The sequence below is a fragment of the Haemaphysalis longicornis genome, unplaced genomic scaffold (assembly GCF_048455015.1).
Source record: "Haemaphysalis longicornis isolate Haplotype H1 unplaced genomic scaffold, Haemaphysalis longicornis Haplotype H1 scaffold_10, whole genome shotgun sequence".
In the NCBI taxonomy this organism is placed as follows: domain Eukaryota; kingdom Metazoa; phylum Arthropoda; class Arachnida; order Ixodida; family Ixodidae; genus Haemaphysalis; species Haemaphysalis longicornis.
The window spans coordinates 155,151,529-155,256,221 of record NW_027526204.1 but is presented as its reverse complement, the minus strand read 5'-3'; the positions used below and the strand labels follow the sequence as shown (position 1 = coordinate 155,256,221).

Below are 104,693 nucleotides of genomic sequence, written 5' to 3'. Positions count from 1 at the left end.
ACCGTCGAATCCGCCTTAACTGACCCGCTAATTCTTTTAATCAAAATTAATCAGCACACCAGTCCCAATAATTCACATTAGCTCATTCACTCGCCTAACTAATTTCAACTTCAACTTCAACTTTATTGAGCATTTCGTACATAGAAATGCGAGGACAAACACAAAAAGCTGCAAAACTGCAGCTTGACGAGGTGTTTGCACCTTACGGTTGGCGTGGCAGAGCCGAAACAGGAGTTTAAAGCATACGCACAGGAACTAATCCTAAGAAAATAAATCTCACCTTAACATGTCGATATTACATACAAACATAAAAGTAAGCATTAAAACGCACTATAGCTCACAGTTTGTAAAATATACTTATTAAATTATATACATACACGCATATAGGCACCCATAGGTACATACATACATATAAAGATTACAAAACAAAACATGGTACACAGGTACATAAAAAGAGAAATATTGGATATGTACGGAACCTGTGTAGACACGAAAAAAGCAAAAGACAAAACTTGAAGAAAAAGTCATGCTATATACAGGTATGCATACACTCATCAAAATCTGCACTACAGAAGTATCCACATATATAAATACACACAATATTGGCAAAAATCAGTGTACGGTACTTTTTAGATGCTAAAGTTTGCAGGGAATGAAGACAATGCCAATAAAACGCTTGAAAAATATTACAAGTAATTTTGGCTAAACCAAGGTTACCACGAGAGACAACGCTTAATAGATTGTCAGTTGAAAATGTTCTATGTTCAGCAGTAAACGTTTCCTTAAGTCTCACTTAGTAATTGTATTTATAGCTATGCCACTCTCGACTAGGTTATTTAAAAGGTGGGCAGTTCGGGATTGCAACCATTCATTGCCATAATTCGTTCTTGAAAACGGCACGAACCATGTACTCCTTCCCCTAATTTCGTACGGTACGTCCAACGGTTTTCTTAAACTACATAGACTTAGATATGCTGCACCGTTGTGTTGCAAGCTATTTTTATACTTTGTTAGAAGATTAAAGTTGTAGATACATTGAACAGGAAGCAAATTATACTGCAGAAATAGTTCGTTGGTGTGAGAGTCATATGGTACTGTAGCGATATATCGAATGGCCTTTTTCTGAAATAAATGCAGCTTATTAATATTTTTTACGGAACTGGTTAACCATACGAGGCTGCAGTAATTGATGTGAGCTGTGAATATAGCATGATAAAGAATAAGTTTAATATTTGATGTAACCACAGGCCGTAACCTACAAAGCACCCCACACGCTCGAGATAAATTAGTGCAGACGTGAGAGACATGGGCATCCCATTTTAAATGTTCTTAAAAAACAATGCCTAATGTTTTTATTTCACTAACAATACAAATCTTTTCAGATCCGATGTACAAACTGAGGTTTCTGTCAACAGATCTTTGAGCTGGGAAAAATAACACCGCTTTAGTTTTCTTAGTATTTATTTTTAACGAGCATGCTTTAGTCCATTTGTGAAGCTTCTGGAGGATTATATTTGCTAAATGCAAAAGTTGAGTAGTATAACACGATTGAAAGAAAATGTTGGTATCATCTGCGTAAATAATAAAATGTGCAATGTCAGTAATTTCTACGATATCATTCATATAAATATTGATCAGGATTGGCCCTAGAAGACTGCCTTGCGGAACTCCAGCCCTTACTTCTTGTGAAGAAGAGTTGTGTTCCTTTATTGCTACGACCTGTTGCCGGTTACTTAAATAAGATTGCAAAAGAGTAAAGCCCCCCGAATCCATAATGTCGTAATTTTTAAAGCAATGTTAAATGACTAATTCTATCAAATCCTTCGAAAAATTCTATAAATATAACTAAAGTTACCTTCTTTTCTTCAAATCCCTGGATTATTCATTCTTTTTGCGTTAGTAAAGCTAATTCGTTGGCATATGTTTAGGAAAACCGAACTGTTTTGATGATATAAATAAAGTGTTTGTCACAGAAGGACACAAGGTGTTTCGCGATTACTTTTTCTAGCCTTTTAAAATAACTGGAAGTACAGAAACCGGTCTATAATTGGAAAAATTGATTTTGTCCCCGGATTTAAACAGTAGCGTGACCTTAGCTTGCTGCATCTTTTTTGGAAAAACACCGGTAGTAAGGCATAAGTTATATACATGGCTAAGCGGCGATACAAGGGTCCAGTACAAGCTTAATAGGCCGAATCTGAAGCCTATCGATGTCTATGGCCTTGCTATTTTTTAGTGACAAGAAAATCGACCATATTTCCTGAGGCGTTACCGGAGAAAAACGGCTCTGTGGGGGTTAGAATCTTTTAGGAAGCTCATAGCGCTTTCATTGTGGGAGCATTGCATAAGATTCGTTAAATAGTGAATAAACTTGGTTGCCAGTTCTTGACCCTTGAGTGGTTTATTATCTACTGTCAATTCAAAGTCGTCGTTACGGGGGGTAAGTTGGTGCAAAAGTTTATTCAATTCCTGCCACATGACATCCCGCCGGGAGGAGGCCTCAGAAAACACATGTTCGAAATACATTTTTTTAGTATAGCGTAAGAACTTTGTCACAAAGTTTCGGTACTTTTTAAAGTCTACAAAATTGTCCCTGTTCTTTGTTTTTACAAACTTATGGTACAATAAATCTTTTTTACGGATCATCTTCAGACATTCGTCTGTAATCCATGGTTTCCTTATATTCTTATTTTTCTTGACCATCTTAAGAGGAAAAGACTTTTTATATGAATCTTTATATGGTTCTAGAAAAGTATCGTAGGCATCATCTGCAGTGGTGCACAGAAGTAAAGAGTTCCACCAAATAGAGGGAATTTTCTGACGAAAAGTAGTCAAAGTATTCTGATTAATGTCGTGAAAAGCGAAAGATTCGGGGCGTTGCTTACATCTTAGTATTTCTGTGTGCATTGAGAACATATATATAGGTAGATGGTCACCTATATATGTACACCAGTCACACCGGACATGGTACTGCTACTTGTATCACTGGTTATAAATACATCAATAAGACTTTGGGAAAGACGGCCCATACGAGTGGGTTCTTTGATCACGTTCATGCAGCCGAAATAACCGAAAAGGAGCTCTAGATCACGCGAATGTGCGCTTGCCTGTAATATGTTAATGTTAAAGTCGCCACCGATAGTTATTTGTAAACCATAAGACGAAACAAAATTAAGAAGGTCTTCTAAAAATGTGAAACAATTTTCGAGTTTTCCATCAGGGGGGCGGTACACAACAACAAAAATAGCATTTTTACATTGCACCGTTAAAGCTTCATAATCTGTCGTAACTGTCGAAAATTCGTTCATTGTACTACAAGAAAGCTGTGTAGACATGAGCTGTAACACACCCCCACCTCGCGGTGCAACCTATTTAGAAAGAACGTGTTGAAGCCCCAAAGGCGCAGCACTTCTGTGTCACTCGTATACCAGGTTTCCGTTATCATGACAACGTCGAACTTGAAACTTTCAAAGCTGCGTTTTCTTTTCTTGTAGTTTCACATTCTTCTTTCATTTCCTCATAGCTTTTGTTCAAAAATTCGCAGCTTTTTTTGCATTTCCACATTTTCTTTCCTTGTGGTTTCATATTCTTTATTAATTTCCTCGTAGCTTTTCTGCATTTCCCTTACTTCTTTTCGAAATTCACGCTTAAGATCAGCGATCTCGCGTCTCAGGTCAGCAATGTCAGTTTTCATGACCAAAGCAATGCGGGATTATACACAAGGGGACACAATAGCAATGACACTGGGTGGTTGGCACCAGAGGCAACAGAAAAAGACACTCAGTAAGCGAACAAAGATTACTGCAGAATATTCAAACCTGTGAAATAGGAAGGCGACTATCAGGCGACCGTTCTGTTCACTGCCTCCGCTGCCAAGTGATGCTGCTGAGGTGGACGGAGCGTTTTTTTAAAGGATCCACTTCGTTACGAAAGCCACACGTGGTCCAGGAAACAGGGGGTGTGGCGAGGCGATGTGGCGCGGGGGTGTGGCGAGTCTACCCGCTAACCCGCACTAATCAACTTCAATCCATTCACCTCTTAAGTGTAAGGTTAAGCAGATTCGAGATAACATAAAAATGCTATCAAATATACTTTAAAAGTGAAAATTAGGATTCCCCATTTTTTTAAATCTCATGTTCACTTAGAGCAGTAACCAAAAGACACAACGGCACTGTATATAAGAAAAAGTTACGTTAATTTTGAGAACTGCGAGTGTTGGTGTCTCAGTGCTGTTTGTATGTAACTGCCCATTCAAACTATAAGTGGAAGATTTGGATGTATTGTTGATGGTGTACCTGAAGGCCTTCACAAGCGGACAGGGATGCATGTGAATTAACAAGACATTAAAAACTTTACGCGATTTTAAACACCATGTAGAGAAACCATGAAGAATATTCCATGATATGTTGCCTGGTATAATGTGTTATAACTTAAGTTATTCTAAACGTAAAAGATAATTGGGAGAGATGGGCAGTGCCTAACGCAAACTGATAGTATATACGAACAACTTTACATTAAATTGAGGGAAATAATTAGAAGAGAACATGATGTGCCTTGGGAACTGCAAACTACGCAAAATATTTCATGGTTCTGTCTGGGGAGTGGCAAAATATCTTCAGACGCAAGGTAGGGTACCGAACTGGAAAACTAGAAATCACATTTTTGAAGCCCCGGAACCGGTTCGGAACGGTTCCTTCGATTCGTTCCGGTTCGGGTTCAGTTCCAAAATGGTGGAAAAAATACGGTTCCGGTTCAGTTCCGGTTCCGGGCAAAAATTCGGGTTCGGTTCCGGTTTTCGGTTCGGTTCCGGTTCCGGTTCGACACCCTGGTAAGGATGATACCTCGTAATGAAGTGAGGATAGCAGAAGACGGCCATGCCAAGTAAGCGGGAGATGAGTGTGTTGTGCCGCCAAATGAAGATCAACCTGTTCTGACAGTGACGCGAACGGCTGAGCAGCCTCTAATTTAGCGAGGGGGGTGTATCTAGGAACCCCTAGAGCCAGGCGTGTGGCAGGCCTGAGGAGCCGCTCTAGCTGGGATCGCTGCAATGACATTAATTTTACGTATGGCAGGGCGTAAAGAACAAGGTAAATATAAATGGTAGCGAAGGGTCGGGCAAAAAGCGGTTCAGAACCTATTGCCAGCGACATCAGCATGGGGGCTTATGGGAGTGGCGATTGAAGCGCGACTAGGTGAGGAGGGAACAAACACTAGTAACAAAAAACCAAGTTTTGTTCAACAATAAAACAACAATTATATTTTACGAACTATATTTATTTCTGAATCACATTTACTTAGGCACAGTGTATAAATAATTTATAAAAATGGCGTTCATTCTCAAAAATCCTTTTTGTAGCGCCCTCTGAAGAATGGCACATGTCATTGCTTTGTGATGCGGTCCTTGTAGTGATCGGAAAGGCGCTCCTAAAGTTCGTCTGCTCGGAAACGCCCCTCGCGTGTTTTGGTGGTGCGCATTTGCATTCGTTTTTCCTTGTTCATTTGGTGTACACTTAATTTTTGCTGTGCGTGGAGTTGCGAGGTGCGTTGTATCGTCGGTGAACACGTGTAGTACCGTGCCCGGCAGGCACGGTGAACTACGGGACGATGCTGCCAACGGTTGAAGCGGAGCGCTTTCGTCGGTACCTACAGAAACGATGTGCTGTACAAGTTGCAACAGCAACTCCCGTACACCTGGCGCTTTACTGCACCATTTTCCTCTCATTTCCACAGGTAACGCGAAACTATTGTACTGTTAATATGTGCACGGAGGTTGTGTAAGGGGACGTGGTGGTGCTTCGAAAAAAATGGGTCTAAAGCTTTGTTATGTCACAGTTATCTCTTGATTTCACCTCAGGCTGGCTCAGAGCAAGTTGTGTCAATTACTCTAGGACTTCTCGGCGTAGTACCACTCGAATTTAAACGAGTCGCTTTAATTGTCTATCTCAGTGTCTTAGTGCTCGTTGCTTCCCGCACTTGTATGCGCAAGCATTATTTCCATCGTAGTACTGTGTTGTGCTGCTCCGTGCTGCGCTGCTGCCAGATCTTTCCTGCGATGTGCTTTTACATACTGCCGTCGCTTTCGTTTGCATTGATCCATTTTTCCTCTTTTTACTTATCTGTTGCGACACTTGCCTAATAATGCAACCAGGAAATTGCAGGCGTGAATGCTGAGTGAACTTCTGTAGAAACCCTTGTCTACTTGATAAGACGCCGGGACAGCTGCAGTGTGCTCGCTGCACTTTTGTGAATCGGCATTCCTGCGGCCCGGTTTTCTACGTCAAGATGCAGTGCCTAGTTCTTTTCTCTTGTTTCGAAGTAGTTCTGCTGTTCACGCTTTCATTGCTCATAATGCTATGTGTTACGGGTAAAGTCAATTTTTCGGCGCGTAAGGAAAATCATAATGCATGTAGTGCCCATGAACATTTTGTACTTATTGTATACGTGCTCATTTCGTGCAGTGTGGTAAATTTGTTTTATGTTCATCCTGGAATAAAATTCAAATGTCTTGATTATAGCATGACTTTGCGTTATTTCTTCTCTTAGAACAGAAGTACACAAACTGAGCAAGCATTATATAACCTTGATCTATACTTAAGACACGCACGCCTACCTGCGTATGTGCGATGCAATTAAACTTAGGAGTGGCGTTGGTAGAAAGTGGTATCGGGGTAAGGAGTGGGCACGTTTTTAATATAAAAGGGGGGCCGGGGAGAGTGGTCAAGTGTCATTTTGGGCTCTATCCCAAGGCAGAAAAAAAATTCCGGTTGGGGGGGGGGGGGGGGGGTGTACGTTTGCCACCCGCTGCAATCAAAATAAACCACTGATTGCTTTTATACAGCAGTGGAAGGCATGAATACAGAATAAAGGTTCAGAGAAGATGCAAGATGTTTTTATAAACCCCGAGGCGAATCATACGACACTATGCTAAAGTGCGTTTCTCTAGTCACGAGTATAAGCTGGCGTTGACTTGAAGCACACACGCCAAGGGCTCGCCAACTTGCGTCAGATGGCAATGACATGAGCCCTCAGCGACCAGAGTCCTGCTAAGGCTATTTTGAAGTCAAATTTTCCCGCTAATGCCACCAAAATGACGTCACTTTCTGACCGGATCTTGCGTCACATCCTGTTTATTTTTTGTTCCGCCGGAAGTGTTCCCTCCTCACACAGATGGCGCTAAGCCCCATGACCAGCTTAAGAACCGCCATTTTCTGAACGTATGGGCTTCTATGGAAGCTTCGCTACCAGTTATATATACCTTGTAAAGAATGCGAGTATATATTTGAGAGTTCACAAGTCTCGTAATATCGTGTTCTCGTAGGTCTTGGCGACGTCGGGTCAGCCGGCCGATTATGTGGGTGAGTTGGGTGATTTCAACCTTACATCGATTGATCCACTGTGAGGCCTTCCCATCATCCTGCAGGTCAAAGCCGAGGACGCGCAGCCAGGCCTTACGTGGGAGAGGGGTGGCATCAATCATGAGTTCTACTTGAGAACGTTGGTCGCTAACTTTCGCCCGCAAACGCTCGTCAGTGACCACGAGGTACTCAGATTTCTGTGGCGATAGTGTGAGACCTATGCTTGACCCGAAAGAGTGGACAGCATCAATACCAGCCTGAAGTGTATCGGACAGTTCAGCTGGGCTGCCTGTAGAACACCATAGGAATATATCGTCAGCGTAGGAGAGGGTCGGAATGGAATGAAGCAGACGAGGCAGGGGTCGAAGCGCCAAATTGAAGAGTATGGGAAAGGACCGACGTAGGAGTCCAGGGGGTTTGGCGGTAGTCATCTAACACCAGAGAGTGAAGTTGTGTGGTCAGAAAATTGTGTATGTAGTTGTACAGCCGGGAGCTAGGCGTAAGTATCCGGGTTTGCTCAAGAATGACCAAGTGAGAAACTGCATCAAACGCCTTTTGGAAGTCTAGACTCACGATTGCTCTAAGTTGGGCTGCACTTGAATATGCGTGCACCTCTTGTTGTATTCGCAGAATTGTATCTTTTGTTGACCTGTGAGCGCGGAACCCAGTCATAGTCCAGTCAAAGAATTGGCTATGTTCGAGGAGCCAAGTGAGACGATGCAGGACCATACGTTCCATCAGTTTTCCAACAAAGGACGTAAGTGAAATTGGGCCTAGACTGTTCAAAGCAAGTGATTTACCTGGTTTGGGGATGGGGCGGATGTTAGCAGTCTTCAACTCAGGGGAGATAGAGCCTGTTCGCCATGCTTCATTGATGAAATCTAGAATTTCTAGAGCAGAGTCCGGAAGGTTCCTTAAGTGGGAGTATGTAATCTTGTCCGGTCCTGGTGTTGTGTGTCGTTTGCAATCGGCGAGTGCTGCGCGCAGCTCAGCAAACGTAAATTCTGCGTCAATAGGTTCCTGAGTGGGACAAGTAACAGGAGGTGGAGGAGGAGGCAAAGAAGGAAAAGGAAAGAAAAACGCTTGAACTTTGCCAGCCAAATCAGCCAAGGCAAGACCTGTCTGCAGCCGCAACGATGTGATGTGCGCGGATCGTCGTGCCTGTCCAGACATAGAACGGATAAGTTGCCAAATTCGAGTTGTATGCAGCGTTCCACTCAGAGAGTCACAGAAAGACAGCCAGTTGGATGTTTCAAGAGTGCGCGCATATTCTAGAGCCTCGATTGTGAGGGCATCGATGCGTGCTTTGAGGGAGCGATTGAGCTTATTTCGCTTCCATCGACATCGGGTGTGGTGTCGAGAGGCGTCGAGAATTGCCGAATTCCAGGTACTTAAATCAGATATCGCAGCCGTATCGATTGAGTCCCGGAAACCACTCCAATTAGTAAGGCGAGCAATTCTCGGTGACGGAATCGAAGCCCCATTCAAAGGTACAGTTGTGTGAATAATCTGGTGATCACTGCCTAGAGAATTATCTTGGACCACCCATATAGCTGAAGGTAAGCCTATTGCCCATTTGAGATAGGGAACCGTATCTCTTCGGCAACTATTGCCTTGTCGTGTGGGACTGGTTAGGTCATTAAGCAGAGAGAATCGGAGTTGCTGAGTGACCCGCCTTAAAAGTTGGCCTGATGGTGAGTTGTAGGTGTAGAGCCAATCTGGATGTGGAGCGTTAAAATCCCCAGCCCCCAAAGAACATGATTGCGGTACAGGAGTGGAGGAGCTTACCTACCCACCCCAAAGCGGGCATCGCCTTAAGAAGCCAATACGAATTCATGACAACTAGTGGTGCAGAGCATCCAGGAAATTGAGTGAGAGTAAGGACCGATTCCGACGTGGTCGAGTTGTATGCGGAAATATCTACCTGGTGAGTTGGTAATGTGCGGACATATGTCACAGCATAGGTACGAGGATTGGGATCGCGGCGAGTCGCGGTATACTGGGCTGTATGAATGAATCGTACCCTGCAATGTTGTATACACCGTGGGTTTCCTGAAGGAGCATGATAGATGGAGGGCGCGGGAGGGATTGAAGGTAAAGCCTAAAAGCGGAGATTTTACGGCGGAGTCCGCGACAGTTCCATTACACTATAAGTGGCGGAGCCATGTCCAGTTACCAGTATTTGTCGAGTCCGTAGATTGATCGAAGGCCACGTACCCAGTTCCTGATAGTCTCACGAACACCAAGTGAGGGTGAATGCCGAGCGGCACGTCCAAGGCCGCGTAGCTAAGCGCGGGACGTGACAAGCCGCTGAAGGAGTTCATGTTGACGCCGGAAATGTTGCTCTTGTGCTTTGTAGCGCTTTTCTTTTGCTTGAAGCAGCGGTTGAAACAGTTGATGAAGCAGCTGTTGGTTGCATGGCTGCCGTAGCGGAAACCTTCTGTGCAGGTAGTCGCCCGGTGTACGGCTGTTCCCGCCTTGCAGCGCGTAGTCGCTTGAGGAGGGCGGTATGCCGCGCTTCCGTTTCTTCGAGCCGTCGTCGAAGGTCATCTGCTTCTTGCGCGAGCTTGTCCAACTCGGCTTGAATAGTGGCTTCCTCTTGCAGGATGCCCTTCAGTGGAGGTTGTTCCTTTGTAGCACTAGTTGATGTCTTTGCAGTCTTTTCGAGCTGGCTGGGTGTTGTGGTCGCCGCGGCGTAGGAGACATGCCGTTTACGCTCAACATGCGCCGGTAGCGAATAGCTCGAACGTTGCTGCTGTCCGAGTATTTCGCCATTTGCTGACGATGGCATTGCTGTAGTGGTACGCTCTTGCAAGGCATGATCTGATAACTTCGCATCGCATTGTCCGGGTGTTCTGCTACCGCTCGGTGATCGAAGGGGACCGTATCTGTTCCCTCGGGTCTGTGACCGTGGTCGGCGCTTTGCGGCTAGTTCAGCATCAGCCTTAATTTTAGTCGGACATTTTGGGTCGGTAGCCACATGTGCCTGCTTCTTACAGTTACGGCAGGTCATTATATTTGCTTCCTTGCATTTAGTGACGGCAGCGGTATCGTTTCCGTGGTCCCGCATGTGTCACATACTGCCTGGTGAGGGCACGTCTTTCTTGTGGCCGAACTGGTGACAGCGACTGCATATGACCGATTCGGGTTCGTAGAGCGTGACTCGAGAAATGCGGCCGTAATAAATTGCAGATCTAGGTGGGCGTCGCCCCTCAAACGTCAACAGGCATCACGGCTGCCCATTGGGCGTGCGTCAAGTATTCTCTGACGGTTGCACGACAATGACAAACGCAGCGAGCATTCCTGTAGTTCTGCAGAAACCCCGGGAGCCACCATTATTTCACGGGTCACCTACGGAAGATCCTGAGGAATGTCTGGAGCATCTCGGAAGCCCCCGAACGTTTAACCGATGGGATGGCGAAGAAACACTCAGGCAAGTGTTTTTTCTACCTTGAAGACTCCGCACGGATTTAGTTCTAAAACCACTGACGTACGCTGACGACCTGGGATATTCAAGACCGAGCTTTCGAAAACGTTCACAACTATGGTACGCAAGGAATGGGCCAAGCAGCGGCTGCAAATACGCACGCAGCATCCCAATGAAAGCGTGCTTGTGTTCGTTGAGGAGTTGGCGCGACTTTTAAATGCAGAGCATTTCTTTAACTCACGATGTCACCCGTTCTAGGCGTCCGTAGTACGCATCGCTCGCAGGTGCGCCCTCTCCCCCGCTCCTCCTCGCCTACTCTCCGCTCGCATCGCGCGCTCTCTCCGCGGTCGGTTCGCGCCCAACAGGTCGGGGCGCGCGCGTCGCGGGATCAACAACATCTGTGGCGTGATCGTGACGTCAGCATCGCGCGCGCGTGGCGCGATCGTGGCGTGATAAAAGCGGGTGTCGGCGAGGCTGAAACGCACTCATCGCCGCGCTCTCTCGTCAGCAGTTGCCACAAGTGCAACATTAACGTAACGCAAACTACCTACTTCAGCCCACAACACGGGATCTACATTGTGTTGCAAAACCAATGCTCTGACCCCTCAACGTAACCTATCTTCTCTTTGACCCAGGTGGTCCCATATCGAATACCAGATAAGCAGTCTGCCACAGAGGCCACTTTGGTTCACACCAGCTCAGTTTGAAGGGCGGTTGGTCATCAGCGAAGACGGCTCCACACTGCACCACTTTGAGGCTCACGTTCCTACCCACCGGCAACTCAACGTTGGTGTGTTTCACTGCTTCCGTTGTTCCTGCTGCATTTTGGACATGTGCGCAAAGTAATTTTGCTGTTGAATCAGGCAAGAACCCCCTTGTGATGTGGTGTACTTCAGGGCGCAGATGTGCACCAATCATTTTTATGAACTGTAAAAGTAAGCGAGTGAGAAATTTTATGCTTGCACTCTACAAGAACTGATGCCTGAAGTTGAGCTGAACTGGTGTGAAATTCCAATTTGCATGACCTAAGTGCATAACTGTCTTTTTTTTTTTTCAAATTTGAGTTTGAATAGCAAAGGACACTTTGGAGATGCGCGCTGAAAATCGGTTATTTGTGTGAAGTGACCAACATAACATTTTAGTTGGCGATACATACCATGTAAAAGAGTATTAGTTGGCATGTGGAGCAAATTGAAATGTGAAGTGCTGCCAAATGTGATCGGCTGACATGTACCTTTGCATCCGCTTGCACTGGACAGCTTGTGTGATAAATTAACACTGAAAATCGTCCGAAGGAGTATGATAGCAATAACCTAATCTGAAGTGCCGTCGAAAGAAAGCACAGCTTAACAGCAGCGTCATGAAGACAGTAAGAAAACGTTCAACCATTCAATGAGTTACATAAAGAAAGAAGACTATTGAGTGAACAGGACACAAACCAAGAAAAAGTACGGAATTTAAAATTCTTAGATGCTGAACCTACTTGCTGAAGCCATACTTGGTCATGATGCATGTTATATAGTGAAGGACTTCAAGGGCTCAAGTTAAAGAGCTTAGGTTCAACCCCTTTTCTACTTCAGATTAACAGGCAAAATATTTTATTCTCATCTTTTTTAGTCTGCAGTTGAGTCTCTTGTGTGTGTGTATGGGGGGGGGGGGGGGGGGAGCAGTGGGTGTTTATCAGTGCTTGCCAATTTTTCACCGTGCGGACACAGAAATGAGCGAAGAAAAGAAAGTAAGGTTTCTGATGGGAGGGGCTAAGCAAGAGCTCTTCGCATGCCCTGTCCGCAACGCCCCCCTCCCCGAAGACCATTGCCGAATTTGCGTCTGAGGCGGCCGCATTGGAGAAGACGCTTGAAATAAGAACAATTCAGTACGACCGCCCAATCAATGCGCTGGTTTCGGAGACGATTGGTGCCGGGGCTGTTAGCTCCGACCACGGAGCAAGAATTATTCAGGAGGCGCATCTGGGCTTGCTCCGGCGGCGCGATAAAGTCACGGCGCCGGGCACGGCACCGACGCGCGCTCTGTAGCGAGGCGCCAAAGGAAAAAGGCTCGCCGGTTCAAGGTCAGTCAGTGCATAGCCGGCCGCCGCCGTGGGCAGGCGACGCCGACGAATCCCTCGCGCGACTAGACTTTCATTGGAGTCGGTTTGCGGCGGATTAAGTCATCGCGTTTCAAACATTTTTCGTAGGACGACGGGGCTGATTTTTTTTTTTAACACGAAGCTACAATAAAAAAGTTGAAAGAAACATCCCCCTCGCGAGGGGCACGATCAAATGCAGAGCATTTCCGGGGGCGCACGACGTTAAGTAGTTTGCAAAATATTGTTGCACTTGTTGCAACTGCTGACGAGAGAGCGCGGCGATGAGTGCGTTTCAGCCTCGCCGACACCCGCCTTTATCACGCCACGCGCGCGCGATGCTGACGTCACGATCACGCCACAGATGTTGTTGATCCCGCGACGCGCGCGCCCCGACCTGTTGGTCGCGAACCGACCGCGGAGAGAGCGCGCGATGCGAGCGGAGAGTAGGCGAGGAGGAGCGGGGCTGACGAGAGAGCCCGGCGATGAGTGCGTTCCAGCCTCGTTGACACCCGCCTTTATCACGCCACGATCGCGCCGAGAGGGCGCACCTGCGAGCGATGCGGACTACTACGGACGCCTAGAACGGGTGACATCGCGAGTTAAAGAAATGCTCTGCATTTAAAAACCTGGTTGAGAATCTAGGTATTAGTTCCAGTGAATGATGGCTCTTATTGTCAATGCAATCAGTTCATATTTAGACTGCCCTGTCTGCGCAACATGAAAAGCGCGTGCAAATCTGAGAAGCCGCCCGCGAGAGGAGAAAGCGGCGAGAGTGAACCACTCGTGGCGGGAAGGCGGCGTCGGCAGACGTCGCCTGCTCCGGGATTCCTTCCAGTGCTTCTTTTCAAGCGTGGTACGGCTTGCAACTAGGACAGTATTTATTAATAACTGGTGCTAAAATGTCGAGCACTTCTATTTATTTTACAGGAAGAAATCTGGCAATTTTCACAATAGTTTCGATATTACGATTTTTGTGAGTCGCGCCCGTAGAAGAACATGTAAACTATGGCAACTAAGGTCCCTGTATTTTTCAAAGGTAGCGCAAACCATTGTACAAAGTAGAGAGGAGAATTTTCTCCCCGCCCTCTACTTCTCTCCTTCCCACTGTGCCCTTTTCTGCTCCCCTATTGGACCAGGCGCGACACGTGACCAATGAACCCTGTTGACCCCTCGTAAGTTTCGGTTTCGTCGGGTAACGACGCCATTAGGGAGCGTACTGCTCCTCGCTCCCATGTGCGCTGCCTTTCGCAAGGCGGCCTCGGCTGCAGCGTAATGCCGACCTGCTGTGCCGTTGTTTGCTCCAGCAGCATTGCAAAAGGCGACAAGCTTTTTGTGGTGCCACAAGGGAAAAATGATACCGAGCGGATAGCGGTATGGCTGCATCACATCGGCAGAAAAAACTTCGGTTGTCATCGAGGGAGGCTTTGCGAGGTAAGCAGTCACTACAAAACTTTTTCGCGTAGACATGCCTCTGGAAGGATTTTAGATGAAGCTCAGCCTTGGTACTGACGTTCAGGTTAAACAAAAAAGCAGCTTCATGTTTCCGTCGACGCTTTCTCCCACGATTTTAACAACGATGACAGCCCGACCATGTTTAGCTCGCTCGTATTGGATCGGGTATTCGAAAACGGCCACAATATAATTACTGCCAAATGGTTGGCGTTCACGATTTGCTTTCTATTTACTGGAGAGCAACCACGTGTTTGATCTTTTTCCCTTTAGTTTTTTTAGCTTGAACTTTGATTACCTGTAGGCAAAATTTCGCCATTTATTGTTTTATTGTGTTCTCAGTTTGTATTCTTTCATATTTATCCCCATTTCTGTGCACTTGCATGTGAATTTTGTGCATGCTTGTACAACTAATATAAGAGAGTGGATAGTAATATAATGTTGTATAGTTGTTTATTTGTGAAATGCATGGATGCTTTTGTTCAAGTTTCGAACATACTTGCGAACACCTTCGATTAAAAAATAGTGAGGAACCTAGTGAATGCAAGAACACCATCCTGTTTTCGCGGCTGTTCGCATTTTTAACATAAGAAGCAAAATGTTTTGCTTCAGCAATATTTCTAGAGAGGAGACTCTAGTTAAATTAGCGGGACCTCGGGACCTCTAACGAAAAAAGAGAGGAAAACTAGCTGGACCCGTGAGATGGCATTTCCCGTAATCGTGAATCAAAAGGAAGCCTCTAGCCATCACCATCATGCATGCAAATGTGGCCACCCTCGGGGGGCAGTGCAAGCCAGCAATGAGGTCGCCTGAGTTCCCAACCTCCGCCAAGAGGCGTGGATCATGCACACCTTGCACCAGACTTCTGTTTGGGAGGGAATGGAGCACCTCAGCCTGGGCACTTCTGTCCACCGTGTGGCTGACGCCCAAGAGAGGACCAAACTGTAGGACCTGCCTCCACATTATAACACACACACAAAAAAAAATCAATTAGAATGAGAATGTAATGGCTACAGCAAGTAAATGATGTTCAGTTGGCACGCAATGAATCCTGAACAGTAATGAAAGTGTGCCTTTAATGTCATCCAATGCATACACGAGCAGCCCTGTAATTTCCCCCCAACTGATTAGTGCAGAGCAGCGTATGAATGCAGTCTTGAAAGGCTCCGAAAGAAGACCGCAATAAATAAATGGGTAAAAATGCACCGTCAGAGGCAGGTGATGTGGGTATGTTAAAACTGAGCTTGCGATGCGTGTTCTAGGAGGATTCAGACACTCCACTGGGCATTCACGAGTCAAATACACGAGCCCCCTCTGAACCTTCTACAAAGGACTCTCCATGGTTTCGCAACAAGCAGCAGCTGACGAAGGTGCAGGGGAACAGGCAAAGCCATCAGCAAAGCCTCTGGCCCCACCACCAGTGCAGCCCCTGCTTGCTGCACCTTTGCTCAGTGACCAGGGTGACAAATTTTATTACCTTCTGAACTTCCTCTTGCACCTTCAATGGCAACCTACTGTGTAACATAAGTGAAGACAAAGCTACGGCCAGTGTCAAAAGAAAACTTGCACAGAACTCTGTGGGCCTGGCATTCACCAGAAGGCAGCATGCACGAGTACAACAGCTGCAGCTTCAGTGGGGCATGGTACATATTTACATCAAGAACGCATTTCGCAGGCCCAGTCGCCCCCGATGCAGAACAGCATGCCTGCCACTTCGTTTGGAAGTGCTTAATGACTGTACAACTGCCCTACCTTTGCCCAGCCCTCGCGGCAGAGTAATTAACAGAATGCTTTTTGTCTCCTGCTGGGTGTGCGTTACCCCAAACAAGAGTGTAGCAGTGTCCCCATTTGTCCAGAATGACTGCACCGCCACTCAGGGTAGTGAGACCCACGTGTCTTCCAGCATGCCAGGCAACTCTATGGTACAAGGGGAGGCCCTCCAGAGGCCTTCAATAAATAGGGCCCAGCCGCAGCTGTGGTGGGGGTGTGACTAGCTGCCCAGCCGTTGTCAGTCAGGGCAGTCCATGTCGTCGCGATCTTCTTGGGCGGCCGCCTGGCCGAGCAGGTTCTCGCGGTCCTTGGCCAGCTTGCGCACTGAGGGGGGCAGCTCGAAGCGGGTGCCTCGGCGCCGGTAGAACAGCATGTACGCCGATGAGGTCACGACCCGGCTGTCCGGCACGTCGGTCACGCGGCTGTCGTCAAACAGCCGCCAGCCTGCACGCAGTCAGCGCAGCAGGGGTCCAGGTTAAATAAGAAACAATAAGGGCCCAAGAACACTGCCCTGCAGGACACCGGGCGTTACTTAACAGTAGGAAAATGAAGCTTAACACTTTTGCGACCACGGAAAAATCTGTTTTTCAGTAGTCTAAGAAATATTTTTCTCCTGCCACAGAAAATGACTGGCGCTAAAGCGCAAGGCATGAAACGATAGAGGAAGGATAGGGCCTTCCAACAGCATTAATTTCAAATAACAGATCTATTATGAATATTATCAAACATTTATCAAAACAGAAAGTCACAAAAGAAAAAGAAAGCGATGAAAGCAGCAATGCTACAGAGCAAACAAAGAAAAAATTGAAATATACACTTTGAATAGAAGACTCTTATAGAATGATACTGCAAATACGAGCTCTGTAACTACAAAAGTTATTTACATACAAACAGAAATAGCAGCACTAATGCCTATTAAGCCACCGCGCGAAGCAGTTCCTCGACACGTGCAACAAAGCTTGGCTTTATCCACTGTGCAGTCGGCGTCAAGTGGTCTCGCCCAAACGAAGCCGACATCCTGCAGGTAAGAGCTGTGACCTTTAGAACAGGCCGGATAAGTTTACATCAATACGTGGCAGTGATAGAACAACCCGAGGAGAAAGCAAAACTTGCCAGCGAATGCATGTTGACGTTCTGGGGCAGTTTGACTCACTTCGGCTGTCCATACTTGAAGTCTTACAAATTGAAGTCGTCTGACGTGTCTGTGCTGCTACCATCATCCAGAGATTACAGCTCAGATTCAACGGAATCCATCAAAATTCGCCGTTCCCGTGGAGTATTGGCAAGCAACCGAAACCACGTGCGCCCAACTGCAGGGGTGAGACAGCTGAATCCGATTTGGGAGCAGTTTTTGGAGCAGCGAAATCTCGATTTTGGAGCAGAAGAACCTTGATTTGGAGCAGTGAACGACATTTATTATGTCAGCTTATGTGCCTAAAAAATCAAATTTTTGGCAAATCGAGAGGGGGGGGAGTGCACTTTTTCATCAGTTTTGAACGTAAATAACACTGAAATAGCCTTTCGATAAAGTATGTTCTACCAGAGTCCTTGTATTCCTTGTACCAGAGGAAGCTCGCTGTCAAAGGCAGCAATAACAGCGTTTCATAACACCGCAATAAGTCCGAAATTTCACTTCAGGCACGCACCGCGCCTCACACTCAAGGCCGAAACATGGCAAATTCGCGGGCACCGCATTGTTTTTGATGAACTCAGTCTTCCGAGCGGCGCAACTTCCCGTAACAGATCAAACAACTAAATGTACCCACCCCCATAACCGAAACCACGGTAGAAATCTTCAAATAGCACTCTGCCTGACCTAGAGTGAACTAGCCTGAACCACGAGTAACTGCTTCGCCCGCCGATCATGTTTTCCAATGCGGCGCCCAGTGATGTTGTTCCGGAGATATGGCGATCCAAAAATTGCCGTTTTTTCATCAGCTTGAACAAGTTTTGTCGCCTCAGTAAACATTAGTATTTTTATATAGGGCTTTGCGATGGTTTTCGATGTAAAAGCTTTAAAAATGTACAGAATATAACATGTGCACCACGACATTGTCGCTTTCGAAAAAACTTTCTGGGACAATTTTATGCGTTTTTTATTGATTGATCAATAAATTAAACTTTTACAAACACCATCACCTTAGGGGTGCTGAAAAATTATGCCGTCAGAAAGCATTTTCGCCCACTGAAACTGATGGGAGCGTTCAAATCCTTGGCTCTCATACTGTTTTGGAGCAGTTTGGCGCAATTTTTCCGATTTTCAAGCTTTTGGAGCAGCCTGAAAACTGCGCAATATGCGCAGCTGTCTCACCCCTGCAACTGTGAAGGACCCCCCCTCGTGAAGAAGAAGAAGAAGAAAAAAAAAAAAAAAAAAAAAAAAAAAAAAAAAAAACCTCAGAACTTTGAAAGCGAAACTGACGAACTACCTCCTCTTTTACCCTTTGAAGGGCGCAAGCTGTCCAGAAGCGCTCAGAGAGTGCCAAAATTTGAATTTCTATTCATCGATAACATACTATCAATAGAAATAGGCACGGTCATGAAGGTGTTAACTCCTGACATGGGAGAAGACACTACTTTGCCGCCGCAATAGGCAGTTCACTGCTCTGCCCAGAACTGTGGCCCCCATTATGTTGTCCACCAGGTGTTACCAGCCTCTCCTTTGCTGTCATGGCTGCGAAGCTGCTTTGTAGTCCCCATCAGTTTCGACTGCGACATTATCTGGTCGCTCGCCCTTGCTTGCCACAGTTGGCCATTACGCACCCCTATATTCTTGCTCTGTGACCACAACCCGTGAGCTGCACTGGGGGTGCAACTTACACTGCCTGGGTTTGTGCGTCGGGGCACAGCACTTACTCCGGTTCGTAAAAACCGTGACAAAACGAAGCAAAAGGACTTAATCAACCAGATTTAGGGGAGATCCCCTAGGTGGAGTCAAACTTTCTGCAAAGGAAAGTTTGACATCCACCTCAATGCAACCGCACGGCTACAAAGGAAAGCTATACAGCTTTCTCAGAAACTTCGCAGTTGAAGAAAAATTCGTCCTGGCCCAGGAGGACCAGGATGAATTTCGTCCTGTAGCTTTCCTTTGTAGCTGTACGATTGCATTGAGGTGGATGTCCAACTTTCCTTCGCAGCAAGAGGACTTGTATGACTTCATGGCCACTGAATGCCACGTGTAACCAATTTTGCTAGAGGTCCAAAAGAGGGAATCGTGTGGCATTAAAATAAATCGCAAATCACCGCATTAAACAGAGTTGTTTTTCGAGCACAATTGTTGCCGACACGAACTCCTTGGCCCTCGTGATGCAGTGCTACCAAACTGGCGGCAAAGGGGGCTCCGTTAAGAGTAAAACTCCCAAGCTACCACCGACCTGGAGAGGCAAGAACTGGGCACTTGAGCCATTCTGCAAGGTTCAGAAGCAGAACTGCACCTACGGTAACAGGCAACGCGGTCATGCACCTCGTTGGGGACCGCTCCCCTAGAGAGAAGGCAGAAATGTGCCACTGCACGCTGCATCAAGGCACACCCGTGATGAAAGATTCCAAATGAGCCCTGGCACACTCGTGGCCCCACTCTGTCGCCCCCTCCTTTTTGTTCACCCCGGCTGTGCCACATTTCTGCATTCCTGATGTGCCCCGAAAACGCCCAGAAAAAGATCTCCATAAATGCACCACATTGTCTATCTAATGCCACTTGTCTAGAGTGAGACTTCTCTACGGCCATACATGGCTATGAGTAGCAAAACACGTATTGTTTTATTCGTTTTAACTTCTTCTGCTCCTTCTTGCCTGTGATGTAAATTTGTACCATTATAGCTATGAAGTGCCTTTACTTCACAATTATGTTCTTTTTTCTGAAGATGTGAGGCATACTGCAGAATTCGTCCGTTCATGCTGTCTTTTATTCGTATTTCCAACAATTGCTTGCAGACCTTTTTTTTTATTCTTTGGTTTTTGGGGAGATGTATAAGATGCATACTTCTGATTTTGTCACATCATTTCTATTAAAATTTTATTTTTTTGGTTCTTTTCCAAAATTCTGCCTTACCAATCACCTCCATTTACGTTATTATAACAATTACAGCTGGAACTTCCGCCAAATCTGCATTTTTGTGGAAATGCAGGGCAATACACGCTCCCCGCTGTGGGGGTACTCGGCAAAGAATGCTATGCGTTAACTAAAACATTCCGGTGGACACCTAAGCACTTCCCACGGGTTGTGGGTGCGGGAGCAGTAAGGCCCCTTTGACGCTGTGGGTCCTGCGTAACACCAAATGGGTGTGCGCCAGTGCTGTGGGTGCCGAGAGCACACCGGGTTATCCAGAGGTGCTACTGAGGGGAGCGGCAGCCTCTCCATGTGGCCCTGCCCAGGCACTGTGTCGCAGCACGCACTCCTTTCCTTTCCGCTCTCTTCTATGCCACACGTTTGCAACCGATGCAAATTTATGGCTGTTTCCCCGCTACAGACCACGCTGACACCGGATAACGCCGGTGCCAGCTCTTTCGTGAAATGGGCCATTTAAATCTTTCGCACTAGAGAGCAGACATGTCCTTGCTTGCGAGACAAGACAGGCATGCTCCTTCGCAGGTCAAGAAAGCCACGAAACTGTTGCCAGGACATTGCGCTCCCGAGACTGTCCTGAGGGAGGGGTCAACACAGAATACCCCTCACCAAGGAACAGTTCCCACTAGACAGCTACCAGGCAGTGGATGTTTCAGTCTTGCCCAGTTCAGGTGGGGGTGTAACCACCTGTGATACATGGGGCCCCGTGCAGTTTGCAGATGCCTTGTGCACCACCTTCTGCCCCCTTCCCTGCCTGCACATGCATGCCTGCACAAGGTGACAGAGCAACGCAGCACGCGCACAGTAAGGATCTTCAATTTATATTCTTGGACTCACCACCCTCCCAGACCGGAAACCCTGCATTCGTTTCTACGGTGTGGGTAATCCTCGCGCTACCACCCGTGATGAGTCTGAGTGCAGGAGCCTCACCGACTTGGCTGTGCAGCGTGTTGGCCGGGTCGGTGCAGCGGGCGAAGGCCGTGTAGTGGCCGCCCAGCATGCCCCCGTGGTGGTTGGTGACGGCGAACAGGTCGTACAGCGGCGGGGGCCCCCCCTGCGGCCCGCTGTAGTAGGGGCCCATGTCCAGGGCCCGCAGGGGGAAGTGCACCATGCGGTCGATCTTGTCGCGGAAGATGGAGCGGCTGAAGGAGAAGCGCTTGAGTTGCACCACCAGCACCGTGGGCAGCCGCCACAGCGAGAACTCCTTGGTGGCCTGCCGGTGCTCCTGGCAGCCGGGGCAGTACCAGGCCTCCTGCGGGTCCAGCACCTCGGGCTCCGTGAACAGCTGCAGGCACTGGGACAGCGTCGTGGGGCCCCCCGCCCCCCCGGCCTCCGCCCCTCCCCCGGCCCCCTCGCTGGTGTACTCCACTTCCTTGGACTCCACCAGCACGTAGCTGCCCTGCCGCTGGTCGTTCTGCCACTCCATCGCCAGGCAGCTCACACCGGCCGGCAGCTCCACCGGCTCGTTCCCTGCCCAGGGGAACAGCATTAGCCTCGTCCTGATGCCAATGGCTCGTATTTTATCCCACACTTCCCACAAACAACGGAGGCATTAAGGAAAACAGATCAAGCCACGACATCGCAGAATCTTGTCAGACAAGAGGCATGACTGGGCAACCGCAGTGGGGCCTCCAGTTCCGTTTCACCGTGTCACTTGAACGCTAACGCCCAGTTGACACACTCAGAGCTACGTTTTGAGTGCTGGCCACCACTGTGTCACTCCAGCCCACTTTAGTCACCCCGGTGCGCCAAATTTAAAAGTTTTTCAATGTGTTTCTGAGTTTTTTTTGGTTAGGAAACGCCTCTCAGTAGGTTACCAATGGCTAGTTCTTTCAAACCTAGCGAACTTCTACTTTGTTTTTGTGGCCCCTTTGGGAAGGACAACAGAACTTGCCTCTGTGCTTCATCACTACCACCGCCAGTGGCTGCTCCACGCGGTGCGAAGAGTGCACTACTGCGAGTACAGTTAAACGTCGCGGAACTGAAGGGGCACCACGATTTGCACGTTATAACCAATATTTCGTTATAGCGGTGGGGTGCTGTACTTGCCCAAAACAAATTAGTGCACAAAATTGCATCACACCGCATGATGGTACACAACAAAGTGACCGCATTCCGGAGATAAAAAGAAACGTTAGTGCGCCCACTTTATTGCAGTTCAAGATACATAACTCATGTGTCAAACAGGCTTAGCTGTGGATGTTGATGCATCTTTCTGATGTGAACGAAAACTTGCTCAGCTCCCTGCCCAATGTGGCGGCTTTTCTTGCAGCCACCTTCGTGTCTAGCGTCCTTCGCTTTTGCTTCCCGCCTGGCGCACTGAAGCTGCTCGAATCATGTGTGCAGCATGATGAAAGATAAGGCACGAGCAAATTAAAAATAAGGGAAATGGAAACAAATGTTTGAAATTGAGCTCGCAGTGGTGTTTTGTGAGGGGCTAAAGACTGGCCACTTGAGGATGAGCAACCCTCCAAAAGGAGACCTTCAAAAGGAGACGAGGGGAGCAAGAAGTCCTTGTTTGGTCGGACAGTCACTGTTTTTCACAAAGATCCCGAATCAACCTACTAGACACCAGCTCTAAGCACTGCAGACTCGAAATCCCCCGAGCGAACCCTTATTCAACGCCTCTTGTGGCAATTTGACAGGGAATCGCAACTCCTTCCCCTTAGCGGAAATTTTGTTCCAGCGGACTTTGTTGTATATAGCAGCACTTGACTGAATAATCGCGGCATCCTCAACTTTGCCTTATGCTAATGGTGAAATAAACCATTTATTACAATGGTTCTTTTCCTCATTAGTCACTATCGGTTATAGCAACTCAGCCTAACAGTGTAAGCCAACTTTGGATGCCCATGAAAGATGTGTTGTCCTGGGGCATAGCGAGAGAGGGAGGCTTCAATGTAATGACGAAAAAAAAAAAAAAAACGCCTTGTGTTGTCCCACTCGCTTGTCCCTGTGTCCTAGCGCTTCAAGATTCCGTCATGTCATACCAACAGGCCCAAAGCAGCACCTTCAATGTAAGCTTTGGCAGCGCAGAGAAGGCACCCGAGGAGCCTTGATTCATCGCCACCCTCAACAGAGGCCCCTCGTCAGCCTCCGCCACAGGCTCTCCTCCTCCCGCACCCCTGGCACTCTGGAGACCTGCCCACTCAAGCCATCCCTTTTCCCCGTGCCCTCCCACGCCCGGCTTCCTCTCCCACCAGTCAACCTGCCTGCCCAGGCCTGGCCTGGCCAGGAACAAAACGCTCCTCCCTCTCCCCACCGTTGAGGACACACTGGGCCGTCTCGTCGCTCTCTCTCACTCCTTGCCTGCTTTCTGGACCAAGGTAGCTTCGTTACCCACCCACCTCCCTTCAGCCCTTGAAAAAAATTAGCAGTGGCTTAGCTCGGCTATGCCAGGATAAACGTAGCGAGAGCTAAGGTTCAGCTGGATATTCTAAGGCTTCCTGGTTGTCTAGGATTACAGCTGAACCTCGTTATAAGAGACACTGATGTAAGAGACAAATGGGTATAAGAGACACTATTGACCCACATGGTTGGCTGCCCTATCTTTCCCATTAAATCGACCTCTTTTATAACAGACATCGGATGCAGAAGATTGGTTATAAGGGACAAGTCATCCTTGAACTTTAATCAATAATCTCGCTTGTAATAGACATTTTAACTTCAGACACAGTGCCACCAGTCACTAATTGCAGTTGCTTCCATCCTGGAAGCACAGGTGGACGACAGACGCCTGCAGTCGCTATTTATTATCACTTCAGCAAACACACAGTGGTTCAGTCAGCTATGAAATGACGATGAGAAGCCCTGCCAATGGAAATGCAACTTACAGAAGTGGTTAAAGCTTACTGCCATCCATTGGATGGAGCGCAATCACACATGCGGGTTCTCCCACTGGCATAGCTCCCAATCAAAAAGCATCGCAGATGTTGAGTCCTGCAAGCATAATGAATAGCCTGAGCACACAGCGGAAGAAGCTGTGCGCTCCGCCTATTCATCAGGCTTGTGAACTCAACATGTACGATTCATCTTCCACAAACGAGGAAAGAAAAAAAAGCTTGCAGAATCGGTTGTAAAATATACAGTGTAAATACAGTCATGAAGCAAACAAAGATTCAGAACTGTTTCATAAATTCTGGGGGCCAAACATAAATTAGAATGAATCTTTTGAAACATGCTGTAGCATTCTTTTGAGCTTGTTTTAGTCATAGGGTGCCCACATTGAACTAGGGTCTGATTAGTAAGTGAAAAAATGGTACCCTGCTTATAAGAGACATCTCGTATAAGAGACAGAAACTGCTCCCCAGTACGTGTCTCTTATAAAGGGGTTCAACTGTAGCTGATTATCATGCTTACTGCTTCTAAAACGATTCCCAATCCAATACAATCCAATCCAATCCAGTCCAGTCCAGTCCAGTCCAGTCACTGCTCCTCACGCATGCGCAGCACGGCTCTATGGGAGCCACGCGAAACGGCTATCAAGCGGTTCTGGTGCACCGTCAGACTTGGCTACTGAGCGACGGAGGCGCACAGCTGGGCACGCACCAGTGCCAGTGCGTCTGCCGTGGCTATGACGTCACTCCTCTGGAATGCGCAGACCGGCAAATGTGCACACCCAATTCTCTACACACCCGCACTCCAGTTGGACTGGGTTGGAACAATCCAATTTAATCCAATCCAATACAATGCTCCTCGCGCTTGCGCAGCACGGCCCTTCAAGGTCCACGCGAAACTGCTTAACCTCGGCCAGTGTAGCTTACGCTGCAAAATGCAGACCAGTGGCGCAGCCAGAGATATATTTTGGACGGTGTTGTGCGCCACCGGGAATATATGAACCTATTAAAGACACTACTACACAGTATGTCATTTTCCTCCACGCATAAATTTCGTGGGGTGCTCCGACCTGGGTAGGCCCCTGGCCAAGAGCTCACAGCTGCCCCATGGCTCGGGGGACAACGGCGAGGGCAGGGAGCGTCTTTTAAGCGACTCCTGGATTAGGAAGTACCACTGCGCTTGGATGAACCCCATCATCCGACTGCTGTGCATTGCCGAGGCTTCAAGCAGTGAGCAGCGCAGTATCGTGCCAAGCATCAGGAAATAAAGAAAACCAAGCTGCGGAGGAGGCTTCTTACTGTGCGCAAGGCATTCCCTGGGGGCTGTGTTGAGTTGGTTGGTATGCGCACTGCCTAGTCTGCACACTTTCCGGTTGGCTGAAAGTCGGGCTGCTACCGCCAAACACACAGAAAATGATTTTCTTCCGCCAAGCCCAGTTATAACAATAATGACTTTTTGGCAGCCCTTCGATACTGGGTTGGGAGGTGCAACAACAATGAAGCGACAAGCAGCAGGATGGGTTCTGCATGTCTGTCTTGCACTATTCAAACATCTTGCGGGGAAGTTCAAATGACCACTTCTGTTTTCTTCAACGAGCTACTAGTGACTGAAGCATGTTTGAGAATTTGCAAACAGTGTGTTTCTGCCCACAACCCCCGTCCCCGCCAGAAGCCCGGGCTCTCTTACCTCGGTCCTGGAGCACAAAGTCGGCCCGGTTGGTGTCTGCGTGCGGGTGGTGCACACCGGAGATGCTGAACATGGCTCTACTGCCCTGGTCGGCCACCATGGAGTCCCCCTGGGTGGATCGGCAGTCCCACTTCTTCTCTTGCCCACCACAGGGACATGCACCCCCCCAAACCAACCAAGTTGTGCTAGTTGGTTTCCACTGAACTCGTTAGAAAAACAGCGCCAAGATGGGGATGATGGAAAAGACCACGCCCGTGCCCGTCTTTCTCACCATCCCCGTCTTCAAGCTGTTTTTCCAAAGTAGCCTCCAGACCCTGCAAGGCGGCTATGGTGTGGCCATCAAAAAACTGAGGCATTCTATTCATGTTTTCCCAAACCCGAGGGGGCGAGGGGAAAAGCTGCATTTCGCAGGTCAACAAGTTATGCAGCTGTCATAATGCACGACTACAGCCGTGTTCAGAAAAGGCAGACATATAAAGAGAAACAAGAAACGACTGGATGCTTGTGCGACTAGAAACTAAACGGCCCGAATTCACACACTTGGGAAGAAACAGTGGCACACAGAAGTGAAACTGTGAAGCCAGCGGGCCACTCGGGACTGACAAAGGGTGCCTCGCAGCAGCAGCAGCACTTCATGGCGTGCCTCACCTGCAGCCCGGCAGCCTGCTGGGGTTCCTCGCTGCTGCAGCTGGCAGCGTTCACGGCCCGCTTGCTGGGCTCCACGGGCGGCCGGAACACGTTCACCGAGTGCCTGCAACGGGTCCCCTCTGGGCTGCCCGCTCTCACTGGGACCCCGAGGTGCGCCTTGGCGGAGGGCACACCCCCCGAGTCCAAGGACGCACTGGACCATACCAGTGGGGCTCTTCGATAAGCGCCCAAATATCAGCACAAGAGCACTTCGCTTTTTGTATCCACCTGCCGCTATCAAACTGACGTCCTGGGGCTCAGCAGCACAGCATTCGTGCCACTCGGAGCCACTGTGGCGGGTGCACAAACGCAGGGCCAACACATGGTTGGGCACTCTGTCCACACTATCAGCCACAGAGTCGCTGGCCACCTGCCATTCATTCAATGCGCCCCATGGCACACATTGCCACAACATGTGGTCACGCCCTTCCATTCTCAAGTTTTACTGCGTTGAAAAGTAGAACAGGAAAACACAAGAGCAGTCCTCAATTCGCACCCCCTGTCCTTGTAATTACAGGTCAAGACGAAGCTGAACTAGCACATAATGCCCCAATGCGCCAGGACGTTAACCAAGGGCCAATAAATTCCTCCCTTTCTTATGACTGATGAGGTTTGCATGTGAATGTGGGAATTTTGGTTCAGCTATGGCATGTTGAGCTCAATTACTGCCAAGCGCTGCAGCTACAGACAACTGCAAAGAGGTGCAGCTGTAGGTGTGGGGAGAGGAGGAGGAGCTGCACTGCAAAGCTACTGCGGCTACTTTGAGGGGCCCCCCCGACACAGTGAAACCTCCGTGTGGGGAACTCAAAAGCCCCAAAATACCAGACAAGGCATACGTAGCCCAATAGCCCCTTTGGAAACCATGCGCATTCAGCCTCGGCATAACAAGGCAAGTGTTGGTGCAATTTCATTACACCAAAGCCCCTGGAAGCACAATTTTGCTGTGACCTTAAAGGCACAAAGGACAGCTTGCAGTGCAAGCCACTTGGGTAAGCCATGCAGGCAGGCCTGTGGAGCACGTGGCTCCTTTCTGGGTGGCAGAGAACAGCCAGGGGTCTCCCTGGTATGCTGTGTCACTAACAGAAGAGGGCGACACCCTCTTGACGACATCTGGCAATTAAAAATGTTTAAAGCAATTAAAAATTAAAAATAATTGAAGACATCTAGCAATTAAAAATGTTATTTTCAGCAGAAAAAAAATTTCTCTGTTTTCCTATATTTTATGACCACATGAGCCCACAAGCAAAAGATGAGCTCCACAGTGCACATATTTACAGATTTACAAGCCTGGGATACAACTAGGGCCTCTAGTTCTTTTAGCCTCGACGTCATTATTTCATGTTCAGTGGAGCTTTTTCTTCACTGTAGCTTCCAGCTCTGCTAAAACGCCCCAATGGTGATGTATATCGCAAAACTCATCTTTGAAAGACAATTCCCCCCAAGAACTAGCAGTTTTAATTTGTTGTCTATGCCCTAGAGTGACTACAGCAATGTGATTCCACTTGGAATCGCCGGGACAGAAAGGGTTAATAAAGTGGCCGGGTCCTTCCTGATGGCCTGGCTGTGGAGGACTTCCTCTAGCCTCATGCTCTCATATGACCCCATTGTACCGGACATGCTGGGAAAATCTTAAAGGAACCTGCAAGTACGACACGGAGAACTAGCATGTTGGCACGAGATCCAAAAAGCAGCGCAAAAAAAAAAGACAAGGACACGGACAAGATTACCAGGAGGACTGCACTGATGTCGTAGTCTCCGTCGCCAGAGCAGTCCTCGTCATCTTGTCCCTGCCCTCATCTTTTTTTCGTGCTGCTTTTTGGATCTTGAAGTGCGCGATGCACCTGACAGGCTGTGCGCTATGGGAGTTTGACCGGGCAGCAAGACGCAATGCAGTCCCTGTGGGCATGCAGTGTGATGCCATCTCCAGTGCTGCCACTGATGAATGGTGGTTTCAAGCATTTTCCGCATCAGCAAACTATCAATTTAGGAGCAATTTGGAGCCCCTAAATGCCACTTTTGGAGATCCTTGGAGCAACTAAACATCACCTGCTCTCGGCACTAAAAATTGACCAGTATCGTCCAGTAATTGATGTGGAAGTCTCCTAACAGTGTTAGATCGGATGGAAGGCACTTAAAGGTGCTTTCACACATGCGATCACAAACGAACAGCACTGCTGAAGGATAATGACCTTCTTGTCCTTGCTAGGGGAAGACTTTTCCAAGGAGGTGGCTCAGTGGCTAAAGCCACATTCCCACTGGCGATTCGCCTCATCGCGCGACAGCGCGCGTTGCGCGATGAGGCGGTGTTCGCACTTGCGATCAGCGATGATGCGACTGCGTTCAGCGCAGCTGCTTCCCGACTTGTACGACCTCCTTGGTGCGTCAACCATTCGCAGTCAAAGAAAATTATGTTACACGAGCGCGACAAAAGCAGGTAGAAAGCAAACTAAAACACATGCTCCTAACCTGGAACAATGCCAAAAGCATTGCCGGTTGCGGGAGGAGCAGAAAATAACAAACTCAAGAAGGCTCTTTTCAACATATTATTGCACGAAGAAATGCACACGCTTGCTTTCACGCCACAACACCTGCATCACGGTCCACAAATTTCACTTCTTTTCACAGGCGCTAAGTTCTGACGCCTCCAAACTCTACGCGTGTTTACCAGTCGCCGATAGAAGTACAAAGAGGCTGCAAGTCAACCTACTGTCTCTCTATCCACCTGTATACGATGATTACTTGCTTTTACAATCCATACACGTTTCTCCACACTGATGAGTTCCACGCTATTCATTGATTAGTGCACGCATACACTGAAGCCACTGACGAAAGAACCGAAGCGCACAGGAAGTTGCTTGCCGGCCCGACCCGGCGGGTACAGCCGACGATAGCGGGCCAAGCGCTGGCCGAGCGAGCCCAGCGGTGGCGGCTCGCCTGCCCGCCGCCGTTTCCATAGCCGGATGTAAACAAACGTTTTGTTTCCGGCTACGTCAGCCTATTCCGCGGCCATGGCTTACCAGTTTTGCGGGGCCGTCGCGCGACGAGGGAATTCGGACCGAGAGCGATCTGCTCCGCCGTCGCAAAGCGACAAAAAGCGACGGCCGGCTCGTCGCTTTTCGTCGCGCGACGAGGCGAATCGCCAGTGGGAATGTGCCTTGAGGTGTTGCGCTGCTGAACACGAGGTCGTGGGTTCGATTCTTGGTCGTGGCGGCCGCTTTTCTGATGGAGGCGAAAAGCAAAAAACGCCTGTGTGTGCGAGATTTCGGCGCACGTCAAAGATCCCCAGGTGGTCAAAATTAATCCGGAGCCCTTCACTACGGCGCGCCTCATCAGCTGCGTTGCGTTGGCGCGTTAAAACCCTACAATCAGTGAGCTTTTCCAAGGCGTTCCAAGGAACGTTTTCCAAGGATAACGTTTCCCAGTTGGCAGGCTCGAACATGCATTAAAAATAGCTTTCACAATCGGCTCCCCTCATAGCCCCAAAATAGGCAAATAGCCAATCAAATTTTTGCTCCAGCCACAAGTAGCCAAATGTGGCTATTTATAGCCCAACCAGGCACCCCTTGAACCTGGCATCCCTAGAATCAAAGGGATTTTTTTTTTTTTACACATATTTCGAAACAGCCGCTAGATGTCGCCCCAATTTTGATGCCATTAAATCCTCCGAATATACTCCATCCAGTAGCAAAAATGCAGCTAAAGATAATTTGCAAGGTATTTAGTTTCTTTCTGGGGCGGATAAACGGCAACATGCAGCACGACAATGATTATTGAAAGGCTTCGACAAACCTGCGCAGTGGAAAAACCACGCGGGTGTTGCACCTCCTTTCCACTGTATGAATTATTGAGGCAAGGCGTCGTGTTTTATTTTTTCATTTCATTAGATGCAGGCGCTTGGTACCAGACCTCGTGCTCGTTTCCAGCCTAGGTTTTTAATCACAGAGACGGCCCGCTCCCCTAGCGATGGCGCACTCAGCGAGCCTGGCAAGCGAAGCAGGAGCTTGCAGCCAAGCACGTCACGCATGCCGTGCAACGGCAATCCCGCTGGCTCTCGGAGTGGACAGGATCGGCAATAAACATCACCTAAAGCTACTATCTATTGTTTATAGCAGGAACTACTGGAAACTACGGCAAGCAGAACAGTTTTTACCCGCAGTGCGCCAGCGCTGCAACGACTAGCCCGACGAAAACACTACTGGCGGTACAACGATGGCGCCCACCAAACTCACTTCTCTTGCACACAAACTGCACCAGTAGGCTGCGGCAAACGCCATGGCGGGTGCTAGTTCAGGTTATCAAGCCGAATTAGTTATACATGTACACATGTCCAGAGACCACTGCGAAGTAGTTCTTGCAACAGGCTGCACGTGATTTGCGCGAACACAAATTTTGGTGTGCTCTTGGCGCACTTGCTTGCGAAACTGTTTCTTTTTTTCATCAGGATGGCGCAGGAGTGGCAGCACTGCATCCCACATGGCGACAGAGACGGAAAAGAAGTTCCCACATTAGTTATTACAGTAATACCTCATTAACTCGAAGTCATAAGAACCAGAGAAAATTTAGAGATAAACGGATTTTCGAGATAAGCAAAGTTGCGCTAATCGCCGGGAAAAATGAGTGCTCTTCAGAAAAATCACTACTACTTACCGGCTCTTCAGCGGCAGTTTCTAATGTTTCTTCTCGTGCAGGTTTAAAAGAGAAAAAAATAACATACAAGAGACTTTAACCGGCCGGGTTTCGCCGCACTGCCATTTTATTTAGCAGAGATCTGTACCGCTCGGTTTCCGCAGATGAACGGAAATCACACCTCAGGGAAAATCACGAGCGCTGCACTCAGTCAGCGAAAAATCCGTACCGCGTGGTTTGCGCAGATGAACGGAGATCACACCTCAGGGAAAATCATGTGCACTGCACAAAGCGAACGAGACAAACTACGCCAAGCGTAGGCAGAGGGCCTCCCTGCTCAGCGCATGTGTCACATGATGTGCCACAGGGTTGCTTGACAATTGATATGTCGCTGGGCTGAGACTTCGCGCACTTCGCGTTTGCGGAAAGCATCGACGTATGGCAGGCGCGGCTAAATAAGAAAAAAAATCGACGGACTTCAGGCGTGGCAGCATTGCGCGAATCTTGTGAAATGGTCCGGCGGCGGACTTTTCGTTCCACTCCCAGTCAAGATTACGAGTTATCCGCAATCCCACCCAAAAATACTTCGAGATAAAGGGAAAAATATACATGGGACGTACAGGAAAATGTTCGGTGCAGCCGATTTTTCGAGATATGCGAGTTCGAGTTAACGAGGTATTACTGTACCTCCAGAGAAAATGGCGCGTCCTCTGCAGGAGCCGATAAAAGCCTGGGCCTCAATTCCGCACGCTATACCTGGAGTGCGCCTCCATGAGGCGGCAGAGGCGGCGGTAGGTGGCGTCGGCGGCGTCCAGGCTGAGCACGAAGGGCAGGCCCACCAGCTCGGGGGAGGGCCGGCAGGCGGGGCGGTGCTGCTGCCAGTGGCTGCCCTGGCAGGTGCGGTTGCAGTAGCCCACCCGCAGGCACCGCGTGCACCGCTTCAGCTTGTCCTGCTCGGCCACGCACTCCTTGCCGCACGAGGCACACGTGTTCCCCAGGGGGGGCACCTGCACCCGCTGCAAGGGGCAGGGGGAGCACCCTCTCGCACCAAACCCTGGCTGCCAGCTGGGCTGGACGCTGCTTCGCCCCACAGCCTTGCCCCCGCCAGAAGAGCCACTTGCCTGCACAACGGCCACCTCGAGCACCCGGCCACGGACGGCGTCCCTGTCCAGCACCTCGAACCTGCGCACCACAGGCGGCGGCAGCGTGAGGGAGGGAGCGCTGGGCAAGGAGGGCGGCCACTCACGCAAAGAGCTGGTCCTTGGGCGTCACGCAGGCCAGGCTCTCCTCCCGGCCGTACTTCTTGTAGATCTTGCGGTTGTACACCTCCAGCACCCGCAGCTGCGACCCCCACCACCACCACTGGCTGTTACACCCCCGCCACACGGCCCCCTATACTGCAAGGCGAGACGTACGTTCTGGTGGCAGACCCCCGTCTTCTTGGAGATCTCCTCGGCCAGGTCCTGGACCCTGGCGTCGGGGTTGAGCCGCAGGTGCAGCTGTGGGAAGGAGCAGCGGGCATTGCGGCGGGCTCGGGCTGGGAGGCACGGAAGAGACGCACCTTCTGGGGCACCTGCTGGGGGTCCAGGCTGAAGAAGTGGACGGCCAGGAGCCGCTGCTTCTTGGGCAGCGGCACCGTCAGGTACAGGAACGGGTCAAAGCTGATGGACACCTGCACAGGCACAAGGCTGCCGTCGTGCCAGGGACCCCTGGCGCCCACCAGAGCTAGCGCCGACAAATGTCCACCCCCCAAGAAGAACCCCGGGACTCGGCCATCTGGCGCAATGCATCGTTGACTCTAGGACTGGCACGCCAGCAAGGCTTTCAGTGAAAAATGTGTGCAAGTGAACAGACAAAACTGGAGATGAACCACCGCTCAGTTAAAACAGCCAGCCGTTCATTCCCATACCCAAGAACAGAAGACACGAAAGAAGGAGAAGTGTGTAAAAACCGTGCAGCGTGATCAGCGTACCGTTCACTGAGCTGGTAACTGGTGTGAGGCACAGACATACACACATATACACTCATACAGGACGTACGAAACTATGCAAAAGGAACGACGACGTACAGTCTGCACTATCCGTGCCTCTCCTCCCTTTGTCCATATCCCCTTTTTTGCGCAACAGTTTGAAGTAATGGCGAAAATGCCAGAGCTGTTTCTGTTGCATTTATTAAGAGCTACTGGAGTGAGGCACTGCAAGGTTTGCCTTCTATGGTGTGTTTAGGGAGGGATACAACGTGTGCATAGGCATGCAGCTCACCCTGCCCCCCCGTTCTGTCCTCCCCCTATGGGCGCTCTTCATACCCGTTTGCCACTCCTCGGCTGAGCCCGAAATTTGAACACTGGGGCAACAAGGCAGACTGGATTTGAGAAGTTTCTCCCGCGATCAGTTCCCCCCCTCCCCACCGGCATGCACACGATATCGGGTGAGGAGCCCATGATATTCCCCGAGCGCACCTTGTGGCATTTGGGGCAGATGACCGTCGACTTGTACTGCCCCTGGAAGAGGTCCACCACAATGGAGTCGTTCCGAAGCTTGTAGTTGCTCCAGGACTCGTCAGCAACCACCTGGAGGAGGGGGACAGCACGCCACACTCAGGGCAGGCAGCCCCCGCAGTGCATAAACGTGTGCCCAAAATTGCCCACGCACGCGGAAGAGCTTCGAAATTGAAGGCGCACTGAGAACCAAATGAGCCCGTGTGTCAACTGAAGCATCTCGCTATTCTAGGCTGCTTCGGCCTTGGTTCGACGGCAAGAGATGCTTCATTTGCTTGGCCGTCACAACTGTCATGTCTCTTCCATTTCCCTTGCACTTTAAAGCGATGCAAAAGACCATGCCGCTCACGATGGGCAGGCAATTGAAGCATTTCCAGCCAGAGTTACTCAACACTTGTGAATATACACCCCACAGGCCTTCAGCATCAAAGGCCTGTCCACAGATGGCCTCCTGTGTGGGGTCAAACAGGGTCAAGCATGGGGCAAGCTCAGTAGCCTGCCATAAGTCGACAGAAAGTGTAAGCAGTACTCAAGTGATTGCGGCTGATGCTGTAAGTTTCAGAAGAAAAACCGTGGAAACAGAAGGGAACATCCCCTCATATAGTGTTTCCTAGTTTGAAAAGCAAGCCCTATTTTATAAAGTTGTGCTATCAAGCAGTAAATGTTTGGCAAACTACAGTTGTTGTCCCCAGCTGCGCCTCAGCTACTAGAAATCAGGCGAGCTTGCATGGCCCCAATTCTGAGGCGGAGTTTCGCAACTGGTTCACATATACTAAATAACTGTTCACAGGAAGCTGCTGCCCCCTGGGAGGAGCAGCAGAAACTACTCGCACAATTTTGCAGCCTGGCCGCCGCTGTCCGGGCATGTCGCCTAGCTGACTGCCCCACTAGTCTTGGTGCTCTGCCGCTGTTGCCCCATACCGGTACACGTGGACAGTGGAAAGGGGCCACCGCTCTTGCACCATTCACTCACATGGCCCTTCTGGCGGTGCTAACACCCATGCCAAACACTGGATCAAGAGGGAGAGAGAGAATAATCTTCAATTAAATCAAGGGGGCGTCCTCATTCCAGGATGCCTTGAGCTTGGGCCGCGTCGACAGCCCTTTCGATCAGGCACAGCTGATCTTCGAGGCCTGATCTGGCCAAGGCTAATCGGACTGAATCAAATCTTACCCCGTCGTGGTTGGTACTAGTAAAAGAGGCTGCTTAATAATGTTAATTAAGACTACGGGTCAACAGCACATATGTGCTGTTAAAAACATTTTACGTTCAAGTAAACGTTATCTAGCGCTCTACAAAAGTAAATACTTCATTTAGAAATCGAAAAAAAAATCTAGTTTATTGTCTATGAGAGGAGCAGTTCTGTTAGCTTTTGCACCTCGCGAAGACGACGTCTGATATTTGTATTTGTTACCACGAGCAAGGCTGATTTTGGTTCACTTAGCGAGTGAGGCAGAAGTCGCACAAATGTTTATACTCGCATGTACAACTTTAGTTAGGTCGCAAACCTTTGGACAAGGGATGGAGCTGGCGTTGGCCCAGCGGCTGATTTTGGTTCACTTAGCGAGTGAGGCAGAAGTCGCACAAATGTTTATACTCGCATGTACAACTTTAGTTAGGTCGCAAACCTTTGGACAAGGGATGGAGCTGGCGTTGGCCCAGCGCAAATATTGCAAATATTGGACGCGGAAGTGCAAGTGGTAAAGAATATATAGAAGATCCTTTTTTTCTGCGATAGATGCAATAGGAATGACAAATTTAAGGCAAGTGCGCGTGTTGCGCTATTTTTTTAGTAGAAATATTATTTCCAAGTAAAAAGAGTTTTGCTATGTTCACAAGCACGCGTATAGTTGGTAGGCTTATAATCTCTTTTATTGCACTTAAAAAAAAAAAAAAAAAAGAGCAGGATATTGCTATCTTGTACGCCTCAAGTGCTGCAGGGGCGCCACTGAAATCCCCCTAGCGGCCCGTTTGGAAAGCAGTCGCGGGAGTCGTCGGCCTGCTCACCACTGTCGCCGTTGCTTTTGAGGCACGTTCGCGACTGATATTTTCCGTTTGTATGCGCTGGAAATACATATTTATGTGGGGCAGTCAGTCTGTTCGCACATGTGGTGTATTTACGAGCGTGTGAATGCTTCGGACGCGATCTTAGTGTGGTACATTCGGTCCGCATAAGCACCAGGTGAGTGTCACAGGCCGGCCTCGTGAAACCGGCGTATGCATGGAGCTGATCGTATTTCCATGGCCCTGAAATCTACTAACAGTGCCTCTCTAAGTAGCATTCGTTCAAATACTCATCCTACGGGTATACATTGCGATGTAAATCGGTTTCGTGTGCTTACATAATCTAGCGGAGCACAACTCGCCAGTTACGCTTTCTACCTCAGATATTGATTACTACCCTGACTCGCCAGTTACGCTTTCTACCTCAGATATTGATTACTACCCTGAACAAGCCAATGTGGCATTAATTTCACCAACATTCTACGAAATAAGTACGATAGATAATGTAAAATTATACGTGGGAGTCAGCACACAGCAAAGAATTTACTGCTGGGTCGTCTTGTCGTAAGGTGGACACTCGCAAACATTCACCATCTGCTACATTTATCCTCAGCTTATATATCCGTGTCCGCGACTAAACGCTTCCTCGAAACATCGTCATATGACATAGGCAGCCTGCAGAATCTAGCGAAAAGGTGAAACCAGAGGGCCTTCTCAGATACCACACTCTTCCAACGAAACCTTTTATCACTTGTGACTACATATATACTTACTGTATACTTCGAAAAATGCGTCCGCCGCATGATGTTAAAGTAAAAAAACTAAATAAAAGTGAACGTGCAGCTTGTGTGTGTGTGTGATTACTAAAACATGCATTCCTTGATTTCACTCCGCATTCGAACATAACGATCATTAGGCGTCCTGCTCCCGTACCCCCCCTCATGTCTTGTGAAATAGCAGTGCATTTCGAATCTAATATGTCTTTAACACCAGTTTGCTCTCTGACCCACTCCGCTCTCTTCTTGTCCCTTAATGTTACACCTATCATTTTCCGCTCCATTGCCCGCTAAGTCGTTCTCAATTTAAGTTGAACCCTCTTAGTGAGCCTCCAAGTTTCTGCCCCGTAGGTTAGTACCGGTAAGATGCAGCTGTCATACACTTTCTTCTTCAGCGACAATGGTAGGCTGCTATCCATTATCTGAGAATGTCTGCCATATGCACCCCACCCCATTCTGATTCTTCTAATTATCTCTGCCTCATGGTTCGGATCTGGGGTCACAACTTGGCCTAAGTAGATATATTCGCTTACCACTTCCACTGCCTCGCCACCTATCTCAAACTGCTGTGCTGTCCCGAGGTTATTGATCATTACTTTAGTTTTCTGCATATTAATTTTCAGGCCCACGGTTCTACTCTGTTCGCCCAGTTCGGAAAGCATGCTTTGCAATTCATCCCCCGAGTTACTTAGCAAGGCAACGTCATCAGCAAACCTGAGGTTACTGAGGTATTCTCCATTAACCCTTACTCCCACCTGTTCCCAATCCAACGTTCTGAATACTTCTTGTAAGCATGCTGTGAATAACATTGGAGAGATTCGTCTCCTTGTCTGACACCCTTCCTTATAGGTATTTTACAGCTCTCCCTATGGAGGATGATGGTAGCTGTAGACCCACTGTAGATATCCTCTAGTATCCTTACATAATGCTCATCTACCCCCTGGTTCCGTAATGCCTGAATGACTGCTAGGGTTTCGACCGAGTCAAATGCTTTCTCATAATCTATAAAGGCTATATATAGGGGTTCAGTATACTCAGCGCACTTCTCTATCACCTGATTGATCGTGTGAATATGGTCCATTGTTGAATAACCTTTACGGAACCCTGCTTGTTCTTTAGGTTGACTGAAATCTAAGGTTGCAGAGATTCGGTTAGCGATTACCTTGGTAAATACCTTGTAGACGACTGACAGTAAGCTGATCGGCCTGTAATTTTTCAAGTCCTTCATGTTGCCTTTCTTATGGATTAGGATGATGTTCGCGTTCTTCCAAGATTCCGGTACCATTGCGGTCATTAGGCATTGCGTATACAGGTTTGCCAGTTTTTCAAGTACAATTTCTCCGCCATCCTTCAAGAGGTCTGCTGTTATCTGATCCTCACCAGGTGCTTTGCCCCCTTTCATTTCTTTCAAAGCCTTCCTTACTTCTTCGGTCGTTACTGGTGGGATGTCTATCTCCTTTGAACTGCTGTCTCGTTCGGCATTATCCTGTATGTCCTGGCTACTGTACAGATCCCTATAGAACACCTCGGCAACTGTGACTATTTTATCCCTATTTGTGATGACATTGCCTTGCTTATCCTTAAGTGCATACATCTGATTTTTCCCCACGCCAAGACGTCTCTTCACTGCTTTCAGGCTACCTCCGTTCTTTACAGCGTATTCGATCCTCTCCATATTATACTTCCGTATGTCAGCTGTCTTACGCTTATTTATTAACTTCGAGAGCTCGGCTACTTCTATTCTGTCAGCTGCGGTAGAGATTCTCATGGTTTGCCGTTTTCTGATTAGATCTTTCGTCTCGTGTGAAAGTTTACCAGTATCCTGTCTAGCCATAGAGCCCCCGACTTCTATTGCACACTCCGTGATGATGCGTGTAAGGTTGTCGCTGGCTTCCTGTGTCGTAAGCTCGGCTTCCTCGTTAAGGGCGGAATATCGGTTCTGCAGCGCGATCCTGAATTCTTCTACTTTACGTCTTACTGTTAGTTCGTTTATCGGCTTCTTTCGTACTAGCTTGTTGCAGTCCCTCCTCATATCTAGCCTAATTCGAAATCTTACCATACGGTGGTCACTACACCTTACCCTTCCGAGCACTTCCACATCCTGCACGACGCCAGGGTTATCACATAATATGAAGTCTATTTCATTTTTGTGCTCCCCATTCGGGCTCCTCCAGGTCCACTTCCGACTCTCCCGTTTACAGAAGAAGGTATTCATTATGCGTAGGTTATTCCGTTCTGCAAACTCAACTAGTAGGTCCCCCCTGCTATTTCTACAGCCCAGACCATAGTTCCCAACTGCCTTGTCTCCATCCTGATTCCTGCCTACTTTAGCATTGAAGTCCCCCATTACTACGGTATACTGTGTTTTTACTTTAGCCATTGCCGATTCCACATCTTCATAAAAGCGTTCCACTACTTGGTCGTCGTAGCTGGATGTGGGCGCGTAGCCCTGTACCACCTTGAGCTTGTACCTCTTATTGAGCCTAATTACAAGACCTGCTGCCCGTTCGTTAATGCTATAGTATTCGTCTATGTTGCCAGCTATGCTTTTAAGTGCGAATGCACTTTATAAGCGACCCTGAATTCCGGTGACCGCGGTCCGTCCACATAGCAACAGCTGCGGGTGCGCGCGCTCCTCGTCTTCCTTGGCAACGGGGGGAGATGGGCGCGCGCTGCCTGGCCGCTGACATGGCACATACCCACGTGGGGGATTGGCCAGGAATCGGGCGTGAGAAGGGGTAATGCACCCGCTTAAAGGAGTACTGACACGAAATTTCACAGCTGAGATCCGCTCTAGCAATCAAGTACAACGACAACACAAATAGGTGACTGTGCATGGACATACCCACGTGGGGGATTGGCTAGGAATCGGGCGTGAGAAGGGCTAATGCACCCGCTTAAAGGAGTACTGACACGAAATTTCAAAGCTGAGATCCGCTCTAGCAATCAAGTACGACAACACAAATAGGTGTCTGTGAATAAATGCATCTTTCTTTCTTTGTAGTTGTGTGTGTGTGTGTGATCTCTCTTTCGCGAACATTGCCGAACCGCGCAAATTCAACTCCTGCATTCGCACTTTCACATTCTTCCCCTCGGGGAAATGCGGGGAATTTTTTATTGACTAGAAATCCCACTCCCAGTTCTCTTCTGTCCTCTAGACCACGGTAACATAGGACGTGTCCATTTTTCAGCACCGTAAAGGCTTCGCCTGCCCTCCTAACCTCGCTAAGCCCTATTACATCCCATTTAATGCCCTCTAGTTCCTCGAACAACACCTCGAGACTTGCTTCGCTAGATAAGGTTCGTGCGTTAAACGTTGCCAGGTTCAGATTCCATTGGCGGCCTGTCCGGATCCAGGGATTCTTGACACCCTCTGCTGCGTCACAGGTCTGACCGCCGCCGTGGTCAGTTGCTTCGCAGCCGCTGGGGACTGAGGGCCGAGGGTTAGTTGGCGTATTCATGGGAGGTTGTGGCCGTTGTGGCGTGTTAAAGACATATTAGTAGAAATTAAGAAGAAGAAATGGACGTGGGAAGGGCATGTAATGCGAAGGCAAGATAACCGCTGGTCATTAAGGGTAACAGAGTGGATCCCTAGAGAAGGCAAGCATTGCAGGGGGCGGCAGAAAGTTAGATGGGCAGATGAGATCAAGAAGTTTGCGGGGATAAATTGGTCACAGTTGGCACAGGACCAAGGTAATTGGATAATAATGGGAGAGGCCTTTGCCTTGCAGTGGGCGTAGATAGGCTGATGATGATGATGATTCGAATCTAGTGGTCAGGTAAGTTCTACCTGGCTTAAGTTTAGACGAACTTCTTCAGCATTTCTGAAGATACACTGTGTTTATTTTTAATTCCCGTATGAGTTATTTCGTTGCTGCTGGAGTTGCAGATCATTTTTTTTCCGTGGTTTCATTAACCCCCTGGTTCTTGCTATAAGGCGTACGTTAATGGGCACATATTTCATGACGGAGAGCCTTGTAATGTATTTAACATTTTCGCGTGGCCTCTATTTCCATAAAAAGCACATTATTGTCAGGTATTAGGTAATCACATCCCCGAATCATATTTTTCTATGACGTATATATTCGAAACAATGCCGCATTCATTGTCCGCACTGCAAAACGAAACCAACCTCTCACTGTGCCAGTACCAGGTCTAAACAAGGCGACAAAAGCATTCACTTCCGCCTGACGTATGCGGAGGTGACAGTGGTGATATGCTGCTGCCGTCGCCGACACCCGTAAGAGCGGCGAAGAAATGCACACTACCGTGTCTCCTGATAGCTCTTGTTTTCGTTCCAGCACTCCATTAGGACACGTCTGTTTTTTGAAGTGCCCTAGACGCACTATTTGCTTACAGACATTACCATAACAAGTTATTTAGGGTGCCGAAATGCAAAAGGAAGCGAAAGAGAACCAAAATACTGCATGAGCCGCTACCAGCTGCACCCCGTCCATCCCGTAAGCGCTGCAGAGAAGTGGCGGCAGGCGGCGCAGCGACCGTGAAGCTCGAGGCGTATAGCGGTTAGTTTGAATGATGTGATGGCGACGGCAGTACAGCGCTGTGGTGTAGCAGAGAAACCTCGGGCGAACGCACCCCTGCACCCGGCGGAGCGCCGTGCAAGTCGCCGGAGAAGCGCAAGCATCACGGGACAGGTTCCCCAACCTCCGTCACACGCCGCTCAGAACTTGTTTCGGCGACTCTCCGCCAAATGCAAACGTCGCCTGCACAGAGCTACTCTGAACGACGGTACCTAGTGCACTGTGTGCTTACGAAGCTTAGGATTTTGGCAAGGTGATTTTAAGAGCTAAGAGCTTTAACTGCTTATTGGGATCAAATTTAGACAAAGAGAAATTTGAGAGCAGTTGGGCTTTAAACTGTCAGTCTGTAAGCTTGCTTTGTGTTATTTGTTTGCAACAAAGCTGCAGATTTTGTATCTCCAGATGGTGAAAGCTTTAATTTTACCCAAAAAAAGGATAAGCATTTGTATTAAAAACTATTCGATTCGGTTTGAACTTTGTCTTACACGTGCTCAGCCGGAGTTCCCACATACATTCATCTCACATTCACGTGTACCTGCTTTCATGTTTGCTTCAGCAAACTGCTCAGACAAGCTCTACCAACCCTGTTTCGCCATTCACAGTTTGCACTGCTACAAATCGTAGCGTGGGAAAGTGTATAGGGCGGCAATACCAGCTTTCATAGTTTGCCGTTTCCTGCATTACTCAGCAACCACTGTTGCCACGAGTGTCTACTGAGAGGGGCCAACCGTTCCACAAGTTCCCCTCTACCGCTGAGGTTCCCCAAAACAGTTTCACAATCACCAGCATTCCAAGGGGCTCGCACACATGCGTCGCAAAGATGGCCCCACCCATACACTGCTGCTGATCTCACATGGCTGACCCACACCAACGAAAATAGGATTCAAGTGGCCACGGATTCTCACAAACCTCTCCACACCCTCAGTGCAAGTTTCAGTGCAACTTCTACTTCACGACGGCTGTGAGCTTGACAATTTTTGAAGAATGACTCGCATTGAACGGTGGCTGGCTCAAAACCTGTCCTATACACACAGCCCTTAATTTTGAACATGACATTTGCTAACAGATTCTAGCTAATTAGTACAGTAAAATCTCGATGATACGAATCTCGCAGGACCACGAAAAATATTTGTATCATCCGAAATTCGTATGAACCAACACAGCCCAAAAAATTGAGCACTAAAAAAAGTTTTCGTTTACTTCTTTTCTTTTCTTCCGCGTGACGAAATTCGTGACGTTTTTCCGGTTTTTTTTTTTTTAATCTCTATATCGCCGAGCGGTCCTTTCTGGACTTTTTTCAACTCACTCGCGGTGCCCAAGCTCACTACACGCTACACTGAATCGCACGGCGCGTTTTTGCAAGCGATTCGTGCGCGTCGGCACTGCGCGCGCAATATTTTCGTGCCTGCGTTAGTGATTCCGCGCCCGCGGCCGCCTGTCTCTCAGTGAGAAAATGCTGGAAAATGACGCGCGCGGCAGTGGGAGGAGCCTAACGACTTGCGCCAATTAGCGTCACTGAATAAAGATTATTAGCAAGTCTAGCGCCAATGGCAGGTGCGCGCCTCATGGCAGCCGTTTCGAAGCGCTCGAGACAGCCGGCTGCTCCGGCGGTGATGTTTAGGCTTAGCACCCCGGCAGATATTTCGTGGGTGCTTTCACTAGGGATGCGGATGAGGTTTTATGGCACTGTTTTCGCCCACATTATTAGCTAAGTTATTGCACAATAAACTTTGTGTGTGCTTTGAGTTTGAGCGGCATGTTAAAGAGCGACTTGAAGCGGTCGCTCGAGCGCCCTGCACCACTCCGCGACCGAAGCCGCCGCCACGTTGCCGCGGTCGCCTGCGCCCCACGCAGCGTGCGGGTGGTTTTGCGGCGGCATCAGTGCGCCTGCGGAGTGCGCGGCATGTTTTCACGAGCAGAAAACAAAACCCCGGCCGTTCCTGTGGAATGAGCGACGAGGAGGGGAGGGAGAGCCCGTACGTCGCCGTCACTTGCTTGCTCGGCAGTCGGACACCTCACCAGCACGTTCGTATCATCCGCCGGGCCACGCAGGTCGGTTCGTAAGAGCCAAAACTTATCAGAAATTCGTATCATTCCAAAATTCGCCCTGTCCATTCCCCTAGTAAGCCAACAGGCTATCGTGCACAGGCTTTCAGCCGCTGTACAGGGTGTTGCGACAATAATTGGAACACTTTAAAAATTTTTCCTTTGCGAACCGCCGCTCTGTTTGCGTTCAAACTTCACATGAAGGTTGCATTTTGTGGTTTATTTTGTTTGGCACTGGTAACGACGGCACTTACCCGTTTATCCTGAAAATAAATAAAAACAATTTTCTCCTATGGGAAAATGGCGGCTGATTTGGACGTACGAGCCGAAAACCGGGTTTTCTGATTGTCTGCTAGCTCATTCCTAGGTGCATTTTCTGATCGTCTGCTGCACCATTTGGCTCCTTCCTACCGTGAATCCCAAACATGCGTTCCGCTCTGCATACCCAAGGTGGTTCCGTCGTTCCAACATCAACTTGCGCTGACTCGCACGTCCAAATCAGCCGCCATTTTCCCATTGGCGAAAATCGTTTTTATTTATTTTCAAAATACACAGGTCAGTACCATCGTTGTTCCCAGTATCAAACAAAATAGACCACAAAATGCGACCTTAGAGGCAAGTTAGAGCGCGAACAGAGCGGCGGTTCGCTCAGGAAAAAATTTTTAAAGTGTTCCAATTATCGTCGCAACAGCCTGTACTTCAAGCTGCACTGCCCCTTTGCGACTGTTTTGCTTTGCAGGCAGTTCTGCCGAAGTGTACACGTTTGCTAGGAAGTTTGCAAAGGTGTTACGGACTATGTGTCAGGCCTATCTCGCAGCCCAAGCATTTATGCTCCAGACAGCCTTTGCGACCATTTTCACTGGGCGAATGCACAAAGCATGCAGTTCAAGTGCAGATGTCTAAGGCTTTCGCGCAAAGAGCGGGACAATGTTTCCCAATCAAGTTCCTCATTGGGTATGAAATCAAGAAACCAAATCTGGACAAACATGGAGGCTTCTGCACTGCATCAACAGTGCCAATAATATACGGCTATAATTCTGACCTTCTGCAGCACAGAACTGAATCGAGCTTTACAAAATGTGTTCCCTGTTGCGTCAATATATGGCTTAACTATAATTCCGACCTTCTCTCGCACATACCTTAATTGAGCTTTACAAAATGTTCGCCATTTGTTATCTCGTCACCCCAAGCTCTTTGGACAGCTTAGCGTCAGTACAACAAAACAGTGCCCCATTACTGACGTTCTTGCCACAGGCAGACCACAGTGCACCTGTAGCACGAAAACATGCAAGTCGCCGCGGTGGCTCTGTGGCTAGGGCGTTACGCTGGTGAGCCCAAGGTCCCTGCGGGTTCAATGCCTGCAAGCACACCCACGTGTCGAGCTCCCTCCCCCAGGTGGCCAGAGCCCTCCACTGCGGCTCGCCTCGTAGCCCAGGCGCATTGAACCCCACAGTCAATCCATGAACCCACAATGTGGTGTCCGTGGCCCACCCCCAACACAGGGATCTCCTCAGGGAGGCACTCACGCTGTCCGGGCGGCCCGCAGACTCCACCCGCTCCACGTACGGCTTGCTCTGGATGCGGTTCAGGTCCTGCAAAAAGACGCACACAGGCAGGGGCTGCTATGCTATCGGCAGCTGCCGCAGTGGCCGGGCCGACAGTGGCCCTCGCACGACCGGGTGCCCCACAAGGTGGCGGGACACGCAGGCTACCTGGCCGGCTAGAAAGTAGTGGCACCTGCTTGTTGCAGCTGTGCTTGCCATGCTGAGGTGTGCTGGGGCGTAAACTGCACTGCTGTGTGCGCCTGAAATGGGCCCCACTGAACAACCTCACCTCAAATGTTAAATCGGGGGCAAAAAAATGGACTCGGCCAGCTTGCGATGAATGCGTATGGCAGTCATCGGAAGGAGAGGCCTTCTCAGATGACGATTTGGTAGCCTGCTAAAATGCCTTCCACTTCTCTGTCTTTCTACATGTGCCAGAGACAGTAGCCCCTGTGAGCATAAGTTAGCTCAGCATTTGTGCTAGCAACATTTTAACCAAATTTCAAGGCGCGATATCCCTAATTTTAAGGCACTGGGGGGTCCTTCTCTGGCAACTGCTGATCATAATGCAAATACAGCAAAGGGGAAAAAAAGGAAGCCTGACCTTGATTGAAGAATAATCTTGATGGTGGCTGGAAGAATATTTGAGCGTGACATTGCAGGTGGTCTCCCCCTCAAGTACACTAGATTATGGCTTGCAGCGCAGCGGACCACTGCCCTCCCGCCAAATCCTCACCCCAAATCAAGGGCCTCCGACAGCACCATTTCTAGGGACCACAGTTGTGCTGCAACTCTGCAATGCAAAATGCCAGCCCTGTAAAGTGAGCTGTCCAGCAGCGGGTGCAGCTCTCACTACAAGCGACGTGCACTTTTTGGAGGGATCCTTGCAATGGCAGCACATGCCCCTACCCAGGCTTATGCCAGCAGTTCTGGACGCCTTGCATCTTTCCTTTCCCACTTTTCCCACTTCGTTCCCTGGATTACACGTTTCGCACCATTTAGAATAACACCAGCTGCCAGTGCCCTGTGCCTCCGTCATAGTGTACGCCCCTTTGTGTCTCGGTGATACGTTCCAGCTGCGAGCCCCCGCTATGCCACGCCAACCATTGCTCGACTCTCCGAACGGTGGCTGTCCCCACCGCGGCCGCCTCGCCTCACCGACCTCGTGCAGCCCGTCGAGCAGGAAGGCCATGAACTCCTGGGCGTCGTGCTGGGCGAAGCCCGTGAACTGGGGCGCCTTGATGCCGATGAGGCTCTTGAGGCGGCTGGGGGCGAACGAGCGCTGCCGGCCCGACCACAGCCACGACACCAGCACCGCAAAGGCCACCGCCAGCTCCCCGTGCATGCCCAGCGGGTTCTCCCGGTTCAGCTCCCCCTGGAACAGCCCGCCTGCGCCAACGCCAGCCCCCCGCTCATCCCGCTTCCCGCTACTGCAGCCAGCACAGGTGGCACGGTGGCCCACTCTGCACAGCGCCCCCACGAGACACGTGGCGTGCCACTTCGTGCGTAACGAAAGCCTGGGTTGACAGCCTGAGTTCGAGCCCCACAAGGTCTAGCCATTTGTTTTTTTTTTTAATTGAAAAACATTACTTACGATTTATTCGATGCGTTACTTTCCCTAAAGGGGCCATGCAGACAAAACACAAGTTTGGTACATTTGAAAGATTGCCTCGTTAGAATCATACTGACGCCAGTTTTTGCTCAAATAAGCTACATAAAAACGGAAAAGCCATGCAACCCAACGTTTATGGATACTTTTTCAGTTTCGAAACTGCGCCTTCCAAAACGGGCGCGACTTTACCCTAGGCGCTGAGAGGGCACTTCGGTCGCGAGTTGCGCCGTGCCGACGGCGGCAGCTGCGGCGGCAGCGTTGACGGCGTGCGCCATTCCGCTGGGCTCAAAGTTGCAGCTGCAGTGTAGTTGCGTGTCCACTCTACAAGTTTCTTCTTTTCGCTTGTGTTTGTCTCAACCCTTGTGCGAGAATCTTGCCTTTTCAATGCACTCGGTTTGGGGTGCAACTGAACAGTGCAGCCACGGGCAAAAGCATTTCGTGACTCCGTCAAAATCATAAAAAGCACGCAGTTGTTGCGTATGGCTATGACGAAATATCATACGTGCTGCAATGCTTTTGTTCGATTGGCATGGCAAGTGAATCAGTGTTCCCACCAGTGCTAGGCGAAAATTTATTTAGAACGCTGTCGTTCTTGACATTAATTAGCCACCGCTCAAACTCACTGGGCGAACGTACATTACTCCTTGCACAATGCGGTCCGTTTCAAATAAATCACGAACTGGAATAGCGGCAACAAAATTCTGAGCAACTTCCGAGAACAGTTATTTCTTTGGAATACGCAGCCAGAGATGGTTACAGCCCAAGATGCTGGGGCAGAACGCTAAGGGAGGCAGTCGCCAGCATTTGCATGAGGGCGAATAAGTCCAAGAGCGAAAAAAATCACGTGACCACTAACCCTACGTAACGTGTAATGTACCGTACTTTTTAATTTTTCTGTCGTTCTTTTTTTTTTTTTTTTTCTCGACCCCTCGCGCGCGCGCTGTGTTTGCGTTTATTGCCGGGCCCAGCACAGCATTACACGTGCACTCCGCAAGTAGATATTCTCATGTGGTGCTGATTTTTCTTCTCCGTACCTCTTCTAGGTTTAAGCGCATCGAGCTTTTCTTGCGCGCCGACATCCCGACGCTCACATGTGGTTTCGGTTATGCTTTCCTTTCGAGTGGAGCAGGATCGAATTGCACATTTAGTGTGCATGCGTGGGTGGGCGCACACATCTGGTTATTGTGTACGTTCTCGGAAGAAAATACCTACAATATACAGATGTCAATGAATTTTTTTGCCCCTTGTGTAGTTCTTCAGAGTCCACTCTTCCAGAAGAGCATATAGTATTCGGGCGCCGGCATGAGCTCAAAGTTGCGGCGTAGTTGCGTGATGCTCTACAAGTTTCTTCCTTTCGTCTGCACTTGTCTTGACCCCTGTGCGCGAACCTTGGCCTTTCAGTGCGTTTGATTTATGACGCTATTGAACAGTGCCGATTTCATTGAGGATTTCGTGACTCCGTCAACCCACTGTGTTCCCCCTGATGATCGAGCCTAGCTTACCGCAATGACATTGTGCTTTGCAGCTGGCTGTACGAGTGGATATAGAAGCAATACTCAGAAGCGTCATTTTTTAGCGCCGCCATCAGATCCGTATACCTTATCAGCCAATGGAAAAGAGTGAGTCCCCGCGCAGACAAAGAGCTACAGGCAAAACGTGCAAGGTATGTGGCTTTCATTTTCTCGAAAAGGACATTGCGCATAGGCATACGATTAACGTAAAGTCGTCGAGATTGACCGGACTTACTGGGCATTGAAGGAAAGTGCAGTTCCTGTTAACTTTCCCAACCTTTTCAGCTACTTGTCGAGGAAGCGGCGATTTCCGAAAAAAGAAAGACAGCGCCGACACGCTAAGTGATCACTTGGAGACCAGAACATTAGGCACGATAAACCCAGGTTTTAGGCGCCCATAATAGGCACTGAGAAGTTCCATTTAGGCATATATAGGCACCAAATAGTCTTGATTAGGCATATATAGGCTCAATTCCTATTTGCTTCAGAAGCATATTTTAGCACAAATTTTTGACTTGCAGTGAAACCGCAGACAAATAATGTGCAGCGGGAAAGTGGTTTCATTTTCTTCCAGTAAATAAGCATCACAAGAGTTCATATTTCAAAATTTACGTGAAATTTACGGTGATTCAACACCAAAACAAAAGATTGAAAGCCACGGAAAACCACACCAATTTCAATGGTTTGCTGCTTGAAGTTGTATCCCCTTTAAGTCGATAATTGTGTGCTAAAAAACAATGCTCAACGTCCATTGAAATTGGTGGAGCGTTCCTGTACTTCGGGACGCTCCATGATCTAATTCCATCTGGAATATCACAATTTTGGCTTCTCAGAACATTCGGAAGTTATTTAAGCACGTGGAATCCAGAAATTTCATGTCCGGCAGATTTAATCAACCGATCCTTCGGGGATGGCAGCAGATCTGCCCTGAACCTCTCAAATGAACTAGCATTCTTAGAATGGTGCCAACTCTCTCTGCTGCTGAAATGCTTTCTGCTAGGAGCGCGAAATATGCACACAAATGTGCCATGTCACGTTGAACTGCAGCGTGGGGCAAATACTTTGGGCGGCGACACTTTTGTCCGTTGCAAAGCGATTGACAGAGACCGGGGTGTTTTTGGCGTAGTTTTCTGCCCTTAGCCGAGTTCCTGAAGGTGTAACAACGAGCTCTGGTGGAAGAGGCACAATCGGTAACTGCCGCTTGAAGACACTGTGCGTCGAAGAAAGATCTTTACTGCAACTAATTATTCATTAACGGAGCAGAACGACCTCCTCAGCTGTTCACAAAACCGATTAATCCCATGGATAGTACAGGGAAGTGCACTAATTCTGTACAAATTACTGAGCTATTCTGTTCTGCAGAAGCGGATGACTAGTGAAGCTGCCGGAATAACACTATTCAGTAACTATGCACTATACACCGATTATCAATATTAGACAGCGCGCAAGATTCTTCGGAACTAATTCCTGTAATACTAGGTTTCCAAATGCCCTTAATGATTACCCGGCCGCGGCAGATGACGGGTGTCATGACAAGACTACTTGTAAAGTGCCGAGATCCCCCTTCCTAAGATCTGTTTCTCGTTCCTTCTTCGTGGTACGCGTACTGCATCTTGCCAGCCGGCGGTGCACCCATTATCGGTGGCTCACAGTGTACGTGTTTGTGGCATCACCTAAAAACTTTGGTGTCTAAGATTTGCACGTGCTTTCCCTTAGCAGGCATGCTTTCCCCCAGCTTGAACGGCATGTGTGCAGCTGTGTCGCGTTCATATTTCGTTTGCTGTCTTTTTATTCTGTTAGCTACAGATAGGGCACAAAAGCAGAAGTTTTCCCTGTTGGTCCGGAGACACAGCACGCCAGAAGGACATAGAACAAATAAGTTCGCGTGGACGCGCGGGTGTCGCCGGTGAGCTTGGCTCCGGTGCCGCTGCGCACGGGTTTCTGGCGGCTCGGCCGAGGTGGCAAGCTCCAGGTGGTGGTGGCTTGAGCACGGTTCGGGCTTTTTGCGTGTTTGACACGGTTCATGGATTTTTCTCGCAAACAGCGTGAAGCAAACAGCCCGTTGCGGGCTGCTGAAGTGAGAACAGTCTCTGCAGAACATCGACTCACAAAACAAAACAAAAAAAAAGAGGCACATATAACACAAAAAAGGCATTTTTAGGCTCCAAAAAGCCCATATAGTCAAAATAGGCACTATAGGCACAATAAACTACTGCTTAAAATGCTCCCCTTTCCTTAGTTCGTGCTTATATGTTAAATAGGCTTGATACGGATTGAAGGAAAAAATAGGCATGTTGCCTAAAGTTCCGGTCTCTAGTGATCACAAAAGGAGCGCACATGCCCACAGAGCGACAAGAGGAGCTGTCCAACCATGAGGTGCCTGTTCCCCTGCAGTGCGTCGATTTTGCTCAGATAGTTTAGAATCGAGCGGCTCCCAGCCAACTGGAGAACAGCAGCACTCGAACAAGAAGCGGGGCAGCGTCGGCAAATTGTTTTTTACGCGGCCGGAATGAAAGCGGAGGTCTACACAATCCTGAAGAGCGTTGTTGTGAAAAAAGTGTAACCTGCTCCGACAGTCGTGTGAGGAAATATCATTCGTGATGCACCCAATTTGCACAATCGGCACTGCAACAAATTTGTGTGCATACTTGACAGCCGCCACTACTACGCGAACGTTCATTTAAAGCGCTATTCTTCTAGATATTTTAGCCACCGCTCCAAATCCCTGGGCGTACGCACATAACTCCTTACAAAATACTGTCCGTTTCAAATCGTGAACTGGAACGGCAGTAACAAAATTATCAGCAACTTCCAACAACAGTTATTTCTTTTGCAGTACACAGCCAGAAGTGGTGAGAACCGAAGATGCCGAGCGGAACGCTCCCCCGCTAGCAGACGACGCTCGCTCTTTTAGCGCAACTTGCAACCGCAGCGCCGCCATGGCGAGTCGCGGCAGGCCGCCTTCTCTCCATTGCCGCGGCAGGGAGATGCGGCACTGAAAAAGTATCTATAAACGTTGATACAACCCACTCGCTCATTTCCCGCAACAGAACCAGTGCTGTCATATGTGCCAGCTCTGCGATTGGCTGAGGCCAGCAAAAGCAAGCGCAAATTAGGCAGGGCATATAAGCTTGTCGAACAAGCTATTTGTGCTTACATTTAGGGGACATTATTTTTATAGCAGTAAGAATGGTGGGGTAAACAGTGGAAGTTACGAAAGTACAAGTAAACATAGAAGTATCGATGCATACTGCTGTTGGTACTGCGCGCACTCTGCTTGTTTTAGCTGCACAGCACTGCGGTGCTTTGGGGTTGTCTCAGACGACAATGGCTGATTCGCGTAATGACGGTGTCTTACAAGACAGTATTTGTTGAGCGAACACCGTGTTTCATGAAGCGATCATTTTCTACTTTACCAAAAAACTAGCCAAGCAAAAATATGGTAAAAAACAAAGCAAGGGCAGAAAATGGCCTGCCGCATTATGGTGGCACCATCTAGGTTGAATATAGGTAAACAAGGCTCAACAGCCTGCTAGGTTTATCTTGAAGACCTGCTCTTGTGATGCCATTGCAGACATCATGGAAACACACGATTTGGCGGGGGAATCAAAATTTTAACTTAAAGAGATTAATTTGTCAGTGAATAAAGCATCGTTTGCTTCCGGACAAGCACTGGGGGCACTAGAAAACAGGAAACCTTTCGAATAAAACAAACTTGTATTTTGTCTGCATGGCCCCTTCAATATGAACTGTGATTTGGTACCCTTTAGGTCCCTTTAAGTTTCATTTGCAATGCTTCATTTGTGTTCTGCAACGTCCAAAGTGACATCACACGTCGCATCACGTGGGGGGACGGTACAGCAAAGCACGCCTGCTGCCCCCAGTGCCCCCCTGGAAATGCGCGAGACGGCCACCCACCGAGGAAGTAGTCCCGGAACTCGGCCGTGTTGGCCAGGCACTGCAGCACCGCATTCATGAAGCACGTGTTGCCCAGGTTGTCCAGGCCTGTGTAGCCCCGGGCGGGGGGAGCCTCCGCAAGCTGCGCACACGGAGCAGGGAGGGAACGGGCGCTGCAGACGGCCCCTCTCCCGGCTGCTGCCCCTAGGCTCAGCAGGCTCAAATTTTGCACGCCTTGCATACAGCACAAACCCTTGGTAGTAATGCTTTTGGGTAAATGGAGGCATCGGAATAAGCAACAAGAGGATTGCACACCTTTCCCAGGGGGAGCCTATTCTGCGGAAAACCATTCATACGGGGCCAATAGCCCCGAGATCGACTGTTGAGGCAAGGCTTTTCGTAGGCCTGCATCGGCTGGAGGTCACAAAGCCTCACGTCGGTATGTTGCAATCCCTTTGCCCTTCATGGGCCATTACCTGCTTATCGGCCAGTACAGCCTGTTGGTCATTTCAGGCCTGAGAGAGGCGGTTTCTGCCCGGTCGCCGAGTTGAACCTGTCTAGGCACCCACATGATGCCACAGAGTCTCAGTGAGGGATGCTGCTGCTAACTGCAGCTAGCTGGCCAGGGTTTCAGCTCTCCATGGCAACACATTCTCCACAAAGGCACCCGGCCCATTCCCCTGGCCTTTCAAGTTTCACCTAGTTGCAAGCTGCCCCGCGTATATAACAGCACTACTTCAGCGGCCAGCTGAACGTAGCTTTCACATCCGACTTGAAAAGCAGATGACCAACCCGACGGCTCGGGGCCCGTTTTAGCAGGAGCTGCCTGCACGCACAACAAAATTGGTCTCCTGCACCGCAACACGGTCAGGTGGGCCAGTTGATCCATATTCACAATGTAAATGCAGCGCAATAGACAAGACACTGAGGAAGGCAAACAGGACAAGCACTGACTGTCAACTCGGAATTTATTCATCGAGTCGGTCCATTTACACATTCAGCTAACACGAAAAAAGAACCCAACCAAGGGACAGTCAAGAACTGTAACAGATAAAAGGCATAACCCAACAGACAATGCATGGGGTTTTATTGGCTCAATTACCTTGTCAAGAAACCCGTTTCCACTTCACTGAGAGCTGAAAGTCCGCGCTCATCCAATTTGCCTTCTTCCTTGGTGTCCCGTTCGCTGTGCTCCATTTACGCTATGCAAGGCTCGTCTCGGTCTGCGTTCGCCCCCTGCTCCAGCTTTTCGGCAGTGCAAGGTGCAACACGAGCCCCCGGCTCCTTGCACTGTGCCAGTGGGGCCCGTCCCTCACCTGGGCGTCCCCTGCCCGGGGGTCCAGCGGCCGGCTCTCCAGGGGCGGTGGCGGTGGAGGGGCCGGGGGTGCCGCAGGTGGATCCCGGGCCTGGGGGCTCCTCGTCACGGGAACCCACCGGTTGCTGCTCGGCTCACCTTCCGAATCCCCTCCTGCACACACAACCGCCACGCCACAAGAGACCCTTCCACCAGCACAACGTGGCACTGGGCAACTGGGACGGCACACCTCTGTCACACCCGACGCATGATGCGCAGCCGAATATGGCGGAAGGGGGAAGAGGCCAGCACTGGGGAACGGTGCCTCTGCACAAGCTTTTGACGCGGGTGCACACAAACAGGAGCTTTTATGCATGACCCCAGATGCTCTGCTTCACACCACATCGCCAGTGCTGGGCTCTGTGCAACAGCTCCCAGCTGCCCCTTACCGCAAAGGATTAGGTGGACCGCAGCAGGAGTGTCGATTCGGCCAGTTGTGTCGGCAAGACGACAAGGTGCACGCTGTCTCCCTGTTTCAAGCCCGCCCTCTTTGCGCTGTTTGCCCAATACGACCATCTCATATGTGCACCGAGAGCACGAAGCCCTAGAAACTCTAACACAGCGGCCGTTTTGTCGAGATCACTGGTGAATGTGGGCCCCCACCGGGATGACGATTCCCCCTAAAGCCAGCCGAGAGCAGCAGGAGGGGGGCGGTGCCGACCTTTGGCCTGTGGAGGGGCCAGCTCCAGGGAGGACCATCGGCAGGCCACCTGCTTCTTCAGGATCAGCTCCAGCTTGCAGGAGCCCAGCCGGTAGCGGCACTCCTCGGGCAGGATGGCCTCCCTGCAATGGAAGGGGGGTACGGCTGCTGCTGCTGGGGCCCCCCATCCACTCAGCCCCGCCCCAAGAAGGAAGACGCAGGCTCACTTGACGTTGACCTTCCACACAAAGGTGGTCTCCTCGGTCGAACCATGCTGCTCCAGAAACTCAGAGTTGGTGTTCCTGGGAGGGGACAGAGGACGGCGCCACGGCTGGCAATGAACCCTGCCGCAGGCCCAGCCAGTTCATGCCACTCCCAATAAAAGTTAGTGCAGAGCAGACAAAACACGGGGGGAAAAAAGAAATCGGTCCCTGTAGCCCCAGTCCCATCTGCATCTCTTCTGGTTTGTCTGTTCTGTGCAAACTTTTACTACAAGTAGGGCTCACAAGCACTGGCTGGCCAATCCAAACTTGCTTTCCGAGGACAATCTCCACAAGCACAGCACCCAGAAGGAAATGACTCGCCAGGCTCTTTGTGCGAGCCCATTTTTGTGTGACCATTTCCCCATGCACCAACGATTACCGTATTTACACGACTGTGAGTCGACTCGAATGTAAATCCACCCCCAAAAGTTGCCTCCCCCCCAAAAAGAAAGGAAAGCGAGCGCCGCTAGAAAATCGTATCACAAAAGAGAAGCTCTTCCGTCAACCCACACAGCGGCTCTACCATCAATGATCGACGCTCCCACAAGAGCCGTGCGCTTGCAGTATGCACGGTCGATGTTAAAAAAGAAAAGCTTATGTATAAGCACCCGGAATAACCATGCGCTGTGGGTTGAGAGGGAAGAATTTGTTCGCTGTGAGATGACAACCATCGAAGGAACCGGCAGCGGATACTGCCGCACGATACCAAAACAAACAACATGGCGGCTGACGGAAGTGGCCGCGCACGATTTACTTTTGAGTGACTAACCTCCCACCATCGCGTTCGGAAGTGTACTGAACAATGTGATATTATTTGGGCTACGTTAGCTCCGCACACTGAATCAAGGGATTCGCTCTCATTTTGTTTATTAGAGACGAATAAAACGCTTCTTGACGCATTTTTGCACGCGATTCGTGCGCGTCGGAGTTGCACGGGCGACTTTTCACGCCCGCGTCGATGATCCCGCGTGCGCGGTGAAAGTACGCTGCATGTGGTGGGCCTTCAGAATAGAACGCTTCTACTGGTTTGACGTCGGTATGACGCGTGACGAATGCGGCAGTGGGAGGAGCCTGACGTCTTGCCCCAATGGGGAGGCGCACTCTTCGTGGCAGCAGTTTGAAAGCACTCGGGACAGCCGGCTGGCGCCGCCGGAGATGTTTAGACTTACCACGCTGGTGGATATTTGATTGGCGCTTCCCCTAGTGGCGCAAATGATGCTTTATAGTGTCATTTTCGGCCACATTATCAGCTCCTTTCCTGCACAAACGCCTTCGTTAGTGCCTTCAGTGATATCTTTAAAGAGCGGTTAGAAGTAGTCGCTGGAGTTACGCGTACCTCTTCGCGGCTGGTGACGTCGCCATGTTGCCGCCGCCGATCACGTAGCGCACAGCATGCGAGTAGTCATTGCGGAAGCGTCAGCGCGGCGCATTTTCGCGAGCAGAAAACGCCCCATGCAATTCACACTTTAGACCATAACCATGGGAACGAGGGTGCGAAGCTGTATCCACCTCGTAGCACCCCCGATTTCTCGTTTCTCTGGCCGTTACTAGCGGTAGACGGTTCGATTTCAATTCTAAGTCGACCCCCAACATTGGATTGTCAAATATGAAAAAAAAAAGGTTGACCTACAATCGTGTAAATACGGTATGCTTCCTTACGGGCACAAAGCCATTAAAACGTTGACTGGCACAACCTCTGCAAGACAGCCAATCACAGAGCAGTGACAGGTGGGTAATGATGCACCCCGCAACAGAGCCGTGCTCTGGAGGCATCAGAGTTGTTGATCAAGCAGCTCGCACTATCGGTCTAGCTTGCTCCGCTGAGAAAACTTCACTGCTCTCGTGCACTCCAATCATTGGAACCCACCTCAAGTTGTCCTTCATCATCACGACAACACCATCCACCCACAAAAAATTTTGAAAGTTCTTGGCCTTCACATGCAATCTGATGGCCGTGCAACACATTCTCCGTCAAGCCGAACCCATCCTTAACACGATGCGCCGTGTCGCTACACGCTCCAGGGGACTCAAAGAACAGGACCTTCTTCGACTCCGCGATGCTCTTATCATCTCCTGCATTCGTTATCAAGCGCCGTACGTCGTCACCTAACGCGCACCTTGGAAGGGAAGCTTGATGCTCTTATCCGCAAAGCGACAAAAATATCTCTGGATTTTCCAATTACCACTAGCACCAACCGACTTGCGCAAGTGCAACTTGGTGTTCTCCCGATGGTTTCTGATATAATTGACATCCATCGCAGCCACCAAGGTAAACGCCTCTCCGAAACTGCAGCGGGTCTTCATATCTTACGCACATTAGGATACTCATCCCGTCCTTCCCGGCCTCAAACAATTCCTCTAGACAGCAAAATACTCCAACACATTACTGTAGCACCTACTCCCCGCCACATGGACAAGGAACGCAATCCCAAACGCTGTCTTATTCGTGCCACATACTACGCCAAGAAAGTAAACCGTGATACCAACAGCCGCCACGTATTCACAGATGAGGCTTTTGAAGATAACCTCGGTGTGGTCGCCTTCATCACTTCGGGGGGTACTCACTACTCCATCACTCGACGCTGCACCTCCCCAGAAGAAGCCGAACTTCTCGCCATCACTTTTGCCACTACTGACAGCACATCCCCCATCCGCACGACCAATATCTACACCAATTCCTTAAAAAATCTGCCATTTTTGGCTTACCCGTCGTGAGCAAGCAGTCATTCGGCAGGCGCAAACATATAACCTGCACACACCTACTCGGCTCCATCTGTTCCAACACACGCCAGACACCCCTGTCCCACTCTATCCCCACTGCCTTATTCCCCCTACCCAGGACCACATTCTGTGGGAGTGCCCCTACAACCCTACCCAACCACACAATTACACCGGGGAGTGGCTGGTTGTTGCGGCGAGTCTCCAAGAGCAACGGGAACTGGCAGCCCACATCATCAGGGCCCTCAGTGGCTGCCTGGACCGAGGCAGCTGATTCGCCCCACCATCCCATGAACAATAAAGTTTCTATATATCTATCTATTTCAGGAGGCACACCTACTTTGTGCGAAACTTGACGACAAAGCCGCCCGGGTTGAAGTCCACAACCAGCGCCTCCTTGGAGATGCTCTTGACAAACAGGGTGACCGTGACCGTGCCTCCATTGACCTGCGTGAAAAAAAAATGCACACCTCGTGTTTCTGCTGCGATGTCTGGATATTGACACTGGCCACTGACTGCGTGCCACCAATCCACGGAAGAGCCGACATGCGTCCCCATGCTGACCACCCCCGGGCCTGGATGAGACGTAGCCTATGCGCACGGGGCGCACAGCGATCGGCCAGCCGCGAGTTCCCCCGAACCAGCACCCAGCTCTGCCTTCCCTCCACGCCCCGGAGGAGGTGATAAGAAGGCCCGCACGCCCCTCCATCGCTCCCTCTGGCCACCCACCATTGTCGGTCATGTTGTAGGAGACATTCGAAAGCACTCCTGAATCCCGGCTGAGATCGAGACGGTCATCATCCCTCGTACCCATCTACGCATACCCGCAAGCCCGCAGCAGGACTTTGAGTTCGCCCCACAGCCCTGCAGCGTGCATGGACGTCACCATGCACCAGCATGAGCGTCCCGACCTTCCCGGGCCAATACAGCAGCGCACCCAGGACAGGCCACGGAGCGTCTCTGAGGTCCAGCGCCAGCCGCCTTCCCGACCCGCTTCCATGAGTCTCATCATCTCGCCGAGTGAGCGCGTCAGCACTGGCCCAACTGCATTGCTAATTAAATTGTTTCTATGGCCAAACTTGTGTTGCCTCCTCCCCCCTCAACTGCGTGCGGACCCACCTAATTGGTAGCGTGATGCTATCCCCTTATCAGGGGCGTCCCACTGCCACCTTGGTCCTCATGTGAATATCCTGCCGAAAGACCGTAAGCAGCAGGCAGACTGCAGGATGCCCCAACCCATGGCCTCATGATCATCCCGATGGCCATGGTGGGTAACCCACACCACCTTTCGACTGGGGTGCCCCCCTTCCACTGTGTCCTCCCCACCCAGCAGTCCCACTCTAAGCTCGTGAGTTCCTCCATCGTGACATTCCCCAACAGTAGGGTCCCCTCCGCTGTTTTCCGACTAAGTGAAGAACAGCCCCAGGTCGTACCCCGCTCTCGTAGTAGTCGTACTTGGGGTTCACCAGCTCCACGGTGGGGTTCTCCTCCTTGGTCTCCTCCTCCCCGGCTGCCTCCTCCTCCTCCTCCTCCTCCTTCTGCAACCGGGAAATGAACTTCAGGGACTCGAAAAGCAGGCCTTCGCCACAAAAGCTGGCCAAGCGGGCTCCGCACTGCACAGCATCCTGAACCGAGGAAAACAGCCTGGTCTCGAGCATCTCTTACACCAAGTTTGTTCGCCCACAGGTTGGCCCCGCAGGTATTGCTTGCTTCTGTTTTCTTTACAGGCCCCAACTCTCCTTTGGCATTTATGCAGAGCCGCATGTGGATTCTGGCAGGGCAGGTTGTTGGGTGCCAAACGCTGCATGCAACTGTGGAGCGCCAGTGCACAAGCGCCACTACCCAATCGGGGGCTCGCCCGGCTGCCCTCCTCCTCACCTCACTGCTGCCCGCGGTACGAAACGACAGAGCACCACACGGAGCCGTGTTTGGCTGAATTTGGCGACACTGCTGTAGCACCACTCTGGTACACTGCACTAGAAGATGTAGCTGTGTCGACGGGAAGTGAGCTACTGCACAGTGCTGGTCCTTTCTGCGACGAAAAAATTGCACGGACTGCAGCAGGAGTTCACCAGGGAACTCCTGCTGCAGCCAGTGCCACCTGCAATTTTTGAAACCACTGGGTTTCAGACCCCAGAGTGATTTAAAGTATTTACTCAACTTTATCGCATAAACTTGCAAAACAAGGCTAGTATTTAGGGCAATAAGTAAAATATACTGTAACAGACAAAACTTTTGAAAGTGACCGTTGAGCAGCGGCCGCCATGGGAGCTGCTCACTGCAGCCGTTCCTCATCAGAAATTCCCGCCGCAAAATGGACCCCTCCTAGAGGCCCCGGACAACACACACGTCCCTTATAGAACGCTACAACTACGCTGCAGCTCCAGCACCGTTCCAGTGCAAGACGGCGGCCCCGCTTCCATGGTGGCACCCCCGGGAGAGAGCCCCCCTCTCGTGGCAGGTCCCACCTCCAGCTGTCGCCAGTCGATGGAGGGGTCCTGCTTGAGCATCTTGACCACCACCTTCTTGGACTTGTGCACCAGGCTGGTGCAGTCGGCCACCACGGGCGCGTACAGCTCACACTGCCACTGGCGGCCATCTGCACAAGGGCACCACCCACACCGTTGGCACTGCTGCCCTCCTCCTCCCACGCGGTGCCGCCACCACGACGAACGCCACAAGACCAAGTCACAAGTGGCCCGTTTCCTGAGCTGTGCTGTAGGACAGCAAGGCGGTGACGACACTGCACCCACAAGAGTGCCCGGACAATGCACAAAGTAGCATGCAACAGTTCTCCCCAATGATGATGCACGGATTGTACTGATGTCGTCGTACAGAACTTGCCACATACATTCAAAGGATGGCCTGCTTTGGTGCCCACTGATGACCGGCCCCCTCTGTATATTGCACGCTAAATGAGCCGGTCCAGTGCAACACAAATCGCATCGCTGGCTTTGCGCACCGGTTCAAATTGAAATTCTGGGAATTTAACCTGCTAAGGCTACAATTTGTCTACGAGGCATGCCGTAGTAGAGGGCTCCGGATGAACACTGACCACCAAAAGATCCTGAACACACACAAAAATATCGACGCATCGGCATTCTAGCTTTTCCCCTCCGTCTGAAAAGCAGCCACCGCAATCGGAATCGAACCCGAAATGCACTTGGGCTCCGAAGCAGAACACTTTACAGCCACTGGACCACCGCAACGAGTTTTGTGCCCAAGTTGCTTTATCCATCCACACCAATTCAGCACCACCAGCAGCAGGCACAACTGCGTCCTCCCTGCCCACACAACGCGCACCAGCAGGCTGCCACTACTTGGGTCCGGTCAAGAAAGCACCTGATCTTCCCAGTGAGTCAGAGAATCCATTAATGCATCCAGAGAAAATTACTTTGCTGAATTTTCCCCTTCACAAAGTGCCCAACAGCCATAAACAGCACCCAGCAATGTACTACTGCGCCCGATCCACCTATTCCCACATTACCACTGCAGTCCATTGCTCTAAGGGTGAGTGCAATGAAAGAAAAAGTTATTTCTCGAGATGCTGCTCAGTACCTCTTTACGTTACCATGCTTAGCCAGCAGGATTTTTCACGTAGGAGTATAGAAGTGTTTTTTCTTTTTCCCTAATACAAATGGTTGATAGAAAATGCCCGTGTTGTCTACTTACAAGTGTTTCATCTTTTTGTGCTTTGAATTGCGAGGGCTGTTAAAGCTTGTTATGCCCTGTAGTTACTGTAAATACAGTTTGCTTTTCTTGCTTTCCGTTCGCCTTTGAGATTCTTCAACAACCGAGAATCTTCCTTCTTCTTTCTCATCTTCGTCTGTCTCCCCCGCACGCCATCACACCGAGACTCCCGCTATTTTTCCACACGCTGGCCCCCCACACGCGAGCGCCAATTTCAAACAGATCCCAGTTCCTGGCAATAAGAAACATCGGCTCTTCAATTTGGCCTTCAATTGGCTCTTCAATTACCTCAGCCTAGGTTGCGCCACCCTGGAAGAACCGTTCCTTCCCTTTTTCCCCCTGCTTCTGCACTCACAAATGGAGGAGGCGAGGGCTGCACTGCCCCAATGAGCGCAGCCAAATGGAAGACACTTCACCCAACAAGGCTTCCTGCGTGCGTCAGAGCTCGTCTGAAAGGCACATGCCGACAGGCAGAGCAGCTGGCCGACCACTGCATCTGTGCCACGGTATCTGAGCTGGCAGCTACTTTCAACACCGTCTCGGACAGCACTCTAGACACTGCACAAACATAAATGCTACCAAAGTTCTCAGTGTTGCCCAACACAAATTCTGCATCCAAAGGTACATTGGACATACAGTGTAGACTGCTCCGCACTATAAGCAGTACTACACCATGAACAAAACATGCGCGAATCCAACCACATCGCAGTCTACCTTTCACTCATTCTTTGTTTATCATTATCCAAATAAAGACCTCTTAAAAATAGCGGCACGGTCTTTATTTCCCCCCTTTTTTTCCCACGAGACGCTACTGCGGGGTTTACAAGCTGCTGCATGGTCCTTGACGCGCGCGTACATTGAGGCACCCTAGGTCTTACAAACTGCGAGCGCGGCTTTAACTTCTTTGTGTTTTGAGGGAGCACATTACGTTTCTTAGCTGCTACGAAAGGATGCCACGGAAAACGTGATAGGAATGCATGCAAGATTTCCTTTTTTCCACCTCAGCTCGTGTTCGCCATGCCGAAGGCGGTTGCTTATCAGCACAGCATACACGTAGGGAAAAACCTTCGGCACTCCAGATGTTCGAAGAGGAAAAGGGTGGTTGCTTATATGCACAACACTATAATAGAAACGACTCACCACACGAGGAGGGTGAAGCAAGGACAGCTGTGGTTATCCCGTGCGTGCAAACGGAACACGCGAACTAAAGGGCGCCAATTTTTTTCTTTTCTATGTCCAAGTTTGAGGAGAGCAGGGAGAGGGCACTGCGCGAGATCGCTGACTCCGTCTTTCTTCTTTCTCACAACCCTAAAACAATGCCCCAGCTGCACTGGTCAATCAGAGGATCCGCCAAAAAACTTTACTTGCTACTGCGCCTTGGGCAATTGCATTATAAGTAGCGTGCTTATGCGTTGACATCTATGGGAGGCTTACCGGTGGCCAGGAAAACCAGCATTCTATCCGGTCCCGCACTATAAGTGGTTACGTTATAAATGGTCTGCACTGCACCCGCAAACTTTCTTAAAGATATGTTGGACCAACGCCGCCCTATAATTATGGCCTAATGCGCGAGCCAAAAATGGCCAAACAGCCACTCTCCTGCTGCTCTCTCCTACCCTTCCCTGCTCTGTAGCCTTCCTGTGTGCTTTCATGTCCACCGGCCAGCGCCACTTCTCGGGAACTACGCAAAATAGTTTAAAGTGTTAGGGTTCCCCAGGCGGCGCTCCTACGCCTTCTTCTTTTTCACCATGCCTGTTTGTCTTGGTCTGGCGCTGATTAAACCGCCTTTGCCTCTTAGCAAAGTTACTTGTGCTGCCGCACGCTGATGCCGGCTTTGCGCGCTTATCTACTTGAATCACAGGCCTCGAAATTTTCTGAGTGGGGCATCACCCCTCTGTTCCCTCCGCATTTCGGTTTTGTTTTATTCCCGCTGTTTGCACTACGCATCGGTATGCACTTTTAAATTGAGGACTGTACTGTAGAAGCATCCGGACAGCGTGGGGGGACCCTCAGCTGCTTATCCTTTTGTTTTCTATAATCTTCTGAAATTTACAAGCATGTGATATTTTTGAAAAGTAATAGTAGAAGTGAGCGCCCCAATAAAAAGTGTGCACGCAATTTTTTTCCCCCTAAATCCTCCAGAGAGAAAAAAACATCAGTAAAATAATGGCTGCACCATCCGAAAATATCGTTTTTCTGTTCACTATTTATCTAGGCGACAATTAATGTTCTCACACTATTTCAGTTCCGCCTCCGTTCGTTATCTTTGGAAAAATGCAGCAAGTATGAAGCGAGCGACACGTTCAATGAGATCCCCAGCGCGCCCCAGAACTATCGCCCCGTCACGGCTCTTGAAAGGGCTCTTGAAACCCAACAGGCAAGCCGACAGACCCACGGGTGCAGCGTTCCCGACTCGCGAGCAGTGACGTAAGGCGAGATGTCCGCCGGCGCGTGCCACATAGCGGATTAGTGCCTGAACTTAGCGTCCCTACCCTTCCCATTGAAAAGTGCGCAACGCGTTAGACAATGTTTATACAGGCGGCGTTGGTTGGACGTACCCGCCAAATATCCTAAACATGCGTCGGACATGCCCACCAAGTTTTTAAAGGGACGTCTCGTGAAGCCTTTTTCCACGCAAGAACTGGATGGTGCTTGTTCACGGGAAAGGGTAATCCGCTCACGAGCTGCCTGCCAAGTGGTGGTTGGTCTGGCGCAGCAAACTGTTTCTTGCTGCACTTGCCAAGAAACTCTATGCGGCCTAGCAGCATCTCTGCAGCCGTTCTGCAGGCCAGCCCTGTGGCAACAGTGGGGCTCTTCAATCGTCCGTTGGACAGACGGTTTGCAAACAGTCCGAGGGATGTCCTCGCAATAAAAGTAGGTCTGGCAACAAAAAGCACATGCCAGATTGCTCGTCGGAGATTCCGAGGTGAATCCAAGAGCCCAAGGGCCGCTGGTGTGCTGCAGCAGACGCCGCCGAGATCTTTGGCGGGCAAGTATCGATCGAAAATCATGAATCCTCTTGTCCTTGCGCGAGGCCTCTCCTAAACCTTTTCTTTCCTCCATGAACCCTTTAAATCTGCCCACTCTCAAACGTGATGGGCACCAAATTGAACCAATAAAACTCTCAGCCCTGGAGCGTCGATGCAAAAATGTAGCTGAACTTCGGTGGCGAAGTTCTGAGGAAGACGAAGTTCACTAAAACAACGGCAAATGGCAGAACGTGATGTTACTCGTTTCGAATATTTCGTAGTTGGCTACCACTGGCAGGCGACGGCAGCTGCAGAAGCTGCTTTTAGAAACGGCTCACACCATTTTAAAAAAAAACACTATTTCTCAAAACGTTTTCTTTCATAAACAGATTTTTAACCCTTATAAGACATTTTTCACAACATTAAAAACTTCTAAAATATTGTAACTAGGATGTTGAGCTCTGTACTAAGCCGACGGGCATGTGTTGGTGTCTGTGCTGGCCATGTACCGAGCAGATGGACTGACGAGTGCTGAGCAGACAGAAGAAGTTGACGACGCTTGGTCTCGATTTGGTTGGTGCGTGACTCTGAACACACTGCTCTGGCTTCCTCCTTATAAATACCTCTGTGAATACAATACCTTCCCCATAAAAATATAAGCACATTTCTCTTTTTGGTCATCACTATCACGCAAAACACATTCAATCCGCCCAAATAATGTCAAAGGCCTTCAGGGATCAATAATCAAAGAGGTGCGACTGCAACCAACCAAGTACGCCAACGTACCTTTACAAAATTTGCGGATACGTCCGACGTATCTTGAGAAATTTTGTGGGTATGTCCAACCTACCTTTGACACAGCGTAAAACAAAAGCAGGTGAGATCAGCAACCGCATTCGCACGCATTCTTTTGTAAATTATTCCATGTCTGAAAACGCGTCGGCCAGAAATGCAGCTAGTCGATGTGAAATTGGTGGTTGCCCTGGCTCACCTGGCAAGGTAACCGAGCAATGGCAGTCACTGCACTCGAGCGTCACTTGGTTGGAATCCACAGGAAATCCCACGTCGAGAGTGGCGCTCACTTCGGAGTGAGTCTGGCTCCAATCGTGCCTCAAGACACCTGGGAAAAAAAGAGAAATCGTTCGCACCCTGCAGTGGCACGTTTGCGAGCTTGTGCGTTCAAGCTGACTTTACAAAAGGGTGCCGACACGGCCACCTCTGACATTTTGCTGCTCAGAGCCGCGCCACCAAGCCAGCCGCGTGCAAGGGCGCAGGCAGAAACAAACCGAAGCACATGGGAGCGCAACTTCGCCCCGCAACACTCACGCTTCTTCTCAGCCCGGTTGTCAGCATCCTTGGCAGAATTTTCCTTCTCTTTTCGCCGCTTATTCTCGTGTCGCTTGTCTTCCATGCTGCATCGAATTCGCTTCTGTGCGGCGTCCTCTGCTCGATCACAGCTGCGCAGTGACCAGAGGCCGAGACTCCTTTCCAATGGATCGCTGGCGCGACACCGAAGCAGAAAATGTCCCTCCTCCTTTTTCTCTCAAGCTCCGGTGTAGCAGGGCAGCAGGCAGCTATAATTTGTGCTTGTAGTTCCAATTCCAGCACAAAATACAGCACAACCGATCAGACGATTTCGACGATTTCGGACATGATTCTAGAGCCGCAGAAAGCTGCGATGATGATGATGCTGACAGGAGCGGCTCACTGTACATTTTGCAATCGCTTTTACGTTATTTCTAAATAATTAGGTACATACGATAACCAATATTTGTGCTAAACAAGACAAGAGGCGATGATGTGACCTTCGTTGAAGATGTAAAGGAATGGGCTCCTTCACATCTTAGTGCCCGGCGTGACGTAACAGCGAATACCGCCTATACGTCATTCGGAGCGTAAAAAATAGCTTTAGTGTGAGATACAACAAAGAATTACGCCCCATTTTTACTTCAAAGGGGACGAACCTCGCGCTGGAAGCAGCGTTTCGCATCAGCATCAGTCTCTCTAAACATCATCATTAAAAAATTCGCCATACCGAGACAAAATGGCTGACGCAGGTATTTACACCTCAGAAGATTCTTACGACGGAATTGTTCTGTCGCTGCTTTCTCTGTTTGAAGGCGACCGATAGTGCAGAGCGTTTTTAAAAAGCTTGGGCTGTGATTTTCTTATTTCGTTATACACGCAACGATGTTAAAATAACTGCATTCTGGCTGTCGTTACCCTCCCGGTATGCGAGTGCCTGTAGACCGCGCGAGGCTTTTTTTTGTAAACAAACACTGCAACACAATACGCGTCTCGTAAGCTGCCAGTTCTAACAAAGCACCACTTTCAAGTCAAGGCTAAATATTTGCGACTGTTCGTATGGTAGCCCCGCTTAAACGCTGGCGGCCACACCGGCACCAGACGTGCTAATCGGTGGCTGTGGGGATGTCGTTTCAGCAACCAGAAAGACCAGCAAGGCCAAGGGACGCGGCCGCGGTCGCAAGAGTACACGTGGTGGTCGAAAGGCAACCAGTGCGGCCAAAAAGAGCGCCGTCGAAGAAGAGGAGGGCCTGGACCAGGCTTCGGCCACCGAAGATGACGCCGAAACCAACTCCAAAGGTGAGCGGCAGACTGCGTTTCTCCCGCGCTTACAACCCCCGCCTGCTTGCCGAGCGTTGGGTGTCGGTGCCAACCGACTTTTCCGATTGGTCTTGCACCGCGAGAGTGGGGCGCGTGTCTCGCAACGCTGGCAGCGCACGTGCAAGGAACGGGCATTCTGAATGGCCCCCGGGAGCTGCCATCCTCTTCTCCCGTGTTCGGTGTTCACGCGTGATTACCGAACGTAGCGCTCAACGAGTCTCCGGCCCTTGCAAACGCGTCTTTCGTTAGGGGGGTCTCCAGCGTTCCAGCCGCGCCTGCGGCATTCGGTGATCGTAGCGGCTGGGTGCGATGTATCCGGCCCCTCAGTGGTTCGTGGTCCCAAGACCGCAGCGAGGTCAGTGTAGGGTTGCTTTAAAAAAATGGAGATGGGGGAAAGAAAAGCACTCGTAATCGAGCTTCCAGCGAGAGGAACAGACGCGATGATGTGGGCCCTTTTTTTTTTCAGTGGCGTCACGTGTGTCGCGCGCCGCTTGCGCAGATGTCGAGGAGCCGGCGGAGGAGGAGGAGCGATCGTTGCTGGCCGACAAGATCGAGCCCCCGTCCTTCTCCCCCTTGGCCCGCACGGGCCCACCCGAGCCGCTGCACCAGAACAAGAAGCTCAGATGGGACCACAAGGTGTGCCTGTGCCATCCGAGAGCAGCTGTGCCTCTGGGCGCAGCTTGCGCAGAGGGGGGCCCACCCGTTGGGGCAAACACCACCAGTGGGACTTTTTAGGCATCTTGGCCACTGGCAGGGTCCTGCCTGGTGACCTGTCAGCGTGGCGCCAAGGAGGGCACACGTTTGAAGTTGGCCCGAGAAACGGGCAGCACAATTGTGGACTTCCTGTGGTTCAAAGAAGCAGGGCACATTTGGCTCACATCACTGTGACTGTGTGACATTACGCTTGTGCAATTTTATGTTCTTTCAACTCTCTGTAAGAAGGTTTGTGTTCTCCACAAGTGCAGGATGAATGGGGGGAATTAGCCTGCAGTCTCACCCCCATACAGAGCTCTGCTGCAGAGTTACGGGCCAAGAGGCATCTAAGGGTAGCAAAGAGCTTCCTGGTTTTGCGCTGCAGTTTTTTGTGGCCGCAGCCCGAGCTTGCCCGAACCAGTGCGAGGCTCGAGCAGCCGTCGTTCCCATGGTGGGTGGCCCTGTTGTGTGACCCTGCCCTCCTGACCTGCAGGTGAACCTGATTGGCGAGAAGCTGATCAACCCCATGATCCACTGCTGTGACAAGTGCAGCCTGCCCATTCTGACGTACGGCCGAATGGTCAGTGCTTCCCTGGCCAGCCCCAGGGGTGGGCCCTAAACCCTTCTTCTTTCAGATTCCGTGCAAGCACGTCTTCTGCTACGACTGTGCCAGGAAGGCTGACAAGACATGCTACAGGTATGTCTACCGAGCCGGTCAGAAACACTATGAGCTGTTGCGAAAGGCCCGTTTTGCTGGGGAAAAGCTAACAGTGTGTTGCCGGATTGCCAAATCAGCTGTTCCCTTTCCCCCTCTGTATTCTGTGCCACATTTTTTCTTTTTTTTTTTTTCTATGTGAACAAATGTGAACAAGCCAGTGGAAGCTCCAAGAACTCCAGGAAATTTGTTTACTCTGATTAGGAAAAGTAACCTGTAAAGTACGTAGAAACATGTGAATTGACAGCAGGGCTGAAAGCAGATGGAGTTGACGAGGCAGACAACCGATTTTTGTTGAGTATATGTTCTCTATCCCAAATGAAAGACAGCATTTTATATAGCTCAGTAAACACAAGCAATATATAAACAAATTGGCGGAACTGTCTGAAATCGCAAGGGTGGCGGTTCGTAGTGTAAAAACTTTGACACTATACAGTATGTGTCCCAGGCACGTGACCTGAAAACTTAGCAGCTACTGTGACTGCTGAGATGTTTATTGACTTTTTGAAAACCTTGGAACAGAAGTATTTGTACAAGTTTAAATTGTATATGTATTTTTAACACATGCCGCCCGCCACCACCGCTGGGTTGCTCTCAGTGTGGCTGAGCCTGCATGCCCAGAATCAATGGTATTAAAGGGACCCTGCAACACTCTTCGTGCAGTGCAAGTAAACCTGCGCGACGTTTAGGTTACACTGCCAGGAACACCCAAGCCAAATATTTATTACATGTGCACGTGAAGTGGTAAGCGCGCAAGTCGCCGTGAAAGACTCGAAAAAACCAACCGAGCTCTCTTCAATTCTCCTCATTATGCACCCCTGGCATGGCCTCTGCAGCGTCAATCGGGCCATGGCTATCCTGACTGTCCTATTGGCTGTCGCTGGTCAACTTCGTGGCTAAATTCTGGCATTTCCTGTGACGATCCGCCGTCGTCAGCGCTGTGTATCAACCTCTTCTATGGCTGAACCTGCCCGCGTGCGTTTGGTGTTTCTTTTGTTTTGAGTGCACGAGGAGTTTGAGTGACGAGTTAAATATTGCACTTTCAATGAGCCCACTCGACAGCGAACTTTTATTGCTTCAAAAACGCCCTACCAGCCTGAGCGCTTGCTTGCGAGCAGGCCGCCATTCCTGCTTTTTTGTGGCACCAGACCGGAAATAGACCCGTCCACGTTGCGGGGAAAAGGCCAGAACTCCTCGGCCTGTGACATATCGAAGGACGCCGAACAAAACGCTGCGTGCCGGCCCCCTCTCCGGGAGAGAGCGCGCAGCTTTCGTCGCGTTGTCCGCGGTTGAGTTGAGAGGGAACATTTATGCGCGATTTTTCATCGCGCGTAGTTTCGGTCATAGTGAACGGATTTTCATAGTTCTTGCGGGAGGAGATTGCTGGGACAATTCACTTTACCCCAACATACATTCCGAGTAGTCGATGGTAAGTGTTGCAGGGTCCCTTTAAGGACTTCAGTAAACAGACCCAGTGAAGGAGCTTTGACTATTCTGCCCGAGTCAGGGGCATTTCTTCTGCCGAAATATTCGATTTCAGTTACCAAATACGCCAACGACAGCTTAAAAAAAAAAAAAAAAAAACAGGATGCACCAGGGGTGAATTGAACTGCCGACCTCCACAACGTGAAGCCAGATTCTACCGATCGTCCATCCCAACAGATGACACTTTCGTGCAAAATAGACTGGTGAATTAAAAAAAAAAAAATAAAGGAATAAGAAATCCCGCGATTCACCTTTTTTAGCTTGGGACAAGTTTTTTAATATTGATTTTCATCTTGCATACAGACAAACGTATGCTGCTGCGCTACTGTATGTCATGGTTGCTAGCATGATTTTTTGGAGGACACATACGGCTCGAAGATCTAAAATTTTCTATTTAAAAAGTTCTCTAGGGTGTTATCAGCAAAACCATTTCTCATAAGGTGCTTTAAGGGATGCCCTTTCATTTGGGATAGAGAACATATACTCGACAAAAATCGGTTGTCTGTCCCTTCAATAACCGTGTGCTGCAGCAACTAGCGTCTGCTGAGCTTTCCAGGATTTTCTGTCTGGCTGCCAGTCAGTGAACTGGGTGCAGGCTTGGCATTGACACACACAGTGCTGTCAGTGCCAAGTGCCGCACTTCAAAGTGTCGATGCAAAGTCAGCAACTTATTGTGGGGCCTGTGGCAATTTCCACCAACTGCAATACGAGTGTGCTGGTGTCGAAGGCTGTCCGGGGACAGTGCCAGTCCTGAGGCCTTCGTAGCAACTCGTGTGGTCATGATCACGAGCCTCGGTTCATAGAGGGAAAAAAAGACAACCCAATTTTCTTGAATAATTGTTTCTTCCAAATTTCTGAAGAAAGTTTCGCCAGCCAGACATTGAGTTATGCTGGAAAGTACACCGGTGTGTGTTGTACTGCAGAAGAAAGCGGTAGATGCTGCCAGGTTAAAGCCTGCTTCAGCTAGGCTTTGCACACATGCTGTGGGTGGAACTGGTAGTAGTGGGGCCAGTTGCTGCAAGTGGGCGAGCACACCCCCCACTGTCTCGCCGGGGGGTGAATGGGGGGGGCACAGGATCCTTGCCAACCAGCCCGACCCGTGGCAGGTGCAACGACAAGGTGCAGCGCCTGGAGCAGAGCAACCTGGGGACCGTGTTCATGTGCACCTTTGGAGGGAGCCGCCAGGGCAAGGACTCGTGTCGCCGGACCTACCTCAGCCAGAGGGACCTGCAGGCCCACATCAGCCACCGGCACCTGAAGGGCAGCAGCAGCAGCAGCAGTGCAGCGGCCCCGGCCGTGGCCGCCCCGCAGTCGTCTGCTGCAGTGTCGCACGGCAGCGGCCCCCAGCAGATGGCGCTGGTGGCTGGCCACCACCTGGTGGTCCGCGACCCCCGGCAGCACCCGCCACCCGTGGCACAGCACCCACCCCCGCCGCCCCCGGCACCCCCGCTCGACCGCACCGCCCTGCAGCAGCCGCAGCCACAGCCGGTGGCCAAGGCCGAGTACCGGGGGGAGCTGCCCCTGGTGGCCCCGAGCCAGCCGCGGCCGTACCAGGGCCCGCAGAACCCGGCCGTGAGCCGGCCCAACCTCATCACGGTGCAGATCCAGGACGACAGCCACAAGCGGGCCTCCACCATGCCGCCCCCGCAGATGCCGCCCCAGTACGCGCCCCACATGGGCCAGCCCCCGCCCCAGCAGTCATACCCGCCCCCGCCGCAGGCCCCGCCGCCGCAGGCCCCGCCCCTGGCCTACAACCCGCCCTACAGCCAGGGCCTGCCGGCCACCTACAACGCCTCGGCACCCCCGCCTCCCCCGCCACCCCCAACGCCCCGGCCCATGTTTGTGCACCAGCCCCCGCCCCAGTTCGCGCACCCGCCTCCGCCCCCGCAGCCACCCCCGCGCTTTGCGGCCGCCATGCCTCCCTACGAGGAGCAGGGGGGCCACCCGCCACCCTTCCACTGGAGCGGCACTGCCAGCATGCCGCCCCCGCCCAGGGCAACGGTGATGCCGCCCCCGCCCCGCCCCATGGCTCCGCCAACCACGGGGCCGCCGGCTACCCTGATGCAGCAGCAGCAGCAGCAGCAGCAGAGGCCCTGCACCGAGTTCCCCCCCTACTATGGCCAGTGAATAAACGGGGACTGCTTTCCCCCTCTGGGTGCATTGCGGCTTCTCTCTGGCCAGCTGCTTGCTGGACTAGGGGCCACGGCGCCCGGCGCATGGCCAGAGCAAGCCTGCACCAAGTTGGTGGGACAAGGTGGTCTGTCCAGCCTCCCTGGTGTGTGTGGGTACACGGAACAGAGGAAAAGAATCACCATGCCATGTGTAATCGTGGTCAAGTGTTTAAAGTGGCCGGTGACATTGGCGTATCGGTGCATTAGGATTGCATAGCACAGGCCTGCAGTGTGGGGAGGCAAGTAACGCGACAGTTGTACTTGGTGGAAATTCCCGACAGTGGTGAAGATTCCGCCCTCTGTGCAATGACAGGCTGCACGTGGGGCAAAATGTTCACTCCCTAATGCACCTATGCCCCACTCTTGATTTAATTACACATGCCTCGCGTCTGACCAGGACAAAACCCTTCAGGGCCTTTTCTGCCTGTCACGATGGCGGGGCCATGAAGACAGACCACAACTCTGTCCAATCAAGAAGAATTCACCTTCGGTTACTCACTCAACTCTAATTCAGCAACGAAAGACATATTTTTTAACAAAAAAGAAAACAGAATATGGAGAAACTTTTATATTTCATGTTATAGCGGTGCAACATAGGCAGGAGGGGCACAGTAGAGAGGCGGCCAGCGTGAGCATTCAAGTGGTGTGACGAAGTTTCTGTGACCTCGTACACAAATCCCCATAAAGTGGCTGTGGAGTCGCCACTGCCTCATTTGCACTGGTTAATAGCTCTGTTTGCGGTAAAACTGGTGTCATTGTCATTGGGACAAAGCAATGCAATGCATTTAATGAACTAAGCTTGTATTCTGCTGTCATGGTCCCTTGAATGGTGCTTACTAAGCAGGTAGCCCAGTTAGGGTTGCCACCTGCCTGGTTTTTCACTGGCCTGACCAGTTTTTTAGATGGTTGGCTGGTTGCCAGTCTGTACCTAAATCCGGCTGTCATTGTCTGGTTTTTTGGCCAATGTGCCACGATTATTATAAGGGTTAATTCAACTACGATGGTAAATGTGCGTCAACAAGCTGTGCAAACGCACGCGAGAAGAGAAAATGCGTGGGCGAGCATGTTCCCCGAGATGGAAAAAGGGAGGAACAACGCAACGAAATGCTGCCACCGCGGTTCAGTTGCAAAGAATAGCTTTTAATGGAAGGAATATGCAGAGCTACTTTACAGTGCAGCACATTGTGAGCGAAAACTAAAACCTCAGTCACTCGTAGTCCAAACATCATGTTGGTTTCTCCCTAGAGAACCTCTACAATAAATGGCATTGCATGACAATTTTCTTTTTTCACTGAAATTCAACATTCTACACACCCCTCCCCCCTGAAGGGCCGGTTTTTTTTTGGGGGGGGGGAGTTGCGAACCGCATGCGCAGTGATGCTTTCAGTTTTCATGTTCGCTAAAGCAAGCCGTGCTGTGACCTTTGGCAGTGCCCTGGGGTTTCTGTCTGCTTCGTCAATGTGGACCCTGCCTGTGGTTCTGGCAACTCCTCACAGCAAAGACCTGGCTTCATAAAAGCCTCCCCATTCATTTGAGCTGGACTTCAGCTCAAACAACACTTGCATGGTGATGGCATCTCAGCCGGCTGGAATTGCACATCGCAACACACACCCGCGCTTGGCTTCGCTCGGGCCATCTGTTGCAAGAGGAGCACACGTCCGTTTTCTCTTCTTCGTTTATTACCAAATGGACAACTTGTACAGGAGGTGGCAAAAGACACGATTAGCGCCTGACCAGAGCAAAAGTGGAAAGTTTCGGTACACAATGTGTGTATGCAGTAAACCTATGCAGAGCCCCCACTAGTGCCGTGAGGAAATGCTGGCCTCCCTGGTAGCTTGTGAGAAGCGTGCTGGGTGCAGAGAGACCGACGCCCCACCAGCTGGCTCCTTATTGCTTCCCCGTGTGAGCAACCGGCTGGCTGCACGTATCACAGCAATGCAGAGTGCCGGGGCAACGCGCTTCCTCAAAGGCCCCTTTGTGTAGAAGGCAAGTGTGCACGGGGCAGCGGGTGTAAGGCTCACTTGTGGCAGCCCGCTAGGCTAGGACCGGTCGGTGCGATGAGCCTCGCTGTGCTGCTGAGGGACCGCATCACTGAGTGGCACTGGTGCCTTGGCAAGGACCGAGAAGTGGTGCATGTGGGAAGCCAGGATTAGCCGGCCACTGGAGTTGGAGTGGGCGCAAGGCCAAGGCCCCCCATGTACTAGCACACTGCTGGAGGAGCTGAACTGCCCTTGATGACGCTGCAGTTGTTGACGGACTCTCTGTGCTTTCGATCTGCTTCCTGTAGTCGTCCTAGATGGGAGCGATCCTTCGTTACTGCGCATTGCGCGACACCCTTCGGAGGCAAGCAGCAGGCGTGCGCAATGGAGGACTTGCTGCAGCAGCTAGGTTCTCCCTCCCTCGTGCGACAGCCGTGCGTGGCCCCTCCTCCCGCTGTTGGAAGGTTGCGTGGGGCACCGAGGCAGTTGAGCAACGCTGCTTCCTCTTCCCCGTGCACGGGACTGGCGGCTCGCATTAGTTTGGCACGTCACTGGAGTGCGGCCCCGCAGCAGCAGCCGCGTTGCAGAAATGCTGGACGCCCGTGGGAGGCCCAGGGCCCTCTTGTCTGCCTCCTGCCACCGCCTAGGAATTCTGGGGGGCCATGGACCGGATTACTGCCCAGGTGGAAAGGTGTGCCATGCAGAACGCATGCAATGGGCCCGGAAGTGCTATTCGAGTGTCCTGCACTCAGCTCGATCTCCCATCCGGGTGTCAAATGCGTTGGGACAGGGTTGGATGGGTGCCAGCCAGCCGAGAACCACATTATTGTGGCCTGTGCGCTGCACTGAGTTGCATGCGCTCTGGTGAATTTCTAGGGGTGTGCGCCGCCAGTCGCCATCGGCACAGGTTTGCACTACCAGTCTCCGCTCTATTTTCGACACTTTCCCCCACAAATTTTGGGGTTGAACGTGCCGAAGCTGCACCTGGGCTATGAGGTGCGCCGGAGAGGAGGAGGGCTCCGGATTAACTCAGACCACCTGCAGGGGATCTTTGAGGTGTGCCCAAACCTCGACACACGTGCGTTTTCGCTGTTCTCCTTTATGTAAGAAGCAGCCACTGTGGATGAAAATCAAACCCTCGTCCCTGGGATCAGCAGTGCGATGCATCAGCCACCCAACCACTGCAGCAGGTCAGTGTGCACTCTGACACCAGGGGACAAGGTGCTGTGCACTGGGGCAGCCCCAGGGTGGAAGCACTCGCAAGTGGGGGCATCACGAGTCGGCCCAGGGGGAGTCCGTGTGGGGGCTGGAGGGGGGCGTGCAGTAGTCGACGGAGCCGCAGGTGCTGACGCTGGACTGGGACTGGACCCAGAGGGGCGGCCGCGGGGGCACCTCGGGGGGCAGGGGCGGGGTGTCTGCCTGCGGGGGGGAGGAGGAGAACTCGGGCGGGGGGGAAGAGCCCGGCGGAGGCGTGAGCAGCTCCGAGGAGCGCGGCGGACACGGCTTCTGCAGCGTCAGCGGCCCACTGCTCGGGCTGGGCCGCCGCTGGCCCCGGATGCTCCGCAGCAGCAGGTCCCTGCGTTACCGTTGAAAGAGGAGCCAACAGGTGGCGCCACGCAGCCAAGCCGAGTGCATACACGGAGGGGAGAGCCTGCCTGCAGGTCGTTCCGTGGCATCACCTACCTAACAGGGCTGTTGCAGTGTCATGTAACCTAATACAAAACTCAGCCTAACCTAACCTAACCACACTTTTCTCAATTTAAGTTCACTCAACACAGCGTGACTCTACAGAATGACCTGGAAAGAGACTTTCGTGCAGATGCCAGGCCCTACATGACATGCAAAACCAAGCCACTGGGAACAGCCCCTGACACGCTTCCTCTCCACATCTGTCCAGCAGGGCACGGTGAACTTTGAGCAGACAATGCATCAGGTTTTGTCCGTGCCCTGGCCGCCACTTCACTTTTACTTCTACCCCTCAGCCATGTAGCCGCCTGTACTCACTCACTCTCTCTCAGCTTTCAAAAACCCAGTAGGTAACCAGAACAGCCAAAGTCCAGTGTTTGATATGCAAACTCACAACGAAACAGGAATTACACCAATCATTCGTGTGGAAATGCACAGTCGAGGGACTGGGCAGTTTGGAGTTACTGACATTCTTGTTGCTTCCACGGGGTTAGTGACACAACGAGGCGCACCTGAAATTTCCAGTGGATAACCACAGACAATCAAGAAATTGACCAAACTGGGTGAAGCACAAGCAACCAATTTTTTTTTTTTTAATCGCACGAGTGAAAATTGTACGTATGCACGTGCAACCTTGCCAACCAGGCTGCACGTGTACCATGACCCCTGGTTTTGAAAAAAACTGGCCTTTCTCGCCATCAGGGAAATGAAAAGGAGTTACCGAAGCCATACTGTCGCGTGGATATTGGCCCAGCCGTGCAATTGTTTATGGCGTGTGCCAAGAATACCAGCAATACCTCCTTCGGCACTGCGCACTGTGCCAGTGAGGGATATGTAGCCTGCACCGTGGATGGCCAGCTGCTCTGAAAGGACGGCGTAAAAGTGCGTGCCCTCCACTCGTGCACCCGAGTCAGCGAGCCATCCTTGCCGAGGCCTGCAATCCAAGCACCCGCACTGTCTGGCATCTCCACTTATAGGTGTGACAAATACTAGGTGTACAATTGGCCTGCCACTCACGCCTGCACCCATTGATTTCTTGTTTTACCTGTACACGTGAAGGTGAACACAGCCTCGTTAAATGTTCGAGTGCATTTGCACCGTTCCCAGTGCGAATGCAAGATCACCCAAACAGCATAAGCCCCTCATTGGGCAGTGCAAAGACTGACCTGCATACGGCCTTCCACATGAGAATGGGATATTCTAAAAAATGTCATTTCAGTCCGCAAGAGACAAGCCACCTGTTATCCGTAGCCTACTCTTGGCGTGATCCCATTCCTTTCAATTCCTCGGAAAGACAGAATTTAGCCCGTTCCAACTCCTGAAATGGACGGGCAGTTCAATTCCATTCCTTCAATTCCTCAACGTAATAACTGCCTCAGGTGCTCTATCGAGTGATCGAGAAACGCAACATGAATCACGTGATCATACGCGTTGAAAACTGCAAAAGTATGCAAAATGTGAAAATGTGTCACTTGCCACCGATTTGGGAGGTGGTAGCAGCTTGGCTACCTATCTGATGTCTCGTGCAGAACCACCCTTTTAATGGAGAAATTACCACCTCTTCCTGACGAAAGCAGAGAGGAGTGTGAAAGCTAAAAGTGCGTCCAACTTTTACTGGAAGTGCGTCCAACCGATTGTCACACCTTCAAAGGCCCAAATGCGCAAGCTAAGAACGAACCCGTGCTACGATTTTTCGCTCACTAAGTAAACGCATCTGAGAACGGCCTAAATGTATATCGATACGTGGTTTATGAGATCAAGATATGCTATTGTACTCCGTCTTCATGATCGACGCGTGTGTTGTCTTATTTAGAGCCGTTCTTTTTCCGCGATTTTCAAGTAGCCATTATGACACATTGGAAGTCCTGTCACAGAGAGGGAGAGGAAAAGACCAGTTGCGGTCCCCGGTTTCCCGCACGCACCATGCGTCCAGAGATGTTATCAGAGCTTTTTGGTCGAGCAACCGGTCTATGGGGAAATGTATGTTTTTTGACAGAACGCCATCAGTGCTGGTCAGAAAGCTATCGCTTTAACAAGGGGTGGTGTACCACTCCCCCTTTTCGCATAATAAGTAGCGGTATTACCTAATAGTGAATACTATTATGGTATTCGCATGTTAGTATGATTTAATGGTTTGCTTTTGCACGACACAAGATGAAGCAGCTATTATTTTGATGCCGGCTTTTTTTTTTCATTGCACAGTTTGTCACGTTCTATCTTGCAATCTGCTTTGCGTACCGTCATACCAGCGTAATTAGTATGCTGTGGATAACTTACACGCATGTCGCCCGGAACTTTCTCACTTGTACACGCATTCTAAGTGCTTACTTGAATGATTTCAAATAGATTTACTGCATTGTGTACTAATGCTACTGTACCAACGTGAGGGACGGGAGGGCAGCATCGCGGAACACCGTTAACAGTTTTGCATTCACCGCAGGGAAGTCGCCGCTACTTCCACATTGACCTCCATTTCGCTTGTTTATTGCCCTGGAACGACCGCAGCCCAATCCGTTCAATGCAGGACATTATTTATGACCCCCTTACCTTAAAGGTGACACAACCATATCGTGACTGGAGCCCTGGCAAAATAAATTAGGGCCAGGCAGTTTGTTTCCACGACCGTGCAACCAATATGCACGAGGACCTGGTCTAAATTTTGATATGAGGCCTTCGTACGTGAATAGTGGCAATGCTCCAGCTGTCAAACCAACGACTACGGCTTCAGTAATCAAGTACGTTTGTATCCAGGCGCTAAGGCCACGTGCACAGAAACATAGCAACCAGACCACGAAACAGTTTGGCCTAGCTTGATTAGAGTGCCGAACTTTCGGGTCGAAGCAAAACACTGTGAGCTGTCAAAACGCTCGCAAACAAGGGCGCTAACATTTAGAAACAAACGACCTGTGGAACCTGTGTCTACTGAATTTTCGTATTTAATATCTAATGTAATCGTATATACATAACAGCTGCCCACTACCGTAGCAAAGCGTGGAGGTAGAATGCTTAGTAACACATCCGAACGTCGCTTGTTACGCCTATGGCGGGTGCCGGGCACAGAGGGCCCTCACCCACAATTTTCTTTTTGCTGCCTTGGTTTTGATTTGCTGGGGCCCAGGGGCCCCACTCAACTTACTGACAGAGGGCCCACAGGTTGGCGCCGTATTCCAGGGAGTTGCCTACCAGGTTGGCTACAAAGCTATTCATTGTGTGCCGGGCACGGAGGGTGGGAGGATAACGCCAAGCAGACTCGTTGTTTCATGTTTCGTGCACGAACGCTTATATTGGTAGCTCCAAGATTTCGCAGCAACAGCTTGCGGTGAGAAACATTGCGACTTCGGGTGCGCACCGTTCGTCCTCCCCAACCCCTGCTTCTCGATGCTATTCCCTGCCTGCTGGCCTGGGCACACGGCGCCTGCCACTGAGACGCCGGTATGCCATCGGCGCCACAAACAGTTGTACAGGGAAAGCTATGCCTCAATAAGCCTGCCATAGCACGAAGAGCCGACCTAACGTCGCCACAGGCCAGACGCACTTGCGCAGCTAGAAGTTCACTTTAACACGTGCTTCCGCAGGCTGCGCGGATTTGGTTACTCAAAATGCAGGGTATGCATTCTCGTTTTCGTCGCCGGTGCTCCCTCTGAGATATACGTACCAATGCAGTCATCGCCACAGACTAATTAAGTAGCGGGAAGGCGCGAGCGATGGTCACGCCGTCGTCTAATAATCGTCATTCCATTCCCATTCCATTCCGGACAGGAGGCACTTAATTCCATTCCCATTCCATTCCTACAAGCGTCCTCATTCCATTCCCATTCCATTCAGGCAACTAGAAAAGGTGGAATGATTCCGGAATGATTTCAATCCCAGAATGGCAACTCCACAACACTGATCTGGATGGTAGTAAGTTAGCCAAGTTGCACTGAAAACAGTGCGTTAGTGGACGGAGACAGAAAGAGATAAAGGTGCACGGGACAGGTGCTGATGTGCAAGAAATATACTGAATCTGGATGGTAAGTTGGCCGGGTTGGTTAAGGTTCATTGTATTGAAATAAAAAAAGAAACAATGAAATGAAAGTTGACCAATTTGCCAACTTACCATCCAGATTCAGTATACTTCTTGCACATCAGCACCTGTCCCGTGCGCCTTTATCTCTTTTTGCCCTCTCCTTGAACGTGCTGTTTTCAACAAGAAAAAGCACCCGTGCGGAGGAGAAGTTCCGAGTGCTGTGTGTGGCATAAATGAGTGACTGTCACAGCTGCAGCCTCCAAAAGGCACGCCATCGTTCGTGGGTGGCCTCCCTGAACGTCGTCCTCAATCTAAGAAAGAACACAACACGGCGTTTGGGTCACAGCACAGGAACAGCGACACAAGTGGCGTCAACCTACGTCTTGTCACTTTCCGAGGACTGCCCTCCGTCGCACGATGACTCGGATATGGACCGCGATGTCTTCAGCTTCCTGGAGGGAAAGGCGAGAGAGGGGGGGGGGGGCCCATGAGCACCAACGGTGGGAGGGAGCTCGCTATGTGCGAGGGTGGTGACCTGTGAACACCAAAGGGACTCTTAGCTCACCATGGAGTTCCGCCTGTCAAGCTTCCACAGTGAGCCACACCTGACCTCTCCCAGCCAGGCCTCGTGCAATCCCATTAATTGAATTATACTCGCTACTATCACTATCAAGTTGTCACTGGCAACTTGACGTAACCATTTCTAGAGATAGATTACGGTGCACGCTCACTATTCACCGAAAGTTGCAGTTATCGGGACGGTAGATGTGGAAGCGATTCATGGAACACATCTTGCTCCAATCGGCACAGAGGTTGCACACATCACCACCCAGGCCTGCAACCCGGAGGCTGTAACGCCGGTAACAAGCACTCGCCTGCCCTTTAACAAAGCGTGGGAGAAGGCAGCTGGGTAACGGTGTGCTCTGCAAGAAAAGAAAACAGTTGTGTTCCTTTCGAACTAGGCTCTGAGGTTAAGGTGGCCAAGGCCACAACCGGCTTTATAGATAGCGACCTGCCCATGCACGCCCATTCCACCTGCCGGATTTATTACTGCTTGTTGGGTTGGTTTCGCTTCCTTCTGACGCCACTACACTAGCTGGCACAGCATTTAGTCCCCACTTCTCTGCAGTATGCGCGTTTGCTCAGCCTGCCATCGCTGTTCTTTCATCTTTTTCCTGGTGCGTTGTGTGCAGTATTTGCCGATTCCCACTGGGGTAGTGCACACCTTGTGTGGGCTCAACGTTGTGCTCAAATAAGTTGTTTTTAGTGCGAAATTGTCATTTGGCTAGGCTGGCGAAAGCACACACAGCTGGTGTCCACCGAGCGTGCACCCACCCGGATATCGTCCACAAAAAAAATGCCTACAGCTGCTAACCCTTCACGTGGCGTTCCACGAGTTTTATAGCACCCATACATTTAAAACAATAAAATACACAAAAATATTCAGAGCATGCTGTCTTGTAGCATGGATCAGAAAAAATGAACAGAAGAAGCAATTTGCGCACACTTTTTCAGATCGTCCCATTGGCTTACGGCGCATAGCAAGAGTACAACAACAAAAGAAAAACGAGTGTGCATCAAAAATTTTCCGCGCAATCTTGCTTGGCCTCCAGCTTCTGTGTAGGCAGTGTTGCGGCAGCATGAATAGTAATTCTAGAAAAAGTAGCTGCAGTGAGTCCGATGCCAAGGTTGTAGGTTATAGGCGACTTAGGCAGGAGCTAGGCTCAACAGCAAACCTCGCCACAAGAGACACTTTCGCGAAGGAATATGCTGAAAGATCCTGCAACTTTTTAGCACTGTGCTTTCAGTGAACAAATCGTGCGCGATGGTATCTGTTGCGTACAGCTGAGCAAGCTCAGCCGGCGCACGGTAAAGGCAATTGGTTTTCCCCGGGTTCACACCGCTTCAGCACGTGAGCAGTGACTCAAAAAGGTGTCCCAAAGATAACTGCTGTTCTCACCACAAGCACTGACCGCGGGCGGCTGCCATACCCAATTTTGCCATTTGTTTCGGCTTACAAGCCACCCCGACGGAGCTCCTACAAGTGTGCCGCTCCAGTTACAGTGAAAATGCTGCAGCCGCTGAACAGGTTGCCATCAATTAGTGCTCTCTTCGCTGGAAAAACATTGTTTTCCTGCAAGAATTACAGCGCTTCCATGCACAGAATGGCCCTGTTGGAGCTTATTCGGGCCTTCCCTGTGAACTTTTGCACATCCTTAGATGAGCTTCACATAATAAGAAAGGTCTCCGAAATAAAGCAAAAGTCGACCAAGTTTCTGCTTGTTTACATGAATGAAAATGCTCGAAAATAAAAAATAACTAGTCGAGCAGGCGCATATGGTAATAGTGTGGTTCACTTGAGTATGTTGACGTTTGCACAGGTAAGAAACAGGTCCAGATTTAGGTGGGAACTCCCTTTGCTCGCCGGTATTATAGGTAATGTCCGATACAGTTGGTCGGCATTTATTGGTGCGACCGATACTTTATATGCCAGCGGTCGCAGGCCCCATTGCGAGCAAAGCAAAGCTGGCGAGTTTGGGGATTAAAGTTAGCCCCACCTGGTGGAGCACACCGTCCCTACACGGCAGTTGTTTAGCTCGCTGTCTCCCATTGTCGCCGGCTGCGATGGGCAGGTTGCTATCTATAAAGCCGGTCGAGGCCAACGCATAAGTGCATTTGCATACGGGTCATAAACAGCCACAGCGAGCCGCTTCGAATGCTCGTGGAAAAGTGCTGCCTCTCACCCTTGCGCCATTACTCAGCGCAAGCACGCACATGTCGGCCTATGCAAGCCTGTGAAAGAAAAAAGTTCCTCCAAGTGCCTACTGACTTTCCACCACCCAGTTCTAACGCCACTGAGCCAGGGGCTGGTGAATGGTGGAGCGCATAATACCGGGCAGTGCAAGCAAAAAAACTGTGGTTAACTCCTCTGTCGTAGGAATCGGTAAAACACGAAAGTGGAATGTGCAGTGAAATCTGCAGCTGAGCATGATTTGCGGGTCGGCGGCTGTCTTGTGGGTGTGCTTGGCGAGCAACGTCCTGCTGGCGGGTCGCTTCCGCAAAGGTGTACTGGCATCATTTCCATGACGGATATGACGTCAGTGAAATCTTGGTGTATCCCGGTATAAAACACTTTTGTGTTAAAATCTAAAACCCGAAATCGAACAACCCAAAGTATAATGTTCTCTTTGGTACTAAAGGTTGCTTCCACGCAAGATGACCCTGTGTGTAGCGGTGCACCCTTAACAGGCCGCTTGCTTCGTTGTACCGTCATTTCCATGACGGATATGACGTAAGTGAAATCTTCGTGAATCCCGGAATAAAACACTCTTGTGTTAAAAGCGGTGCCCTCTTATGTTGGCACTGGGAGTAGCCAAGCAGGCTCACTTCATTCGAGTTGTTTGTTGTCACGCCCTTGACTCTCCCTGCCCCTCAAAGGGGCCATGCAGACAAAATACAAGTTTGTTAGATTTTAAAGAGCTAGCCTTTGGTAACTCACTCAGGTCTATTCCAGCCACGAAAGGCGGTTTTCTAGCCGAAGCGAGATGCTTTCAAATCCTGCACTACAGTGGCGTGTTAGGGGCAAGAGTGACACAGTGTGGGCCAGCAATGAAGGCGGAGTCATCAGTGTGTTGACTGTATGTCTGAATTTAAGTTATACAATCAAACTGAACTACAGGCCCATTACAATCACCTCGTCACTTCTTGTCTGGCTTTTGCCGGCGGCTGCCAATTGCCCAAACAAAATTCCGCGACATCACAGAGAAGTCGACGCAAAGTGGCTGGGGAGTGGCCACGGCTTCACATGCTTTCTCCGATATCTCAAGTGTTTGGAGTTTGCGACCAAATTGGTATTACTGTGACTGGAACAAAGCAGTCTTGTATTTTGCCTCCGTGGCTGTCTCGTCGTAGGACGAGCGACGAGGAATGCGTGCACACTGATTAGTAGCTGAGACTCGAGTGTTTATAAAAAAATTAAAACCGTTCCACTCAATGTGAAAGCTGTCGGAATTGCAATGATTTGCCATAATGGGCTGCAGCGCCGTTATCCACTCACTGCTACCACCCCATGCATTTCAAATTTCCCGCCTTCGCAGTGCTCGCTTGCCCCCTGCCTGGAACTGCGCCAGTGGGAGTTCTGTTCCTTTTGCGCTTGCTTTAATTTCGTATGCTGGAGCTGTCTTGCGTCATTTAAAACACGTAATTTTTTTCTTGCATGGCTGGAGCCTTTCTGCTGCATTTCGAACGTGCCATTTTCTGCTGCAGGTGAGCCTTTCTGCGTCATTTCGAACGCACCATTGTTTTTTTGCGCGGCTGCTTTTTTCCCCTTACTATTGTAACCCAACGAGCGTTACTAACTGAACGAACACGGGCACTGCTGGTTAATTACGTATATTTTGCCTCAAATGTACCTGCAGTTTTCTTTGCGCTAAACAACGAGGAGATGTAGGACAAGCGCCAGTGGTTCACAAATATCGATCGCTTATAACTACAGTAAAGCCTCGTTACAAGAGACACCATTACAAGAGACACTTGGTTATATGAATGCGGTTTGGCTGGTTTTCCTATGTTCACCATGTCAGCAACATTGCATACAAGGAACCTTGGTTACAAGTGACACGTTTCTTGGTTCCCTTGAGTGTCTCTAGTAACGAGGTTTCACTCTATATAAACCGCTTGGCTTTTAAGTTTTGAAACCTCTGGGTTACGCTGCGAAGGACAGCGTTACCACGGGACGCCCTGTTGCTCCACTTGGGTCCAGCAAGCGAGCGCCTAAAGTGCCCTGTACTCAAAAATGAAACCCCCCTTCCTGATCGAGCGGCGCAGGTGCAGCATGCAATACAGCCATCCATCCTCCGGCTCGGGTAACTCAAACCTCCCGAGCGCAGCGTGTGGGAATGTCCCCTGAAGCTCAAGCGCACGGAGGCGCGCCGAGTAGCGTCCACTACAGTGGCCTGGCCTCGCAAGCAGGCGAGCGTGTCCCCCACAGCGCAAGAAGGCCTTGACGCACCCCTTGTTGCGGTAGAACCTCTGCACGTCGCGCAGCAGGTGCCTGGCAGTGGAACTCAGGGTGGTCCTCAAGATGGGCTGCAACAGACGGGAGGGGCGGCTGTGCACGCCTGGTGCACAGCGGGGGGGCCCGCAGCAGCACTCACAGGCACGGTGTGCGTGGTCAGCTCACGCAGGTCGATGTTGCGGAAGAAGTCCAGCATGGCAACCTGGCGGCAGCAGGAGGACAGCCCATCGCGGGCAGTGACGCCGCAGCTCGGCACTGGGTCGCAACACCACTCACCTCTTCCAGGGTGGGGTAGTGGTGGTTGCCGCTCTCAAAGATGAACCTGAGAACCTGCAATGCAAGGGCCAAGGGCTGCAAGTGCCGCCGCGCCTTCACTGGAGACGGGGCAGCAGCCGTGGCTGCCACAGTGCTCCGCTCCAAGCCAGGCACTTCCGTTCAAGTGCTAAACGTTAATTAACTCTGTTGATTCACTGCACCCCACCTCTAAAGCATGCCAAAAAACCCTTACACGTGAAGAAAATGGGCACAATTGAGCTGAAACATTTTACGGTAAAAAACGTGACAAGCCTTGGGAAAAATTTGTCACGGCTGCGGCTCAAAAGGATTCTACCCCAGGCTACTGAGGTGGAGCAGAAGAGTTATTCCAGCACTCGCACCAAACTACAGAAGGGGCGCTCCAGGCAAGCAGCTGAGGGCGCAGAGGAAATGCCAGCATTGTACGCACAGGGGAAGGAGTCTTGTCACGTGGCTGCCAACCAGGCACATCACACAAAGGACTCCAAGTCCAGCTACCGCATAAGAATAACTTGTACGGTGCAGCATCATTGTGCGCCTTGATTCTCAGGGGGCACTGAGGAAATGCCAGCATTGTGAGGACACTCCATCACACACCCGTTCCAACCAATTCAAGGGTTTATCAACACCTTCTGAAAACCATCAGGGGACAAAAACAAGCCCGTCCAGAATACAGTGCCGTGGTAATAACGGCATCTTGCCAGAAGCGGTAGCTCAATAGTGCAGCCAATGCCAAAAACGTGAAACCTGCCATGTGCTGCACCGCACATTTTTACCCGCTAAGGCGCATGACAACAGCAATTGGCAGAGTGGGGAAAAAAAATGACGGGAACTTTCTCTGAAAATTTCACAAACACCAGCAAGATGATGGGGGCACGCCAATGCGACGCAAATGCAACTATACTCGGGAACAAGTGAAGAACGGCAATAGCTCATGTACGGGCCCAGATGTCAAAGGCGCACACGTTTTGGAAGGAGATTGCTATGAATGTGTGACATTGTCTGCCTCTCCTCACGTAGTTTGTCTGCTGTCGCTGCAGTGGTTCCTAAGCATATTAGGTCCAAAAAGGTCTCATTTTGTGCCACGCTCAAAATATTCCCAGTAACATTGGGCTGCGGTGATGAAGCACAGAGGTGAAGCAATTCCGTTGCCGTTCTTAATTAAGTTGTACCCGAGCATAGCGACCAATCGTGCACGCGGGCAGGGCCACATCAACGGTGCTGAGGGTCTGGTTCACAAAAACAAGGGGGATCCGTTCCTCTCCTCTCCCGCCCTACCTTCTCGTCGTTTTTGAGACTTTAACCTTTTTAGAATTCGCTACTCGAACAATCGCCCAAGTGTTTATGAACATCGCCTGGGCATCTACTCTCGCACAGAGCATGTGGAGAGATTGCATAGACAGCATTAAAATTTGTCGGGCTAGTTGGTTCATAATGAAAGAAGGGTAAACGGCATGCGAAGTCAAGACGAAAGGAAGAAATACGCACGACACTTAGAAGTGCAGTCTGAGTGTCGTATCTGTTTCTCCCATTCGTCTTAACCTTCAGCACTGTCTACCTTTGTTTCAATAGACATCTTCCACCGAAAATCAGTCAGCGCATTTGCAAAAAATGGCTTCCTATATCTGCTTCACCAATTCGGCAGCGCATGCTTTGGTTCTGCGCGTGCGAGCACTGCCCGAGTAGACAGGTGGGCTTTCCCAGACACTGTGCGCACATCTCTACAGTAAACACGCTGCCAATCGTCTGGCTATTTTGTGATTTCATCCAGCGACAGAAATTTAGGCTCTCCTAAGGCAGCGTTTCCATAGAAACAGTTTTATTACGTAGATTGTATATTCAAACGAGTAAAACAAATGGTTTATTACTCAAGCGTTATCATCATGTGGGGAGTCAGATCTTTGAGAGAAGGTGGTGCCTATAGAAAAAGAGATCGGTACCGAACTTTCACAATATTGTTTTTGGTAACACTCTCAAATAAACAATCATACATATTTTCATTTATGCACTGATCGCTTACTTTTAAAGAGGTAATACCTTGACATTTTCGCAGGCAATATTCATTTTTATAAGACAAGGAAATATACTCATATTGCACACACATTTTCTCCTATTAAATTGCAGAATAAATTTCATTTATACAAAAATTTAATTCAACAAAGTGTAGAAAATACAAGTTTTGCAGGAATTCAACCTTGAAATGAGGCATGCAGGGGTGAGACAGCCCAAACAGATTTGGGAGCAGTTTTCAGAGCAGCAAAATTTCGATTTTGGAGCAGAAGAATCTTGATTTGGAGCAGTTAGGGACATTTAATACATCGTCATGTGAGCTTGAAAAATCATTATTTCAGAAATTTGCAGGGTCAAGTGGACATTTAAATCAGTTTTGAATACACAGAACACTGAAACAGCCGTACCTGAAAGAGTTTTTAAGAGTATCACAAAGTACTAACTGCACTACCTTTTTCCTAACTGGTGATATTGTGTTGCGGCTGCACGCAACACTGACAACAAAACTGCCATTAACATTAGAGAATTTTAGCAGTCCGTCTGTTCTGTTGGTTATTTTTTTACCGGGTTGACCGGGACCGGTCAGCGCCTGCGCGCGCAGAAGGGCGAGGAGGCGCGGACAGGGCGAAGGCAGGCCCGCGGAACTAATCCCCCTACTGCTACGAATGCCCAACCTAACCTAACCTAACCTAACCTAACCCAGACGAGTCCCGGTCAGCACGGTAACTACGTACACGACGGAACAGACGGACTGCTAAAACTCTTACCAAATTTAAGGGCTCCGCAATTGTAGCATTTTTTTGCCGTTTTAATGCTAAAATTATTATTTTTGTAATCCCAGGCTGCTTTGTACGAACGACTGTAGTCACGGCTACAGTTGAGCAACTTCGAGCTAACGGTCGCATAGCCCAACCAGCATAACCCGTTTCAGCCCCCGGGGCGCAGGTTCACCCTATGGTCATTTGACTAGCGTTACTGTCTATAGCCACCTAGATTCTGGCATTCAATTTCACTTTGCATACATCAAGTGTTATAGTCGCGTTCTATGGCAACCGTGTAGTCGCGGCGTGAACAGGTCGCGGCGCCGCAGCACAGCCCGCAACTTTCGTGTCGACCGTTCCATCCCCGAGGCTCGCGATAGCACTTCAAAGCACAGCAACACCTCAGCATTTTATAACACCACAACGAGCCAAAAAATTCACTTCACAAACCCGATTATAGACGCGCGCACCGCGTTTCGCACTCAAGGACAAACCACGCCGAAGTCCTAGGCCCGGGCCCACATTTCAATGAACTTTTTTTTCGCGCCGTGCAACTTCCCGTAATCTGGCACCAATCTCAAACCATATCCCCGCGTTAACGTCACTGTTCAGAGCCACAACAGATAGAATGAATAGACTGGAACCCAGCTGATAGCGCAAAATAAACCAGGGAAAATATCGGCGATGCGCACTGAGCGCGTTGGTAGCATGCCAGATCAGGCGGCGGCCATGTTTGTTGCCACAGCGATGCCTAATCCAGAAGGCCGTTTCAGCGAACCCGGTCGGAAAGCGAATCGAGTTTTAGAAGCTATCGCTTGCTTCGTTTCAGTCTTTCTATTTGTGCCATTTCTGTGTTTGCGATTGACAGACGATAAAAGCGGTGACCAAGATGCGGGAGGCTTTCGTCCCCGCCGAAACTGACATGAGCATCAAAATCCGAGCTGTTGAGGCTCTTCTGGAGCAGTTTGGCGCAATTTTCGCCGTTTTCGTGCTTTTGGAGCAGCTTGGCGCAGGCAAATGGAATCGTATCAAAAAGGCGCAATATGCGCAGCTGTCTCACCCCTGGGCATGTATACATATTACCATGTTTTCACTTTCAAGTTTTTATTCATCCTTTAAGAAAAAAAAAAAGGCCTCGTATTTGCTCCTTTTGTTGCAAATGTCGACGGAAGACGATAGTGTTTTGTCAGCATTTGCCAAGTAAATGCCTCCCTTCACTTTCCCACTCACCTCTCATGCTGTTCCTCGCCTGTCGCGCTCCTCCCAAGATAACAGGCTAGAGGTTTGCTCAAGGCAATTTAAATTTACCGCATTCCACTGCTCCACCCCGAATGCCTCGACGCCAGCGCTGCCGTACGGCGGAGACGCGCGTGAATCGAGGCACCCTACTGCAATGTTTATAGAACCACACTGCCCGGCTCCACATGCGTTCCAAGCAGATTGTGAAACCTATCTAGTGGAACCTTTCGTAACAGTTTCCATTTGATTTCTTAAAATGCCGCTAGAAGCTATAGTGGCGCGGGTGACAGCAGGCGACAAAGTGAATCGTTTTTATGCAGTAAATGCAGTATTTCATTTGAATCAAGTGTCCATGAATTTGTTAGAAAAGAACAATGCAAATATTACTGATGTATTGATTTTCTGCCTCATATTTGTGTTATGTTTTGTTCTTGTTCAACAATGTTGACAAGTATGAACATTGCCACCGGACTTTGACGTTTAGATTTGGCTGTGCAGCTTAGGTTTCACTTTGGCCGGGTGGCTGAATAGCGTAACAGGTAGACAAACATACAGACAGACAAAGAAAGACTATCGCCCTTAAAAGAAGTGGTTTTCTTTTCTGCCCTTTGCTGGGACACTTTGTTGATAAGACCTTTCAACAAATTCCAGTCCGGCTGCTTTCTGTGTCCATCAGTTGGATCACCGTACGCGATGCATGGTTTCGGGCGAGTGAAACGTTTTGACCTCACACTGAAGAACTGTGAACTGGCTTCAGGACTGTGCGCATTACACAGCGAACAGCCTTTTCGATGCATTCATTCTTGAAACGGACAACCTCTGTTTCAATCGCTTAAACTTTTCTCATCCCCCGGGGAGCCCGGTTCACCTGAACCACGGCCAGTGGAGCCCCGCATGCAGGCCAGTGCCTACCTGGTAAACCTCGGGGCAGTGCTCCACGTCATTGTAGTTCTTGTCGGTGGGCTTGGTTGTGGACATTTCGTAGCCGGCAGCCATTTCAAACAGAGCATGGCCTGGGTCCAACAGCGGCACCTCGTGACACTCTCCTCGCCCAGTGCACCCAAGCCCAGCTGCATTTGCAGTGCATCTGCCGCCCTCGGCCAGTGCCCAGCATGCAGGACGGGGGGGACCAGTGTGCAAGCACTGGGACAACGCGCAGGGGGCAGCGCTTCCCGCTTCTTGCGCTGCAAAACTGATGCGGTTCTTGCGCTTCTCCCCTTTCTTGCGCCCACAAAACTTTTTTAGAATTTTTCTTGTGTTACTCATGAACAAACCATGTGTATGTAACAACACAAATGATGTTTTTGTCACTTTATGGCCACCATAAGAATATTACAAGAATTTTTTTTCGAAATATATTCGTCCAAATAATTTAATTAAATCAGCAATAAAAAAATCAACCCTGGGGGATTGCATATGGCGAAAGAATTTGACCCTCAAAAGGTTAAGAATGCCCCACGCACAAGAAAAAAAAATCTCGGGAATGCATTCTTGAGATCACGTTTAACATTTTCTGCTAATATGGCTTAGGACTCCCCAAACACACAGGGGCTCTGCCTGCAGTATCGAAGGCAGTAAGGAGAACAGAGTACCAAATCCGTCAATGCCGGGGCAGTCTGCTGCCCACACTGAGTGTTGTTGGATACCAGTGTCTATGAAGACGTCAGCTATTTGCACCGTGTGTCACATGCTGCCAGGGGGCTGACCTAGATCAGATAGTGGTCCCAACTGCCAACACGGGGGGTGGGGAGCGGCACTGCGAGCCAAACCATGAAGTGTTTGGAGAAGGTGACACCCAGGGCGCTAGTAGAGCAGCTTGTTCGAGGGATTCCGTACAAGTCTGAGGCAACAGGTCTGCAATACCAGGTGGCTCAATGCCCAGACCACCCTATCATAGCAAAAATCCACTACGTGGTTGGCCTCCTTTCATCCCAGTGCAGTGCACATGATTGCCCCTACTTCTCCATCGCTTGACCCTCAGACCATGCAAGGCACACCTGAAGGCATTGCAATTGTGGCACCACTGTGGGTGTACCCCCTTGGCGTTCGCCCTGTGCCATGTTCTGTGGAGGTCTTTGTAGGACAACGCTGCGGTGAACCCTGCCCTTCGCTCACAAATGGTTCACTTCCATTTTGTGCACCTGGTCAGCTTGCATTTGCGCTGCTCCAGTTATTATTGTAGGGCCTTTCAGGGCGTCCGCAGCAACTTATTGTGCCCCTTCCCCAAATTTCTCTCCACTCCGAGTGGCGCCTGGCACGGGTTGCCGGGGGCTCCCTGACGGCCGCAGGGACAGTCATGCCTCCAGCTGCCCCGACCTGGAGCCCCCAAGGGATCCCTTCGCAGGATCTGCCCCAACGGCCGTCCTCCATCACCAACAAGGCACCAGAAGCATAAACCAGAGGCTGGAAAAGTCAGAGGTGGAACTGGAGGGAGTTGCAAGGCACTGCGTCCCGCCGCAGATTGTGGCAAGTGCTCTTCTTCCTCGCGGCACGACGGAGGCGTGCAAAGGTGGCGGCCCACGACTGAACAGGTGCCCAACGGCTGGCACGCCAGATGATGCACGGGCTTCTAGGCGGCGGGGCCCATTTGCGTCTCTGGTCAATGCAGTGGAAGGCGAGGGTGGCAAAGAGAGTGCAGGGGTGGCGGAGCGGTGGCCGTGCAGTGCCCATGCAGCCGTGGCCCTCGCTCACCAAAGCAGACGGCGTCCACCACCTCCTTGTCCTCACAGATGCGCTTGCGGATGAACGCCGAAACCCGGGGCACATAGCCTAGCAGCACGTTCTCCAGGCCGGTCAGCCTGCAAGGGCACACAGGCGGCCGCAGCTGCCCTCTTTCGTGCGTCCCTCGCCCCCGCGGCTGCCTCGCCGGTCACGAGGGAGCCACCTAGCTCAGGCCAGCAGTGTGGCCACATGCACGCTACACTCACTGCAGCCAGCTGTTCTTTCTCCGTGAGTCACAAACAGTACGTCACTGCGAGTGTTTCGAACGTGACCCAAGCTGTTTCACAATGTTTTTCTTGATCAATCCGCTTATAAACTACCACAGTCATGGCAAACAAACTAGGTGACAGAAAGCAGACAATTTTATGCATTAAGCACAAACTCCGATCAAAATGAGCACGTGCATTGGCATTACAGGTTCATGGGTGTCCGGGAGAAGGGGCAAGGGGGGGCCTGGAGATTTGGATATTTTTGTGCACTACAAAAAAGCTGCACAGCTTGGTTGGCCCATAATTAAAATAACTTTTCCCTGAAGGACGAAAGAGAGGAGAGAACGACACCGACGTTCTCCCCATGTCCCGTCATTTATGCGAAGTGTTTTTTAATTATGTAAGGGAACCAACTAGCCCAACAATCCACACTGTGATTAGCACACTCAGGTCCTGCGTATCCGTATGAAACGCCCTTCAGGACTGCGGTCAACATTGCATGCACATTAAACACTGACAAACATAGCCATTGCCAGGCATGTCACGGCAGGGAAACAGGCTGCCTGTGCTGGCTATTGAAGATAGCGAACAATTCTGAAAGGTTTGGCGTATTTTTTCTTCTAAACTCTAGATTTATGCAGTCTTACCGCAAGAACTTCAGTTTTCAAATAAATTTGCAGCTATATCTAGCAAAAAGTCTTCACCGCTACACTTAGTAGGGAGAGTGTAGCATCCTCCTGTGACATCACCTTGTTCGCCCTTTGCTTCCAAATTGCAAAATGTCGGTACCACCAAAGCGCCGAAACAAAACCTATAAACCAGCCCCTCAAAACGCTTGTGTGCCTGAACTGCATTGAAAGTCAGGGAGGACAGTAGTATCTTTATTGTGTGAGCAACGCTTGTGTGCCTGAACTGCATTGAAAGTCAGGGAGGACAGTAGTATCTTTATTGTGTGAGCCATTTCAACAGACTTCATCACACATGTCATCTCGCAATTTGCCCAGAAAAACCCGAGGCATCTGCAGCGTCTGCAGCTGCTATTTAAGGAAGATTGACGGAGTGCAGTTATATGTATGTGAACGTTTTGTGCTGTGTGCTGGTGATCAGTTGGCGTGAGTTGAGAACCCTCATGCAGTGAGACTGACCACTCTTCTTTACGAAGTGACAGTAACTTTTAGCATTTTCTTTATTAACTGTATTTTTTTGTTCGGTAATAAAATCCAATGTATGTTCTCCAAGTCTGGTTCTAATTTGCTGTTTGTAATTTTTGTTTCATATGTGTAGTTTAAACCACAAATAGCACCTTTTTGGTGCTATCCAACCGTACCCCCCCACCTGCAAAAAGTTCTGCGGACGCCCTTGTACAGGTTAGTTGCTTTGGCGAACTGATACACTCCATGAGTTATTGACCAAGGTATAGCTACCTCACTGGCCATCCACGGCACACTGTACCCACAGACCTACGTACGTGGCTTGCGAATGAGGACACCGGAGAATGGACCCCCATTGGTCGCCCACCGGCACCCTCCCTCACGGAGGAGCCCCCTTTTTCCACCAACCAGTGTTTGGATATTCACAGGATTCTGCTTGGAGAATCCGCCCAGGTTGGTCGTCGGGGATCCACACTCCCCACGGCCACGAGATGTGCGAGCCCCTCAGCAAATGAGCAGAGCCCCCATCTCCACTGTGAGTGGCAGTTGTTTGGTACATTATCTGTATTCACGGGTCAATAAAGCCACTGCTTGGTTGCCGGAGCCTGCAGTCCGGCCTACCGTGCATGAGTACTCAGACCTGAGGGTGTGAGTCTTCAAATTGCACTGTGGGGCTCGTAGTAGTACAGCTGGGTAGTTCTTGCTTTCGCGCAGCTAGTAGGGGCCCCCCGTTGGCCCCTACACTAGCCCACCGCTTTTCCCACACACGCACTGGGTCGCATCAACGTGGCGCGCCCACCTGGCGACGCCGTTCTGCAGGATGACGTTGCCCAGGTGGAGGTTGTAGAAGGCCGGGAAGTCCTTCTCGTGGAGGAAGAGCAGGCCCTCGACTATCTGCTTGGCCAGCCGCTGCACCTGCGGCTCCGGCAGGCCCGTCCCCTGCGGACGGTACTTCTCCTGCCAGTCCTCGTTGTACCTGCTCTGCACACGCCAGGAGGGAAGGGGGCCGTCACGAGGACCGAGTCGCCGCACTGCCGGGGCCCGCTTACATGGTAGATGAGGTCCTTGAGGGATCCCACGTCGTTGAGCGGAGACACCACCACCACGTGCGGCCGTTCCGCCAGCACCTATAGGCGGGGGGGGGAAGCCCCCGGGTAGGTGTACTCCCCTCACCTCACGGGGGAAGAAACAGCAGGGGCGTACACAACGTGTCGAGTCTGTGCTCAAAGAAGCTTACCGAGAATCGCAGGAGGAAATCTCCCCCACTGACATTTCCAGTTGCTCATGTCGGGAGGGGGGGAACCACGAAGGAAGTCTGCCACTTTGCCATAACCACTACAAACATCATTGTAAGCTCAAAAATGAGGGGGAAATGGGATGACCAAGTGAGGCCCCAGGTACCCCTTTACACTGCTCCTGCAACGTGCAGCCAGTGCTCACACTCGCGCTCCGTTATTTGCAAGACTGAGACAAACCAAGTGTGGGAGAGTGCACTTAGGCAGTAAATAGGACATAAAACACTGGTGGGTTCAAGGCCAACACCACTCGTACCTTGGGTACTTAGGTGACACCTATATACAGTGAAAGCTCGTTAATTGTAACCTTTATATACAGTAAAAGCCTGTTCATTCTAACTTCAATCATGCGAATTTGTGGATAATTTGAACTGTACAATTTGGTCCGGCCAAGCTCCCATAGAAGCCTACGTATAAAAAACCCTGCTAATTTGAATGTGAGTGGACTGCTCCACAGATAATTCAAACTACGCGCCTCCACGTCAGCGGCTTGGTGCCTGGGGATAGGCCACAGAAACGCACCCGCTACCTAGACATGACAGTGCACTGCCTCCGGAGTGTAGTGAAAAACGGAGAGAGGACGTAAAATAGGGTAAAACCATTAAACCCCAATAGCAAACGCTTTCAAAGACGTCTCCCTTGCGGAATGCATCACTGTGAAGGCAAAGTGCTGATGTTTGTCGACGCCAGTGCTTCCGATACCCTATTTCATACGGCTCTACTCTGCCCGACTGTGGCTCCCGATCCAGTGACCTGCACTTACATAACAACGGAGAAGTGGCCGTCAACGCAGGCAGAACTCCTTGCAGTGCGGGATGCTCTGCTACACACATCGTTGCTAATCAACCACGCTTCACCACAGTGTACAATTTACACTGATTCGTCGGCAGCTGTTCGAGAGCTTCGTAAAACTCTCACGTCCAACGAACTTCTTCTAGAAATCCAGGACATAATGGACACTTATCCGTGTCGTGTGCGCGTGTCATGGCGCCAACGGAATAGCCACCCCGCAATGCAGGCTGCAGATGCCGGAACACACCCCGTGCGTGTGCAATATCCAGCTCCTCTTGCACCTTCGTCAAACGGTGTTCGCCTTGCCAGTGCAAAAGAACGTCTACGGCGCACCGCGCGCGCTCTCATACCCCCGTGCGGTACAGATCTCCCTGGCGGGTTGTCTCGCCAAGATGAGGTCCTGCTCAGACGTCTTCGCCTGGGAGTCGCCCTCACGCCAGCTGTGACGAGGTCCTGGCCTCCTCAATACCATGCCCCGTTCAACTCCACCTGCCCCTTTTGCCCCGCTCCAGTTGACCAGGCTACAGCAGAGCACCTGGTGTGGAGTTGCCCTGCTCTGCGAAGCCTACGCGCTGTGCACATCGCCACCTGCGGCCCGTGCCCCGGACATCCGCCAGACTTCATGGCGTGGATACAAGGACCACATCACGGCCCCCTGCTCCGATTCCTTCGGGAATCCGGCGTGTATCTGTACATTTAGTTTCCCCTTATGCTGATTAGCAAACTTCCGCAATAAAAAAAAAAAAAAAAAAGTGCATTGCTTTCTGGAGTGCTGACAGATGAGGACACCATTTCTGAGGTCAGAAACACAAAATCAGTCCCTGCCAGTGACGACGACGCAAAACCGGACACAGCACCACTGCGTTCATACGCCCGAATATCGTGGTGGGATGGACTATACCGCCCGTCTCTTCTTTAATGTTGAAAAAGGCAAAAAGGAGGAGGCCCTCCGCCGAATGCGGTAGTTAGAGAAAAAGTGATGGCTGTCGCCGTATAGGGCAAAAGGCAGGAGGAAATTACAGTTTTTCAAGAAATAAATTATGGGCACGTCGTACTGCTTCCCTATCACCATGTACAGTTGCTATTCTGCACTTTTGCTAGTTCAAACTTGTATTCATTCGAACTGAGACGGTGCAGTTAAAATTAACGAGCTCATACTGTTGAACGAGTGGGCTATATGGCGAAAGCGGCCATAGCCTCACTCCCCCCCCCCCAGTGCTCTGGTGCGCACCTTGATGTCGATGTCGAGCACGGGGTGCACGTAGGGGTGCTGCAGGCCGAGGAAGATCTCGAGAAGCCCCGGCCGCACCTGGCAGGGCGAGTGGCGCAGCGGGCACGCGTCCGGCAGGGCCGTCACCGTCAGCAGCCGCTCCGTGCGCGTCGCGCTGTCCCGCACCACGAACCAGTGGCGGTCCATGCGGCTGCCGATGTTGCACAGCTGGTAGCGCAAGAAGTACCGCGTCGACCCCCGCAGGTAGTACTGGCAGTTGATCAGGGCCTCGTCTGCAGTGGGGGGGGGGGGGGCGTGAATCGATGCGTGCGCCCCTCTCCTCCCCCCTCGCGGCCACTCACTGCGGTCGATGTCGCCCCGCAGCTTGCGGCTCAGCTCCAGCCGGTCCGAGACAAAGCTGCTCTCGTTGTCCAGCGCCAGGTACTCGTGCCGGGGGTACCTGCACAGCCGCCTCCCCTGGCTGAGAAGACACCCCTCAACTCCTCAGGACGACAACGCATAGACTCCCGCTTGTCTAAAATGGTTCCTTGCCATGGTTCCTTCAAAGTGGTTCCTTGCCACTGGTGCCACCAAGATTTAATAACCTGTAGAACTAGTTCCAAGTGATGCATCCAAAAACCGATTCTCTTATCGCATTCACCAGGGTTCATAGTAGTATTGGAAAGTATAAAGACTACAGTTTTATGACCAACACTGTTTTGTCTATTGTTCCTCCAATATGACTAATTATCTCCAATTATCTTGGTAACTAATTGACTTACTACTCAAAAATAATGGTAGTCGAAATCAGTGGGAAAAAAAGCAGCAAGATAAGTTTCACAGAGTTCACTTACAAATGAAAAGAAACTGTTTTAAGAGCGCTCATAAAAACAGCGTGACCGCAGCTTTTGGGTGCACACACCAGTGCGTACTGATGGCACGAACAGGTTAGCATGGAAAGTGGGTGCAACTCATCATTGCATCCCCCTTAGCACTGCCTCAGTTCGTAGCTTCAATGCTCATCCATCGAAAAACACCTGCAGATTGCAAAACACCTCAGCGTTGATGCTTCAGCATGCATAGAAAGGTCTGTAAAGACAGAATACAAGCTTGTTTTATTCGAAAGACTTGGCGTTTTATAGTGCCCCCAGCACTTGTCCAGCAATGAATGATGCTTCACTTGTTGAGAAATGAACATTTTAAGCAAAAGTTTTGAAAGCAAAGACTACTGTGGAGAGAAGGCCAGCCAGATGCCCTATCACACACACATTCTCACGAAATGCCCAGAGCAAATGAAGGAAGGTGCTCAGTAAACCCGCAGGCAACACAATCGATCGACCGCTGCACACAGCTGGTGAGCACAGCAGACACCGCTTTACATTGGCCACACGTATTAGTGAGCGAGTCATGGAAAGCGCAGCTGCATCAAAAGAACGTGCAATCAGGACACTTGGTCATGCAATTGTCAAGTGTATTTGCGCAAGGTCAACACCATGCACACAGAAAGGCTTGTAGGCGAAATTCTCTAATTGCAAGGAAAGTAAGCTTCTTGCAGCACACACCATGACTACATGTTTAGGAGACAGAAAGACTCATGGTGAAAAAAAAAGAGGGCTGACGATAACGATACTCCTCAATCCGAAATTTGTTTCCAGCACGCACTGCAGTCTTCTCGATCAAGGCACATAGCTGCTGCGTCCCAGGAAGGGATAGCGTGATCAGCAAACAAACGGTGGCGTGCGCTAATCTGCCGTTATCTCACAGCTCATCGTCGATGCCGAGCATGTTGTACCGTATTTTCCGAGGTATAAGTCGCAGTTTTTTCTGAAATTTTCGTTGGTGCATCTTATCTAGTGGTGCGGCTTATGCATGGAATAAATCTGGTTCGCGGTGGCCGCGGGTGGACACAGCTCTATGGTCTAAATGAATCCGAAGCCCATCGCTACGGTGTTTCTCATAGCCCATATGTCGCTTCGGGAGGTCAAACCAAAGAATTTGCAGCTTTTTCTAGTCAAAAACAATAACGATAATAATGGCCTCCGACAACTGGGTGCCGCTTTCTGCCATGCACAGTATTGAGGAACTCTATGATGCGCAGTAACTACAGTTCAGAATAAATTCAAAGTATATCAAATTGGGTTGCAAAAACAAAATGCAGCTTATAAATTATTACAGAGAGTAACTCTGAAGGAGGTAAACATGCTGCTAATTTTTAAAATGACAGCTTGCTGATAAGTTTCGATTTTCGGGCCGCTTCTGGTCTTGTCGCTTTCCTCCGCCATGACTTCTTTACTGCGCTGATTTACGAATGCACGCAAGAGACACGCGACGTTTAGAGAGGTGGCCAAATGGGTCTCCGACTCTTGGGACTCTAATTCTACAAAAACAGTTATAGCCAGGATCATAAAGGCCAGAGTGGTCTGGTCCGCGAGTAGTGACGATGTTGGCGAAGAAGACATCAGTGAGTCAGAGGACGACAGTGATGTGCCGACGGAACTCCCACTTGAAGTTGCTGAATTGTTTGTTAGCGAGTCGGAGGAAGAAGACTTCGATGGTTTTGCCTAAACACCGTCTGTAAGTGCGTGTGTATCAATAAACCATTTTTGAGAAGTTAGTTCTGTCTAGACTTTGGACGGTATATGCACTTGTCTAGCCCTCCATAACGGGGGATGCGCTCATAGGCGGCGGCCGCCGCAACCATGTACTTTCGCCGCTCTTTCTAATTATCTGATTCACTACGAGTTTACCTAATTAACAAGTGCGTCTTGTACACCGGTGCATCTTATACACCGGTGCGACTTATATACGTTTTTGGGGGGGGGAGGGGGGTGCGACATTTTGAGGGGGGTGCGACTTATACAAAGGTGCGAATTATAGACCGGAAAATACAGTAGATTGTGTTGGAACTTCCCGTGCAAATGTCACGTGGTTCGGAAAGCCACACAATGAGGACTACAAAGGACTCGAAGGACCGATGTACATAGAGCATGGAGCACGTGCTGGGCTTGTGTCTTTTTAACACGAAAATGTTTTATGCCCGGGCACACCAAGATTTTAGTGACGTCATATCCGTCACAGAAGTGACGTCGCCAGAAAAAGTACCATTGACACGGCGGCGTTCGGATTCGAGCCCACAAATTCTCCCACCACAATGGGAGGTACAGTGCTCACGGATTGAAACACGACACTGCAAGCACGTGGCCGCCGCTACACGGAGCGCCGCCCGTGGACGCCCGTGGAAGCTAGGTGTTGCATTGTGGTATACCGCGAGGACGAGAGCGTGCTGACCGTAGGCTTACTGCTTCCGGTTGCCAATGAGCGGGACTGTGGTTCCCCACAGCGACAGCGAGGCACTGCGAGCCTGGAGCACTGGAACGCATTTGTGTGCCAACGGTAGTAGCCCGGCTGTGCGCGCGGCCAATTTTGCGACATCGTGTGTGCGCGCTCTTGTTACGCGTGCCCTTCCAATGTGGCGCAGTAATGTTCATGTAATGCAAGGTCAGGCTCATCTGAATAAAAGAAACTTCTGTACGAAGGAACAGCAAACTTTATTCCAGGATGTAAACTAAAAAAAAAAGGTAAGACGCCTTTGCAGGCACGTTCGTGTGTGGTGCAGTGCATTTATACTTCATCGGCTCTCCTCTTTTTTTAGCTTATATCATAGAATGAAGTTGGCTGTTCCTTTGTGCAGACGCTCGTTTTATTCAGATAAGCGTGACCGTGCCTTACATGCACATTATCTGTGTTGAATCGGAAAGGCACGCGTAAGAAGAGCGCGCAAGCAGACGATGTCGAAAAATTGGCTGCTTGGACCGCCGGGCAGATGCGCTCCGGCTCTCCAGGTTCGCAGCGCACCGTTATCACTCCGGGGAACCACAGCCCCACTTATTGGCAACCGGAAGCAGCAAGCCTACGGTTAAAACACTCTCATCCTCGTGGTATACCCCAATGCAACACCTAGCTTTCACGGGCGGCGCTCCATGTGCTGCAGGCCACGCGCTCGCAGTGTTGCGTTTCAATCCATGAGCAGCTACGAATGCGCCTTCTGTCCTTTCCTATGACTCATTCTGATAGTGCTGCCGTCTAGGAGAGGCAAATCGAAGTAGCGCATCATGACGCTAATGACATAGAGTTTCTTACAATACTAAGAAACTCTATTGCTAATGAGCACCGACAGTTGGCGCCTCGATGCCAGCGCCTTTGTGTACAGGTGACGCACGTGAATTGAAGCGCCCTCCGCTGTGGCACTGTTCCCATGACCATCATGTGTTTCAAGCTGCTGTTTCTGTGCATGTCATTTTTGGTTTTGCTGTCCCGGAATAAACCAATTTTTTTCTTGTTTGTTTGTTTCTTGCGTGTCGGCTTCCCTTCGTCTGGCGGGGTCAGGCTCGCGAACCCTTCGCACATGGAGGAGGTTCCTTTAACATTCAACTGCTCCTGTGAGGGTTCCTATGGCAGAGGGATCAGCCACAATTTTGTGCACTTGAAAGAACAAGACGCTTGCTTTCATGGATGCCTGGTTTTGCATTTCCTTTCTCTGGCACCACCAGAAGCCGAGGGTGGTTTTCACACACGTGTCTGGCACGGGCTTAGCATACTGCCCTCCACCCTCACCCTTTCGGAGAAGCATCCTGCGATTCCTAGGCAAACCGGCCTCCCCCTCACATTTCGCAATGCTCCCCTCCTTCGCTTTCTTTCAATCTTCGGTGTTCCCATCGCCTGCTCGGTTATGACACCACCACTGCCGCCAAACCACAGTACCTGCCGGTTAAGTGCTGCACACTAAAATACTATACTATCTGTTGCTAGTACCAGCACTTTGAATTGGTGCACATTGTCATTTGTCAGCTGACCCATAAAAGGACCTAGCTCAATGCTTCCTGTTCTACTCGTAACAACTCGTACAATTAACGCAACTATTCAAATTACCAAACATCCCCGTTAACTTTTCTATATTTTCATTGCAGAAATATTTGCAAATAATTTGATCACCACTAATTTTGCACCAGCAAATAAGTATTTCAAACGCAGCCTGTTGTAGTTACACAAATGGAGATAAAAAATTTCCAAGGCAGTTAACCAATAATGAGCTCCCCTGTAGATTTACAATGCATTCAACTGCTTAAAATTATAAAACAATTTAGAGCACCTCCAATTCTTTGTGAGTTTCATGCTTTGAAGAATTCGTTAACTTTAGAGACGAGAAAAACTTTTGTTTTATATTAGAATTGTGCTCCAATCAGTAATTGTGCTTTCATCGTTTGTTGCACAGTTTACAACAGATCACCTAACACAGTATCACTAATTCTAAGGACAAGCGTGGCCGAATGTAAATTTATTCACATTCAGTAGACGCAGCACTGGAGTTATCACCAGGCACATGCCCTATGCATCAGTCGACTCTTGAACCCAAGACTCACACAGGCTTTCTGTGGCTCTTAGCTGTGGTACGAAAAGCTTTCTTTCAGGGAGTAGTATGGTTCAGTAGCTACTCCTGTGGCGATGTTCATACGCACCGCTGTGCTGCTCAATGTCTGAATAGCTTGTGCGGTGGAGAAGGATGCGAGGTGACATACGGATAGCCCCCCCTGAGCGTTCATCGGGCGAGAAAGTGCGGCAACCACCTCTCCAGTCTTGGAGCACCCTTGGTTTCACAGGCTGCTTCCTTCCAAGTCAGCCGGGCGGCCTTGCCTTTTTACACTTATGACAGGGCCTCAGGAACCACATCCCCTTTGGAAAGGTGTTGCAGGTGTGTGTGCGTCAGTGACAGCTCATGCGTGACACAGATCAGTGCATCAGTGATTTTCATGCATGACAGCCCGACTCCTCCCAGCCTACCTGCATCGTAGAATGGCCCACACTGCTATGGCAGCCAGGGCCATGAGAGCAAATATTGCCAGCAGAATAACCTGTTTGGGGAGAGAACGCAGGGAGGGACACTCAGCACCGCACAGTGTCCACAGCTGCTCTGCTGCTGCCAGCCATCTGGGCCCTTTTGGACTGGCATGACAGCTAGCAGCACGCACCAGAACAACAGTGCAGCTCCTTCCTCTGGTGAGAACACGATGGCAGTGGCCATCACTTCCTGTTCCCTCTCCGCACACAGATGCCTTTCTTGCCGACACTTCAAGCCAAACTGCCTCAGACCACCCGGGTGGTTCTCAGTAGAGCGTACATTTAAGCTGGTTGCTCACTGGGGACATGCCCCAACGAAGGTTGACACGCACCAGGGCCAGTCCAGTCAGAGTTGGAGGGGATCTGCCTTTCTCCCACCTGAAACCATTTGGAGCTGGCTTCCTGTGCAAGGTGGCCTTCGGGTAAGTCAAATATTCCAAGGGTCTGACTCCGCATAGCTGACTGTTCTTGAGCACGGTATTGACTAGACCGCAGCGACAGAGTTGACACAACCATTTAGGCCCTGCTGTTAGTGAATTGAGGCGATAAGAGTGTTAACTGGAAAATGTATAACGCGTGACTAGTATTGGAGTTTGCGTCTAGTATACCAGCACAACTGAACGGGAGGGACGATATCAAACTAACATGCACTGAACAGTCTGACACTAAATTGTCCTGCACCATTTACGTCAATATGCGCAAGGTGGCGAATAAACCACTTGGCCGTTAGTGCAGCTATAGCATGTCAGCGATATCTACCCAACCAAAGGCGTGAAATAGTTATCGGTGAACAGGCTTGGAACAGGGCAACTGACAATTTGATGCATAGCACGAGGTTCAGCCATGGATGGAGGGAGGCCAGAAAAATTGGGCTCGATGGCTAGCAGTGGCGTGACCTACACCTTGAGTACGTAATGGTTGGGTATACACACTGCTGGCATCACCACGGAGCAGCAATTTGCTGTAGAGACTTTATTTTGGCGCTCCAATCTTGTTACTAAACCAGCTGGTCAAGTGCATATATGTGGCAAAATAGAAGGGCTTTATATTTTTGTTTGTAAGTGGACCCAATACTGCTGGTAGCTAGCTAGGCGGGACATTTTTCTCCAGCAGCTAGGTCACTTAATTATCTGACACTGTTTCATGACTGGCTGAATGGGCAATTGCTTGAGCGTGACAGGCATACATTACCAGTACTTGCGTCTGTGCATGCCACATATAAAAGACAACTGGTCCTATTCCCGCTCAGTGTTTTCAATTATCGTTTTTTTTAACTATTCACCTTGTTTCATTGATTTAGCAACAGCTCGGTTCTGACTTTGAGCATGTGAATTGTTCATTCAATTAGGACGTCCCTTCCCGGGTCGTCCTGTGCATATTGTTAAATTCAATTAGATACGAATAAAATATGTACAGCACTGGACTAAAAAGCCGGCTGCGGCACAATCCAGATGAGCCTCCCCTTTTATTCTTCCCTCTTTTTTCATCACAATAATGCTCATTTCTAGCACGGTGAGACGAGCACGACGTGCGGAGGCCACAGCCTCGACGCGGTCCAGCTGCTTACCCAGTAGTATTCCCTCGCAAAGTCGTCCCACCTAAATGCCATGTCTTGAACGCAGGGTTTGTCGACCGACGAAGCAGCGGCGCTTCACAAGGCTCTTGCAGCCTTGCGCGAACGAACGCCGGCCAGTGAAAACGAAGCCGAAGGGAACGTCCGCGGAAGCGCCGCGCACTAGCCGTCTTCCATCGTTACGGGACGACGCTGAGGCGAGACAGCTTGTGCGTGATACAACTAAACGGGCCCCTAAAGCCCACTCTGCGAGTCATATTCGCTCCGAGCTCTGGCGAAAAAGGCGTGTGACTACGAGGATTCGCCTCATGATCCACCGTTCACTGCATAGGTTCACTGCACAAACTTGTTTTCAAAGCGGCGTGTCTTCGTATCCATGGCGCCGATACTGGCCCCCTTGCGGATACCGTTCAAATTATCTTGAAACTTTTTCTCGGGAAGTAAAGGCTGAACATCATTTTCTCACCCCCCCCCCCCTCCCCAAAAAAAAAAAAAAAAAAACGACCAACGATGCCTTGTTTGCTGAGAAATAAATATTTTAGGTTAGCATTTCTCTCTTCAGTTTATTTTTCCGCGGCGTTCATCAGGAGTGGGCCACATATCCGGAGAGTAGTACGTGGGACCATGGAGGAAAGAAAAACAGAGTGGGACTGATGGTGTTCCCTCAAAACATTCACTCATTTCCTCATACAGCGGTTGGAGATATCTGGACATACGGCGCATGCGTGAAACCGGGCTTCCAGTGTGTCAACACGATTACTTAAAAATCGCGAAAAGCAGCAGTTCTAGTTCGCATAAACCAATCAGATCGTTCGTAGATGGGTTTACGTAGTGCGCGAAAAATCGTCGCAGCAGCATTCATCTTGTGTGCTTCACTTTAGTCCTTGTTCATTGCTGCTCTGTAGTACAGTGGCTGTAGTATTGAAGATAGGTTGCCAACTCTCCCAATCTGCAATTTTACTCGATTGTTGCGATCTTCCTAACTGCCTGTGGCTTTTACTTTTGTCGCAACGGCTGGAAGCTAGTCAGAAACGCGATTGCTTTTTGACGCCTGCTCCAGCCTGCTTTCCAAGGAGGTGCTGCCACCTGGGAGTAGGTGTCCACAATACATACGCAACTCCTAGGCACTTGTCGGCTAGCTGTCTCGTTTTCAAGCCAATTGCACCAGCTATATAGTTATCTCCGAGCTGGCATGCCCATGCCAGCTGATGAAGCCGGTCACAGTACTGTTGCCAAAACCTGCGAAGAGAGAGAGAGCTAAACGTTTTATTTAATAGCGCCCTCGATAAACATGCACCGGGGTTGCCCCCAAAACCAGCGCGGTGCACAGTGCCCCACGATGGTGCGCACCGGCTCAAGGCGTTGATCAAGGACAAACAGTGGTTCTACCGAAGCGCCATCTCTTAAGCCAAGAAAGCAACTCATAAAAACGTTCACACGTAGCAATACAGCAGCATAACATGACACAGCGCTACTAGAAAGTGATATTTATTGAAGACCAATGATTATGTGTACAAACAATCCATCGTCACACATGCGCGACAACGTTCTTCCACTGCTTCCACTACCTACAAGCTGCTTCTCATCTTCGTTCTGAGAGCCATAACGCGAGTGCCTGTTATGTTCCGCCCTTCCGCTACAGCAAAGCATGCAAGTCTTCATGGTCTAGGCACTCCAGTAATTGTTCGTGTAATTCATTCGAACTAAACAAATGCAAAGCTCCAACTGGCTGGCCATGCAATCAGCCTTCTTGCAGTACACGTAGTTCACATCCTCATTTACAATTTCCAACCGTTTATTCGCGCCTGTTATGAGCCAGTCGCATCATTGCCCGATGAATCCAAAAGCAATCCACCCTTGTCAGCAACAATCTACAGCCCGTTCCGCCTTCACACAAGTGCGCCGATGCTGCAGTTCACTGTACCAACTGTACTGATGCTCCGTCGCTGCAGCAGACGGCGGAGGAAGCCGCTTCGCCGGCGTCGTCCGCGATGCATCTCAGGATTGCACCCTGGCACACCGTCGACTCTCATGGTGCGCGATGGGGCAACCGAAAATTGCCCCGCGACGGTGCGCCCCGGTTTATCGAGGACAGATGGTGCGCACCGGTGCGG

The 104,693-nt window shown here is 50.3% G+C and overlaps 3 protein-coding genes across 9 annotated transcripts; 1 reads left to right on the top strand and 2 right to left on the bottom strand.

The window, feature by feature from the left end:
* Positions 1-15,303: 15,303 nt before the first annotated feature.
* LOC144159702 (ubiquitin carboxyl-terminal hydrolase 19-like) lies at positions 15,304-64,898 on the bottom strand. 2 transcript variants are annotated; one of them, XM_077691369.1, is made up of 21 exons: positions 64,376-64,898; positions 64,041-64,169; positions 58,859-58,989; positions 57,824-57,922; positions 56,731-56,837; positions 53,637-53,711; positions 53,431-53,552; positions 52,732-52,883; positions 51,437-51,557; positions 45,558-45,784; positions 44,378-44,443; positions 33,445-33,555; positions 32,548-32,658; positions 32,402-32,485; positions 32,233-32,327; positions 32,108-32,168; positions 31,743-32,002; positions 26,322-26,424; positions 25,674-25,782; positions 21,081-21,620; positions 15,304-16,531 (listed from the first exon to the last, which is right to left on the bottom strand). In XM_077691369.1, the coding sequence occupies exons 1-21, from the start codon at positions 64,458-64,460 to the stop codon at positions 16,326-16,328; spliced, it is 2,994 nt and encodes a 997-aa protein (XP_077547495.1). In that variant the 5' UTR covers positions 64,461-64,898; the 3' UTR covers positions 15,304-16,325. The 2 variants fall into 2 exon arrangements, with proteins under 2 accessions (XP_077547495.1, XP_077547494.1); XM_077691368.1 differs by having other exon boundaries at positions 57,824-57,925; positions 64,376-64,894.
* Positions 64,899-64,972: 74 nt separating this feature from the next.
* LOC144159705 (uncharacterized) lies at positions 64,973-72,016 on the top strand. Of its 3 annotated transcripts, none has more exons than XM_077691374.1 (6): positions 64,973-65,106; positions 65,492-65,653; positions 66,174-66,310; positions 66,861-66,947; positions 67,003-67,064; positions 69,674-72,016. In XM_077691374.1, exons 1-6 carry the CDS (start codon positions 65,094-65,096, stop codon positions 70,692-70,694), a joined length of 1,482 nt encoding a protein of 493 aa, XP_077547500.1. In that variant the 5' UTR covers positions 64,973-65,093; the 3' UTR covers positions 70,695-72,016. The 3 variants fall into 3 exon arrangements, with proteins under 3 accessions (XP_077547500.1, XP_077547499.1, XP_077547501.1); XM_077691373.1 differs by having other exon boundaries at positions 66,141-66,310; XM_077691375.1 differs by lacking the exons at positions 64,973-65,106; positions 65,492-65,653 and adding an exon at positions 65,692-66,029 and having other exon boundaries at positions 66,141-66,310.
* A 383-nt stretch (positions 72,017-72,399) lies between these two features.
* On the bottom strand, positions 72,400-102,983 carry Slob (Slowpoke binding protein). Of its 4 annotated transcripts, XM_077691371.1 has the most exons (13): positions 102,574-102,981; positions 100,950-101,020; positions 95,474-95,571; positions 95,133-95,404; positions 92,864-92,941; positions 92,614-92,795; positions 90,425-90,531; positions 88,646-88,746; positions 83,706-83,759; positions 83,569-83,631; positions 83,424-83,500; positions 78,793-78,864; positions 72,400-74,293 (listed from the first exon to the last, which is right to left on the bottom strand). In XM_077691371.1, the coding sequence occupies exons 1-13, from the start codon at positions 102,613-102,615 to the stop codon at positions 73,990-73,992; spliced, it is 1,521 nt and encodes a 506-aa protein (XP_077547497.1). In that variant the 5' UTR covers positions 102,616-102,981; the 3' UTR covers positions 72,400-73,989. The 4 variants fall into 4 exon arrangements, 3 of the variants coding, with proteins under 3 accessions (XP_077547497.1, XP_077547496.1, XP_077547498.1); XM_077691370.1 differs by lacking the exon at positions 90,425-90,531 and having other exon boundaries at positions 88,646-88,897; positions 92,614-92,790; positions 102,574-102,980; XR_013320349.1 differs by lacking the exon at positions 90,425-90,531 and having other exon boundaries at positions 74,216-74,293; positions 78,793-78,947; positions 88,646-88,897; positions 92,614-92,790; positions 102,574-102,983.
* Positions 102,984-104,693: the final 1,710 nt, after the last annotated feature.

Bases quoted from the DNA above. Each gene is read 5' to 3' on its own strand.
- LOC144159705 (XM_077691373.1), top strand. The intron at 66,948-67,002 runs GTCAGTGCTTCC...TTCTTCTTTCAG, and splicing joins TTCTGACGTACGGCCGAATG to ATTCCGTGCAAGCACGTCTT. The intron at 67,065-69,673 runs GTATGTCTACCG...GACCCGTGGCAG, and splicing joins GCTGACAAGACATGCTACAG to GTGCAACGACAAGGTGCAGC.
- LOC144159702 (XM_077691368.1), bottom strand. From the start codon at position 64,460: ATGGAAGACAAGCGACACGAGAATAAGCGGCGAAAAGAGAAGGAAAAT. The intron at 51,558-52,731 runs GTGAGGGACGGG...CCGTGTGCGCAG, and splicing joins CCCGGGCAGGGGACGCCCAG to CTTGCGGAGGCTCCCCCCGC. The intron at 16,532-21,080 runs GTGAGGCTCCTG...GACTGCGTGCAG, and splicing joins CACGCTGCACAGCCAAGTCG to GCTGGCGGCTGTTTGACGAC.
- Slob (XM_077691370.1), bottom strand. From the start codon at position 102,615: ATGGCATTTAGGTGGGACGACTTTGCGAGGGAATACTACTGG. The intron at 83,501-83,568 runs GTGAGTGCTGCT...CGTCTGTTGCAG, and splicing joins TGACCACGCACACCGTGCCT to CCCATCTTGAGGACCACCCT. The intron at 78,865-83,423 runs GTGCGTCAAGGC...CTTTCCCTCCAG, and splicing joins AGGTTCTACCGCAACAAGGG to GAAGCTGAAGACATCGCGGT.